Source organism: Vulpes vulpes, chromosome 4 (assembly GCF_048418805.1).
Source record: "Vulpes vulpes isolate BD-2025 chromosome 4, VulVul3, whole genome shotgun sequence".
In the NCBI taxonomy this organism is placed as follows: Eukaryota; Metazoa; Chordata; class Mammalia; order Carnivora; family Canidae; genus Vulpes; species Vulpes vulpes.
In genome coordinates this window covers 58,846,430-58,963,800 of record NC_132783.1, presented here as the reverse complement: position 1 = coordinate 58,963,800, position 117,371 = coordinate 58,846,430, and the positions used below count along the sequence as shown (strand labels likewise).

General features: G+C 40.6%; 3 protein-coding genes and 2 pseudogenes across 19 annotated transcripts in view; 1 reads left to right on the top strand and 4 right to left on the bottom strand.

Annotated features, from left to right (window-relative positions):
• The window catches only part of HNRNPD (heterogeneous nuclear ribonucleoprotein D), an 18,088-nt gene extending 3,430 nt beyond the window's left edge, over window positions 1-14,658 (bottom strand). For 5 of the 7 annotated variants that reach the window (XR_003234946.2, XR_003234947.2, XM_025998204.2 and 2 more), the window contains exons 1-5: window positions 14,138-14,658; window positions 12,268-12,324; window positions 2,283-2,451; window positions 1,585-1,746; window positions 37-168 (exon numbers count right to left, since the gene is read on the bottom strand). Coding sequence is in view for 5 of the 7 variants with exons in the window: in XM_025998204.2 (XP_025853989.1) it covers window positions 37-168; window positions 1,585-1,746; window positions 2,283-2,451; window positions 12,268-12,324; window positions 14,138-14,370 (753 nt within the window). In the remaining 2 variants the exon portion in view is untranslated. The remainder of the gene's footprint in view (window positions 1-36; window positions 169-1,584; window positions 1,747-2,282; window positions 2,452-12,267; window positions 12,325-14,137) is intronic. The other 2 variants (XM_025998205.2, XM_025998207.2) reach the window with 1 other exon arrangement.
• Window positions 14,659-29,742: 15,084 nt separating this feature from the next.
• Window positions 29,743-30,257, bottom strand: LOC112919699 (histone H3.3A-like; annotated as a pseudogene).
• A 27,982-nt stretch (window positions 30,258-58,239) lies between these two features.
• Window positions 58,240-58,865, bottom strand: LOC112919571 (mediator of RNA polymerase II transcription subunit 20 pseudogene; annotated as a pseudogene).
• Window positions 58,866-64,149: 5,284 nt separating this feature from the next.
• HNRNPDL (heterogeneous nuclear ribonucleoprotein D like) lies at window positions 64,150-71,481 on the bottom strand. Of its 5 annotated transcripts, none has more exons than XR_003234945.2 (9): window positions 70,947-71,481; window positions 69,971-70,139; window positions 69,713-69,874; window positions 69,099-69,230; window positions 68,837-68,951; window positions 68,159-68,329; window positions 67,715-67,807; window positions 67,235-67,339; window positions 64,150-66,552 (listed from the first exon to the last, which is right to left on the bottom strand). XR_003234945.2 is itself a non-coding variant. In XM_025998198.2 (8 exons), the coding sequence occupies exons 1-7, from the start codon at window positions 71,387-71,389 to the stop codon at window positions 67,737-67,739; spliced, it is 1,263 nt and encodes a 420-aa protein (XP_025853983.2). In that variant the 5' UTR covers window positions 71,390-71,481; the 3' UTR covers window positions 64,150-67,339; window positions 67,715-67,736. The 5 variants fall into 5 exon arrangements, 2 of the variants coding, with proteins under 2 accessions (XP_025853983.2, XP_025853984.2); XR_012001051.1 differs by having other exon boundaries at window positions 64,819-66,552; window positions 66,859-67,339; XR_003234943.2 differs by having other exon boundaries at window positions 66,859-67,807.
• An 818-nt stretch (window positions 71,482-72,299) lies between these two features.
• Window positions 72,300-111,934, top strand: ENOPH1 (enolase-phosphatase 1). 7 transcript variants are annotated; one of them, XM_072755841.1, is made up of 7 exons: window positions 72,346-72,671; window positions 90,541-90,642; window positions 98,786-98,844; window positions 99,380-99,582; window positions 102,121-102,253; window positions 105,359-105,482; window positions 110,798-111,934. In XM_072755841.1, exons 4-7 carry the CDS (start codon window positions 99,458-99,460, stop codon window positions 110,935-110,937), a joined length of 522 nt encoding a protein of 173 aa, XP_072611942.1. In that variant the 5' UTR covers window positions 72,346-72,671; window positions 90,541-90,642; window positions 98,786-98,844; window positions 99,380-99,457; the 3' UTR covers window positions 110,938-111,934. The 7 variants fall into 7 exon arrangements, with proteins under 7 accessions (XP_025853986.1, XP_072611938.1, XP_072611941.1 ...); XM_072755843.1 differs by having other exon boundaries at window positions 72,354-72,642; XM_025998201.2 differs by lacking the exon at window positions 98,786-98,844 and having other exon boundaries at window positions 72,300-72,671.
• The last annotated feature ends 5,437 nt before the right edge of the window (window positions 111,935-117,371 follow it).

Sequence of the window (117,371 nt, the reverse complement as noted above, 5' to 3'; positions counted from 1 at the left end):
TAGTTTTCTCCACAAATAAATTGATGCTTAACTTACTTTACTAAGACCAACATTGTGGTATTTCTTTTCCATTATCTTCTTCACTGGTTCCTCTTCCTTAAAGGTAATAAAGCAGAATCCACGCCTCTTATTGGTCTTGTTGTCCATAGGGAGCTCTATGGATTCCACCTGATATCAAAAAAGTTAAGTTTTAAGATCTTAGTTTGCATGTGATTGACAATAAGCACAAATTTAGTGGGAAAAATGCACAAAGAAAACATATTTGGACCTCAAATTCTATTCTGCTCTCTCCATTTATCCTAATCTTTTGAGAGAAGGCTCCAAATTAGAATACCCATTCCACCTAAAAAGTCTTCAAACCTGGGATCCCTGGGTGGCGCAGCAGTTTGGCGCCTGCCTTTGGCCCAGGGCGCGATCCTGGAGACCCGGGATCGAATCCCACGTCGGGCTCCCAGTGCATGGAGCCTGCTTCTCCCTCTGCCTGTGTCTCTGCCTATCTCTCTGTGACTATCATAAATAAAAAAAAATTTTAAAAAAAATTTAAAAAAAACGTCTTCAAACCTATTTATAAAAAACAAGCTTCACAGGGACTGACACTTGCTACCTATTTCAAGGGTCACAAACTCAAGTGACAACCAAGAACAGAAGGCAGCAATTTTAAGAAAAACAGGATAAGGTGACTGATTGCATTTAGGAAAAATCAAAGTAGTGAGGACCACTGAAAACTAGAAAACATGTAACTATTGAAGGTAAAGAGGCTGCTACTCTTGTCTTAGATGGCTACTGCCATGCAAGAAGGTAGTTCCAATGTTGCTTGCTCTTGCAAGTATTTAAGAAAAGCTAGGTATCTACATAAGTGTGGTAAGTATCTCAACCTAAATACAATCAACAAAACGTTGTTTAAATCAAGCAAAAGTTGCCTGCAGGCTGTATCTGGAACACAAGGCCACAAATTTCTCATCATAGCTTTTAATCATTAACTCACAAAAGGAATTCTGGTTTCACTAAGTCCATAATCAGCCCCATAAAATCTGCAAATACCTGTTTGTTTAAATTGAGAAGGCACTACACCCTATTCTTAATTCTTCCCTTTCCTATTTTCAATTGAATCATGTCCTTCTGTATCTCAGGTAATCCAATCTGAATTCCTTCCTCACAGTTTTTTATTTCTACTAACTTGGTAAATTCCTCAAGATACAAAATGTCATCTTGGCAGTACCCTATACCTTCGGCAATTGAGGAAAAATGCAATCATCAAATCTTCAAAGATGTGCCACAAAGGATTTACAATATCCTTCTTTCAGAGACCTGGGTGGCTCGGCGGTTGAGCATCTGCCTTTGGCTCAGGGGGTGATCCCGGAGTTCTGGGATCGAGTCCCACATCGGGCTCCCCATGGGGAGCCTGCTTCTCCCTCTGCCTATGACTGCCTCTGTTTCTCGTGAATAAATAAAATCTTTTAAACAAAAAAACAATTATCCTTCTTTCAAAACAAAGCACTTAATTAGCCCAAACTTTGTAACAACTTTTGACAATTATATTCACACTAATTTTGACAAAAACTGGGTCAAAATAGTATCACATACCTCACCAAAACCACCAAAGTACTCCCTTATTTTTTCTTCAGGTGTATCTGGAGAAAGGCCACCAACAAAAATTTTTTTAACAGGCTCTTTTGTTTTCATGGCTTTGGCCCTTTTAGGATCAATCACCTTCCCATTCAATTTATGTTCTTTCTGATCCATGACCTAAGGAAATTGAAGTTATTCATTTTAAGTATGTGTATTAATTGATTATTCGCTTACTTAAAAACTATAAATATAGCTAATGTCAGGTAAGTGTTGACTTGTTCATGACTAAACTGTCAAATTATGTGACATCAGCTAACAGAGAACAGTGTTCAACCTGTCAATAAGAACGGGGGGGGGGGGGGGGGGGGGGGGGCACAAATTTAGTTACCAGAAAACTATCTCACCTTTAACTGTCAGAAACATGAACAAAATTGCTACTTCCCTTTAGCCCAAGATATTCCAAAAATCTCTATTTGTGTGAACTTGTAACAGATCATTCTTTTAATTAGGGGGTCTTTAAGTCTCAGTATTTTTTTCCCCCAATACCATACAGAAGATATTCAGTAAATAAAGAGAACTCTTCATAGAATGTACAGGTTAAGAACTATAGTTCTTCCTTCATATACTGCAAAAGGGGAAATCACAAATGGGCAAATTAATGTATCAAACTACCCACATCTTATATTAACTGATCAGAACATGTAACACACTACCTTATCTACACTCTCCGACTCTTTAAATAGCACAAAGCCAAAACCCCTTGATCGCCCTGTGATAGGATCTAACTTCAGAGTGCAGTCTACAACTTCACCAAATTTGGAGAAGTAGTCCTTCAGATCTTTCTTTGTAGTGTCCCAGCTAAGTCCTCCTATAAACATTTTCCTGTAAAGACAAAAAGTAATATTAAAATGCTAAAAACAAACTTTAAGTACCCATAACAATACCTTTTCCAAACTGCACCAATTTACTGGGCAGTGTACATACTAACATTACTCTTCCTATATTACCACATATCAAGAACACCACATTCCATTTTTGTCAAGTTTTGCTTATTACTGCTGCATCTGCATAATTATGAAATAGTGAGAAAGCAGCAAATTCTTTTTGACTTCCCAAAACAATGTATGTAACCCTAAAATAAAAATACTACACATTTAAGACTTTCTTAAATTACAAGTTAAATATTCGTAACCGCAAAACAATTTCAGCTTCAAGTTTTGCTACTTAATTTTCATTAAACTTGTAAAAAGGCTATGTAGTCTCCAATGATCACAGCAACCAGCATGTCTATGCTGAAGCTTTCTATTTAACTAATGGTTGTCATTAACTCTTAGCACATAAAATGGAAAATTCTAAGTCTCACAATTAAGTTGTAAGCAAAGCTTTTTGATGTGCTATGAGTCTTTAATAAAGACAATAATAATTTAGTGAACAAAAATTACCCACAGACGCACAATCCACTAATTTATAGGATTTATTTACAGTAGAACCTCAGTTAACCAGCAATAAAATATTTAAACCTTGAAGATGCTAAAAGTGACAGGTGGTAAGTAGAAACCACCAGAACACTTTAAGACCAAAAATATATACTCAAAAAAAAAAAAAAAAAATTCAGGTGAAAGATTATTTTTATTACAGCAAAATGGCATAAAGCTCAGACTTGGCAACTGATTGCTTTTACATCTGCCCCCTCAACCACCCCCTAAGACCGCCCCAAAGAGCTTACACATACCTCCTACCCTTTAAAGAGACAGGACTGGAGATTTTTATTTTAAGGATAAACTGTCAGAATTTGTTATGTGAAAGCTAAAAATTTTACGGGAATAAAATCATACTTGCTCAATGATTTTTCTCATCTCTGTAACTGGGGTAGGGATGGGAAAGTGTTACTAACTTTCAGCTCCAGATAGAAAATTAAAGCAGGAAATATCTCCATCTTGTGGGCTTCTGGGATATTGCCATTGAAGCCAATTCTTCCACAAGAGGCCAATTGTGTCCCTAGAATGAGATCTCTCTCTGCTTCTCCCCTAAAGATGCCAGATTAACTGAGGTGTTACTGATCTTACTATCTTAGACCTATTTTTAGTTCTAATGACAAAATTAACTTACATTATAAACGAAGCCCTGCTTTCAGTATATACTGTGCTTCCCATTTCAGGTTAAGTTTTCAATTAGTAAATGTATCTTAATGTAAAGCTGGGCTATATTTATATGCTTAACCTTCAGGACTTCCTCTAATAAAATCTCCATGCTTAAAGTAACCCTTATTAACCCTTTTTGTATTTATAATCAAATGAATATAACAAAAACACCCATAATGTTCTATAGGTAATTTTTAATGTTTGTTTATTGTCAATTTCATGGAAAAGTTATTCTCAATTGTTTTTTCATTCAAATAATGTACCTTCTAAAATCCAATCATTGTCATTTAAATTTATGCCTTAAAATCACTTTACTTTTAAAACCTAAAGATCCAGAGCACTTTCTTCATAGTTGAAAGTTCATTAGCAACATTTACCCTTCCAAAGTAAGGACACTGCTGTATTTTTAAAGATGAGAAAGAACAAACTATAAAGCAATGACCTCTTGCTCAGGTATCCATGGCAATTCTAGAACAGAAACAGCTTCAATTAAGTTGAAAATGTTAACTACTGAATTACCACCTTCTGTAATTACAAAAATTTTCTATCAATTTTTAACAGTTTGAAATTACTTCAGCCTGAAGAGACTACAAGAACAAAAGCCTTGCTTTAAAAAACTAATGTTGAAAAAAATTAAAAAAAAAAAAAAGCTAATGTTGAAAGGCAAGAATATTTCGCCTGAACTGTTCCTCAGACATTAAGACAGAATTAGTTTTGATTTTATTTAACCAAGGCAAAGTTTATACTGGATTAAATGTCCTTGATGTAAAAGTATTTTAAAAACAAAATAATTACAAAGAAATAAATTTAAACTCCATGAATGAGGCATGTCCTATTATTATTCATAAGCCCCAAATGTTTTCACAGCATAGCAGTCAGTCTTCTTAAAACTGGATAAGCATACTAACTCATCAACTGGCCCAGCAAAGAACTCTCTCAAAACAAACTTCCCACTTTTAATACAGTCATTAGTACAGAAGTTGTTAAATGTGCCTACCTTAAGGCTAGAAGGTCACTGAAGATGCTGTCTTTCCTAAACTAACAATCAAATCCCCTTTGGACAGATTGAAAAGTCTGGTCAACTATGACTTACACATATTCCACAGAATGATTCCTATTTCTTAAAAAACTAGAGCAAAATACATAGTAAAACTTCAGCTAACCAGCACCTTTAGAGAATGAGCCAAGTATTTCACCTATAAAAAAAAAAAAAGGCCATTGCCTACCTTCTGATACCTCCCCCCAGTTGTTTTTAACCTTCATTTATTCGGGTAATTTTTCTACAACACATTACACACTTCTGCCTTCTTAAAATACAGTAATAATGATTTAAACACTGTATAGGTCGGTCACTATTAATTTATATACATTAAGCTACTACTGTACATGCCCAAAGTCTCTTTTGAAATTAGAGAACTATTAATACACTACATCTCATTTCTTAGTTCTTCTAACAAGTTCTATTTCTCATTTTTGCCAGGTTCATCATAGTTGCTGTTTAATCTACCCCACAACTTCCATTCTGTAGAGTGGGTAGCCAGCACTTGAACTTTGCAAATTTTAAGTAAACAGTCTCTGAGCAAGAGCCCAAAAGCTCTTTCAGACAAATGCACTGCCATTTTGACAGCCCAAAAGTGCTAAAGATTTAGCTGCTAACAAGGCAGGCTGCTGCACAACTGGTAACAGGTAAATACTACCATGAATACAAACTTCCAAATCCATTCCATCTTTAAGAAATGGAAAATATTGGGATCCCTGGGTGGCGCAGCGGTTTGGCGCCTGCCTTTGGCCCAGGGCGCGATCCTAGAGACCCGGGATCGAATCCCACATCGGGCTCCCAGTGCATGGAGCCTGCTTCTCGCTCTGCCTATGTCTCTGCCTCTCTCTCTCTCTGTGACTATCATAAAAAAAAAAAAAAAAAAAGGAAAATGTTAAATCCATCAAATCTTAATTCAGTGGACACACCAAGATACAGTAGTATAATACAATAAGAAAAAGCCTGTTATCTTAATTTTGGATAAATGGGAATTATCTTAGTCTCTCAGAACACTAGCACTGACACGCTTTTCCTCATATTAGGAGATGGCATACAATTTTTTTTATATTACTGTATTTTGCTTAAAGCAGGATACCTATTGTCCATCCAGATTACTTCTGCTGCCTTGAATACCAAGACTGAATTTCAAGTTGCTGTCACTCTCATAGAGATGCAAACGCTTACAGTGAGGTAGAGACAGAACTTCAAAAAAAAGCCTAACCAGCCAAGTTAAAACTACATCACTAGACTTGTTCGAGTAGCAACAGAAATGCGCTCCCCACCCTAAAACTTTAAAATTGGTCCCTAGTTGTAAAGCCAATCAACAATCCTAAAGAAAACACAGGACTTCATCTACAGTATTTTATTGATAGTTTAACTTCTTAATCCTATATATACGCTATTTAGTACCCAGAGGCAATATGATATTCAATTTTAAAACACTTAACATGGGGACACCTGGGTGGCTCAGCAGTTGAGCATCTGCCTTCAGTTCAGCAGGCGTGATCCCTCACAGGGAGTCCCACATCAGGCTCCTTGCGTGGAGCCTGCTTCTCCCTCTGTGTCTCTGCCCCTCTCGGTCTCTCATGAATAAATATTTACAAAAATTAAAAATAAACAAAACACTTAACAATTGAAATCTCCTTGCTTCTACAGATATTGATGTGATACCATATCATAATATTAAACTATGCGTAAAATTATACAACTCAGTGCGGAAAACTCTCCAAATGCTATGCAATGTCATTCAGGAATTTAGACTGCTTAGTGGGACATTCTCTTCTAAAGTAAATTTAGAGGAAGTAAGCCAAAGCACCAGTTTAAAATCCTACTTCTGCCACATACCAACTGTATGACCTTCAGGAAAACAAAAACCCAAGATTGTTTCCATAGCTGTAAATCAGAGGCCTAAGAGTAGATTTTGATTCTTTGGTAAGAATGAAATCAACAAACACAGGGGTGCTTTGCTGGCTCAGTCCACAGAGCATTTGATTCCTGAAATCAGGGTCAAGTTCAAGCCCCACGTTGAGCACAGACCTTGCTTTTAAAAAAATAGTAAAATAAGGGAGCAAATATACTTAAGTGGCACAAAAGTCTTAAACACCCCAAGTGCACATTAAAAAGTTACTTAGAAGGAGAAGAGCATAAGTTAAGTATAATTTAATAAAGCAATGTTTTCATTTACTCATTGCCTTTTTTAAAATCTGCATAGGCTATATGAAATCACCAACATTACAGGAAAAGGCCAGAATGAGGTTTTATATAAATGGATCCTAAGATTATTTTCAATACCATAAACTTAACCCAAAGTGTTTAAATATCCCATGTAAAATATACAGACTAGAAAGTAGGTTACCTAAAAAACCTCTTAAATATAGTTTAAAAACCATCTTGAGGGGCAGCCCAGGTGGCTCAGTGGTTTAGTGCTGCCTTCAGCCCAGGGCATGACCCTGGATCAAGTCCTGCATCGGGCTCCCTGCATGGAGCTTGCTTCTCCCTCTGCCTGTGTGTCTCTCTGCCTCTCTTTCTGTGTCTCTCATGAATAACTAACTAAAATCCTTAAAAAATAAAATAAAATAAATGAAAACCATCTTGATGATTTGTCTGTACTCCACATAAATGCCAATATTTAGTAAGGAATTTCAAAATATAAAAAGTAATATATATGGAGCAGTGCTGGCTGATGGAAAGGTTAATACTCCTGTTTTTTCATACCCAAAAGAAGTATTCTCTGATTATTGAGATCACTAGGTTTAGCACTCCTAAGGTCAATTAGTAGTTTATTTAAAGATACTTCTCCTTAGAAGTCTCTGTTAAACACCTTATTCAAGGTAAAATGATAAAGACCATTACATTACACTACCTCCCAATTTTGAAATAGGGCCAAAAAAATATTCTGTAACTTTCAAACACTTCCTAACAACTCATGATTTTCCATATGTAGTTTCATAACAAGTTCTGACAGTTTAAAAAAAAACACAACAGAATGTCAATCTGGTATATACTTCAAGTACATTACATGACTGGCCAATCACTGTCACCTTTTGGAGTAAGATTATTCAAGCATACCACCAATTCATTTTAAATTTTCAGTATTTTATCGTTAATATTATTCCTTTAAAATCCTAATGACAAAATATAATGAAAATCCCACCAATACATATGAAATCAGTATTTTTCCTTAGAAACCATAGATTTGAGGATTTCTATGGTGCAAAAGGTGGTTTTATTAAAGCATGGGACAGGACTTGTGGGCAGAAAGAACTGCCAGAAAGTACAAAGTTAAGTAACTACCTATAATGGGGAGCAGGGGTTACTTTTTACCACTAGATAGTACCACATGGAAGGTTAATCATTTAAGAATCTGTATTAAAAATACCTTTGGAAACAGACTGACAAGCTTTTAACGAGTCAATAAAGATTAACTCCTCCATCCTAGCATATCTCATTACTACTTCATACTTTAGAATGAACCTAAGTGACTAAAAATGATAATTAATTAGGTTGAAAATATAACAGCTAATAAAATGACAGGCTTTAAATAAACTTTAAATGTTTAACCCCCAAATCTCCCTTTTATCCTTTCATTCCAAGGAAAAAATGACTTCCTGGATTTTCACTTTTAAAATAAACTCAATCAGCTTTAGAAGGTAAACTCCCATCTACCTGAAGGTTAAGGAATGAGGTTTCCTTAACCTAGAGGTTAAGGTTCTGGTTAACTGAGATTACTACTCATTCACAGTTCTGTAGTTTTCTACTGGTAATCATTTTAGATATGAATAGTAAACTTAGAAAATGATTTTTACCTTTCTTGATAAAATCTTAGAATCTTGGAATGCTTTAAAACCACATTACTTTTTAACAGTATAAAGGAAAAACTACAGAATTTTTGATTCCATGACATTGCCTATTAGTGCTTTCTGAGTAGATTTGCGGATAGTTTTTCAGTATTTTTCTTACAAGACTAAAGGGAGGGAGAGAGAATTTCCTAGTTGTTTGAACTGTGTGGTAGTTTCAAGTCTAGATAGGCAGGAGTTTACAGGACATGACCCAATACTTAACAACTATCACGCTGATTATTGGCCAAACACTACTAGCAATACAAGTCTCCCCACCCCCAAGTAAGTCTTAAATGTCTAGCTCCAATATACACAATTTAATACTCCAGAAACTAAAACATGCTTACCTTTACTCCACAGGAGTAAATCACTGGCAGTATCAACTATTAAGGCACCGGATAAACACACACAAGCTATGAAAGCAGGCTATGTAGTCAATCTTCCTGCGGTGAGCTTTGTTTCCAACACATAGATCAGCAAACCAAGTAACAAACATGTTATATTACCTGAGACCACACTGTTGGAAGTGAAGTAACAGAAACAGATCCCACGCTTCCAGCATCCAGTTCAGTGCCCTATCTACTAAAATGTTGAAGCAGAACTAAAGTCAAATCAATCTTGGACTAACAGAAGTTATGTTTCACTCCATTTGTCAATCTGCACACACATTTGAGGTGCACAGCTTTAAATGGAATAGGAAAAAGGTTATTATTCTATTCCTTTTTAAATGCTTTCAAGCATAACATGTATCACTTGAAGACTAAAACTAATCATCCTCCGTACTGGCCACAAATCACACACCCCAATAGTAGATTCAAAACTTTCTTAAATTAGAGCAGCCTTACAGAGGACAAAACACTCAGGCAATATTAAAAATACACATTAAATATAGTTTATAGAAGTCACATGACTTGAAGGAAAAAAAAAACCAGGCTTAAGGCCAAGTATATTTATCTCAAAAGGCAGCACTGAAAAAAAACGCAATGATTTTCTCCAATTCCAAATCCTAAGGTCAGGTGATTTTTTTAGTATCTTCCATAATAGATACTTTGAAATGAAAAGAACTTAACACTCCTTCTCCCTTATATGTTCAACATCTTGAGACCTGGGAGCATCTATTTCTGCAATTTTAACACTAGAAACTTGTCAAAGGTTCCAAAGAACACTAAAATTCAGACCATCTACTCAGGGTCTCAACTTTACAGTAAACCCAACTTTACTGAATTAAAGGCCAGTAAATTAGGTATGAGACTGCTCTAAAAGCTGTTTGCTTATAAAGCAAAGTTCAGAATGCCCCAAAAGCACTTGGGTATAGATTATAATCTTAAATATTTAAAACAAATGTATGCCCATTTCTTAGAAATCAGAGAGCACTCAACCCGCAGCAAAATTAACTCACAAAATTCCCAAACAGGAAGAAATCACAGGAGCTTACTATACACTAATGGTTATAGGACTAGATCTACTGCCCTGTTATTAGAAAAGTACTGCTATACTTTGGTAACTGAACAGAATTATTTTGCTTCCTGCACAATCTAATGCAGGCAAGTCAATGTACCTACTTTATAAACTGTCTGAAAGCTAACACAGTATTATAGTTTTCCACTTATCTTGATATTTAAAAAACTCTCCTCCAGGTAGTTTGCTACATGGCATGTATATTTTGCCCAACACAAAATAACTTTAAATTACCTACCCTAAAAGAACTGCAGCCCTGGAAAGAACATGAATCCACACAAAAATGGGAAATTCCAGTGCAACTGCTTACAAGTTAAAAAAAAAAAAAAACTAGCAATGTTAAAATTGGAAAGATTAATATGAGGTGAACTCAGGAAAGCATTTTATTATGGAAATGATTAATTATTCCAAAGGTCTGAACTGTGGAAACATCCACGAAGATACATAACAGGCATACCCTAAGAATAGCTGTTTATTCTTATATTCAACATAAAATAAACCTTGAGTGCACAACAAACTCATTTTTAAAATTTTAATGATCATATTCTAATAACTTCACTCTCAAGTTAAAATCGTGAAAAGGAATGCACACAGAAATGTGTTTAAAGAAACTCAATTCGGATGATTTTGTATCTAGTAAAGCCAGTCTTATTCTCACTCCTGGGACTGTTATCAAACTGCTGCACAATTTCCCTCAAACTGGGAGACAGAAAAAGGAACAGATAGAGAGTGACAAGTGCACACACACCAAAAAGAAAAACAAGGATATCTGTAACAGGACAAGGCTGGGTGATTAAGCAGTAATTTTAAAAAGTCAAATATTACACTTTAAATGTAAACTTGCTTAACTTAAAATGAACCTCAGTTAAATCCTATTTTCAGTGAATGAAAATAGGTCACAATCTAAAACATTCACTAACTTATAAATATTCAATTGACCATTTTTCCTAAGAGGTCATTCAAAAAACTTTAAGGTTACATTATTGGGTAGTAACAGAGCAAAAATAATTCTACAAGAATCGTTAACAGTGATCTCAAGTTTATGGTCCCTTCTAATCACTGAAAATGCTTGCTTACATAAGATTTGAAATATGTAATGGAGTAAAAAAGAATCAGGTATAGTGACAGTTTAATCTGATTTAGTTTGCCACGATTAGCTAGCAGTGAAAATGAACTGTAACAGTGCCAAACAGATTAATTTTCATGAAAAACATTTTATTCTGTATGTCACATTCTGACCCCAGTCTTCTTTTTACTTTTCCCTTTTGCCTATTTCCAGTCTGCTTTATCTGCAATATAAAACCGGACAGATTTCAGTGGATGAGAATACAGTAGTAAGTAAATACTGTGTAAAATTTAAATGTTATCCCAATTGGGCTCTTAAAACAGAATGTAGTTTGTACAGCTAAGTCAACTTTCTACAAATTATTACTGGCCCTCTAAACTCCAACGATGGAGAACACAAACTCCTGGAAAACTCAAAACGTAATCAATCCTAAAAGCAAAAAGACTGACATTTAGGGGAAAGGAAGGATAAAAAGAATAATCTACCATCCTTCCATAGAGAAGTCATGAAATTTAAGAGACATGTGAACCAACCAACTGTAATTAACATTGCAAACATCACACTGAAAATTTAAAATCTGGTAAAGCTGTAGTGAAAAGCCACACCAGCCCGCCTCTGAATAATACATATCCAATTGTTATTAAAGTTCCACTTACAAATATGGTTGGGAGATAAAATACACTTGTGCATAATGCATATAAACACTACTCTAAAAATTGTTCTACTTTTCACATATCCAGAATATTTCTGTATAGCATGCAAGACATTTTAAACACACAAGAGTTTATATCAAGTAACCTTCAAACTTAACATTAAACTTAGAATTTCAACAAAAATATTTGTCTTAAAAAAAAAAATCAAATCTGAAATCATGGTAATATTTTTTCTTGTTCAAACATGTTACTAACTTTATTGTTTTAATTTAACCAAATCACAATTACATGCATTACCACAGACCAAAACCCATGTAATGGCATCTATTTTGCCCAAAGATCACACACATGCCTAAAAAAAGATTTTATATCCCAGGCACAAGACATCCTACTGTACTATGTCTAGAATTTCCTGGGGATCAATGGGCAACTAATCAATACACAGCCTCTCATGTTATGACTATTGAAACCTTTATAATACAGAAATAAAATTTAAAAGTTTTACCATTCTTCCCGCTGTGCCGTCGCTGCTTCAGAGTGTCGTGGGGAGGAGTTTGAATGGCTAGGGAATTAACAACCGGTACAGCAACCAATCAAAATTCTAGTTTTAGTTTTTGACATTGTTAGGGCTAAAAACTTTAATTCATTTACACTTCAGTTCAACAGTAGGAAACTATAAGGGTAGCAGCTTTGTGATTTGAAAAAACAGGGCTAAAGCCTGCCCCAAACAGCAAGTTATACAATTAATCATTTTGGTGCCTCTGTCCAAAGAACAGAATTCAGAAAGAAAAACCAAAATGTTGAAGGCTTAAGTTTCCCAATATTTAACATTCTTTTCTTATACTGTATGTAATTTAAAATTAAGTAAAGCTAGTTTCCCACCCCACCGCCATTCTCCCAAAGCCAGCGCAATCAGCCTGACAAGTCCGCCTGGGCTGAGATTAAACTCGACATTCTAAAGTGCTTCCCTTTCCCACCCTCCAAATCTTGTGCTCCTTCCCAATAAAGGAAATCGTTTTCTAATACTGGATAAAAGCGACATTTTATTGCTTTTCCACACCTTTCTTCTTGTTAATAGTGAAGGAAAAGAAGAATCACACATACACACCCCCACATTACAAAAGGGAATGGATGCGTTAATCCAAGATCAGCGATCAGTAACGGGAATAAGAAAACCTAGCCAAGAGCCCCGATTTAGTCCCTCCTGGTAACTCCTCTGTTGTTATGCTCCCGCTCCCAAATACTGCATTCTAATATACCAAATGCAGCTCAAATAGCATATACAACTTATTCCAATTGGAGGGAACAAGTCAGTACTTAAAAACCTGCAAAAAAAAAAAAAATCATGCCATACCACAATAAAGGATTTGTTCATTTTATCAAAGACGGATGGTAGGCCTCCTTTAAGAGTGGGTAAGAGAGCGGGAAGGAGAAATCAAGAGAGACCAAAAAGGATCCTAGGCACGGGGGTGGGGTTAAAAAAAATGGAAGCTGCACATAAAAAGTAAGGTTACAATCTGTAAGAACAGTTGGGGAAGCCAATAGCTGAGGGCGCGAAAACGGTGCGCGGATAGAATAACTCCGCGGGATGGGGGAAGGGTAGCCAGCAAGCTGGAGGTAGAAACAGCTCCACAGTCAAGTGCAGGCCCCGCCGACAAGGAACTTAACGAAAGCCCATGGAGCAAAACCAACGCAACGACAGGCGACTCAGGGAATATCACCAGGCCCAATATGTTCCATAGGCTGAAAAGTAGGGCCTAAGTACGCAAGTGGTTCGATAGTGTATTGTGGAAAAAAGAGATCGAGGCCAAACTTCTCCGAAATACAAAACACATTCGGCCTGAAGCCGAGGGGGGAGGAGCAGAGTGGGCAGCTTACGCGGTCCCCAAAGCATGTGCTTATAAAGAATCGCATCGTCTCGGGACGCTACAGTGGAAGCACCAAATAAGCCGTAGTTGTCTCGGCATAAAAGCTTCTGTGTCGATCTGTATGCTCGGGACCTTAATAAAACGAGGAAGGGAGAGGACAGGAGAGCAAGAAAAAAGGCACCCCTAGACAGGCGGGAAAAAATCCTGGCGGCTAAGTCAGTGGGAGGAGACCCACGGCGAGGGAGGGAAAGAGGGCGGGCCAGGGAGCAGCATGGTGACGGCTAAAGGTGGAAACGTGTGTGATGGGGGAGGGGGCGATAAGCGGGCAGGGGGAGAAGGAAACGCAAGCCCCGGGGGACCCGGCGAAGAGAAGGGGAGCACTGTGCAAGGAGACTGCACGGGGGACTGGAGGACAGGCGGAGAGCGGGAACGAGGCCTAATGGCGGGGGATAGGGAGGGGGAGGGGGACTAGTTGGGCCTGACTATCCCGGGTCGCCCCTTACTCACCCTTCATCCTCCTCATTCTTACTGGCATCGATCTTCGCCCCTTCCGACTCGGCGCTGCCCCCTTCGGTGCCTCCAGCCGCGGTTCCGCCCCCGGTCCCGGCTCCACTTCCCGCCGCCGCCGCTGCCCCCTGCGCCGCCGCCACCATGGCTCCCTCCTGCTCGCCCGCCGAGCCGCCTACCGCCGCCGTTGCCGCCGCCGCCGCCCCGTCCCCGCCGAACTGCTCCTCCGACATAGTGCTACTGCCTCCGCCGCCGCCGAGACTACACCCGCCGCTGCCGCGAACCGAAACTAGCAGCAAAGTAATCCCCGCCGCTGCCGCGCGCCCGCTCCACCGCGCGAAGCACACAACAAGACAGAGAAGGCGCGCGCGGCTGCAAAGGCTCCTGCGCCTCTCCCTGGCCTGCCCCCCTCGCCTCCCACACTCGCGCAGCGCGCACTCCCGCTCTCTCTAGCTGCACTAAAAAAGAATAAGCAGCAGCGGCGGCCGCTCTTGCCTCCTCCTCGCTTTAATGGCGCCGCCGCGGACCACCTAAAATGGCCGACGGAAGAACGGCGCGTCCCGGTCACGTGACGCGAGAGCGCGCCCTTTGCGCCTCCCCGCCCCCTCTACCGCTGGCTTTTTTCCTCTTCCTGCTCAGGCCCGCCCTCCCGTTCGCTCTTGTACCTTCCTCTCACGCGCCGCGCCGCACAGCGTGGGGCCTTTAAAAGGAACCGGAAATTGCGTTCGATGAGACGGCCGCGCGGGGACCATCGAGAACAAGGAACGTTGTTTGGAAGGCGCAGCTAGAGGCGCCCCTTCCTTCGCCCCCGCCCTTCCGAGCGTTCCCGGAGTCGGCCCAGCCACCGGCCCCCGGCGGCGGGAGCTGCGGCGTGAGGCCGGGGTGTGGCGGCGCCTCCCTGGAGGCGACCGTGTCCCGCGCGCCTGCGGCGTAACGCGGGGGGGGGGGGGGGGGGCGCGCGCCCAGCGGCTCCGTCCGTCCTGTAGCGCCCATCCCTGGGAAAGAGGCTGCCGTGGGGTGGTGGCCCCGAGTCGCTGGCCCTGTGCGCCGCGGCCCCTGGGACGCCGGGCTCCCGACGGCCGAGCAGTGCGCGCGCACGGGCTGTCGCAGCTCCGTCGCCCGCGACCGGGTGACATTGAGGTTCCTCCGGCCGCCCCGCTACCGACCCCGGGCGGGCAGGCTGAGGCCGCTGGCGATTAGGGCTTTTCATTTTTCTTTTAAAGTTGCTTTCCAAGTAAGAGGTTTGCTTGTCCGCTTTTCTCCTGAAATTTTTCGTCAAAAGAAGCAGGTAACTAGCACATTTTGAAGATCCTAGAACCTGCCACAACTCTTTGACGCTACTGAGTTGAGGAGTGCGTTCGGTCAGCCAGAGGTTCATTTGATTTCATGTTTTGTGGTCCTTGTACTAGATAAAATGCTTAAATGCTGTGAGTCATCTTTACACAGTTTCTGAGCTTGCTGTGTTTGGGGGTTTGGCTTTTAAAAGAACCGCTAAGCGTCTCATGCAGGGTAACATTAAAGTTCTTTTATAGACCTATTACAGATCCCAGATGTCGTGACTGGAAACTGGATTATTCGGGCTTTGTGATTTGCAGCTTCCTGCAGCACACCTAGAAGAAAGTGAAGTTTCTGGGTACTCCTTTTTTTTTTTTTTTTTTTTTTTATTCATTCATGAGAGACACAGGCAGAGGGAGAAGCAGGCTCCATGCAGGGAGCCCGAGGTGGGACTCCAAAGGCAGGCGCTAAACCGCTGAGCCACCCAGGGGTCCCCTCTAGATACTCCTTTAATCAACAAGTAATTACTTGCTGCTGTGGCATGTGTCCAGGCACCTGGAAACAAAGACTAGTGCAAAATACAGCAAAGAACCCCGAATAAATATTTTTTCACTATGTAATTAAGTAAATGTATTAACTGGATGCTGTCCAAAAATCTCAAAACGATTTAAAATACCTAATTTTTTATTAAGCTAGCACAATCTGCCTTAATAATTAAAATTAAGGAATACAAATAAATTCTGAAAATATCTTAAAATCTTGGGCACACGGGTAGCTCAGCGGTTGGCTCAGGTCGCGGTCCTGGGATGGAGTCCCACATTGGGCTCCCCAAAGGGAACCTGCTTCTCCCTCTGCCTAAGTCTCTGCCTCTCTCCATGTGTCGCTCATGAATAAATAAACAAATAATAAGATCTGGGGATGCCTGGGTGGCTCCGGTTGAGCGTCCGCCTTCCGCCCCCCCCCCCCCCCCCCCCCCCCCCCCGTGTGATCCTGGAGTCCCTGGATGGAGTCCTGCTTCCGGCTCCCTGCAGGGAGCCTGCTTCTCCCTCTGCCTGTGTCCCTGCCTCTCTCTCTCTCTCTCATGAATAATAAAATATTTTAAAAAAAAATAAATCTTAACCAAATTCTTATGTTAAGCAAATCATACACAGGCAATGCCAAGAACATGCCTTAAACCAAGTGGTAGTGACTTCAGGTATGTCTCCACTTATCAAAACAGCCTAGGGAAAAAAAAAAAAACAGCCTAGGAGAAAGTTGATCTTGGGCTCAAGTGAATATTTCAATTTACAGACAGCTAGGAGGTCTCCTGAATACTTTCTGTCTTTAAGAGAGTTCCTAGGGCACCTGAATGGCTCAGTCAGTTGAGTTTGGGACTCTTGGTTTCTCCTCAGAATCTTGAGGTCAAGCCCAGCATTAGGTTCTGGGCTTAGCCTGGAACCTGCTTGAGATTTTTCTCCCTCTCCTTCTGTCCTTCCCCTGACCCCCCACATGGTGCTCCCTCTCTTAAATCTTTAAAAAAAAAAATTTATTTTTAAGACAGCTTTACACATGCCCATCTTTTGGTAATAGGGTTTCCGCAAAGGTTCATTTTAATTCACATGTAGCCCCTGAAGCTTCTGGACTTCTTGAAATTTATATTGAAAATTCCAGAAAACCTAAGAATGATTTTAAAGCTAGCACATTTACTATATTATCACATACCCTTACTTATTATGGTCTGAATCTCTGCATTCTATGCTTTTCTGTTCACCCAACATTCCTCTTAGAAGTCCTTAACTTCAACCTTAATTCTTTTCACATTCCTTATCTACCTAGTAAAACTTCTGTTCATCCTTTGAAAACCCAATCAAATGTTATGACTTCTGTGAAGCCTTCCCAGGCTCTGAGGCAGATTTAAAAAAAAAAAAAAAAAAAAAAGATTTATTTATTTATGAGAGAGAGAGGCAGGCTCTGTGCCAGGAGCCCGATGTGGGACTTCATCCCGGAACTCCAGGATCACACCCTGAACCAAAGGCAGACGCTCAACCACTGAGCCACCCAGGCGTCCCTGTTATTTGTTTCAAAGATTTTTTTTTTTTAATTTATTTGAGGGAGAGAGAACGCAAGCAGAAGGAGAGACAGAGAGACAGACCTAGGAGCCTGACAGGGGAGCTAAATCCTAGGACCCTGAGATTATGACCTGAGCTAAAGTCAGACACTTAACTGACTGAGCCACCCAGGTGCCCCTTACTTCTGTTATCCTAAACATGCAGTTGTACTAGTCCATGAATTCCTTGGGAGCAAAGATAATGTGTTCTGTGTGTGCTCCGTACCTCACACGCACACTTACACATATAACAGACACTCAGTGATTGCTAGTTGAATTACTGAATGAGAAAATATAAGATTATTTCCCAGTAGCTAGGTTCACAGCCTCTTACGCAAACTGGGTGTGCTTCCAGAGACATAAAAGGCTCCTCTCCCCACCATCCATCGCACTTCGTCTCAGGCATAAAAACCACTTGCTGATGCATGAAATTCCTTAAAAAGGAAAAAAAAAAACTCATTGTGTTGCACAGTCATAAGAATGTAGTAGTGTTTAAGTCACTGAAGACTACTGAAGACTGGTCCAAGCCATTATAAGGAAGCAATATTTCCTCTCGATATCCATTACATTAAATATTCCATTGCTTCAGGTTCCCAGTGTGTGTGACTTTTTTTTTTAAGATTTTATTTATTTATTCATGAGATAGAGAGGCAGAAGGAGAAGGAGTCTCCCTGCAGGGAGCCCAATGTGGAATTCAATCTCAGGACCCTGGGATCAGGACCTGAGCCAAAGGCAGAGTCTCAACCACTGAGCCACCCAGGTGCCCCTCCCTGTGTATTTCAGATAACACACTGAAATACTGGATCTTCATTGAATTCTGCCTTTGTGAAGCAATAACTGCAGGGAAAGAAGAGTACTTGTAAAAAGGCAAACAAGTTTGTTTGAATTTTAAACTGGAATCACTTTTACCCAGAACTAGATATATAAGAGCCATGGTTTTGATCTGCTAAATACACTCTTTACAGGGGACAAGCATATCCTTTGCTCACATTTTTAAAAGTGGAACATGCATTCCATTCAGCAACCTGGAATAAACTGTCTAGAAGAAAAAGAACCCATTTCCTATACAAGGTATCATATTTGAGCCTCTTCTACAACCATTTAGCCATCTACTCATTTGCAGAACACCCTCAGTAAGATTCAAGCCTGTGATTTTAAGTGAAGTAGCCAATTGCCCAAACTGAACATTCTCTATTACCAGTCCTGGTTGTCCGGAAGCTCTCCCTTCACCTAGAGAACATAGAGGCCCCACCATTGTGAACTCTCAGATTTCCAGCAAATCTATTGTAGAATCTTGAGTTATGTTTAACCACAGGGGTGTCAATAGGATGCCTTTAGACTCAAAGGAAACCTAGCTCAAGGATTCCAACAATAAGGAAATTTAATCATTCCACTCCAGACCTACATATCCAACTGCCTCCATAATGTCTCCTCTTGGATATCCCACAGGTATCTCAACCCTGAGATGTCCAAAATTGAACTCCACTTTCTCTACATATCAACTTCTTTAGACTTCCTTTTCTCAGTAAATGACATCTCCACTCACTCATGTGCTCCTGGAAAAAATCAGGAGTCCTTGGTATCACCCCCTCCATCCAATCGTACTTCCAAAATATGTCTCGATTCATCTAAATGCTTCGTAAATAGTGGTGCCATTCCTAGTTAAATATATTCACATTCAACCATGTACCACATGTCACAGATACATTTCTGGTGCTAGGAATATAACTCACCAAAACAGCAAGGTCTTTAATCTCAAGGAGCTACATTCCAGTAAGAGAAAGAAACAAGAGACAAAACAAATATGTAATAGTGATTGGAAGAAAAATAATGAGTAAGGCACTAGAGATTGCTATTTTAGGTAGGGTAGTCTGAGAAGATTCTTCAAGGAGGGAAGTTTTTCAGTAGAACCCTCACAGAAGTGAGACAGAAAAACATACACATACTTAGGGAAGACAAAGTGTGCTTGACACTTTCAATGAATGATGGAGGCCAGTGTAGCTGAATAGAGCAAAGGGAAGAAAGTGTAGTAGATCATACCTATGAGGTATCCAGAACAAGATCACCCAGGGCCTTGTTTTTTTTGTTTTTGTTTTTTAAGATTTTTTTTTTTTCCATGAGAGACACAGAGAGAGACAGAGGCAGAGGGAGAAGCAGGCTCCATGCAGGGAGCCTGATGTGGGACTCAATCCCGGGGTCTCCAAGATCACACCCTGGGCTGAAGGCCATGCTAAACCGCTGAGCCACCCAGGCTGCCCCACCCAGGGCCTTGTAAGCTGTGGTGGTTAGCATTTTGCTTTTATTTTAAATGTGAGGAGAAACTATTAGAGGTTTTGAGCCAGAGAAAAACATGATTTAAATGTTAAGTGGCCAGAGGGATCCCTGGGTGGCACAGCGGTTTAGTGCCTGCCTTTGGCCCAGGGCACGATCCTGGAGACCCGGAATCGAATCCCACGTCGGGCTCCCCGTGCATGGAGCCTGCTTCTCCCTCTGCCTATGTCTCTGCCCCTCTCTCTCTCTCTCTCTCTGTGTGACTATCATAAATAAATTTTTAAAAAAAATTTTAAAAAAAATAAATAAATAAATGTTAAGCGGCCAGAATAATCCAGATAATTCTGAATGTTGTATAGACCATGGACTGAGAGAGGCTATCAGGGAAATGAATTAGAAGGCCACTATCGTAAAGTCTCTCATGGTTGATTTCTTTTGGCAAGAGACAAATCTACAAATAGGGTGTTATTTACATGTGGTCATTTTTCTTTGAATGATGTTTTCAACAAAGAAAAACATGCTCTAAAGATGTTCAACATCACTTATTGTCAGGGAAATGCAAATCAAAACCACAATGAGATATCACCTCACACCTGTCAGAATGGCTAAAACCAAAAACACAAGAAACAAGTGTTGGTGAAGATGTGGAGAAAAAGGAATCCTTGTGCACTGTTGGTGGGAGTGCAAACTGGTGCAGCCCCTGTAGGAAACAGTATGGAGTTCCTTAAAAAGTTAAAAATAGAACTACCATATGATTTAGTAATTCCACTACTAAGTATTTACCCAAAAAATATAAGAACACTAATTTGAAAAGATAAGTGCACCCCAATGTTTATAGCAGCATTATTTTCATTATTTATGTTATTTACAATAGCCAAAATATGGAAGCAGCCCGAGTGTCTATCAATCAATAGATGAATGGATAAAGAAGATGTGAGAAATATATATACACTTATGTACATATATATGGAATATTACTAAGCCATTTAAAAAGTATGAAATCTTATCATTTGCAACAACATGGATGGATCTAGAGAATATAATGCTAAGCGAAGTAAGTCAGAGAAAGACAAATACCATACGATTTCACTCAAGCAATTTAAGAAACAAAGGAAAAAAAGATAAGCCAAGAAATAGCCTCTTTTTTCCCCCAAGATTTTATTTATTTTAGAGAGAGAAAGCAAGAGAGAGCATGAGTAGGGCGGAAGAGGAAGAAGCAGGCTTCTCTGCTGAGCAGGGAGCCAACTGTAGGGCTCAATTCCAAACCCTGAGATCATGACCTAAGCCAAAGGTAGACACTACCAACTGAGCCATCCAGACACCCAGAGAAAACTGACTCTTAACTATAGAGAACAAAGTAATAGTTACCAAAGGGGAGGGGTGGGGAGACAGGTGAAATAGATGAAGGGGATTATGAGTACACTAATCCTGATGAGCACTGAGAAATGTATAAAATTGTTGAATCATTGTATGGTATACCTGAAACAAATATAGCACGGTATGTTAACTATCCTGGATTTAAGGGGTTTTTTTGTTGTTGGTTTTTGTCTTTGTTTTTTAGATTGTATTTATTTATTCATGAGAGACACAGAGAGAGAGAGAGAGAGAGAGAGAGGCAGAGACATAGGCAGAGGGAGAAGCAGGCTCCTTACAGGGAGCCCGACGTGGAACTCGATCCCGGAACTCTAGGATCATGCCCTGAGCAAAAGGCAGAAGCTCAACCACTGAGCCATTCACGTGTCCCAACTATACTGGATTTAAAATAAAATATAGAAAATGAAAGAAAAACATGCTCTTATGACAAGAGATCATTAAAATAAGAATCGGGAAGCCTGCGTGGTGGTTCAGTAGGTTAAGCCTCTGCTTTCAGGCTCCCTGCTCAGAGGGGGAGTCTGCTTCTCCCTCTCCATCTGCCCCTCCTCCTGCTTGTGCTCTCTCTCAAATAAATGAATAAAATATTTTAAAAAAATAAATAAAATAAGAATTGGATTAATGTAACTGATAACATTTGCGATAAAGAATAAGACCAGCATTTTCATTAAATTCAGTATTTTTTTTCTTCTTTTTCTCCCCCTTTCTGCAGTTCTAGGATGAAATTTTGGTTAGTTGCTGCAGTCAGGTTTTATCCAGAGCCTCTTTATAATCCTGCCTCAGGCACTGCAATAAGTACAATATTTTTTTAGGCTTATATTTTTTTAGTAATTTCTACACCCAACATGGGGCCTGAACTCAGGACCCTGAGATGAAGAATCACATACTTTTCCACCAGGTGCCCCAATAAGTACAATATTTTGACTTGAACTCTGGCATCTTGGATACACTAGACATCTTTCTTTTCCCAGGTACCAAGACTGAAGCCAAATAGTATCAGGTTTTGCCTCATAACATATTTTTAAAGTTGTTTTAGCTGCTAATTTTATAATTGTCCGACTTAGTTTGTAGAAGCTACAGTTCTAGAGAATACTTACTAAATAAGAACATAATCAGGAAAATTTGGGTTTTCGGATTAAGGTTCAACTAAGAACTATTGAAAACATCAAAATAAAAAAGTTTAAGAACATATCTTTTGTTTGGGGACTGTTTGGGGCATTTTCCTTTGTTCCTTTTCACCAAGGCTGAGAGTTCTCAGGTACCAGATTCCGTACAATTGCTCAAAAGTCACACTTCAAAAGTAGTGACACATAATCAAAAGTCCCTCTGGCCATAGTAGGTTTATTCTATTTAACTGGTTCATGTCCTGAATGTTTTGACAACTATAGTAGACATTTGTGGTTATCAGTTATCAGTTGTCCCTTCTCAAGTCAGCTAATCAGAATGAACTCATCATCCTCATTACCCTTGGTCCCATCCTTTGGTTTGGGAAGAGCATAGGGCCTAAGACATCCAATTTCATTGAATTTCCTCTTGATATTCGAGAGAAGAAATACTCCCCTACCCACTCTCATTCATAATCTGAGAAGTATGCAGGAGAGAGAATCACTGACATCCATTTTGCAACAAAAAGATGCCCATGAAGATAGGACTCAGAGAGCAATGAAGAGTTGACAAGGATCATGGGACTGGATACTAGGTTCTGCTCATGTGATTTGAGCTACCAGATCTGTCTCCACCTACAGTTATCTCTACCTCTAGACTTAGTTACATGACTCAATAAATTCCCTTTATCATTTAAGTCAGTTTAACTTGCCAGTTTATTTCTCAAAATCAGAAGTATTTTAACTACACTGAACTGTTGGTTGTCAACTTTGCGTTACAACCACCCACTTGTACTATCTGCATTGCAAAAAAGAAGCTAGGAACATTTCCCAGAATCCCCTGCCCTTTATGGTTCTGAGTTAGAGTTTGCCAAAGAGAGGTACTCACAGTAGATAAGAAAGGCAGAAAAAAGAAGCTTTCACTCTCAGGAGGTTGTGGCAGCTTCACAGACTTCTTTTCTCCCAGGAGACTGACAGTTTCCAGCTTCTCAGATCTCATCACAAGCTCTTGCTTTGCACTTCTGGCGGCAAAACACGATGGCTTCTCAGACTTCTGGGCAAACTCCTGCTTTGCAGTCAAGGGGGCTAGAAATGGCAGCTTCTCAGAGTCCTCTACAAGTTCTGTCATCTTGTATTTCTCCATGAGTTCTGGCTTCTTCATCTGCTCCAACGCCTCAATCCATCACTGAATGTTCTTTAATCCTTTGCCTGCAACTCCCAGCCTTTCACGCCTCCAGCTTCTGCTTCAGTCAACTAACCCTCAGTTCTTACATTAAATATCTTTATGCTACAATACTTCAGTATCTTTGCTTTTCTCACTACATTTAGTGATGAGTAATAAAAGTGGTTTCCAAGAGGCGCAGAACTTTAGGGATTTGGAATTGATTCTCTGATCCCATTAGATATAAAGGACCCCATTGCGAGTGATAATAGCATTGGTAGTTATAGCATACAATGGCAAATGGCTGGGGGATCCATGGATGGCTCAGTGGTTTAGTGCCTGCCTTCGGCCCAGAGTGTGATCCTGGAGTCCTGGGATTGAGTCCCACATCAGGTTCCCTGCATGGAGCCTGTGTCTCTGTCTCTGTCTCTCTCTCTCTCTCTCTCTCTCTCCCCCCCCCCTCTCTATGTCTCTCATGAATAAATAAATAAAATCTTAAAAAAAAAAAAAAACAATGGCAAATGGCTAAGTTAGTATCACCCTGGATGACCAAAAAATTGCTACAATAGGATAATGCAGTGGAAGTAAAGGGTACAAGGACTGTGGAGTAGTTACACTGGAGAATTTAGAGAAAGAAAATGATAAACTCAAGGTTTGGAATTCCCACTTCAAAGTTTGAATAAAGAACCAGAAAGCTTCTTACCTGCCTGGAGAAAAAAATAATCCATACTTGATATAGCCACAGGGTCAAGATTCCTGAAACAAACAAACAAAATCTGGTCATGAAAGTGGATGAATTACAAAGTAAATTGAATTAATTTACAATGTCCTCTTATGTTCAAGTTAAGGTACTGGTCACAAAAGAGTGGAACTGAAAATTAGGTGGGGACATTTGGATAAATTTCATTGAAGCTGAAGGCCTTGAACACTGAAATTTTATGGAGCTTTCCTTGCCAATAAAAAACAGATTTTCCTCTAATGTGGCAGACAGGATAATCGCCCCCAAAGATGTCCACATTTGACTCCCCCAAACCTGTGAATCTGTTACATCACCCAGCAAAGGGATTGTGCATATATGTTTAAGGCTCTTGAGATGGAAAGATTATCCTGGACTACCCAGGAGGGTACAATGTATTCACAAGGGTCCTTATAAGAGAGAGGCAGGAGGGTCAAAGTCAAAGGGATTTAAAGATGATGTATTGCTGGCTTTAGGATGAAGCAAGGGGTGGGGATTTGGGGAGGGGTGGGGTGGGGATTGGGGGAGAGGTGGGGTGGGACACAAGCCCAGGAATGCTTGTGGCCTCTAGAGGCTGGAAAATGCAAGGAAAGAAATTCCTCCCTTCAGAAGGAACGGAGACCTGCTTACACCTTAATTTAGCTCAGTGAGACTTCCAAAACTGTAAGATAATAAATCTGTGTTGTTTTAAGCCTTTACATTTGTGGTTATTTGTTAAGCAGCAATAGGAATCTGGTCCATCTGTCTGGAGATTAGCCTCTCCTCTTGCCTAAAGAACCTTGGATGACCAAGAAATTGCTGCAATAGGGTAACATAATGGAAATAAAGGGTACAAGAACTGTGGAGTGCTTTGAATTTATTTTTCTGTATGGTGTAGTCCAGTTTCATTCGTTTGAATGTAGCTGACCAGTTTTTCCAACACCATTTCTTGAATAGACTGCCTTTTCCCCATTGGTTATTCTTTCCTGCTTTGTCAAAGATTAATTGATCATATAATTGTGGGTTTATTTCTGGGTTTTCTATTCGATTCCATTGATCTAGATGTGTCTATTATTGTACCAGTGCCATACTGTTTTGATTATGACAGCTTTGTAATATAATTTGAAGTCAGGAATTGTGGTACCTCCAACTTTACTTTTCTTTTTCCAGATTGCTTTGGCTAGGGTGGCTCAGTGGTTGAGCATCTGTCTTCAGTTCAGGGTGTGATCCTGGAGTCCTGGGATCCAGTCCCTCATTGGGCTCCCCACAGGGGGCCTACTTCTCCCTTTACATATGTCTCTGCCTCTCTCTGTGTGTCTCTCATGAATAAATAAATAAAATCTTTTTAAAAAATAAATAAAATCTTAGAAAAAAAAAGATTGCTTTGGCTATTTGAGGTCTTTTGTAGTTTCATACAAATTTTAGGATTGTTTGTTCTAGTTCTGTGAAAAATGCTATTGATATTTTGATAAAGATTTCATTAAATCTATAGACTGGCTTGGGTAGTATAAACACTTTGACAGTATTTGTTCTCCCAATCCATGAGCATGGAATGTCTTTCCATTTTTTTCCCATTTTTTTAAAGATTTTTATTTATTTATTCATGAAAGACACAGAGAGAGAGAGAAAGAGAGAGAAAGGCAGAGACACAAGCAGAGGGAAAAGCAGGCTCCATGTAGGGAGCCCGATGTGGGACTTGATCCTGTGACCCCAGGATCACATCCTGAGCCAAAGGCAGCCTTTCAACCATTGAGCCACCCAGGCGTCCCTTTGTGTTGTCAGAAGGCAAGTTCTTGAGTAAATGAGGAAATGGGATCCAATGTACAATATTGAGTAGAGACAGTTAATCTGTTTTATAAGAGGGAAAGAAGATTCCGAGTCAGATATAGGTCAGTAGATAGGTTTGATGATAAACATATAATTAGTTCTTAATCCTTAATCCTTCTTCTTTTTTTTTTTTTTTTTCTCAGCCAGTTAAGATGTCTGTCATTAGCTGACAATGTGGACAGGCATGGAGATAGAGAAGACTTAGGATATTAGGGAAAGAGGGAGTGCAAATTCACTAAGCCCAGGGAATCCAAGACTTTAATAAGATGTGTTGATCAGGGTAGAGCTCCCACAGAGACTTACTGGATGTTACTAGAGATCTATTTGTTTTTTGTTTTTTGTTTTTTTAATGTTTGGATTTTTTTTTAAGATTTTATTTATTCATGAAAGACACAGAGAGAGACAGAGACACAGGCAGAGGGAGAAGCAGGCTCCCGCGAGGAAACCGATGTGGGACTTGATCCCCGGATCCCGGGATCACGACCTGAGCTGAAGGCAGATGCTCGACCACTGAGCCACCCAGGTGCCCCTAGAGATCTATTTGTAAGATCTGAAAGCCACTACCTCCAGAAACTTCTGGCAGGAAGTCACCAATTTATATTCTGTGGGTATGGTCATTTAACCAGTTGCAATCTATCTTTTGGAAATCTATCTATTCAACCAACTCCTGTTTTTCTACCTTGACCCTGAGGACTTAGAGAAATCCAGGTAGTAGATACCTTTTGAGTTGTCTGCCAAGCCACAAGCCCCTTCTCTGAACTCTCCCCACTACCAAGGGTGACCCCTTTGCAGCCAAATTTACATTACATGACCCCACCTCCATTGCCATAGCCAAGTCCAGGGTGGACACATGACCCAAGCTAATCAATTGGCTTTTCGCTCCTGGGAATGGAAACTGGAATTCTAGGTCTCTAAGAGATTGCCCAGAGGGCCCAGGCTAGGGGGAAATTTGGTTATAGGACTGAGCAGCCTTTTTGCACCATGTAGATCAGAGAAGATGAGAACGTGGGCTTGAGTGTGAAGGGGGAGACAAAGAATGAAGCAGATGTGTAGAAAGAACCAGGGACCAGAGACCACGTGGTATTGACAAGATGCAGATGGTATCTGCCTTGGTTCTTGATGACAAAGCAGTTACTTCTATCCTCAGCTGAACTTCCTCCCTTGGGTTATATACAATGTTCTTGCTTCCCCTAGATTCACATTTTACATAAGCAAATCTGAGAACATTTCTGTTACTGTTTAACCCAAACAATCATGATCAAGAGCAAAGATATATCAAATGCTATGCTAAAATCAGGATATACTGTGTCTATATCATATTGCTAATCTAATATAATAAATCAGTTTTGTAAGAAGGAAAAATAAAGTGTCACGAGGCTGGATGATTATTTACTGACTCCGTGTGGACTCTTGGGAGGCTTGGAAAGAGAAAAGCAGTAGTTACTATATACAATCCAGCTATATATATTTAAATTATTACAAAACTTATTCAATTTCGGGCAGCCCCAGTGGCAGAGCGGTTTGGCGCTGCCTGAAGCCTGGGGTGTGATCCTGGAGACCAGGATCAAGTCCCACATCGGGCTCCCTGCATGGAGCCTGTTTCTCCCTCTGTCTGTGTCTCTGCCTCTCTTTCTCTGTGTCTATGAATAAATAAATAAAATCTTAAAAAAAAACCTTATTAATTTGAAAAACAATGAAAATAAAGACAAATTAGTCATTAAGACTATCTTTTTTTTAAGTTACTTCCTTTTTTTGGGGGGGGGGGATTTTATTTATTCATTCATGAGACACACACACACACAGAGACAGAGAGAGAGAGACAGGCAGAGGGAGAAGCAGGCTTCACCCAGGGAATCCGACGGGGGACCCGATCCCAGGTCTCCAGGATCACGCCCTGGGCGGAAGGCAGGCGCCAAACCGCTGAGCCACCCAGGGGTCCCAAGACTATCTAATACAACCACTGTGAGCATTTGATGTGTTTAATTTAGTCAGTTTCTGGGATGCCTGGGTGGTTCAGCAGTTTAGCACCTGCCTTCCGCCCAGGGTGTGATCCTGGGGTCCCCGGATCAAGTCCCACGTCGGGCTCCCTGCATGGAGCCTGCTTCTCTCTCTGCCTGTGTCTCTGCCTCCCTGTCTCTGTGTCTCTCGTGAATCAATAAATAAGATATTTTTTTAAAAATTGTCAGTTTCCTTCCTTATGTTGTTTGTTTTTAAACAATGAAATTAGAGTAAAATATATAATTGCGGGGCAGCCCGGGTGGCTCAGCGGTTTAAGCACCTGTTTTCGGCCCAGGGCGTGATCCTGGAGACCCGGATCGAGTCCCACGTCGGGCTCCCTGCATGGAGCCTGCTTCTCCCTCTGCCTGTGTCTCTGTCTCTCTCTCTGTGTCTATCATGAATAAATAAATAAAATCTTTAAAAATATATATAATTGCATTTCATTAGATATTATGCCATAATATTTCCTGTATTGCATAATCTTCATAGCTGAATTGCAATGGCTGCCTAATAATCTACTGAATAGATATACTTTTTTTTTTTAATTTTATTTATTTATTCATGAGAGACACAGAGACACAGGCAGAGGGAGAAGCAGGCTCCATACAGAAAGCCCGACATGGGACTTGATCCCGGGTCTCCAGAATCACACCCCAGGCCGCAGGCGGTGCTAAACCGCTGCGCCACCGGGGATGCCCTGAATTAAAATAACATGGCAGTGATTATCTGGTGCCCTCCAGTCTGAAATTCCAAAAAGAAATTCCTTAGTGAATATAGTTATTTTTATCACGTGAGAAGTTCTTTTTTGTAGGGTTGCGAATAGTTAATCAGACTTTACCATTTCCTGCATCCCTCAAGATTATCATTTACCTTTTTCTTGGACCTGTTATGAACTGAAGAAGAAGACCATGTTCAGACAACTGGAAAGGAAACTTTCCCCTGTTCCTAACATTTTAGATTGATAAATTAATAAATTGGTGTTTGGGTTTTTGCAGTGGCATCTTATATGTTTGTACCAGTGGCATAATCTTTTTTTTTTTTTTTTTTTTTTATAGTTTGATGTATTTTAATAGCAAACTTACAGGAACAGCACAGAAGACAGACAACATTAAAAACATGTACTTGCATGTAGGACAACTCAGTTAGAAAAGTATAGTGAATGGATGGAATCTACTGTATGATAAAAATGCTACAAACACCATTTAGTTGCCATCAATAAGAAATTTACTTGTTTTTAAAAAATCCAAATGCTGGCATTGTCCAGAAAAATTTAACAGGTTTATTTATAATTGTTATAAAGTTGAACTGCTGAAACGTGTTCACTGAAACATTTTGACTTGCATTAATGCTTTATGTCCCCGCATTTATATTAAAAATCCACACACAAATGAAAATGGAAAAACTGCCAATACCTGATTTCTGTCCCCTATTTTTCCACTTGCAATCATATACTTAGGTACCTTTTGACCCCATGGAAAAAAAAATATCTAACGTTCAGAGAACTACCAATAACAGGAAGAAGAGAAAAAAAAAAAAATTTTTTTTTTTTTAAAAGAATGAAATGTTTTCCATCTAGTGGATTCTTTTTTTTTTATTATTCGTTTTTATTTTATTTATATATGATAGGCACACAGTGAGAGAGAGAGGGAGAGAGAGGGAGGCAGAGACACAGGCAGAGGGAGAAGCAGGCTCCATGCACCGGGAGCCCGACGTGGGATTCGATCCCGGGTCTCCAGGATCGCGCCCTGGGCCAAAGGCAGGCGCCAAACCACTGCGCCACCCAGGGATCCCCATAGTGGATTCTTAAGCACGTTCTCCACGTATGCGGCGTGCTAGCTGGATGTCTTTTGGCATAATTGTGACACGTTTGGCATGGATAGCACACAGGTTGGTGTCTTCAAAGAGGCCCACCAGATAGGCCTCACTTGCCTCCCGCGAAGCACCAATAGCTGCACTCTGGAAGCGCAGATCTGTTTTGAAGTCCTGAGCAATTTCTCGCACCAGACGCTGGAAAGGAAGTTTGCGGATCAGAAGTTCAGTGGACTTCTGATAACGTCTAATTTCACGGAGTGCCACAGTACCAGGCCTGTAACGATGAGGTTTCTTCACCCCTCCAGTAGAGGGCGCACTCTTGTGAGCGGCTTTTGTAGCCAGTTGCTTCCTCGGTGCTTTACCACCGGTCTATTTGCGGGCAGTCTGCTTTGTACGAGCCATGGTACAGAGACCTCCTTACTTACCCCCCTTCTCCTTCGGCTGGAGCTCGGCGAGCTAGAGGCGGCGCTGGCGTTGGAGAGCGACGGCGGCGCGGCGGCGGCTGCGAACACCCCAGTGGCATAATCTATACCTAGATACCTGAAAACAGGTTTTTATGGTGGTCGTACTTAAGTACTACCATCCTGTGGGCCCTTTTTGGGAAGTTTGCCAGCCTCCTTCATTCCCATTTCTGTCTTCTGAGCTTTGCCTCATTGACTATGGAAAATCTCAAACCTGAAACCACAAAAACAGCTAAGCAATTGCAGAGTAATTTGCAAGAAGTAGCCAAGTAGAAGATAAAGTGATGTCTACATTCATATACCATCTCATTTTGATAACTTTAAGACTGGATTTCTGTTTTGTTATTCAATGTTAATTTAAGTGCCTTGCCCTCATATACAGATTTAGTATTATCTGGGTTTTCACTCCTGTCCTCCAATATTTCACTTAAAGCCCTCTTGATTAGTTTGGCATATTTCTGAGAAAATTTGTGTCCCTCAAGTCTTTTAGGTATATGCTCTATCCCTAGCCTAGATACCAGTTTTCATTATCCAAATATGTGATTATTTCCATGCACCTAACCATCTGCATTCCATATCATTCTTCCTTCCATTGCCAACCTTCTATTGAAAACACTCATGAGAATGCTGTTTGTATTTCTAAGTACTTCATCTTTTGGTCCAGCATTTCAAAATATACATCCTAGTTCTCCTCTGCAAGGGATGAATGATCTTCTCCACAAATTAGTAAAAGCAGACAGTGACTGCCAAGTTTGATGAGACTGTACACCATATATCACTTTTCAGCTAGGTACTCCAGGAAGGCAGCCTCCCCATGGACCATAGAAGGGACTAAGGTTGCCTCTGCCCTTTTAGGAAGTTGCCAAACACCATTCAATTAATAGTTCATTGTGGACTCTTGTGTAGCAAGCAGCTTTACAGGCCTACCACAGAGTCATCTAACAGTTTAACAGATCTCTCAAGGTCTAGTAACCCTATCTTTACACTCTCTACTCCTTGTGAAGTTTCATTATTTCATTTTGTCCTATATTCTTATTTTTACCTTAAGGTACTATTAAAGTACACAAATAAAATGTAGATGCAGTTTTACTAACCATCTGGACAAACAGAAATTTATAGAGTAAAGAAAAGAAAGTCCTTGGAGCACCTGGTTGGCTCAGTGGGTAGAGTATGCAACTCTTGATCTCTCAAAGTCTTGAGTTAGAGCCCCATGTTGGGAGTGGAGACTACTTATAATAAATAAATAAATAAATAAATAAATAAATAAATAAATAAATAAATAAATCCTCTTCTCTCTTAACTCATTCCCACTCTCCAAAAATAGATACAAACATACACCTTACAGTGATACCACCATTCTTGAATCCTACCATTAAGATCTGATCTGTTGGCTCAATTAGTTAAGCATCTGACTCTTGATTTTGGCTCAGGTCCTGATCTCAGAGTTGTGAGATCCAACCCCACCTTTGGGCTCTGAGCTGGATGTGGACGCTGCTTGAGCTTCTCTCTCTCCTCTCCCTTTGCCCCTTCCCTCTCTAAAAAAAAAATGAAAATAAAATAATTCTGATCTACTCTCTGTTTAAACTGTGTTTTTTTCTAAGAATTTTTTCCTTGGTCCTCTTCTTACTACAAACTCTTCCTGAGTAATCTCATCTACAGATGAGGTATACTCATAACTTCAAACATTATCTCATTTTAATAACTTAAAAAAAGATCAATGTGGTTTATAATCACCTTAGTACAATATATAACCAGATTTTCACAGTGGTCTACTAACTGCCAGACTGCTAGCCTCTAGAAGCAAATGCCTAGGGGTGCCTGGTGGCACAGTTGGTTAAACATATGCCTTCAGCTCAGGTCATGATCCCAGGGTCCTGGGATTGAGCCCTACATTGGGCTCCCTGCTCAGTGGGAAGTCTGCTTAACTACTAGCTCATATTCTCTTGCTCTCTCTCTCTCTCTCTGAAATAAACAAATAAAATATTTAAATAGATCAGTAAAGGGATTCCTGGGTGGCTCAGCGGTTTAGCGCCTGCCTTTGGCCCAGGGCGGGATCCTGGAGACCCGGGATTGAATCCCACGTCGGGCTCCCTGCATGGAGCCTGCTTCTCCCTCTGCCTGTGTCTCTGCCTCTCTCTGTCTCTCTCTCTCTCTCTGTGACTATCATAAATCAATCTATCAGTAAAGAAATAATGGCTTTAGTTTTTAAAAATTACATCCTGGGGATCCCTGGGTGGCTCAGTGGTTTAGCACCTGCCTTTGGCCCAGGGCATGGTCCTGGAGTCCAGGGATCAAATCCCACATCGGGCTCCCTGCATGGAGCCTGCTTCTATCTCTGCCTTTCTCTCTGCATTTCTCATGAATAAATAAATAAAACCTTTAAAAAAAAAAACTTAAAAAAATAAAAATTACATCCTTACACATTTTTCAGTTTTCATTCTTCTTATACTGGGAAAGTTTCTTCAGTGACTTCTTAATGTCTCTGATAGAGAATGTTCTAGGATATTTTGTAAATTTTCCCATAATCACAGCTCTGAGCTCAGATGCTTGAGTGTCTAATATCACATAAAGAGTTAAAAGCTGGGGCGCCAGGATGGCTCAGTGGTTGAGACTCTGCCTTCTGCTAAGGTCCTAAGGTTGTGATCCAGTCCTGGGATAGAGTCCTGCATCGGGCTCCCCATAGGGAGCCTACTTCTCCCTCTGCCTATGTCTCTGCCTTTCTCTGTGTGTCTCTCATGAATAAATAAATAACATTTTAAAAAAAGAATTAGAAGCTGAGAGCCTGGGATCCCTGGGTGGCGCAGCCGTTTAGCGCCTGTCTTTGGCCCAGGGCGCGATCCTGGAGACTCGGGATCGAATCCCACGACGGGCTCCCGGTGCATGGAGCCTGCTTCTCCCTCTGCCTGTGTCTCTGCCTCTCTCTCTCTCTCTGTAACTATCATAAATAAAAAAAAAAAAGAAGAAGAAGAAGAAGCTGAGAGCCTGATTGTATAACATAAATTTATTTATTTGCCACATAAGAGTAGATTTTTTTGAATAATGTTTTTTGGTTTTTTTTTTTTAAAGACTGAGTCCCGAATAGGGCTCCCTGCAGGGAGCCTGTTTCTCCCTCAGCCTGTGTCTCTGCCTCTCTCTTGCTATGTCTCCCATGAATAAATAAATAAAATCAAAAAAAAAAAAAAAAAAAAAGGGAAGAAAAACTCTCCTTGTGTTTTTCCTCCCCTCTGCTACTAATACACTCACACTTACAACGCTCCACCTCACAACACTTCTGACACAAACTCTAAAGGAAAAAAAAAACATTTCTCCTTCACTCACATTCACAGCACTTCTGTGTGTGGGTTTTTCCCAACACCAAAGAATTCTCAGATACTCTGGATACCAGCTGGGTGTTTTACTGTGCTACGGTGCAGGGGTGAAAGAGCACCCTACTCTGAGGGGCTTAAACAGACCAGATTTGGCTGCTCACCACTGACAAAATCCAAAGGCAGAGAGACAAGTGGTGCTGAAACAAGAAAGGAATTTAATTTATGAGGCTCAAACCAGGAAGACAGGAGTCTAGTGTCTTAAAGACTGTCTCCAAACTACTGAAAATACTTCCAGGTTTAGATAAGGAAAATGTGGGACAAAAGTAGGCAGTGAAGGTCAAGTCAATCATTGTCTTGGGGTCAATTAGGGGCAGGTGGGGGTCTTGCTGGCCCAGGGCAGTCCTTGCTGCTTGAAGGGTAGTTTCAGTTGCCAGGAGGGGATGCTGAGCCAAGAGACTAGCCCGAAAGAAGAACCCTACTGAAACAGCTTAAAAGCATAAAGTTGAACAAAAATCAAATGGCTGCACTGATGCTTCAGTGAAGCTTGATTTTATTTTATTTTTTAAGACTTTATTAATTTATTCGTGAGAGACACAGACATAGGCAGAGGGAGAAGCAGGATCCCTGAGGGGAGCCTAATGCAAGCCTCCATCCCAGGACCCAGGATCACAACCTGAGCCTAAGGCAAAAGCTCAGCTCCTGAGCCACCCAAGCGTCCTGAAGCTTGATCTTAAAGTAACCTTTTTCCTCTCATTCACAAACCTCCCCTCCTCCCTTCTTGGCCTTTTGTTTCAGGAACCCCATACCAGCCGCTGAGGACACAAGTAACTAGGCTGGCTGGCTTTACGTTCACAATTGCTGTGAAAACTGGCTAGATCCTGTATTTCCCTAGAAAACAAACCATTCCATCTCCTTCCTCTGGGTGGTCTTGCAGTTTTTGAAGGCCAAAGCCTGCTGCAGCCTCCTTTCCCAGCAAAGCAATAAAACTATTGTTCCTCTTTATCCCAAACTCTGTCTCCATGTTATATTTTGACTCTGAAGCATGGAGGTTGTTTTTCGACAACACAAGTAGAAAGTTTGAAGTAAAAATGGAGACAGCCAAATTCCTCTTTCAGAGGCCCCCATCTAAATTTATTAGGCAGTTAAAGGCGAAGTAAAGGCTCTTCTTGAGTCTTGGGCCTTAATCGTCCTCAGTTCAAAATAATCCACATGCCAAAATGGCATATTTCGGGGTGGCCTGCCCTGAACCCCATCATACCTTTCTTTTTTTGTCTCTTAAAGTCTACCCTTCAGAGATTAATATGGTTAACTTAGCTTAATGAAGAAGAAAATTGAACACCAAAAAAATATGATTTTTTTTGATAAAGTTCATATTTCCAATTATTGAATCAGCTGTTTTCTTTTAAGGAATGTGTGTCACGATTGCTAATTAACTGGAGTTACATCTGTGCTGGGGAGAGAAATGCATATACATATTTGCACTAATGTTTTTTATGCATGTTTCTATCCCTTTTCCTCTACATTATACCAGTAGCTGAGATTAAAGGTTCTCCTTTAGAATAAAACTTGTACATTAAGAAGCCCCAGAGACTTCAGCGATATTAAGCATATCACTCTTCCAAAACTCAAAATCAAAGTAGAAATTTGAGGGGCTCCTGGCTGGCTCAGTCAGTGGAGCATGCGATTCTTGATCTTGGGGTTGTGAATTCAAGCCCCACATTGGACATAGAGCTTAAAAAAAAAAGTGGAAACTTGATTTCTGAGAAGTAAAATAATCTGCTGGCATTTCTAGCTCAGCTTCTCACACTAATTCATAAAGACCTAGCCAGCCATTGTGAGCACACTCAGAAAAACTGCTGGGTAAGTTATTCTATGCACCAACCCCCAGACATTCTTCTTTTCTTCCCTTGCATCCCAAAAGTACTGTACTGTTCACTTGCTCTGTGCTGTATCCAGAGTATTTTTTTCTGATTCATTTGCCTGTGAAAATCTGTTTCCCATCTTTTATTTTTCCTAACATCCACTACCTTCTACAGCTTAGAGTACACTTTATGAAAACAGATTCCCACAGCCCCACCTTCCTCCAGCCATTTCTCCAGTCAAAAAATTATCCCTACCAACTGACTCTGATTTTTTTTTTAATAATAAATTTATTTTTTATTGGTGTTCAATTTACCAACATACAGAATAACACCCAGTGCTCATCCCGTCAAGTGCCCCCCTCAGTGTCTGTCACCCATTCACCCTCACCCCCCACCCTCCTCCCCTTCCACCACCCCTAGTTCATTTCCCAGAGTTAGGAGTCTTTATGTTCTGTCTCCCTTTCTGATATTTCCCACACATTTCTTCTCCCTTCCCTTCTATTCCCTTTCACTATTATTTATATTCCCCAAATGAATGAGAACATACAATGTTTGTCCTTCTCCGATTGACTTACTTCACTCAGCATAATACCTTCCAGTTCCATCCATGTTGAAGCAAATGGTGGGTATTTGTCGTTTCTAATGGCTGAGTAATATTCCATTGTATACATAAACCACATCGTCTTTATCCATTCATCTTTCGATGGACACCGAGGCTCCTTCCACAGTTTGGCTATTGTGGACATTGCTGCTAGAAACATCCGGGTGCAGGTGTCCCGGCGTTTCATTGCATCTGTATCTTTGGGGTAAATCCCCAACAGTGCAATTGCTGGGTCGTAGGGCAGGTCTATTTTTAACTCTTTGAGGAACCTCCACACAGTTTTCCAGAGTGACTCTGATTTTCTTATTGGGTGTCTCCCAACTGTTGGCTTAACAAGGCAGACTCAGACAAAGCAATTTAAATTTTTTTTTAATTTTTATTTATTTATGATAGTCACAGAGAGACAGAGAGAGAGGCAGAGACATAGGCAGAGGGAGAAACAGGCTCCATGCACCGGGAGCCTGATGTGGGATTCGATCCCGGGTCTCCAGGATCGCGCCCTGGGCCAAAGGCAAGCACCAAACCACTGCGCCACCCAGGGATCCCCCAGACAAAGCAATTTAAATTAAATATGTGTTTGACTCATATTCTTAACTTTCTAATTGAAAAACTAATATCTCTTTTAAAATTACTTCTTTTAAAATAAAAATAATATGCATACATTACAGAAAATTGAATATGTGGAATATATATATATATATATATATATATATATATATATATATATATATAAAATGGAATATTACCCATAAAAAAAAGAATGAAATCCTGTCATTTGCAATAACCTGAATGGAGCTAGAGAGTATAATGGTAAGTGAAATACATCAGTCAGAGAAAGACAAATACCATATGATTCACTCATTTGTGGAATTTAAGAAACAAAACAAAAAAGGGGGGTAAGAAGAGAGAGAGAGAGAGTGAAACCAAGAAACAGACTCATTTTTTTTTAAAGGATTGATATGCTTTTTTTTTTTTTTTTTTTTATGATAGTCATACAGAGAGATAGAGGCAGAGACATAGGCAGAGGGAGAAGCAGGCTCCATGCACCGGGAGCCTGACGTGGGATTCGATCCCGGGTCTCCAGGATCACGCCCTGGGCCAACGCTAAACTGCTGCGCCACCCAGGGATCCCTCACTTGTGCCTTCTATCAATCTCTTTCTCTCTCTCAAATAAATAAATAAATCTTAAAAGAGAAAGAGAGAGAGAGAGAGAATTCTTGACCAGATGCCACCCCTAGGGAACTACACATAGCCAACTGAAACACATCCCAGTCTTTCTGTAAAAAAGACCTATTTCCAGGGTACCTGGCTAGCCCAACTGTTGGAGCAAGTGACTCTTGATCTCAGGGTTATGACTTCAAGCCCCACACTGGATGTAGAAATTACTTTTAAAAATAAGATCTTTTTTTAAAAAGGCCTATTTACTTGACTAGAGCTTTAACTTGGGGGGGCAGAATTCAGTTTTGCCACATCTAGACGCTAGGGAGGGGCTTTCAGTAGAATAGACCAGGGGATACCATACGTAAACTCTCTCTCAGCCCTGCTACAGTTTGCTGGTACCTCCCAGAGAGGAATTTATAAACTTGTCTAAAGCCCTGATTCTTGCAACTGTCACCTCCAGATCCCTGGTCTGGAGACCAGCAGAGTTTATGATTGTGGTCCCATAGGGCCGCTGTACATATTTGCATGGTTTATTTTATTTTATTTTATTTTTTTCATATTTGCATGGTTTAAAATTGCTGCCTCAGGCTCTGGTTTCCAATCAGCTTGAAACTAGATGCTGACTGAAATCCCTTCTTTTGGAATACCCTCAACTATGGGGATCTATCAAGAATAAATCAGATACAAGAGACAACCAAGAGCTAGGGTGAGGTTGAACAATAAGATTCATCTACTATACAAGGCCCTCCTTAAAGACTGGGGGCAGTAGCTGTTTTGCCTAATACATTGAAACAGACACAAAGGAGGGCCCCTGGGTGGTTCAGTTGATTCAGTGTCTGACCCTTGATTTTAGCTCAGGTCATAGTCTCAGGGTCATGGAATTGAGCCCTATGTTGGGCTCCATGCATCTGCTTGCCCATCTCCCTCTGCTCCTCCCCCTGCTCTCTCTCTCTCTCTCTCAGTCTCTCTCTCTCTCATATAAATAATTAAATAAATAATATCTTTAAATTAAAAAATAACAGAGTCAAACAAAATGAGGAGGCAAAGGAATATGCTCCAAACAAAAGAACAAAATGAAACCTCAGAAAGATACCTTAATGAAATGGAAACAGGAAATAAAGAGTTCAAGTAATTATCATAAAGATGCTACTGAACTTATGAAAAGAATGGATAAAATAGAGATAAATTCCACAAAGAGAAAATATAAGAAAGTACCAAACAAAAGTCACGAAGCTGAAAAATACAATAGCCGACCTGAAAAAATACTAGAGGAGTTCTACAGCAGACTAGATGAAGCAGCATGTGATGAGGGCAGTGGAAATTCAGGGGAGTGGAACAGGGCAGTGGAACTCACCTAAACAGAGCAGGAAAAAAAATTTGTTTTAAATGAAGGTATCTTAAGGGACCTATGGAACAACATCAGCAGAATAACATTCACATTATGGGGGGCCAAGAAGGAGAAGAGAGAGGAAGGGGCAGAAAGCTTATTTGAAAAAATAATAGATGAAAAGAAAGTTAAAAAAAAAAACAAAACAAAACAGTTCTCTAACTTGGGGAAGGAAACAGACATACAGATCCCAAAAGCTCAGAGTTTCAAAGAAGATGAACTCAAAAAGATGCATACTCAGGCACAGTATAAGGAAAATGTAGAAGTTAAAGAGAGAATCATAAAAGCAGCAAGAGAAAAATAAATTGTTATATATAAGGGATCCCTTATAAGTCTATCAGCAGATTTTTAAGCAGGAACTTTGCAGGATGGATGAGAGTGGCACAATATATTCAAAGTTCTAAAAGGAAAAAACTGTCCAACCAAAAATACCTTCCTGGCAAGGTAATCATTCAGAATTAAAGGAGCAATGAAAAGTTCTCCAGACAAGCTATAGCTAAAGGTGTTCATTACCACCAAACCAGCCTTACAAGAAATGTTAAAGGGACTTCTTTAAGCTGAAAAAGAAGGGCATTAATTGGTAACAAGAAAACTTAGGAAAGTATAAATCTCTCTGGTAAAAGTAAATATATAGTGAAGGTAATGGATTAATCATTTATAAAGCTAGTATGAAGGTTAAAAGAAAAAAATAGTAAAAATAACTATAACTACAATAATCAATTAAGGGAGATACAAAATAAAAAGATATAAAATATGACATCAGAAACATAAAACAGGGGGAGTGGTAGTAAAAGGGCAGAGTTTTAGAATGCATTCAAACCTAAGTTGCTATCAACTTAAAATAGACTTACATATATAAGCTGTTATATGTGAGCTTCATGGAAATGACAAAGCAAAAACTTATACTAGAGGGGTGTCTCGGTGCTCAGTTGATTAAGTGTCCGCCTTCAGCTCAGGTCATGATCTCAAAGTCCTGGGATTGAGCCCCACATTGGGCTTCCTGCTCAGTGGGGAGTCTGCTTCTCCCTCTCCCTCTGCCTCTCTCCCAGTTTGTGTTCTCTCTGTCACATTCTCTCTCTCAAATAAATATATTTTTTTTAAAAAACTAAAAAAAAAAAAAAAAAAAAAAGGGAGGGCAGCCCAGATGGCTCAGCAGTTTAGCACAGCCTTCAGCCCATGGCATGATCCTGGAGACCCCAGATCAAGTCCTACATCAGGCTCCCTGCATGGAGCCTGCTTCTCCCTCTGCCTGTGTCTCTGCCCCTCTCTCTCTATGTCTTTCATAAATAAATAAATAAAATCTTTAAAAACAATAACAACAAAAAGTTTATAGTAGATACACAGAAGACAATAAAAAAGGAATGTAGGTCAGCCCGGGTGGCTCAGCGGTTTAGCTCTGCCTTCAAGCCCAGGGCATGATCCTGGGGACCCAGGATCGAGTCCCACATCAGGCTCCCTGCATGGAGCCTGCTTCTCCCTCTGCCTGTGTCTCTGCCTCTCTTTCTCTGTGTCTCTCATGAATAAATAAATAAAATCTTAAAAAAATAAAACAAAAAAACAAATTGGGGCACAAATTTGGCTGCCTGGCTGAATCAGTGGAGCATGCAACTCTTGATCTTCAGGTTGTAAGTTCAAGCCCCACACTGGGTATAGAGGTTACTTAAAAATAAAAAGGGGGACACCTGGTGGCTCAGCAGTTGAGTGCCTGCCTTTGGCCCAGGGTGTGATCCTGGAGTCCCGGGATTGAGTCCTGCATGGGACTCCCTGCATGGAGCCTGCTTCTCTCTCTGCAGGTGTCTCTGCCTCTCTCTCTCTCTCTCTCTGTCTCATGAATAAATAAGTAAAATATTAAAAAAATAAAAATAAAAAGGAAAAAATAAAAGTATTAATGAGAATGTAGAGAAAAGGGAACCCTTGTGCATTGTTGATGGGAATGTAAATTGCTGCAGCTACTATGGAAAACAATATGAAGGTTTGTCAAAAAATTAAAAACAGAACTACTATATGCTCCAGCAATTCTACTTCTGGGTATTTAGTCAAAGAAAATAAAAGCACAATGTTTTTTTTAAAGATTTTATTTATCCACTCATGAAAAACACGGAAAGAGATAATAAATAAATAAAATCTTTAAAAAAAAAGAATGAAATTTTGTGATTTGGGACAACATGGATGGCCCTTGAGAGTTGTATGATCAATGAAATAAGAGAAAGAGAAATAATATATGATCTCATTCAAATGTAGAATCAAAGAAACCAACCAAAGAAACAAAACTCACAGACAGTGGAACAGTGGTTGCCAAAAGGCAGGGTAGTTAAGAGGTGCGCAAAATAGGTGAAAGTTGTCAAGAGGTAGAAATTTCCAGTTATGAAATAAATAAGTAAAAAAAAAAATAAAAGAAAGAAAGAAAGAAATCATGGGGATGTAACGTACCGCATGTGACTACAGTCAATAATTGTATAGTGCATATTTGAAAGTTGCTAAGAGTAAATCTTAAAAGTCATTATCACAAGAAAAAGAATTATAACTATGGTTATGGATAGTAACTCGAGTTATTGTGGCGAACATTTCATAGGGCATACAAATATCAAATTGTTATGTTATACACTGAAAAATAGATTAATCTATTTTTTACTTGAATATACATTTGAATAAACCAACAAGTTGAAAAATAGACAAGGTATATCTATTATCTGGTATATGTATTCATATTTCTCTGTAATTATTATGAGTATAGTCTATTATTTTATCTATTACTACCTTTAGCCAAAGTAACCAACTTTTCTGTTGTCCAGACAGAGAGAAGCCTAGAAGACAGTAAACTAAGAAATGTCTACCTAATTTTTGAGTGCACCTTTAGATGATCTTTACAAATTTTAAGCTGATAATCTCGGCAGGGGGTGGGGGTGGGTGGGGGTGGCGCCTGTGTGGCTCAGTCAGTTGAGCATCCAATTCTTGGTTTCCACTCAGGTCATGATCTCATGGGTCATGAGATGGAGCCCTGTATCACACTCAGTGGGGAGTCTGTTTGAAGATTCTCTCCCTCTGCACCTCCCCCCACTCTCTCTCTCTTCCTCTCTCTCTCTCACACTCGAAATAAATAAATAAATCTAAAAAAAAAACAAAATCCAACTCCAAGGATGCCTGGCTGGTTCAGTCGGAGTATGTGACTCTTAATCCTTGAGTTTGGGCCTCATATTGAGTGTAGAGGTTACTTAAAATTTTTCTTAAAAATATTTATTTTTATTTATTTATTTATTTAGAAGATTTTATTTATTTATGAGAGACACGGGGTGGGGGGTGGGGAGAGAGAGAGAGAGAGAGAGAGGCAGAGACACAGGCAGAGGGAGAAGCAGGCTTCCTTCAAGGAGCCCCATGTGGGACCCGATCCCGGATCCCGGGATCATGCCCTGAGCCAAAGGCAGATGCTCAACCGCTGAGCCACCCAGGCGTCCCTATTTATTATTTTTTAAAGATTTTATTTCTTTATTCATGAGAGACACACAGAAAGAGGCAGAGGCACAGGCAGAGGAAGAAGCAGGCTCCCTGATGGGAGCCCAATGTGGGACTCCATCCCAGGACCCTGGAATCACAACCTGAGCAGAAGGCAGATGCTCAACCATTGAGCCACCAGGTGCCCTTTAAAAAAATCTTTAAAAAAAATAAAAAATAAGCACCATTTTGTATTTTAATCTTTAACAATTTTTGGGAAGGATAATTTATTTGACTTATAAGACCAACAGAAAAAATTTAGAGTTCAAAGCATGTGAATTTTAATTTTATCCTATAAAAATTAAAATATAGTGTTAGCATTAATTTTATACAATAAAACACAGTTTGCTTTTTCTTTCTTTTAGAAATGTTTGATTGTTTTGTGGATGAGATATTCCTAGAGTGCACAATGGCAACAGAATGATTTTTTCTAGTCAATTCACCTTTAAATCTTCTCAAGTGAGGGGAAGAAGGAGAGGACAGAAGGGAAAAAACTTTAGACAAATATAAAATTATCATTGGAGACAGGCTAATAATCTTTCTCCTGCAAGACAAGGAAAAAGTTTAGTTTTAGAAAAACCCATTTCGGGCAGCCCCGGTGGCTCAGCGGTTTAGCGCCGCCTTCAGCCCAGGACCTGATCCTGGAGACCCGGGATTGAGTCCCATGTCAGGCTCCCTGCGTGGAGTCTGCTTCTCCCTCTACCTGTCTCTCTCTCTCTCTCTCTCTCTCTCTCTCTCTCTCTCTTTCTTTCATGAATAAATAAATAAAATCTTAAAAAAAAATATATGTATATATAACGCATTTCAACACACATATACATCCATACAGAGGATACAACTGGATTAAACAGTAACTCGGGCTCTTGGCAATTTTACCAAGTCAAAGAATGAAATGGCTGATATTTAATAATCTCCTAAGAATGGAAATGAAGGATGTCTGAAGATGGAGGGAGTCTTCCATCAAACTACATGAAATCTCTTGTAGGGATCCCTGGGTGGCGCAGCGGTTTGGCGCCTGCCTTTGGCCCAGGGCGCGATCCTGGAGACCCGGGATCGAATCCCACATCGGGCTCCCGGTGCATGGAGCCTGCTTCTTCCTCCGCCTGTGTCTCTGCCTCTCTCTCTCTCTCTGTGACTATCATAAATCAAAAAAAAAAAAAAAAAAGAAAAAAAAAAAAAGAAATCTCTTGTAGACAGATAAGATAAACAATCCCTTCAAGAGAGGTTTTTTCCCCCCCTCTTTCATTGTAAGGCATCTCCAAAATGAACGATCTTATTCATGTCAAAATTCTACAGAGTAGCCACTACAATTCCACACCATCCTCTGTGAAGTCATGTCAGCAAGCAGTGCAAATTCATTAGCAGGCAACACCTTAGAGGTTGGCTGACAGGTGGTCAAAAACAAACATCACAGTTTTGGGTCCTAACCCCAAGGATAAGTGGCCCTGCCTACTTACTCAAGAAATCAGCATGACTGGAGAGCCAAAGAGATAATAAAAGTCCAGATATAGCACAAAATCCATGCAATCAAGGAGAGAGAGAGGCTTCAAGCAGGGGAAACTCAAATGGTCTCAGATGTGCGTGTTCTTACTGCGAGTTCCTAGCAGGGAGGGTCTTAGCCATCCTTAGTCGTGATTGTTCCAGCACAATCAGCCAAAGACTTGCTGCAATGAGAAAGACGGCAGCAGGGAGAAACTTTAAGGTGTCTCACTAAACAAAGGAAAAGATGAGTTATAGGATTTGGGGGAAGGGTGACATTTAGGTGAAATTTAAATTTAAATGGATTTGCTTTAAAAAAATAAATAAATGGATTTGCTTTGATAGGATCAAAGCAAAGCAGGGTCATGCATAAAGGAGGCTAGGTCTGATCTGGACTGCAAAATTGAATAGGCTCCTGTTTCCTTGGAAACTGCAAAGTTAAAGGAAGTGTGGAATGTTGTCTTCAGAAACCTCTTCTCTGAAGTTTTGCACCTGGACTGGAACTCAAGATTGCCTCTTTGTAAATTCTCTAAGAAAGAGTGGGACATTCCCTCCTCCTCCTCCTCCTCCTCCTCCTCCTCCTCCTCCTCCTCTTCCTCCTTTAAAGATTTTGTTTATTCATGAGAGACAGAGAGAGAGGCAGAGACATAGGAAGAGGGAGAAGCAGGCTCCTCACAGGGAGCCAAATGCGGGACTCAATCCTGGAAGCCCAGGATCACACCCTGAGCCAAAGACAGACACTCAACTGCTGAGCCACCCAGGCATCCCCGTTTTGTTCTTCTTGATGTAATTTCAAACAGTGAAGTTTCTAGTCTATGGTTTTAAGAATCTATAACCACTCAACAAAGAGGCTGTTTTGATACTTCACCAGAGCACCATGTCTTTGGGGGAAACATTATTCCTTGTTAAATTTGCAGCTGACTTTATCTGTCCTCCTAGAGTGATACATAGCAGGGCATGTTTTTATTTGTCAGTTTTAGCCAATTTAATACTTTCTCAAGTTTAAAGCCTGCAGAAAAAGTGATGTTCTTTCTAACACTGTTCAGAACAGGATTGAAATGTTATAAATCAGTTCTTACTGGTTTAATACACTTAAGGGGTAGAGACTGATGTATAGATGATCATGATAAACTTTTCCATGAAGACCTACGCTGGGGAAAACACCTCTAAACACAAACTGCAGTGTTGCATGCATAACAGGGCACAGGTTTCTACACATTTATGTTTGAGATCCTGGCTGTAAAAGGACAAGAGATTGAATTAGTTGTCCTTGCTGAAGTTCTTGTCAACTTGCACTGAGCAAGTTACTTTGTACTCTCTAAACTGGATTTCTCTCATTAGGGTTAGTGTGATAATTAAAGAGGTTAACAGGTACATATATTTAGTATTGCTCCTGTCCCCCAAAATATGTTACCCAAGAGCCTTGAAATGTAAGAGAAAGTCTGGAGGAGGGGACCCTGGAGGCACTGATGTATTCCTCCTCACTGACAGAAGAGGAAGAAGTGATAGCTGTTTGCACAAGGGGAGCAGGGGTCCATAAAGATAGTCTCTAAGCATCAGAGATATGTTGTATGTTGTCTTTTCTAAGATGATCTTTTTCATAAGATTTCTAGAGTTGGGCTACAGCTTAAATCTATATGTGCATTTAATACAGTATTTCTTTTTTTAAGATTTTATTTATTTATTTATTCATGAGAGACACACACACACACACAGAGAGAGAGAGAGAGAGGCAGAGACATAGGCAGAGGGAGAAGCAGGCTCTTCGCAGGGAGCCTGATGTGGGACTCGATCCCGGGACCAGGATCACGCCCTGAGCCAAAGGCAGACACTCAACCGCTGAGCCACCCACGCGTCCCTCTTTTTCTTTCTTTCTTTTCCCACGCGTCCCTCTTTTTCTTTCTTTCTTTTCTTTTCTTTTCTTTTTTCTTTTCTTTTCTTTTCTTTTCTTTTCTTTTCTTTTCTTTTCTTTTCTTTTCTTTTCTTTTCTTTTCTTTTCTTTCAGTAGGTTCCACACCCAGCATGCAGTCCAATGCAGGGCTTGAACTCACAACTCTGAGATCAAGACCTGAGCTGAGATCAAGAGTAGATCAAGAGTCGGATATTTAACTGACTAAGCCAGCCAGGTGCCCCCATACATTATTTAATTTCAAATAATTGCATCTTTGCATCTCTTTGTGGGTTTATTTTCTTTCTTTCTTTTTTTTTTTTAAGATTTTATTTATTTATTCATAGAGACACAGAGAGAGAGGCAGAGACACAGGCAGAGGGAGAAGCCGGCTCCATGCAGGGAGCCTGACGTGGGACTTGATCCCGGGTCTCCAGAATCACACCCCAGGCTGCAGGCGGCGCTAAACCGCTGAGCCACGGGGGCTGCCCTATTTTCTTTTGATTTTATTGTGTGGCTCGATTTCTGTTTTAAATTGTATTGTATTTTGTTTGGTTCAATTCAAAACTAGTGAATATTCTTGGTATTTTATACTTTTACTGATATGAAATATTTCACATGACCTTTTATTGATTTTTACCTTAAATTCATTTTTCTCTATTACCAGAATTATTAGTATTGTAATGCTGTATGTTTTAGGATGTCAGTATTTTTAGCTTTCTTGTATCATTTTCTTTTGGGTGTATCTTCTTATAAATCGCACATCCAACATTTGTCTTTATTTTTATCCAGTCTCTCTTTTATCAGTTGAACTTAATTCATTCATGCTATGGTTTCTGTTGTGTTTGGACTTACTCCAGCCACCTGAATATTCAATTTAGACCACATTATCTCCTTTTTTTCATATTCACACCTTTGTGTAATTATCTACCCTTGACTGTGAATACACTTCTTAGTTGCTTCTAAACAACAGAATTTGGAAAAACAAAACAAAACAAAAATAAACAACAGAATTTGGCAAAGGTGATGAGATGTCACTCCCATGATTACCTTACTTTGCATAAGACTGTTTTACTATTGGACTCTTCTAGCTGGTTTAATGAATCTGAATGGATCATTTAGACAAAGCTTATATTGGATTGAATATTTAATAATTTTTTCTCCCAGTAAATAAGAGGGAGGTCAAAATAATTTTAGGTTAAAAAAAAACTTATTTGGGGGTACTTGGCTGGCCCAGTCAGTGGAGCATCTGACTCTTGATTTCAGGGTTGTGACTTTGAGCCCCAGGATAGGTGTGGAGATTACTTAAAAATAAAATCTTAAAAACAAACAAAGACACTCTTGTGTGTCCTGCAGTGTATACATCAATATTGTTATGTATCAATATACATAACAAATGTGTTATGGTACTGCCTTATGATGATTTATTTTTTTATTTTTAAACAAGATTTATTTATTTATTTGAGAGAGAGAAAGAGAGTGTGGGATGGAGGGGCAGAGGGAGAGGGACAGAGAGTCCCAAACCGACTCTGAGCTGAGCGCAGAGCCCAGTGCAGGGGCTGGATCTCACAACCCTGAGACCATGAACTGAGCCGAAACCAAGAGTCAATTGCTTAACCAACTGAGCCACCCAGGCAACGCTGAGATGTGATTTTTAAAAATAAAATATGTATCACTTATTTAACCATAAACAGTTTTAGATGAAATCACTTTTATTTTATGTCATTCATACCCGTAATATTCATTTCAAATTTGATGAAAGACTGATAATTTGTATTTCTTTCTCAGAAAGTTCATAAGAAAATTATGAACTTTTTGATCATTCGGGATTCTTCCATTGTACTAGGTGCTCTATTATTTGGCCAATCAAATTTTTACACATACTTATGTCAGTTTCTTTATGATATAACAACTGTCCACAGTATGGCTGATACAAAGAATAAATTGTGGTATATGGAAATATTCTGAATGTCCAAAGTGGCAGAGTCAAAATATCCTGCTTCAGTAAGAAAATTATAAGGTAAATAATAAAATTTCTTTTTTTTTTAAACTTTTAAAAAAATTTTTTTTATTAATTATTTATGATAGTCACAGAGAGAGAGAGAGAGAGAGAGAGAGAGGCAGAGACATAGGCAGAGGGAGAAGCAGGCTCCATGCACCGGGAGCCCGATGTGGGATTCGATCCCGGGTCTCCAGGATCGCGCCCTGGGCCAAAGGCAGGCGCCGAACCGCTGCGCCACCCAGGGATCCCAATAAAATTTCTTTTGCATTTTAGTTCAGTCATATTAAAATTACAGCAAAAACGAATTAAAAGGGGATGCCTGGGTGGCTCAGTGGTTGAGCACCTGCCTTCAGTTCAGGACATAGTACCAGGGTCCTGGATTCGAGTCTCACATTGGGGTCCCTTCGAGGAGCCTGCTTCTCCCTCTGCCTGTGTCTCTGCCTCTCTCTGTGTGTCTCTCATGAATAAATAAATAAAATCTAAAAAAAAAAAAAAAACTAAAAGAGCTTAAGCTAGTGTTAGATCTCTCTTAAATGAGAAAAAAGTAAAGACTACTGTTTGCATACAAAACAAAATAAAATGAATTAGTACAAAAATGTTATAAATCGCCCTGTATATTATTCAGTCTTTTTGGAGAGCACAATAGGTATACAATTATAGTACTTTGAGAAATGTACAAGAAAGAATTACTCCAATCCAAAGGAATAAAAAATATGGTGTAAAGCTATTTGTAGTCTTCATAAAAACAGAATTCAGAATAAAAAATATGGTGTAAAGCTATTTGTAGTCTTCATAAAAACCCCAAGTTGTAACCATGATCTTCTAAAAATGGTGGAATGTCTACAAGAACATATATTTTTTATGAACATTCATTTTTTCATAGTCAACATTCATTTACATTTCTCCACATTTACACTAATTTTTTTTTCATTCCCTTTTGTAACTTGGGTTTTTTCTCTGGGATCACTTATTCTCTGCATTGAGTTTAAGCTTTAAAATTCCTTTAGTGAAAATTTCCTCATGGTGTAGTGTTAGTTTTTATTATTTCAGAAAATCTCTTAATTTTATCTCCAATCTTGAAAAAGTTTTGGCTGATAGAGAATTCTTAGGCATAGTTATTATCTTTTGGCATATTGAATATATCATTCCGCTGTTGACTGGCTTTCATTTTTTTCCACTCAGAAGTCAGGTCTAACCCTTACTGTTGTTCCTTTGGAAAAGGATTTCCCTCTCCAGTTCCTTGTTATTTTACTCTCTTATTCGTTATTTTTCATATTTTTATTTTTATTTTACTTTATTTATTTTTTTAAAAGATTTTATTTAATCATTCATGAGAGATACACACACACACACACACAGAGGCAGAGACACAGGCAGAGGGGGAAGCAGGCTCCCTGCAGGGAGTCCGATGTGGGAATCAATCCCGGGACTACAGGATCATGCCCGGGGCCAAAGGCAGGCGCTTAACCGCTGCTCCACCCAGGTATCCCATTTTATTTTATTTTTTAAAAGATTCTATTTATTTATTTGACAGAGAGAGTGAGAAAGAGCACAAGCAGAGGGAGCAGCAGACAGAGAGAGTGGGAGAAGCAGGCTCCTGAATGGGCAAGGAGCCCAATGTGGGGCTTGATCCCGGGACCCTGAGATCGTGACTTGAGCAGAAAGCAGATGCATACCCTACAGAGACACCCCTGTACCCCTATTTTTTATGTTTTTAAAGGAAAATTTCCAAACATACATTATATGAGAAATTACCATATAATGGATCATGTACCCACCTCCCACTTAAAAAAATTATCAATGTTATTCCTATTTTGTTTTTTCTACATTTTTCTTTTTATGCTGTAAATACCACATATCATATCATTTTAGCATAAATGTTGTTTGTATGTATCTCTAACAGGTAAGAACTTTCTTTAAAAGATAACGACATACTATTCTAATGTCCATATTTTAATTTTCCTTAATGTGTGTGTGTTTTTTTAGGGAAGGAGGGGGAGAGGAAGAGGGAGAGATTGAATCTTAAGCAGGCTCCACACCCAGGGCATGAGCCCACGGTGGGGATGAATCTCACAACCCCAAGATCATGACCTGAGCCAAATTCAGGATGCTTAACCGACTGCACCACCCAGGTGCCCCCTTAATGTGTTTTAAAACTGTCTTGTCATAGTTGATAGTTCAAATCTGTTTCAGATAGAGGTGTATAATTTGTATTGGATGGATTTGTCTTTTTTCAGTAACAACTTTAAAAGGATATAATTTATATAGTTTAAAAAGTCATCTTTTAAAATGTACAATTTAAGGGTTTGTACTATGTTCACAGAGTTCTGCAATCATCAGCACTTTAGAACTTTTTCTTCACTCAAAAAAGGAATCCCATACACAATAACAGCCATTCTCTACATCTTCTCCTAGCCCCTGAGCAACTGTTAACCTATTTTTCCTCTCTATGGATTTAGAAATTTTGGACATTTTGTATAAATGGAATCATATGATATGTGACCTTTTATGTCTAGCTACTTTCACTTAAGATCATGATGTTTTCATGTTTCATCCATGTTGTAGTATATATCAGTGCTTTATTACACTTTATAACCAAATAATATTCTATCATATAGATATACCACATTTTGTTTATCCATTCATCAATTGATGAACATTTGGATTGTTTCCACTTTTTGGCTATTATGAATATTTAAGTGCAAGTTTTTGTGTAGTCATGTTAACATCTTTTTTTCGTATAAGTTCAAGAATGAAATTTCTGGGGGGCACCTGGGTGGTGCAGTATATAAGTATCTGACTCTTGGTTTCAGCTCAGGTCATGATCCCAGGGTTGTGAGATCCAGGCCCAGGTTGGGCTCCATTGTCAGCAAAGAGTCTGTTTGAGATTCTCTCTCTCCTTCTGCCTCTGCCCCTCCCCCAACTTGTACTCTCTAAATAAATAAATTTTTAAAATCTTTGGTAAAAAAAAGAGAGAAATTGCTAGGTCATCTGGTAACTCTACAGTTAGCTTTTTGAGGAAATGTCACATTGTTTTCCAACATTACTCCTTTTTTTTTTCTTTTGAAGCCAACATTACCTCCTATTTTACATTCCAACCAATGATATATGAAGGTTCTAATTTCTCTATATTCTCACAAAAACTTGTTATTATCTGTCTTTTTTAGTTATCCCAGTCTGTATAAAGCAGTATCTCATCGTGGTTTTGAGATTTGCATTTCCCTAATGATTAACAATGTTCAACATCTTTTCATGTACTCTTTGACTATTTGTATACCTTCTCTGGAGAAATGTCTATTTGGATTTTTTGCACATTTCAAAATTGGGTTATTTGTCTTGTTTCTGCATGTGAGTGTTCCTTACATATTCCAGATATGAGTGTTTTATTTTATCACGTGTATGTTTTGCAATATTTCTTCCCATTCTATGTATTGCCTTTTCATTTACTTGATGTTGTCCTTCCAAGCACAGAAGTTATTTTATTTTATTTTATTTTATTTTATTTTATTTTATTTTATTTTAAGATTTTTATTTATTTGTTTGGGAGAAAGAAAGAGAGAGAGAGAGAGAGAACATGAGCAGGGTGAGGGGCAGAGGGAGAAGCAGACTCCATGCTGAGCAGGGAGCCTGCCGTGGGGTTCAATCCCAGGACTTCCAGATCATGACCCGAGCCAAAGGCAGATGCTTAACCAACTGAGCCTCCCATGCACCTCAGCGCAAAAGTTTTTAATTTAATATAAAAAAATTATACACTGTGACTAAGTGGAATTTATCTCAGAGAATGCAAGCTTTATGTTAATCTTGTACCTTCAACCTTGCTGAGCTCATTTATTAACTAATATTTTGTGGAGTCTTTAGGATTTTGCACATACAAGATTATGTCATCTGCAAATAGAGATAGTCTTACTTCTTTTTCCAACTAGATAGCTTTTGTTTTTCAATCTTGCCTAACTGGCTTGGCCAGAGCCTTCAGTACATTGTTGAATGGAAGTGACATAGTTGACATCCGTGTGTAGTTCCTGACTTTAGGGGGAAAGCATTCAGTCTTTCTTTCTTTCCTTCTCCCACTTTTTAAAGATTTTATTTATTTATTCATGAGAGACGCAGAGAGAGAGGCAGAGACAGGCAGAGGAGAATCAGGCTCCCTGCGGGAAGCCTGATAGGACTCAATCCCATGACCCTGGGATCCTGCTCTGAGCCTAAGGCAGATGCTCAACCTCTGAGCCACCCAGGAGTCCTGCATTCAGCCTTTCTTAAGTGTGATGTTAGCCGTGGGGTTTTCTAGAGAGTCTTAATCAGGTTGAGGAAGTTCCCTTCTATATGTCTGCTCAGATTGCCATAACAAAATACTATAACTTTTTAAAAAAGATTTTATTTATTTATTAATGAGTGACACAGAGAGAGAGCACAGCAGAGACACAGGCAGAGGGAGAAGCAGGCTCCATGCAGGGAGCCTGACCTGGGACTCGATCCCGGGACTCCAGGATCATGCCCTGGGCCGAAGATGGCGCTAAACCTCTGAGCCACCTGGGCTGCCCGACAAAATACTATAAACTGGATGGTTAAACAATAGGTATTTATTTTCTCACAGTTCTGGAGTCTAGAAATCCAAGATCAAGGTGTCAGCCGGGTTGGATTCTGGTGAGGCATTTTTAAAAAAGATTTACTGATTTATTAGAAAGAGAGAGAGAGAGCATGCAAGTGGAGTGTGGGACAGAGGGAGAGAGAGAAAAAAAATCCTCAAGCAGACTCACTGTTGAGTGTGAAGCTCAAGCAACAGGAGGGTGTGGGGCTAATCCCAGAACCACGAGATTGTGACCTGAGCTGAAATCAGGAGCCAACTGCTCAACCAAGCCACCCAGGTGCCCCATGGTGAGGCATTTTTTTTTTTCCTGGCTTACAGATTGCTCCTTCTTGCTATGTCCTCACATGGCCTTTTCTTTGTGTGTAGGAAGAGATTGATCTCAGGTGTCTCTTCCTCCTTTTCTTTCTTTTTTTAATGATAGTCACACAGAGAGAGAGAGGCAGAGGGAGAAGCAGGCTCCATGCACCAGGAGCCCAACATGGGATTCGATCCCAGGTTTCCAGGATCGCGCCCTGGGCCAAAGGCAGGCACTAAACCGCTGCGCCACCCAGGGATCCCTTCCTCCTTTTCTTATAAGGATAACAGGTCTATCAGATTAGGGCCCTATCCTTGTGACTTCATTTAACCTTAATTATCTCCTGAAAGGCCCTATTTCCAAATACAGTTAGAGGTTAGAGCTTCAACATATGAATTTTGGTGAGGGAATACAATTTAGTCCCTAATACTTTGTATTCTTAGTTTGTTGAATTTTTTTTTGAAATCATGGAAGAGCATTGGCTTTTGTCAGTTGGTTTCCTGCAGCTATTGAATTATCATGTAGTTTTTGTTCTTTGGTAGATTAAAATATGGTATGTTACATTGGTATTAATTTTTAGATGTTAAACCAACCTTGCATTCCTGGGATAAAATCTACTTGGTCACAGTGTTCAATTTTTTTTTTATATGTTACTGGATTCCCTTTCCTAGAATTTTTTTGTGAGTTTGTGTGTGCATATCCGTAGGGATATTTTTAAAAAATATTTTACTTATTTAAAAAAAAAGATTTTACTTATTTATTCATGAGAGACACACACACACAGAGAGGCAGAGACACAGGCAGAGGGAGAAGCCAGCTCCATGCAGAGAGCCCGACGTGGGACTTGATGGGGGACCCCAGGATCACGACCTGAGCCAAAGGCAGATGCTTAACTGCTGAGCCACTCAGGCATCCCTCCATAAGGGATATTGAACTGTAATGTTTTTGTTATATCTTTATCAGTTTTTTTTTTGTTTGTTTTTGTCAGGTTTTGATATCAGGGTAATACTGGTCTCATAGAATAAGTCAGGAAGTGTTCTCTTTTGTTTTTTGGAAAAGTTTATGAAGGATTGGTGTTAATTCATTTTTGTGGGGATGGTGTTAGATCTTTAAACATTTTGATAAAATTCACCAGTGAAATATCTGGTTTTGGGATTTTTTTCATAGAAAGGTTTTTTTTTTTAATTTTTATTTTTTATTTCAAAGTAATCTCTACCTACCAATGTGGGGCTTGAACTCATGACTCCAAGATCAAGGGGTGCATGCTCCACCAACTGAGCTAGCCAGGTATCCCTCTTCATAGAAAGTTTTAAAAAATTATTAATTCAATCTCTTGTTCAATTTGTTTCTTTTTGTGTGTGTGTGTGTCTGTTTCTTTTTATGTAGTTTTAGTAGTTCTTACCTTTCTAGGAATTTGTTCATTTCACCTAGGTATCTAATTTGTTGGTATAAAATTGTTCATTGTATTTCCTCAAAGGGAAGTTACATCATAAAGTTCTCTGTTCTGAGACTCATTTAAAAAAAAATGCACCTTGGATTGTTACTTTATTTCTAGAGTTCTAAAAAAGTTGATTTTGACAGTTTATTTGGCATTGGCCTCATTGCTTTTATGGTGAAGTGAAATTTTGAATGCCTTCACTCCACTGTTCTGGAAGTATTTCTGATTAATAAGTCTGTTTTTTTTTTTTTTTAAGACTTTATTCACGAGAGATACACAGAGAGAGGGGCAGAGATAGAAGTAGGCTCCATGCAGGGAGCCCAATGTGGGGCTCAATTCCGGGACTCCAGGATCACACCCTGAGCCAAAGGCAGATGCTTTAACTGCCAATCCACCTGGGTGTCCCAATAAGTCTGTTGTATATCTATACCTATATATATTTAGCTAAAAATGAATTTAATAATGGCTATTTTAGGACCTCACACCCTCTAAGAGAGTTGTAAAGCCACAGTTGGGAACTCTCATCCTGCAACGATTTCCAAATCCCATCACAAAATTGGTTCTGTAGGGACACCTGGATGGCTCAGCAGTTGGGCGTTGGCCTTCAGCCCAGGTTGTGATCCAGGATCTGGGATGGAGTCCCACATCGGGCTCCCTGCATGGAGCCTGCTTCTCCCTCTGCCTATGTCTCTGCCTCTCTCTCTGTGTCTCTCATGAATAAATAGATAAAATCTTTTTTAAAAATTGGTTCTGTAAAGATGCTTCTGTTTCAATTGCTGCTACTCCTGGTGTACAGAGATGTTGCTGCTTTCAATATTGACATTATCCATGCTAGAAACTGGATGCTGCTGCTAGAACCTTTAGGAAAGTACCTCTATTAAGAAAGTAGCTGACGGATGCCTGGGTGGCTCAGTGGTTGAGCATCTGCCTTCGGCTCAGGGCATGATCCCAGGGTCCTGGGATTGGGTTTCACACTGAGCTCCCTGCGTGGAGCCTGCTTCTGTCTCCGCCTATGTCTCTGCCTCTCTCTCTGTGTCTCTCATTCATAAATAAATAAAGTCTTAAAAAAAAATAAAAAAATAAAGTAGCTGCCATCATGGCTGCCACTTGTCCTAGCATTAACTCCATTAAATCAATTTGATTTACTAGCTCCTGTCTCCAAGTCTAATGTAGGAGAATTCTTATTGATAGGCCACTATCAATATCTGTGCTCTGGCTATAATGGAGTTTGGAAAGTGATTATTAAATTTCTGTTTTGAGTTTTACTCTTTGTTTCCCACCAAGACTCATATGATGAGAATTCTCCAGACATGGTAAGGCTGTCTTCATTTTCCATCTAGCCCATACAATGTCATAATGAAGGCAAAGTGATTTGCACATTAAAATGCTTGCTTACCATAATAAATCTTGCTTTCCATAAGTCTTTTTTAATCTTAGAACCACTTCACTCCACACTTTTCATTTATTTATTGAAGAAATGAAATATTTTAACTGTTGAATTCTCCACATTCTAGATTTGAATGGTTGCATTCTTGGTTTTTTAAAAATTTATTTATTTGAGAGAGAGAGAGAGAGAGAGAGAGAGAGAAAGCATGAGCAGGGGGACTGACACAGGGAGAAAGAAAGGGAGGAAATCTCCAGTAAACTCCTCCCTGAGTGTGGAACTGGACATGGGCCTCAATCTCCTGATTCTGAGATCATGACCTGGGCCAAAATCAAGTCGGATGCTCAACCAATGAGCCGCCCAGGCGCCCCTGGATGGTTGCATTCTCATGATAGTTTAACATGTATTTCTATTTCCTGCATTTCCTGCCTACTGGTAGTTGGATCTAGATTTAGCTGCTTTTAAGGTTTTTCTTTCTCTCTTTTAAGATTGATGCATTTTATTGTTTGTAAATGACATTTTAAAGACACCTCAATTTAAAAAAGCAGAAACAAAACAAAGAAACAAAAAAGTCAGGGGCATAAAAAAAATAAAAAAAAAAACAAAAAAAAAAAAACCCCAAAAAACAAAAAAACAAAACAAAACAAAACACAAATAAGCCAGGGGCAAAGGAGAACAAAAAATGCAGATGGCAGGTCCTGTAGTTAGAAAATTAAATTGAGGGTAGCCTGGGAGGCTCAGTGGTTGAGCACCTGCCTTTGGCTCAGGGCGTGATCCCGGGAACTGGGATGAGTCCCACATCAGGCTCCTTGAGGGGAGCCTGCTTCTCCCTCTGCCTGTGTCTTTGCCTCTCTGCGTCTGTCTCTCATGAATAAATAAATAAAATCTTTTTTAAAAATCTTTTTTTTTTTAATCTTAAAGAAAATTACATTTTCTTTCTCTGGCGTCCTGCCAGCGAAACATGACCACTACTTGATTTTGCTTTAGATCTGAAAATAATTTCTCTTATGTACTTTCAATGAGGGATAGTACCCTTGAGGATAACTCTGTAGCATGTACATTAACAGGTTTCCTAAGACCATCCCTGACTGTATATATCAGTGTTAGCCCAACTGAACATTTCTGGAGTTGGGAGTGGGATGGGCGGGCAGTGTTAAATCAAATGAGCAGTGTGGAGGCTCAAATGAGACAAGGACAAAGAACTCAGAAACCGTAAACCCTTAGGGGAGGGGTGCAGAATTGACTGCCTAGTGTGACTAAGCCAGCTAATCTCACAAGTGGCTCTGGCATCTGCCTTATCTCAATGCAATTCACAAACAAATGGCTTCATTACAGGTGGTACTCCACAAAATAATAACCAAGCACTCCTGGGCACATCCATTGAGCTCCATATAGCAGAGGCCCCTTACTGAGTCCCCACCTCCATTTTCTCCTTCATCTTTTAATCACAGAAGCCGGGGATCCCTGGGTGGCTCAGCGGGTTGGCGCCTGCCTTTGGCCCAGGGCGCAATTCTGGAGTTCCGGGATGGAGTCCCACGTCGGGCTCCCGGCATGGAGCCTGCTTCTCCCTCGTCCTGTGTCTCTGCCCCTCTCTCTCTCTATCATAAATAAATAAATAAATCTTTAAAAAAATCACAGAAGCCCCTGAGTTTTAATTGGACACATGGACACCAAAGTAGGAGATGCTGTATGGCCCAGCATCCCTTCTAGCAAAGTGTGACCACACTGATTTGCGCGACTCCAGGTCATAGCCTTTTTTTATTTTTAAAGATTCTATTTTTTTTTTAAAGATTATTTATTTATTTATTCATAGAGACACAGAGAGAGTGAGAGAGAGGCAGAGACACAGGCAGAGGGAGAAGCAGGCTCCATGCAGGGAGCCCGACGTGGGACTCCATCCCGGGTCTCCAGGATCACGCCCTGGGCTGCAGGCGGCGCTAAACCGCTGCGCCACCGGGGTTGCCCTAAAGATTCTATTTATTTATTCATGAGAGACACATAGAGAGGCAGAGACACAGGTAGAGGGAGAAACAAACTTCCCGCGGGAAGCCCGATATGGGACTTGATCCCAGGATCGCACCCTGAGCCGAAGGCAGATGCTCAATCACTGAGCCAGGGATCCCTGGGTGGTGCAGCGGTTTAGCGCCTGCCTTTGGCCCAGGGCGCGATCCTGGAGACCCAGGATTGAGTCCCACGTCGGGCTCCCGGTGCATGGAGCCTGCTTCTCCCTCTGCCTGTGTCTCTGCCTCTCTCTCTCTGTGTGACTATCATAAATAAATAAAAATTAAAAAAAAAATCACTGAGCCACCCAGGCGTCCCTGGGTCCTATCCTTTAAAAAGAAACTGCTTTGTGCTCTCCTTCTCCAGTGTATTATTTACACGGAGCTGACCTTGTGGGCAAGGTCAACACCCCTGAATTGCCTGAACAGCGAGATGGAAGGAAACTGAGGTCTTGGTGACCTTGTACAGTGAAACCTGCCCCAGACCACTTGATTACACTTGTACTATTAGAAGAAAAGAATAAACTTCTAGGAGCCACTGTAGGTTAGATTCTCTTTGTTATAGCAGCTTAGCCTGTGGCGTCACCTCATTCACAACAGAATGGAAAGACGCCAGAGGGAGACTCCCAACTCAGGCAACACCCTAGAAAAGTCCACTCACAGTTCACCGCAGCAAACAGGTCAGAAAGTGATAGGCATCACACAGTTAGGCCTCTTACTCCTTCTCCAGGAGAGGGCCAACTGCGTCCCTGGAGAAGAGGCCTTTATTATATCCAGTCTGTCCGCTGCAGACCTAGACCAAATCCTCAATAGGATTGGAGGCATGGCCTGCCTGCCCCACCAACACTAGGCAGGGACAGCCCTGTCGTACCTTTCCCCCCTATAGCAGGAAAGCTCCACACTTCTCCACTCTTCGTAATTACCATTCTTGAGAACAGACCAAGTCCTCTCAGGCATGGGGTGAGGGCAGCTGCTAGGGAGGGTCATCCAGAGCCCCAGAACAAATATCACAGCTGGAAAGAGGGAGAGAAGATTCCATGTCTGCCCTGGGTTTCTGGGGTCCAGGGGCCTCAGGATGCAGCAGCACCTGCTCCTCCTGTGCAGTCCGCCTGGTGAGAGCTCAGTCGGGCAGCTGTCAGCCACTAAAGAATCTCAACCACTGGCACCTGCTGCTGCTTAGGAATCTTACTGAAGAGTTCTGTGTGCTGGACCATGGTATCTGCCGGGCCGTGGATGGCATTGCATCTGTTCCCAGACACCGTTCCCTGGTGTATGGCTGCCCAGAAAACTGTAGGAACTTGAGCAGCAAGCTCCAGATGCCGCTAGCTACCACAAAGGGGCCATACTCCACGGCAATGGAGATGCTTCAGGAATTGGGTCCCCTGGTGACTGTGCCCCCCTTCACTAGGAAGTCTCAGTACTGGTAACAGGTACCCCGGGTCTCAGTCTTGCTGGCCTTGGCACTCTGGAAAAAGCCCTTGAGCTTCACCATGAGCACATCAGAGTTGGTGTCGGCAATAAGGCGAGGGCCATTCTCAAAGAGGACCAAGCAGCTCAAAGGGTACGCTGAATTGTGCATCACTTACATCAGCTTCCTGGCCTGACCTTGGCTGCCAAAAATAGAGGCAGCTGCATGGCACGTTTCACAATCCACACAAAATATTCCTTGCTTCTCTGCCTCAAGCATCTCCAATTTCTGGGTGAGGAGCTCCACAGTCTGCTGGACACTCTTGCCCTCAGCCACAGGCATCTGGGACACACAGGTCACTCACAAAGTATCTGGTACAACAGTGGAATTGCAGTATTCTCCGGATGCCCACGCGAAGTGAAGCCCCCTGATGCAAGTTTCTGCCCAGGTTTTTCTCTTTTTTGTTAAGCATTTTAGTTTCACCAAGATGTATCTCTATAGATTTCTCTGTATTTGTCCTACTCGCAATTTGTTGGTATAATGAATCTGTAGATTGTCCTTTCATCACTTCTGGAAAAAGTTCAGCCATTTTCTCTTCATATATTGCTTCATTTTATCTTTTACCTTTTTTGGGGGGGGGGTGCTCCCCACCCCACAGGAAGAGCCTAAGGCTCCTCTGCATCTCTCCCGTGTGCCGAACTTGCCTTCTCAGGCGGGCTACTGTCTCTTCTAAAACTCCAATTAAACAGGTTATACCTACCTACTATAATCTTTATGTTACTGGTTCTCCATGGCAATTTTCATGTTTTTCTTTCCATGCTACATTTTGGATATTCTTCTTATCTATCCTTCAGTTTACTAATTAAGTTGCATCTACCGTCTTATTTAGACCCATCCATCTTTAGCTTTTTTAAAAAAAAATTTTATTTATTTATGATAGTCATACACACACACACACACAGAGAGAGAGAGAGAGAGAGAGAGAGAGAGAGAGAGAGAGAGAAGCAGGCTCCACGCACCGGGAGCCCGACGTGGGATTCGATCCCTGGTCTCCAGGATTGCGCCCTGGGCCAAAGGCAGGCACTAAACTGCTGTGCCACCCAGGGATCCCCATCTTTAGCTTCTAATTTCATTTGTTTTATTTGTATAAGTTTTTAAAAGGGATTTTGAGAGAGAGAGAGAGAGAGAGAAAGAGAAAGAGAGAGAAAGAGAGAGAAAGAGAAAGACAGAATTGGGCAGGGGCAGAGGGAGAGGGAGAAGCAGGCTTCCTGCCAAGCAGGGAGCCTGACCCAGGGAGCTCCATCCCAGAACCCTGGGATCATGACCTGAGCTGAAGGCAGACGCTTAACTGTCACCACTCAAGTGCCCCATGTTCTGTTTGAGGCTTTATCAGATCCACTGTGTTGCTTTAATACTTTCTTCTTCTCTGAGGTATTTTCAAGCTTATATTTTATTTCAACATAGTAAGCATGGAGGTCTGATATCTACTCATGGTGGATTTTAATTTATTATGTATTGATCACTATATTTGAAAAAACACTCGTGGAAACCATCAGAAATCTAGGATAAAGAAAGGATTTTCATTTGCTTTTTCCAGGCTCTTGAGGCCCCTTATCTTACCAGAACTATTGTAATCTAAATTCTGAGGTTAAGGTTCTCTTAACTACCCAGGTGAGGAAACTGGATGCTCAGGTCTTTTGGAAGCCCTTAGTTTAATGGACTATTTGAGGTATCAGTCTCCACTTGGGGATGGCTTAGGCTTTTAACTTCTATGCCCTTTGTCTAGTAAGGCCATCAAACCCAACTTTGAGCACCAGGCTTACTTCTCTAGGTTTTGACCATCCCTTAGATTTTAGCCAGGTGAATTTTTCATTATATTTTTAGCTCTTTTAGTTCAAGAAGATTTAAAAATATATTTTACTGCTTGTCTTTGGAAGGATTGATTTGAATTACTTAAGCCACAGTTGCTGAAAATAGAGTATTTTTTGAAAAAATGTCTAATGAAAATTATATCTAATATAGATGTATACCTGAGTACATATTCTTACCCTATTGTATAGGAATGTGCTAATGCAAGGAAGGAAATGTAAATATGTACTGCTAAATAAACAATATGATCTTAGGAGCATTTTATGGAATAATTTAAGAACCACTGACATCTTCATGTAAGGCTTTGTTTCCTCGTGGTTAACAAATGAGTTAATAAACTGTGACCATTGTTCTTAATCAAATTATACTAAAATTTTGCATACCTTTTCCAGAATTGTCAAGAGAACAGTAATTAAGGCCTGTATATTTCCTGGCTTAGAGTCTCTTGTTTCTGTTAAAGGCAGAGGAGAGAAATAGGCCCCCTCGTGTCCTTACTGGAGGATGACTTTGTCACGGGGCAAATATTTAAACCCAGGAGAATTGAAAATATTCAGATTAAACAACACTAGCCTGGTAGTACTGTGGATCTTGGCTATGGCAAGTCTCTGCACCTGCCACTAACAACAAGACCTCCTTTCTTGGGGATCAAAATAATAAATAAAAGAATCCCACTGTCAGTAGAGAACTGGAAGTGAGATGATGTCCCTGAATTTGTCATTGCGTTGGATTGGGAATAGAAGAAAAATAAAAATCCTTTTGTTGATATCTGTATCTTAGTGTTCTAAAATATATAATTAAAAAGAATAAGGGAAGACCTAGGCCAAAGTGAAGATTTTCTTAGTTTTGACAGGTTCTAAGTACTAGTTTACATAGAATGTAATTAAAGAATAAATATATAAAAACATATAAGTATATATTAGAGCAGCCCAGGTGGCTCAGCAGTTTAGTGCCGCCTTCAGCCCAGGGTGTGATCCTGGAGACCTGGGATTAAGTCCCACGTCAGGCTCTGTGTGAAGCCTGTCTCTTTGTCTCTCTCATGAATAAATAAAATCTTAAAAAACAAAATATATTTTTTTAAATTTTTATTTATGATAGTCACAGAGAGATAGAGAGAGAGGCAGAGACACAGGCAGAGGGAGAAGCAGGCTCCATGCACCGGGAGCCCGACGTGGGATTCGATCCCAGGTCTCCAGGATCGTGCCCTGGGCCAAAGGCAGGCGCCAAACCGCTGCGCCACCCAGGGATCCCAAACAAACTGTATTTTAAATTAAATCAAAAGTATAATTTGGAGGTCTTTTTGTTTCTGATGAAGTCATTCAAATGCATGATTTAAGAAGTTAGAATTGTATCCATACTGTAGGCATTTTAAAATCACTTTTCCCGAGCAGCCCCGGTGGCTAAGTGGTTTAGCGCCTGCCTTTAGCCGAGGTTGTGATTCTGGAGACCTGGGATTGAGTCCCATGTCAGGCTCCCTGCATGAAGCCTGCTTCTCTCTCTGCCTGTGTGTCTGCCTCTCTGTCTCTCATGAGTAAATAAATAAAATTTTTTAAAAAATCACTTTTTCCCAGAATATGAAAGTAATGTATATGCAAAAATGCTTTTTCTTTTTCCTAATTTCCAATGATGTGTAGTGCTAAGGTCCTAGAAAGTGGTAATGAAAATTCTTTCAATATTTCAAATGTCTGATAGAAATCACTTGTTTTAAAAAATCTGCAGAAAAAAAAAGTCTGCAGAAACTAATGAAAATATTTCTTTGATTTTAGCTGGCATTACATATATTTGGTGGTATGGCATCATACCAACTGGTATGATGCCAGTTATCACTGTGGAAATCCTGACAGCTATATGCCTTTTTTTAAGATTTTTAAAATATCTTTCATTTATTCATTAGAGACAGAGAGCACAAGCAGGGGGAAGAGGGAGAAGCAGACTCCCCACTAAGCTGGGAGCCCGAAGTGGGGCTTGATCCCAGGACCTGGAGACCATGACCCCAGCCAAAGGCAGATAGATAGATGCTCAACCATCTAAGCCACCCATGAGCCCTTAAGATACTAAGTAATCTCTACTACATGGGGCTTGATGCCAGCCACCCTATAAGCCTTAATAGAAATGTCATCATATAATGAGAGCAATATAGTCAGTAACTATAGCTGTTCAAAACACGCAGTCCAGGGGCACTTGGATGGCTCAATCAATTAAACATCTGACTCTTGATTTTTGGCTCAGGTCATGATCTCAGGGTTGAGATCAAGCTCATATTGGGCAAAACGAACCCCCCCTAAAGTCTATGAAAGAATATAAAGGTTGTCCTAGTTATGGAAACAGTTAAAGAACCCTAAAAATACCATTTAGCCCCCACTATTACTGTTCTTCCATCCCTGACTGCACTGTCTAGGAGAAACTGTCCCAACTGTCTCATGGTTCAAGACAACTTAAATAATCAGTCAATTCCATAGGACAGACCTCTCACAAGAATGAGTAGTTTGCTGCAGATGATCAAGACTCCATTGGTCATTAGAGGGAAAAAAGTCAATTGTAACAAAAAGCTTACTTTCCAAAGATCTGAGCACTTAAAATGTATTAAAGACTGCTGACAGGTCATTCCTGGAGGTGACAAAAGCTTCTGCTCAAAATCTAAGACTCAGATGCTTAATGTGATAGAAATCAAGATTCCAAAATGTACAGAATTGCTACTTCCAATTAGCTAATTTCTCCAATTTGAAAAATCAGGGTTAATAAAAATTTTGCCTAGGGGCCTTTTGTGGGGTTGGTTGCTCTGATCTTTTACAACACTGTTAACCAGCCAACACACAAAGTAGAGAACATCTGAAGAAACCTTTTGTGCAACCTCATCAATAATCTGGAAATTTTAGTTATAAAAAAAAAAGCCGACAACTTCAGGATACCTGGGTGGCTCAGCAGTTTAGCACCTGCCTTCAACCCAGGGTGTGATCCTGGAGTCCTGGGATCCAGTCCCACACACAGCTCCCCGCATGGAGCCTGCTTCTCCTTCTGCCTAGGTTTGTCTCTCATGAATAAATAAAATCTAAAAAAAAAAAAAAAAAAAAAGCCAACAACCTCATGAGCCTTTTTAAATTAGATGGCTTTCAAAGATATCTTTCTGAAACTACACTTAAATATTTATGTATAGACATAACCACTGGAACAGCTTATGTCAACTTGTCTACAGCACAGTGTTTCTCATGTTTTTCTCAGCTGCGTTGGCCTTTGGTAAGCCCGAACTTTAAACGTTGTTATTCAAAATTTCTATATTTTAAGTAAGAGGTACACTGAATATCCTTTTTCAAACTATGACTCGGTCCCAATACCTTGTGAGATGGTTAATATACCTCCCCCCAAATGGAGGTACACTTTTAACATATTTAAAAAGTAATCTCTACACCCAACATGGGGCTCAAACATACAACCCTGAGCATCAAGATGCACGCTCCACTAAAGTACTCATCTTTTAAATAAAGACTAAAACCAGAGATTAAACTGCCATTTAAATACAAATCTTCAGAATGTCCATTAGCCTGTTAATTCCCAGGAAAGCACTATTTTCTACCCTAGTTTATAGACAGCAGTGGTTGAGAAGTCAAAGGTGAATTTTTATTTGCCATTCAACCAAAATTTGTTCAAATCCCACATCCAACTATTTCAAGACAAAACTATGAGATCCCAACTATAACCCTAAGACAACTCATATTTTTTTACGACAGTATTTTTGAATGACTTCATAGGAAAGGTAACAAAAGTTGCAGTACACCTGCAATGTCCTTGAATCACTTTTAATCAGTGAAACAGCATCTTGTGGTTGACATCCTATCAAAAAATCGTAATGGAAAGTGATGAAATTTTCAAATATTAAAAATCATTAAAATTAACAATTAGCAAAAACCCAGCCCGTCACCATTTTGAAAGATGGAACAGGGAATGGGATAGATTAAAAACTCTGCTTATCCACGTTAGTATCTCAACAGACATTTTAACTCTTAAATATTCTTAATCTAATCAACAGGAGACTACAGAATATTAGCAAAATTAAAAGTTTCTATTAGGTAAGTGACACCATACAAAATGTGCTCAAAACCATTCAATCTTATTCTTGGTAACAAGATACACAGGTTACTTGAGTAGGTTTGTGGACTTCAGAATTTCAATCCTTACCCCTTTCAAATTAGTCAATTTAGTTCTAAAAATACTTAAGGATGACACCTTGGTAAGTATCATTCAGCTAAAGTTAGTATGGACAGTTTAGCCTTGCCATATTAAAAACTTACATCAGTTGGCATCCATAGACCCTAAAATCTGAATTTTAGAGTCCAAAGCCCCTTGAGTAAGAATAGACAAATACATTGTTTTTTGTAAATCTCAAACAATAATCTCTAGATGTAAGTATTTCTTCAGTCATATATATCAAGACTTGATTGAAAAGTTTGGATTTTGTTTAAAAAGCCTTTATTCATTTTTGCTCAGGGAAAGGACAATCTCAATGTCAACTTGTCACCTATTCATAAATTTGAACTTAACAGGATTCACTGCCCTAAAGACACTGCACCTACAGACTTTTGACAACATAACTTAAAATGAAAATCTCCCTTGTTCCCTAAGGTTGCATGTTTAAAGAATAAACAGTCCCTTGCAATAACCAACATTGATTGGTACTTGGCCTAGGTTTAAAGTCAAATAGCAAAACAAGAGCAAAAGGCGGCCAAGTGCATTGTAACTTGATAGCCAGCAAGTACAAACATCATTGAACAAAGGAAGTTGCAGGCACCAAATAAAACAAAAGGCAGGTTCATCAACGTGAAAAATTTACATTTTGAAGGTCAGATCAACTATTCCACAGGTGAACATGTAGGCCAAGGCTAGAGACTAATGTGGAACCAGAAACAAAACTGTTATCTTAGTACCAACTACACTGAACGTAAAACTCAAAACTTGAAATTACCCAGGAAATTCTCCAAAATCTAAAGCTAAAACTGCCTTTTGATGCACCAGGAAAATGTTTTAATAACTTGGTCACTTAGATTTGCACCGACATACGTAAAATTTAAAGTGTATTTCCCCCCACTACTCCTTCCTATGTCTGAATCTGGGTATGCTTAACTACTCAGCTCATGCATTAAAAATGATGCAACCTACTACCATGACTTCTTAAACTCACACCACCTTAACAATATAGCTTCCTGAAAATGTCCCAATATTAAACATTTTGTTCAGTTTGGTGCTTGCTGTGACAATACGGAACAGAATACAACTAATTTCCTCAGGCACTACACTTCCAAGTAACTGAATCTAACTTTTGCTCAAGTTTCAACCTACCTATCTGCCAAAATGCTTGTTAAAATTTAACCATCTCTGATACTCTTAAACTGCAGCTCCTATATACAGTTTAACAGTGCCTTTCCCTGTGTATATCTGGACATTTTAATCAAGAGAATTAAAAGTCATGGTATTATGATCAGCCAAAGCTCTTCCTAACAGACCGATTCTGATTTAGCATAAAATAAATGGCTTCCCAGAGATAGAAACAAACCAATCTTTTCTATTCATGAAAGGAGCTACCAACATGCCTTGTGCCAAAAAGGTGCACTTTTCCAAAAACACAGTCCAGAAGATTGATGGTCAGCTGGAAATCTTCCACTAATGACATTATGACAAGCTCTCCAGATACACAGAGAAGAAACATTAAAAGTGTGGTGGAAACCTCAGCAGGGAAATGAAGCCTTAGAGAATAGTATACATCTAACAAAAATGGGGAACAGGGTGACACTGTAGCTGGCTATTCATAAAGGACCACAGTTTTTCCTCATGGACCAAATCTCCCTACAAAATAAACTGCGCCTCAATTATTGCTTATTTTAAATTACACTTTTACAGAGCTATTTAGTACCTGACGCAGAAAAACAATCACATAAGGAAGCATTTATTTGAGGTTGAACATGAAATCATACAAATAAAATTTGTATAAACACAAATCCACATCGAGTCGTAACACAGATAGCAAAAGACAAAGTAAAAACAAAGGAAACTAATTGGCGGCTATATACAGTTGGACACGGTTGTGTCTTGTACACTAAGAAAGTCTTTTACAAAATAATCATCTTAGATCAACAGAAGACCAATCTTCAATGTCGTCCTGCAAGATGGGTTAACTTTAAGCAATCTCCTCCTAAAAATAAAAACAAAATAGCAATTAGACTTGTGCAACTCTGAAAGCTTTCAAAGGTCCACTTTCATGAATTGTTTTAAGTCCTCAATTTATTCTTTTCTTCAATAATTAAAGATCACATGCATATTCAATAGCAAAATGTAATTTGGGTAATTAATAATAAATTTACCCTGGTGTTCCCAAATAATACAAAATTTAAATTTAGTAAAGAAATTGGGGAATACAATCTTCCCATATTCACAGGTTCAACTGTGCTAGATTAAGGTCTACTAGAAGCATCTCTAGTAAGCCAAAAAATATACTTACAAAAATGAATTTCTAATAGGCTTATTATGTTGCAAGAAACAAATTGCTGTGTGCATATGATCTTTAATTTATATTCCAGATTTTAAAGTTCTTGTTTTGGTTTGTAGATTTCACTATTAGCTATAAAAAGAAAAAGCAAGCATTAAATCTTAAAGAATGAACACTTAAAATGAGGCTCCACAATTGAAATACAACACTAAACAGAAGACCAAAATGATTAAGCTGTAAAAAGGCATTTATGTACTTTAACTCCTGTAAAAAACCATTTAAGTTAAGTTTAGACACTTAATCTTCAAAAAGATTAAAAAAGAAGCCAAAGTCTGAAGTTTTCCACTTTAATCTTTACGCTGGTACATGAAGTTGGAAGAGACCATACCACAGGACAGCGTTTTCTGGTGTATGCCTTGCGCTCTGCCCGCAACGTGCGACCCCCAGAGATAGACGTGGTCAGGGTGACACACGGCCTGCAATGAAGTTCCCGCTGGCGGGTACAAACAAGGTATAATGTCAGAGTTAGAAGACAACATTCTTGTTTTCCTTAAGTTGTACCCATTTCAGTACTTTACCTGTTAATAGTTCTAAAAAAGTTTAATTATTCCTCTAGACCACCTGGTACACAAAGCAAACAGAAAAACTCTTAAGTTTTTCTGTAATACTAAAGAAAGTGAGATAAGACTTTTAAAGTTAAAGATCTATAGACACTTTAGGCAAAACGGGCTCATAAAGCAATTAAAAATTAACAATTTAGTAAAAACAGACTACATAATATTTTGTTTTTACTTATTTTTCATTTGTCTATTGATCTTTAAATTAAATTATAGATATTTCCACTGGTTTCTTGTACTCTTACACACACCTGTTTTCTCCAATGTCCTCCTTTAGTATGGCTGGTAATTGTTTTGGTGATTGCCACCCCCTCTAGACGCCTTGCCGTAAGTGCTCTGTTGGCCTATTTTGAAAATACAAAAAAAATTATATTAAGATAGTTTTCCACAAAATGGTTTCATTATAAATACTTTAGAAGACTATTAAAAATGTACAACTCTGCATGCCAAATATTAAAATAGCAGATATACTAAATACCCATTATAAACTAGTCACATAACACATACTCTAAAATGTTTCTAACAACCAAAATATCTACATTAGGATAATCAACCTAGGACTATCAAATGCCTCAAAAACTTAACTCCAAAACACTTCAAGAATGGACTCCCCCCCCCCCATTTCAGAATGAGAATGTACTTTAACATGGAATTCTAATACCATTGGTTTATGAGATTAAGTTAAATATTCTTACCACTGTAGTCTGCATATCCCTGTCCATATCCATAGTTCCCATAGTTATACCCAGTATAATCATAGCCGCCATAGCCACTATAGTTTTGATCACCACCATAGGCACTATTGTAATTTCCATATCCTTGATCATAATAGTTATTAAATCCTTGGTTCCAGTTTTGGCCCTGACCTGAAACAATGCACAATGATTGTTAGGAAACGACTTCTGACTCCCAATCCTAACACAATGTTGTGTTCCTGGCCCTCACTCTGAAAACCCTTAACAGGTGGAATGGACAGCTATATTGTTACCTGAGGAAGTTTTTATTCTAGTTGTGGTTAAAAGGGGGCAGAAAGTCCAATTGTGCCAGTTATCAAGCTTCCTAAATTTAAAGAAAATTAAGACAAAACAAGGACTCCTGCCCCCCCCAGAAACTAGCATGCCATGGTGTATCATGTAATCTCAACTACATTAAATGGTCATCACCTTCCCATTAGTAAGGACACTGACAGTGTCCTAGTGGCCATTCTCTGAAGAGGCGAAACCAGTGAACAAAAACCCACCCACCAATGAGAGCATTTTTATGTTGGAAATCTGGCTTAATTTTCTTATGGGCTTATTCCTATTTAGCAGTTTACAGCCTAAACCATGGGGAGTCATATCCAAAGATTTAGGTCCCAAAGGATTAAGTCTCACCTCGTCCACGACCCCTAGTACCACCTCGTCCACCAGCTGCAGCACCTCTTCCTCCTTTTTGTTGTTGCTGTTGCTGCCTATATACCTCTTTGGGTTGTGCAACTTTGATTTCACACTATATACACATAAAGAAGAAAAAAAAAAACCCTGGAGTTTTTACTGTAAGGTCAAGCCATTTTATTCTCATAAATTGAGAAATCTCATATTCGACAACAAAATACACCCTCTAAATTTTCACTTAATAAAAACAAAATGGCTTTACCTTCCCAGAACCAATTTGATGATATCTGCTTTCTAACAATTTCTTTACTGGCTCTTCGTCTGTATAGGTAATAAAACAAAATCCTCTTCTTTCGTTTGTTTTTGTATCCATGGGAAGTTCAATATTTTCAATCTGAAATCAAGAAGTACATTCAACATCATCCGGTAATGGTATAAGCTACCAAAGTGTTTTAGAACTCCAAAGATCCTTTTCAAACTTCAGTATAATATGTTGTCTATTACTCTAGTCAGATTACTTCTGTACAGAAACACCTATTTTATTATCAGTATCACACCACAAAGATTCATCTGTGCAGCATTTAGAGAGCAAAACTTCATTTATTATCATTCTGTACCCAAGAGATGCCACTGGTTATTAATTCCAAATACTGTCCACTCCAAAGCACCTGTGCTTTGGCCAAAATAAATTAGATGTTGGTTTCTATCATAGCGCAGAAAACAGTAATTTAAGGTACAGTGACTAGAAGGGACTCAAGCAGTTAATTTTAACCTGTTCCTCATCTGACAAATCAATCAATTCTGTAAAAGGCTGGGGACGAACACTCATGTATATAAACATTCCAAGTATGAAAGACATATAAAAACACAGCGCACCTCTCCAAAGGCTCCAAAATATTCTTTAATTTGTTCTTCGGAAGTATCTGGGCTCAATCCACCCACAAAAACCTTTTTTGGGGGTTCTTTCCCTTTTAAAGCTTTGGCCCTTTTGGGGTCTATCAACTTGCCATCCAGTTTGTGTTCTTTCAGTTCCAAAACCTAGAAGACAAGTGCATTTAATCTGACAATATACAACCAAGCCCCGAAACAATTTGTAAAAACACAGAAGCAGCACAATGCGGAACCTGCTCCTACCTTATCAACACTAGCAGCATCTTTGAAAAGCACAAATCCAAATCCTCTTGATCTTCCAGTCACTGGATCTGTTTTAATTGTACAGTCTACAACTTCCCCAAATCGAGACAAATATTCAGTCAGATCTTTCTTGCTTGTATCCCAGCTCAAGCCTCCAATAAACATTTTACTAGAAATAAAGTCATTAAAAAAAGATTAGCAGCACCCCGCAGGATCCCTTCAGTTGTGGAATTAGGTTTACGAAACGAACAGGAAGAAGCAATGTGTGTGCAAATAATTCAGTCAGCGTACGTGCAAATAATTCAGTGTCTACAGATCACGTATGAACAAAAGACCACGAAACCCCTCAAATTCCATCGAGGTCACTTATTCGAAACAACGAATGGACAGCTTGCTCACCATACCTCATAACACGAAGTTTCAACGAAGCCAAGAAAGCATTTCAACATCGCTTTAGCTTTAAAAATCCAACTTCCTAAAGTTGATCCCTCACAACTTAGGTCTACCTCTTCCACAGCTGTCAAAGCAACGTTCCACCTCAAGAACTCCCAACGCATTCTGAAGGAGATCCGGGTACCAGTCACACACGGATTCCCAAAGCAAGAACTCCCTACACTCCACAGGGAAACTGTGCGGGGGCCCTAATACAGACACAATGAAAAGGCGGCGGCAGCTGCAGCATGTGGCGCAGCGAGGCCGGCCCCTCCCCCTCGGGCCCCACGCGGCGCCTGCGCACTCGGGACACAGACGCCGCCGCCCTCCTCCTCCAACTCCTCCGCCCTTCCCCCACCTTCCGCGGGCCTCTCGAGTCACCCCCTCCGTCTCCTACTTTCCTCTTCCCTCTGAGCTAGTGGGGCCCAGCGGGCACGCGGGGAATCGACTCGGGGCAAGAACTGGGGCAGCGCGCGGCTCCAGAGGGACGAAAGGCGCGTGCGGCGCGCTGGGGGAGGGGGAAAAGAAGAGAGGCGTGCGGTACCCGTCATCCTGCTGATTCTTGCTCGCGTTGATCTTGGATCCCTCTGCGAATTCCTCTATGTTGCTGTACTCGTTCATGTCCTCCATGGTGGCGGAGTTGTCGGCCGGGGGGTGCTGGCGCGCAGTCCGGGTCGCGGCAGCAGCGGCGGCGGAGCGTTGTATGGAGCTGGATTTAAAATGGCGGCGGAAGAGATCCGGGCGCCGCCTGCGCCCTCCCTTTATAGCCGCCCCGCCCGCCAATCGGGAGGGCTGCTGGGCGGTGACGTGGCGTTGGGCCCGGCGCGCCCCCTGCCGGGCCGAGCTGGAAGCGAGCGAAGGGAGGAGCGGGGCGAGCTGCCGCGGCGCCCGCGGCCGCCAATGGGAAAGGCTGCGGGAGGCTAAAGTAGCGGGAGCGGAGGGGAACAATGGCGGCGGCACATGGGAAAGCCGGGGCGGGACCTCCATCGCGGCCCTCCCGGCGAGGAGCGAGGTCGTGGGTGAGGGGACGCGGGCTTAAGAGGAGAGAAGCGTCAGAAGAGAAAAACGAAGGGGCGAAAAATCCTGGGCTCAAAATCCGAGCAGCGCCGTCGCAGGGCCACCGTCCCTCCGGTCTTGAGAGCCTTTGTCTCTGGCGTCCGGTCCAGCCCACTCCTAGCAAAGAGCCGTCAGCCCCGCCTTTTTCCAAAGCCCTCGGTCCCCCAGTGCGGATTGCTGCGGCGGCGGCTGCTGCTATCGATTAGCACCGTGGCCGGGCTGCTCCAAAAAAGGCGGACTGCGCCCGGCGCCGGCGGCCGAGACAGCGAGCGCGCCCTCCCGCCCGCCCGCCCGTCCGCCCGTCCGCCCGCCGCCGCGCGCACGCGTGTTTTGTCCTCGAGCTGGCTGGAACCAGCCGAACAGGAAGCGGGCGCGCGGTGGCCCCTCCGGGCAGCGGCGCGGCGCGGGCGCCTCCTCCGCTGCCGCCGCAGGCGCTCGGGCCGAGGAGGCGCCGCGGGCCCCCCCAACCGGTCGGCCGGAGCCCGGGCCCGCGCAGTCAGGCCGGCCAGTCCCGGCACGGCCTCTTTTGCAGGCTGAGGGCGGGAGGAGGGGCGCGAGCCCGGCCCGGGTACTGTAAATACGCAAAAGCGGAGGCAGTGGGCGGGGAGGGGGTAGGTGCCGTAGAGGGCAAGGGGCACTCACATCCCCGGCGCGCCACTCGCGGGGCTCCCGTCTGCACGTGCCCCGGGCCGCTCCCGCTCGCTCAACCAGTCTGCGGAGAGCGCGCGCGCGCCCGCGCACCCGGCTCCCGCGCTCGCTTCTTTGTTCCCGCCCACGCGAGGCCCATATTGACGGATCGCGTTCGCGGCCCTCTGGTGGCCAATCGGCGTTGACGCCTTCGCCTCCCCCCACCCGCTCGGACTCCGCGAGGGCCGCCCCCTTCCCCTGCCCACGTGGTCTCGGCCTCGGGCCCCGGCTGCTGGTGGTCGAGGACGCCTGTGCAGCGGCGCTCTCCAGCCTCAGCGGCGCGGCCGCGTTCCTCGTGCTCCGGGCCGCACGCGGTGGCCGGGTAGGACCCTCGTTCCTGTGGGTCTGCCGGAAGCCCAGGACGGTGCCGGGGGCGCAGTGGGCGCCGCCCTCCGCCCTTCCTCCGAGTAGGCCGAGTCCGGTAGTTGCATCCGGTAGGGAGATGGTCGTGCTTTCCGTGCCCGCCGAAGTCACTGTGATCCTGTTAGATATCGAAGGTACCACAACCCCGATCGCTTTCGTGAAGGTGAGGGGCGGAAGGGAGCGGGGAAGTGACTTGTGCTTAAAAGCAATTAAAAACATTTCTTTTTTTTTTTTTTAAGTGCTGTACACCTTGGACCGGAGACCTGAGGCGTGGGAGAGGCGGTGTGGCTCTGCCCTCGCTGTGGGGTGGGAGGGGGTAGAAAGGCTGCGGCGGGTCGCGGGGATATGCCTGTCGTCACCGCACCTGGTTTATCCTCCCCAGCCCCTGCTCCCGGTCAGATGCAGATGGGCGGGATAGCGGTGGGGGTGGGACGGTGGGTGGTGGCGGAAAGGGGCGGAGGAGGGCAGCCGCCCGCGTGCGGGGCCCGGACGGCCCGCTCCCTCCGCCAGGTGTGCTGCGTGCGCCTGGCTCGGTTGGCCTAGGCTAGGCGGCGGCTGCGATGGAGGAGTGGTCCTGGAGGCCTCTAGTCCCTACGGCGTCGACGGAGTGTCAGGAGGACTTTCAGGTAGCCGCGGTGTCTTGGGCCGCGGTGCTTACTCGCCCCTTTTCACTCCTGCTGGTAATGGCCGAACAGCGCTCCTCATGGTCTTGGACCAGGCACTGTGGAACGCCGGTTCATTAGCCTGTAGAACAAAAACGTCTAGATTCCGTTCGTTTTTCTCTGAAAATCATGGAAACTTGAAGCTCTTGCCCAAAGCCTCTATCCTAGGGTGTCACTATTAACCAAGCAACTGTCTACACCTGCTTCGTAGGCTTATTCGCGAGCTCTGCGTTATAGCAGGGCTTTAAAAAATATCTATATTCGGGCGGCCCGGGTGGCTCACTGGTTTAGCCAGGATGTGGTCATGGAGTCCCGGGATCGAGTCCCGCATCAGGCTCCCCGCAGGGAGCCTGCTTCTCCCTCTCCTCTGCCTCTCTCTGTCTCTCATGAACAAATAAAAAATCTTAAAAAAAAAACAACTATATTCTATTAGAATAAATATCAAAACAATGTTTAAGATTTTATTGATTCATGAGAGAGGCAGAGACCGGCTGAGGTCTGAAAAGTTAATAAAATTTAAAAAATAAACAAAACACCCTAGATCACTTTTTGCAGCCTTCAGATTTAAATTCAACTTAGTATATTCGTATCAGCGTAGAGTTTAGTGATTCATCAGTTGAACGTAACACCCAGTGTTCTGAAATGAAGGATAGATTCTTGTACTCGGTCTTGTTATTATTTTAGTTTTATTATTATTATTTTATTCACATTATCTGTTATAATTTAATAACTTACTATTAATTTGTTACACATTAGTTTATCAAATCTGATGTTTCCAAAAGTATATTCAGAAGAAGTTAAGTCTGTTGGATATTTATAGTAATTCTGCAAAAAGGATTCCTTATTAAATGCACTTGGGGAAATGTTAGGCTATATAAGTTCAACTGGTTTCTTTATTGCACAATTTCTCAGAGCTTTTATATCATACACATACACACATAAATGCTTAATGCGTCTTCAAGAGAGTGACATTTAACAAATTTACTTGAACAATAAACTTTCAGCAGAGCATGTCAAGGACCAATCTTTTGAACACCTATTAAAGAGATACTAAATTATATCGTTGAACCTCTGAGCATGGAGGTGGGAATTGGAAGATGTTTGTTCTACTTGAAGATTTATTTTATTTATTTGAGAGCGAGCAAGAGTGACGGGCAGGGGCGGGAGGCAGATGGAGAGGGAAAAGCACACTCCCTGCTGAGCAGGGATCCTGACTTGGGGCTTGATCCCAGTACCCTGAGATTATGACCTAAGCCAGGGGCAGACACTTAGTGGATTGAGCCTCCCAGGTGCCCGTTTGGTCTATTTTGGACTTTATGAGTCACATTAAGTATGTAGGACATACAGCCATACTTTCTGTGGAAACAAACATTGATATGTGTGTGTATATATATGTGTGTGTGTATATATATATATATATATATATACATGTATATATGCAACTTGTGTGCTTAACTCATCCTGAGAACACTGAGGTGTGTGCATTGTCCACGTCATTGTCCACATTTTACTGATAGAAAACTAAGGTTCTTAAAAATTGAAAATTGGGATTTGAACCCAAACTGTCCTGACTCAAAAACTCTTACTCTTTAGATTATTGCACTTGACCTCCAAAATGAAACCACAGTGATTGCTGTGTCTTTGGCTTCTGTGTATGTGAAATGACACAGTTGATGTGAGAGCACTTTAGTTAACCAGAAGTACCTTAAAAGGATATTGTAACAAAGTTCAGTTTATACTACCTCTTGGTGAGAGGTTTAGGAGTGAACTGGAACCGAACCACAGTAAGGATAGTTGAGTCTATAGAGATTTGGTCCATGTATACTGTGAAAATTGTGTACTGTCAAAAATTGCCCTTGAAAGAAAGACCCTTAGGAAGTCATTCCTTTTGAGGAATCAATGGAGATTGATTTCCATTTTTCAGTAAGTCATGCTATCTCATGGGATTCCCTAGACTCTTCCCAGTCTGGGAAGTGGTGTTCTCTGGGCAGCCTGCTGCTCTATCACAACATGCCTCTCACATCAGACAACAAAAACTGGTTTTATTTACCAGCTGTTCTATCTTTTTCCGAGTTGTAGAATTATCAAATTCTAGGATGAGGGAGGCTCCTAGCTAGGATCATGCAGTGAATGTTGGAACCAGCTCATTAATTTCTCATAAACTGATGCCTGGAGGGAGGTCCTATGTGAGGATCATCACAACTTGTTGGGGGCAGAGCAGCACTAGAGCCCAGCTTCCCTTCAATGTTTTCCCGTGCATATGAATTCTCAGCCTCCAGCCCTGCCCCTCACTGTAGGACACATGCTTCTGGAGTTGGTTTTCTTTTCAGGTACTGATTTTGATCGTTTATAGTGCTGATGATCTAACATTTTTTGGGCATGTACATCATCAACAGAATTGGAGCAGGCGCTGCCAACAGAATTTATAAATTGCGGGGGCTCCTGGGTGGTTCAGTCAATTGAGCGTCCGACTCTTGATTTCTCCTCAGGTCATGATCTCTCAGGGTCGTGGGAAATAAAGCCTTGCATCAGGCTTTGAGCTCAGCAGAGAGTCTGCTTGGAATTCTCTTTCTTTCCCTCCCTTCTCTCTCTCCTGAATAAGTAAATCTTTTTAAAAATTTATGTGTTATGTATACATACTATTAAGTTATAAAATACATTAGAATTTGAAGATGAGATTAAAATAATAAATGTGAACAAATGTTATTATGCTCTCTTCCCTTACTGCATTGAATTATCTTGCATGCACCATGGAGCCACCACTTGATTTTTGTCTGTGGTGTTGTAGTATTTATTTTCTGACTTTGTATATTGTATTGTTCTAGTGTTTTTAGTCTGTTAGCCTATGAAATAACACCATCACCAGTTTCTGTAGTCATTCTGTCAGGAACTATTGTTTGTGGGTTTGGAGAAAATTATCCTCTTATTTCTGGAAATAATCTTTAATTTAGTGGCTTTCCTATTATGTGTTGACATCTACATCTAACATGTGTATGTAATAACAGTTGAGGTAGTTATTTTCTGCAAAAAAAAAAAAAGATAGTTAACGATTTCTACAAAGTCACTGAGAACCCTGTATTGGCAAATAATGAATCATTGCTCCTAAAGGACATACAGGGCTAGGTTCCTGTGGGCCTCTAATCACAACATTTCTGTGAGCTGATCAATATGTAACCTTGTCTTATGTGTGTTTCTGTTTCTCTTATTTAATGTATATGGTTGATTGATTAACACTGAACTCACAGCCCGTGGTACTGTAACTCCTGCTTTAATGAAGCCTATCTAAACACATGTATTTTCTCCCTAAGGCATACAATTTCTTGTGCTTAGGAACACTAGGTCACACTTCAGCATTTTGCTTGGGGGCCATTTTGAACTGCAAAATCATCAACAGAAAGCACAAAATGCAAAAAAAAAAAAAAAAAAAAAAATACAGCACTAAATAGACTCTGAAAAGGATGCTTGTTTAAACTATGAGAGGTGAAATAAGAAAGCAGATAGTCACTTTGTGCTGGGAATGTGTATGATCAGGTGTTTACAGATTTTTGCCACCTTGCAGCAAGTATTGATTATGAGGTTACAAATACGTTTTGATTAGGATTAGGAGAATTTGCAAGTATGGAATTCACAAATAATGAAGATTGATAGTATCTAGTAGTATTTATGCGGATGGGCTTGAGCACTGTACAGGTCTGGATTAGCATTCTGGCTCCTCTCTGTTTTATGGCAAGTTAGTTAATAACTCTGAGTCAAGGTACATATTTCCTCAGCTATATGTTTTGTGAGGATGTCTACCTCATAAGGCTAATGTGGACATTTAATGAATGTTTAGCCCTTAAAAATTTTTTGTAAAATAAGTGAATCTGTTTACATCTATACTTCATCTACCATCCTAACAAACCTTGTTAGGGAATAGTGGGCAGGGGACATGTTTTCCATTTATGTCTTTGGAAAACTTTGTACTTGAGAATAAAATCCTGTTAATAATTAAGAAGATCCCATTAACTGAAAATATGAATCTGATTGGGATTTTTGCCCCTAAAAATATTAAGTGAGGCATGGTGAGTACCCTAGCCAAAGGCTCTTGATATCTGTGCTTCTCAGACATCAGTGTGTATACAAATCATTTAGGGATCTTGTTAAAATGTAGTTTCTGATTCAGAAGATCTGGTATTGGACTTGATGTTGAATTTCTCACAGAGGGATCCCTGGGTGGCGCAGCAGTTTAGCGCCTGCCTTTGGCCCAGGGCGCGATCCTGGAGACCTGGGATCGAATCCCACGTCGGGCTCCCGGTGCATGGAGCATGCTTCTCCCTCTGCCTCTGTCTCTGCCTCTCTCTCTCTCTGTGTGTGTGACTATCATAAATAAATAAAAATTAAAAAAAAAAATTTCTCACAGAGCCCAGGTGATGTTGCTACTGATCTCTGTGTATCACACTTTAAGTATTTAGGCTTCATACAGATTTCTAAGTTATATCTATGTGTAGGCCTGTTAGCACTGCTCTCTTCTAATGGCTTGATAAAATAAAATAGATCAAGCAAGAGAGTATAGATGAATTAGAGAAGGTCTGTCATCATTAACAGAACCACAATCTCTCAAAGAGTTAAGCAAATTGGTTATGGATCAGTAAGGATGTATACAAGAGAGCAAAGTAATACAATAAGCCTAGTAGACACCAAAGCACTATGCAAGTGGCTACTTCCCAGTTTTTGCAAATTGTCTTTCACAACTGATGTGTAAAGCAAAAGCACCTTTCTTAAAGGACAAATAGAATGTTAGCAACGAGTTATGTGTACTTACAGGACTAACTAGATAGTGCACTTAAATGTTTATTTAATTGAATATGTATGTACAGTAGGGACCTATGTAATAAGCCTTTGGGATAGTATCCTGGTAAATGGGCAGGTAAATCCTGGGTAAATGCTTGCTAAACCTGTTGTGTTAGTTTCTCATGGTTGCTGTAACAAAATTACCACAGACTTAGTGGTTTAAGACAATACAGATTTATCATGTTACACTTCTGGAGGGTCAACTCTGAAATGGATCTCATGGAATTCAAATCAAGGTTTTGGCTGGGTTATGTCCCTTCTGAAAATTCTAGAAAAACTTTTCTGCCTTTCCTAGTTTATAGAAGCTACCCACATTTCCTGGTTCATGGGCTTTTCCTCTGTCTTCAGAGCCAACCTCATACCATCTTTAGAACCAGTCTCTCACTCTCTGACTTTGACTTTCCTACTTCCTTTTGCCTTTAAGGATCCTTGTGATTGTATTAGGGCCAACCGCATAATCCAAGGATAATCTTCCCGTCTTGATTCTTTTTTTTTTTTTTAAAGATTTTATTTATTCATGGGAGACAGACAGAGAGAGAGAGTCAGAGACACAGGCAGAGGGAGAAGCAGGCTCCACGCAGGGAGCCCAACACGGGACTCGATCCTGGGTCCCCAGGATCAGGCCCTGGGCTGAAGGCGGCGCTAAACCGCTGAGCCACCCAGACTGCCCATTGATTCTTAATTTAATCATTTCTATAGTGCCTTTGCCATATAATGTAACATTCATAGGTTTTGGGGTTTAGGATATGGATATCTGAGAGTGGGAGAATTTTCCCCTTTACCATACTTGAATAGCACAAACATTTCTAATAGATGCCTTTATAGGTTCTAGGCTACATAGGAATGAAAATTTGTAATGGCTCCACTTTTGTTTTGAAATTTATCAGTAATGGTGTTAGATGAAATCTATAATATTTAAGATGTGACCTTTTTAAGATTGTTGTTGGTGTTTAAGGATTGTGCTGGTATGGAGGTTGGTAAAGACAGTTTAGGGGCTGGAGTTTTACCTTAGAGAATGAAATATTTGGCAAGGTTTTGAATTAGACTAGGGGAAGAAAAGATCTCAAACTAAATTATTTTTTAAAGATTTTATTTATTTATTCATGAGAGACACAGGCAGAGGGAGAAGCGGTGGACTCCTTGCAGGGAGCCCAAAGTGGGACTCAATCCCAGGACTCCAGGATCATGCCCTGAGCCAAAGACAGACGCTCAATTGCTGAGCCACCCAGGCATCCCTCAAACTAAACTTTATGTTAGGAAATATGAATTAGACAAATCCTTGATCCTATAAATAATATTTATTTGAAGTAGCAGATACCCATTTAATTGAAAATCAAAATGATAAAGATTTTAATTATATTTATTTTTGAAGATTATTTATTTAAAATAATTTTTTTATTATCCCGGGACTCATGAGATCATGACCTGAGCTGAAACCAAGAGTTAGACATTTGACTGAGCCATCTAGGCCCAAGCACCTATTTTTAAAGATATTATTATTGTTATTTTTTCTAAAGAATTCTGTTTTCTTTTCTTTTATTTTTAATATTTTATTTATTCATTCACTCAGAGAGAGCGAAGAGAGAGGCAGAGACATAGGCGGAGGGAGAAGCAGGCTCCACGCAGGAAGCCCGATGCGGGACTCGATCTCGGGTCTCCAGGATCACACCCCAGGCTGCAGGCGGCGCTAAACCGCTGCGCCACCGGGGCTGCCCTAAGATATTATTTTTAAGCAGACTCTACAACCAATATAAGGCCTGAAGATATTATTTATTTATTTATGTGAGAGAGAGAACATGAGTGGGGAGCAGAGGGACAGAGGGAGAGGGAGAAGCTGGCTCTGCATTGAGCAGGGAACCTGTTGCGGGGCTCGATTCTGGGACTCCAGGATCATGACCTGAGCAAAGACAGATGCTTACCCCACTGAGCCACCCAGGTGCCTGCATTGTGGGACTTGAACTCAACCCCAAGATCAAGATTCGCACACTCCACAGACTGAGCCTGCCAGGTGCCCTCTTGATTCCCTTTAAAAATGTAATCCTGCTTGTATACTTTTCCTGGTGTTTAATAAATTTTTTTGAGATATATTTTATGTTAAAACACTTTTAGAAATGGATAATGTATTCTTGATTATTTAACAATGGTTGTAATTTACTCTTTTATGTTCTTTTATATTTCAGCAGTATATTTTAGGGGATAATAATTGGGAAATGTTGAAGTTGACATTTCTTTCTCATGAAAACTGCTATGTTAATTTTATGGTCTTTCCAGGAAGAGAGCTTGTGTCGTCTGATAGTATATCCCAACTTCAGTTTAACATCCATTTGAATTATTTAATACCATTGAAGTATTATTGCTTCTCATGTTTTCAGCATGAGAAGTATATGATACACATTCTGCCCTCAGTAGGAAGCTACTAAAAGACAACCTTCAAGGCACAGAAAATTAGAAACTCTCTGACTGTGCTGTTTATTATTGACACCAGTAACTGCAATTGAGTCATATTCCCTGTCTTCATTCACTCTATGAACTTAAGGCTTTTTCACCTGCAAGGATGAGGTAATAGGATCTGTTGTGCTTATAAGGTTGCGATGAAGACTGAATGAAGAGGAATGCAAAAGACTTTGAAAATTATAAAGTTCCATAGAAACATTATAGGTGCACCTGGGCGGCTCAGTGGTTGAGTGTCTGCCTTTGGTTGAGGTTGTGATCCCGGGGTCCTGGGATCGAGTCCCACATCCGAGCCTGCTTCTCCCTCTGCCAATGTCTCTGCCTCCCTATCTGTGTTTCTCATGAATAAATAAACAAAATCTTAAAAAAAAAAAATAAAAGAAACAGTGAGAGTAATGCAAGAAGTGCCAGACTAATACAGAAAGTGCTTGTGAAGAGTCACTAAGGAAAAGTGACTTTACTGAAACCCACCTGCTTCACATTTTTTTTACCATTTTTTTTATCTCCACCTTTGCTTATGACCCAAGTCAAACATATGGTAAGAACGGGACCCAGAACATGTCTAATCTCAAATAATTTGTGGAAGCATTGGAATGGCAGGACTTTCTTGAAAAGTAGCTGTTGGTGGTTTGTTTAACATTCCTCCAAACTTTCCCTATTGCTTAGTACTGTTTCCCAAAGGGAGATATACCCATAATGGTATGTGAGAGGATTTTTGTTGGTTCAACCAGAAGCAAAGGGAAGAGCCTTTGGAGAATCACTGTACTGGGTCTGAGTATATCAAGAAATGGATGGAGGGATGCCTAGGTGCCTCAGTGGTTGAGCATCTGCCTTTGGCTCAGGGTGTGATTCTGGAGTCCTGGGATTGAGTCCCGCATTGGGCTCCTTGCATGGAGTCTGCTTCTTCCTCTGCCTATGTCTCTGCCTCTCTCTGCCTCTCTGTGTCTCTCATGAATAAATAAAATAAAATCTTAAAAAAAAAAAAAAAAGTGGATGGAAAGCACTACTGACCTGAATTTCTGGTCTCTTATTCTAGATAATTTTGTGTCACAGCACTTGCATAATCTTTCCTTCCCTCTGTCACATTTATTTGAATACCTGTCATGTGCCAGGCTCTGCTAGGGATCCAAAATCCTTAAGACCCAGCCATCATCTTCATGGAACCTGGTAAGGAAGACAGGTATATAAATGAGTTGTCTTTGCATCATGGAATTCCTTTGTGGTTTTCTGTTGGCTAAGAGATAAAGTTTCAATTCCTGAACTTCAGTGAGCAGGTTTTTTTTTTTTTTTTTTTTGAACAGGGTTTTCCAATTTCCTATCCCACTATTCTGTTACACTTTTTTTTTGTTTTTTAAGATTTTATTTATTCATGAGAGACACTGAGAGAGAGAGGTGGAGACACAGGGAGATGGAGAAGCAGGCTCCCTGTTGGGAGCCCAATGTAGGACTTGATCCCAGGACCCCAAGATCATGCCTTGAGCCGAAGGCAGACACTCAACCACTGAGCCACCCAGGTGTCCCTGTTACACTTATAGCTAAACATGCCTAATCAGGTCATGTTCTTTTATGCCACTACTGTTCCTCCAGCTTGGAATGTAATACTTTTTTCCTCTCCAAGTGCAGGTTGGTTCCATGTACTCATTAACTTAAGAAATATTTATTGTGCTAGGCCATGGGAATACATAGGTAAGACTTGACTTCTGCTCTTAAAGAACTTTGTTTAGGCAGGAATTTTAGAGTCTTCACATTTTTACGGGGCCATGCATTTGCATTTGTATTTGCATTTGCATTTGCATTTGCAGCACATGCTGCCTTTGTTTTGTGTTGTATTTGTGTCCTTAAGTACTTTATTTATATATTAGAGAGAGAGAGAGAGAGAGCATGCATGAGTGGAGGCTGGGGGCAGAGGAGAGAAGCAAACCCTCGCTGAGCAGAGGGCCAGATGCGGGCTCATTTCTAGGGTTCTGGGATCATGGCCTGGGCTGGAGGCAGACTTAACCAACTGCACCACCCAGGCACCCCTTTTTAAAATTTTAATAGCAACTGTTTAATTTCCTTATAAGATAGGAAGCCTGGAAAAAAAAAAAAAAAAAGATAGGAAGCCTGGTAGGTTATTAGGGTAATGGCCTAGTTATATAGCTAAACTTTGTACATATGAATTGATTGGGACCCAGTACAATCTAAAACCTAGAAATTCAAAATCACATAAGGCATTCAGTTGATGCTCTGTGATGGTGGTATGATGCATTCCAGAATGGGCATGGCTGAGATTAAGTTTCTCCTAGCCTCTGCTATCCTTGCTATTTCAGAATTTCTTTTCAAAGATAGAAGTCTTCAATACAGAAAAGGAGGATTCTTTGTCCTCAGGATGTATACATGAGGGCTGCATTAACTTGATTATTTTTTTCAATGATTCATTATGTGACCTTTTAACAAGTTCTTTAAGTATAAAAAGTGTGGGGCTGACACCCTTCACTGAGTAAAGAGACACTAAGATTCATAATTTGGAAACTAGTGGTAATCACGGCAGTGGGACCTGGGTGGGACTTTGGAGAGGAGCCATGGTCAGGCCAGTGTTGGGCAGTTCACTTGGTATGCTCCAAGAGGCTGGCTGACCCCTGGGCTGGGCCTTGTCTAAGTCATTGTAGGTTCAGTTAAGCTCATTAGATCCCTGTAGCCAGGAGGATGAAACTCCGGGATCTGGCTCTTCAAACCAAAAAAAAGGAAAAAAAAGACCGATTGATAAATTGTTACTGTGGTCTGTTTGTATTTAACCTTTATATGTGTGTGTGTAAAAATGGAAGAAATAATAGTTGTTTCATAGGGTTATTATGAGATTTGAAATGAGATCTTTTAGACCATTCATTAATCAATTCATTGAATAAATTTAGAGTGCTTGGTAGTTCAGGGAGAAGGTCCATGATAAAGCTATGGATTTGAGGATCATCAGCAATAGATAGTATTTAAAATCTTGAGATTAGATGAAGTCACTAAAGATTGACTATAGATAAAGGTGCTTGGAATAGTAAAGGCTCAGTAAATGTTGGCAGTTACTCCCACTCTTACTATAACTGCTTGTATCATTGCTACTATTTATTAGAAATGTTACAGAACTGCCCCATAAACCCAAATCTCCCATTTTCTTAATACAAATGTATTTGAGAAACCAAAGGTTTATTAGAAATTTCTGTAGGAGGGCGCCTGGATGGCTCAGCGGGTGAGCACCTGCCTTTGGCTCAGGTTGTGATCCCGGGGTCCTGAGATCAAGTCCTACATCAGGCTCCCTGCAGGGAGCCTGCTTCTCCCTCTGCCTGTGTCTCTGCCTCTCAATCTGTCTTTCATGGATAAATAAAATCTTTTTTTTTTTTTTTTAAAAAAGAAATTTTTGTAGAGAATACCAGATCCAGGGAATTGGGTGGTCCCAGTGAGAAGTGCTCCCTGAAGTCATCCATCCACAGAGTCGGATAGGCTTAGGCATGGGTTTTGATAGCCTGGATTTGAATCCTGCCTTTACTTCTATACCAGCAGTGAAACCTTTTTTGGACCTCAGCTTCTTCATGTGTTCGGAGGGGTCACCTCATAGGGATGGCAGGTGGATTCAAAAAGGTAATTGTTAGGGTGCCTGGGTGGCTCAATGGTTAATCCTCTGACTCTTGGTTTTGGCTCAGGGTTATGAGATTGAGCCCTGCGTTGGGCTCTCTGCTGGACGGGGAGCCTGCTTAAGCTTCTCTCCCTGCTCTCTTTCTGGGGTACAAAAAAAAAAACCAAGTCAGTTCCTTCTATTTTCCTTCCACTGCTTAGGGGCTAGGACTCTAGGGCAATCAGGTTTCCTCCTCTGAAACTCCAGAGATACTGATAATCTGTCTCTGTGCCTCTTTTTTATTATTATTATTATTATTATTATTTTAATTTTTATTTATTTATGATAGTCACATAGAGAGAGAGAGAGAGAGAGAGGCAGAGACATAGGCAGAGGGAGAAGCAGGCTCCATGCACCGGGAGCCCGACGTGGGATTCGATCCTGGGTCTCCAGGATCGCGCCCTGGGCCAAAGGCAGGCGCTAAACCTCTGCGCCACCCAGGGATCCCCCTATTTTATTTTATTTTATTTTATTTTATTTTATTTTATTTTATTTTATTTTATTTTATTTATTTATTTGTTTATTGTTATTATTTTTAAAGATTTTATTTATTTATTCATGAGAGACACACAGAGAGAGGCAGAGACACAGGCAGAGGGAGGAGAAGCAGGCTACATGCAGGAGCCCGATGCAGAACTCCATCCGGAACTCTGGGATCACGTCCTGAGCCAAAGGCAGACGCTCACCTGCTGAGCCACCCAGGTGTCCCTGTGCCTCTTTTTAAAACCATATCCCAGCTACTAGCCCCTTATAATGATAACCTTTCCTTGTGTGATGTGATTCATTGCAGTTAATTATAGTTTATCTTTCTTAAATTGATCTCCTTAATGGGATTTAGAAGATAATTTTTTCTTATCTGGCAATGCACTTGTTAATTCAATTTCAATGTAGATGATGAAATCTAATGTTCATTCCTAAAAGCTTCTGCTTTCCAAGGGGAAGGGTTACGTCCCTACTTGCCCCATTGAAGATAGAGCCTCTGTGGCCCCATATAGCAATGAGAGCACCAAACTTCTGGTAGTTGCTAGTATGGTCTTCAGGAAGGATATTTAAGGAGCAATTTTAATACCACAACTGCTGAAGGTGTCTGACAGATGGCATGGACCACTCCAAGAAGTAGCAAATTCCCATCATTCAAAGTGTTCAAGCAGGTACAAACTTCCAATTATAAAATAATTAAGCCCTGGCTTGTAATGTTCAGCATGGTGACTGTAGTTAATGATACTGTTATTGTATATTTGAAGGTTGCTTAGAAAGTAGATCTTAAAAGTTCTCATCACAAGAAAAAATTTGTGGTGATGGATGTTTAATTAGGCTTATGGTCATTTCACAATATTATATGCATATAACAAATCACTATGTTGTACACCTGAAACTAATATATGTCAGTTATACCTCAATTACAAAGATTATATACTGTCATTGCAGAAAATAGTCATGCAAAAAAGTTTTTTCCTTGTAATTTCCTGACCCAGCGAGAAACTTTGTAAATAGCCATGTTCAAAAAAAAAAAAAAAAAAAGAGAGAGAAAGAAAGAAAAAATAGCCATCTTCCCCTCGATTTTGTTCTGTGCATTAGATATTCCCTAGGAATATCTGGGGTTTATGTAGTATATTTGTAACCTGTTTTATTTCTTTTTTTTTTTTTAACCTGTTTTATTTCTTATTTAGAGAATGTGATTTGTTTCTAAGACTCATCAAGCCACTTAATTTTCCTTTGCTTTTTACTTCTGAGATTAATAGAAAAATAGTCCATCAATACTGCCTTTGTGTTGTTTAATCTTCTGGCTGAAAAAGTTTTATTTGTTTATTTTTAACTTTTAAAAATATTTTATTTCATTTTTATTTGAAATAAGGCAGGCACCCCTGGATAAAAAAGTTTAAAGTTCTCAAATACTTGAAATCATTTCTTATGCTGTAGTGGTTCGGTGGAAGGCTTTTAAAATAGTTTCTTTAAATAGCAGTACTCTATGTATTACCCATTGCCTTTTTATTATCCATTTTCCTCAAAGGAGACTTGGGTAAACATTACAGCAACTATTTTATTCTTATTGATTCTATGACCTTTTTATTGAAACAATCACTTGACCATAGAGCAGATCCATATTTGGACTTCTAAACATTAATGAGGTGCCTTCTTTAATTAGATGTTCAGAAATGTTGTGGCCCTTCAGGAGCCTTAATGGGGCTCTTTCAGAAAGTTACCAGTGAGCTACATGGAATAATAAAATTCCTGTTTGCATAGAATCCCCTCCAGCATTTAGTGGACCTTAACCATAGTCTCCTGAAAGATGAATACTCTTATTTAGTTTTATGGTCTTTTGTTATGTGTACTACTTAACCATATCAGTGCCTTAGGTGCTTGGTGGACCAAAGTATTTCACACATTTATAGACCCCTTGGTTTATTGCAGCATTTTTTAATACTATAATATTCTGGAATTACCCATAGATAGCTTATGACTGAAATTAAAACATTTGTCATCACAGTTTTTTCTGGAATTACTTTTAAAGCCTGAAAATGTTCAATGGGTAGGGTTGGGTGATAAACATTAGCTTTACAAAGTCTGTTTTTATTAGAGCATTCTTATGTATTATCAAAGCACATACAATTCATATAATTATTGGTTCTTTAAAAAATAAGCAACTTGAAGGCGTTTTATTTATCTTATAAAAAATTTGCTCAAAAAGTATGTTGGAAGAAGAGGATAAAATCTTCATGATTTAGTTATTTGCGCCATGTACTCTTATATGATGCAATAACACTTTTGCACTAAAATCGAAGTCTGCTATCTTGTCAGTTCCAAGTAGTCTTGATATGCCACATGTTATACTAAGTTCTGCCTTCATTGCCAAGCTTGTGTGTTTACTCAGTGCTGACGGTAGTTTTAGGTCTAGGGGAAAGGGGCAAATTGGATGATCAGGAATTCTGAAGTAATCTCTAACTTTTATTTTTATTTATTTCTTCACGAGACAGAGAGGGGGCAGAGACACAGGCAGAGGGAGTAGCAGGCTCCATGCAGGAAGCCTGACACGGGACTCAATCCCGGGTCTCCAGGATCAGGCCCTGGGCTGAAGGCGGTGCTAAACCACTCAGCCACCCGGGCTGCCTTAATCTCTAACTTTTAAAGCTTTTCCTAAAAGTTTACAGTTATTTAAAACCTTGCACCCTTTATTTCTGTGAGTCCTCTGAGGAGAGAGGCTGTGTTCATAACTTAGTTATCAGAGGTGTCTGGCACTCAGTAGGTCCTCAGTAAAAGTTGAATGTATGAGTTGATTATCCTTGTGATTTATCCTCTGGGAACTTCTCTGCTATTATTTATTACTAAATTTGGGTCAAAGGTGATCCTTGCCCAGTTTAAATGTTTGTTTGTACTGGAGAATATAGTAAGTGGTAAGGTCTAGGTGCTTTCTATCTCTGATTGCTACAATGACCATGCTTGGTACTATCATTCCCATTTAGCAGATGTGAAAACAGAGGCTTGGAGAGAAGTTAAGTTGAACACAGCAATAAAAGGCAAAAGGTAGGACCCAGTCTAGCATACTGCCCAGAGTCTGTACTCTTCATCTCTTCTCCCCCAGAGGTTAAGGACTTTGGCTCTCAGGATTCACAGGCTCTTCATAAATTGTTTTTGGGACTAGTAAAACTGGATATGGGAAATTGGGCTTTGTGAAGCACAAGGTAGTCTGTAGCACTGCATGCATTTTTTTTTAAGGTTCTTTTTTAAAAAAATTTTTTTAAGGTTGTATTTATTTTTTCATGAGAGACATAGAGAGGGGGGCAGAGACACAGGCAGAGGGAGAAGCAGGCTCCCTGTGGGGAGCCCGATGTGGAACTCGATCCCAGGACCCTGGGATCACGACTTGAGCCAAAGGCAAATGCTCAACCACTGAGCCACCCCAGATGCCCCATTGTGTTTTTATACCTTTTGAGTATTTCAACTTTTCAGTTATTGGGAGGCCCTGAATCTAACCAACATCCCCCACTCCCTGGAGTGTTTCCAGTTGAGAGTTGGGGAATGGAGATAGGACATTGGAGGAGGATGACCAAGTGAGAAAGAAGCAGGTAGAGGATGAGGGATCAAAGTTGGCTTGTTTTTTAATTGTGAGACGTTTTAAATAAGGAAGAAAAAGGATTAGTGTAATGACCATGAACCCACCACAAAGCTAATTAGATTTTATATTATTTTGTTTCAGATCTTAAAGAAATGAAATATTAGATATAGCAGATTCTTGAGTACCTCTCATTTTGTTAGTTTATTTATATTAGTTTATATTCATGTTTATTATTATAATTTCAGTACATTGATTTTTAACTGCTATATATTGATTTAGAATATGAATGAATATACCTGAGTTTATCTCTTCTCTAGCTGATGAAGATTTAAGTTGCTTCCATTGATTTTTGTTACACCCAGTACTGCAATAAACATTTTTCTACTTTCCTTTTTGTGCACATGTGTTAGAGTTTGTGGTATGTGCTGAGGAGAGGACTGGCTGTGTGTGTACAAAATCTTCAGTTTTTCTCCATCCTCTCAGAGGGCATGCTTGAGTGGGGCAGGGGGAGCAGCTTTCGTCCTACCACAGTACATGAGTGGGGCAGAGTAAGTAGATGAAAGGAAGGATAAGGAGGGTCACGATGTAGGGCAGGATGAGAAAACCAAGTATTTAAAGAAAAGCAGAAGTATATCAGTATGGAAAAGGAATGTCTTAGAGAAAAAGCAAGCTGTCAATCTCAGCTCTTCATTTTCCTTCTTTGAGATCAGGAATGAGTTTTTATTGAGCTTAAACAAGACTGTTCTGTCAAGTACGCCGAACAGTTTACTTGTTGTATACTATTGAATATGGGGAATGATCCGTTACTTACTGGGATGCCGCATGAGAACCAGCAAAATTGAATGACTTCTTTATTTTTACTAGGGCAGGTGAAATTTGAATAATGTATTATGAAGAGAGGTAAACGCTTCAGCCCTACTATTTATTCATTCATTTTTCTTTTTTTGTTGTTGATATATAGTTGACAAACGCTATTATATTAGTCTCAGGTGGACATTTATATACATTAGGAAATGATCACAATAGGCTTAATTATCCATAACCATACAAAGTTATTAGTGTTATTGACTATATTCTCTTTGCTGTACTTTATATCCCTGTGAATTGTTTATTTTGTAACTGGAAGTTATAATGGGCATTCAGTAATATTTGAATAAATAAATAAGTGAATGAGTTTAAATACACAGATTCCTTGAGCTCTACTGGATTATATGGTTTTCCTTAAAATATAAGACCTCTGAGTTGTATACTTGGAGTCTACACTCCTAGTGTATTCATTTTCTGCTTTTTTAGATGGGTTATTGCTAAGACTGTTGCAGTCATCACACTCTAGGTTTGTACAACATTCTGCTCCTCCTCTGCTTGTCTCACCCATTGCACCACATCGCAAGTCTTCATTTGCCTGCCATCTTCTTGTCCCCCCACTAGATTCCTAATCTTATTGAGAAAAGGGACTCAGATTTATTTTTTTCTTTTTGATTCTCTTTTCCATGCCCCTCTAGTGGACACTGAAATAATTATTGAGTGTGCAACATTTGATCTGAAAAGGTACATATGCTCAATTGTAAGTAAATAAAAATTTTGACCTAAAAGAAATCACCTTGCCAACGTATGGATTACTGACAGGGAATTTTTTTTTTTTTTTTCTGACAGGGAATTTATATTTGAGTTGTCTTGCCCATCACTGTCTTATATGTGTTCTATAGGTAGTCTGATTAACAAGAAAGAATCATGGTGCTAAATTTTTTAAAAGCATTTGTTGTGAATGGACACCACTCTTGCAGATATTTGAGTCATGTCCTTATGCCAAATACTGTGTGTATCAACGATATAGCTATGAGCGAGGTGTACTTGATCCCTGCCCTCAAGGACCTGTGGTCTAGCAACCTAGTTTAGGAGTCTGGATTCTTTCTATAAAGGGCTAAACAAATAGACTTATGGACCGTGTGGTCTTGGTTTCAAATATTCAACTCTACCATTGTGGCCCAAAAGTAGCCACTGATGCTGTAACCACATGAGTGTGGCTGTTTCCAGTAAAACTTCACTTATAGGGGATGCCTGGCTGACTCAATCGGTAGAGCAGTGATTCTTGATCTCAGGGTTGTGAGTTCAAGCACCACGTTGGGTGTAGCGCTTACTTTAAAAAAAATAACTTTCATTTACAAAAGCAGGAGGTAGATTGATTTTGGTCCTCAAGCCATAGTTTTCTGACTCTTGACCTAGTTCATTTGTTTATTGCCCTTTGATTCTGTTTCACTCATATATACACAGCAGATATTTCATATTCCCAATGTAGTTTTCAGTGGCTTACTTGCTCCAGTTAGCAAAAATGAGATTGTTGAACTTAAATGACTAAAGCTAATCATTTGTTTTGTTTTTTAACTTGTTTATCTAGGACATTTTATTTCCTTACATCAAAGAAAATGTTAAAGAGTATCTGCAGACACACTGGGAAGAAGAGGAGTGCCAGCAGGATGTCAGTCTTTTGAGGAAACAGGTTGGGCCATTTCTCTTCCATTGCTTCTACATTCCCATGTGTCTGAGAATTGAGGATGCCTAGAGACTTAGAATGTGCTCTAAACATATTGTAAAATAAGCATTCTGGATTCACAGGACGTGGAAGTGGTAGCGACTTACCTGCTTAGGGATTCACACTACTTCATTAAACGACAAGATCATGGCAGTTTACTGTCTTTATAGTTGCCTCTCCCTGGAGCCATTTTGATTGCATAAATTTTTTTTTTTTTTAAGAAATAAATAAAAACTTGAAAAAAAAAAGAAAATAAAAAAATTTTTGTTTAAATTCAATTAATTAACATATAATGTATTATCAGCTTCATAGGTAGAGGTCAGTGATTCATCAGTCTTATATAACACCCAGTGCTCATTATATTACGTGCCCTCCTTAATGTCCATCAACCCATTACCCCATCCTCTCACCTCCCTCTCCTCCAGCAACCCTCAGTCTGTTTCCTATGATTAAGAGTATTTTATGGTTTGTCTCCCTCTCTGATTTCGTTGTGTTTTATGTTTCCTCTTTGCCCCCATGAGCCTCCATTTTGTTTCAATTCCACATATAAGTGATACCATATTGTCTTTCTCTGATTGACTTATTTCATTTAGCATAATATCCTCTAGTTGTATCCATGTTGTTGCTAATGGCAAGATTTTGGTTTTCTGGTGGCTGAGTAGTATTCCTGTGTGTGTGTGTGTGTGTGTGTGTGTGTGTGTGTATACACACCACATCTTTTTTATCCATTAATCTATCGATGGACATCTGGGCTCTTAATTTGGCTCTTGCTATAAACACTGGGGTGCAGGTGCCCCTTTGGATCACTGCATTTGTGTCTTTGGGGTAAATACCCAGTAGTGCAATTGCTGAGTTGTAGGGTAGCTCATTTTCAATTTTTTCAGAAACCTCCATACTGTTTTCCAGAGTGACTACACCAGCTTGCAATCCCAACAACATGAATGAGGGTTCCCCTTTCTCTGTATCCTCGCCAATATCTGTCGTTTCCTGACTTGTTGATTTTCACCATTCTGATTGGTTGAGGTGGTATCTCATGGTACTTTTTTTTTTTTCACGATTTTATTTATTTATTCATGAGAGACACAGAGAGGCAGAGACATAGGCAGAGGGAGAAGCAGGCTCCTTGTGGGGAGCTTGATGTGGGACTTGGTACTAGGACCCAAGGATTATGACCTGAGCCAAAGGCAGACGCTCAACCATTGAGCTACCCAAGTGCCCCACTCACTGTACTTTTGATTTGTACTTCCCTGATGCTAAGTGATATTCAGCATTTTTTTTATGTGTCTGTTGGCCATTTCTGTGTCTTTTTTGGAGAAATGTCTGTTCATGTCTTCTGCCCATTTCTTGATTGGATTATTTGTTCTTTTGGTGTTGAATTTGATAAGTTCTTTATAGATCTTGGATATTAGCCCTCTATCTGATATGTCATTTGCAAATGTTTTCTCCCATTCTGTTGGTTTTTTGGTTTTGTCGACTGTTTCTGTACAAAAAGCTTTTTAGCTTGATGAAGTCCTAATAGTTCATTTTTGCCTTTGTTTCTGTTGCCTTTGGAGACATACCTAGCAAGAAGTTGATGCAGCTGAGGTCACAGAGGTTGCGGCCTGTGTTCTCCTCTAGGATTTTGATGGATTCCTGTCTCATGTTTAGGTCTTTCTTCCCATTTTGAGTCTTTTTTTGTGTATGGTGTGAGGAAACGGTCCAGTTTCATTCTTCTGCATGTAGCTGTCCAGTTTTCCCAGCAGTATTTGTTGGAGAGACTTTTTTCCATTGGATATTCTTTCCTGCTTTGTCAAAGATGAGTTGACCATAGAGTCGGAGGGTCCATTTCTGGGTTTCCTGTTCTGTTCTATTGATCTATGTGTCTATTTTTGTGCCAGTACCATGATGTCTTGATTACAGCTTTGTAATAGAGTTTGAAGTCCGGAATTGTGATGCCACCAGTTTTGGTTTGCTTTTTCAACAATCTTGGCTTTTAGTGGTCTTCTCTGGTTCCATACAAATTTTAGGATTATTTGTTCCAATTCTTTTTTTTTTTTTTTTTTATTTGTTCCAATTCTTGTGAAAAATGTCTATGCTATTTTGATAAGGATTGCATTGAGTGTATAGATTGCTCTAGGTAGCATAGACATTTTAACAATAATTGTCCTTCCAAACCAATGAGCATGGAACGTTTTTCTATTCCTTTGTATCTTCCTCAATTTCTTTCAGGGGTTTTGTAGTTTTATGAGTACAGATCCTTTGCCTCTTTGGTTAGGCTTATTCCTACGTATCTTACGGTTTTGGGTGCAATTGTAAATGGGATTGACTTTCTTAATTTCCCTTTCTCCTGTCTCATTGTTAGTGTATAGAAACACAACTGATTTCTGTGCATTGATTTTATATCCTGCCACTTTGCTGAATTCCTGTTGGGAGCCGCGTGCCAGGAAGGGGATAATGGATCGAGCAATGGCTCTCTGTTGACTCTTCCAGTGGAGGCCCACCTGTCTCACCCTTGTTGTTGAAGGCTTGTGGCTCAAGGACGCATACTGTTGCTATCTATTCAAGGGCGCATACTGTTGCTATCTACCGTGAAAGGACATGTCTGGAGAACTAAGCTTAAAATATCCTGCTTGTTAAACAACCCTGCTTTATAAAAGAGTGAATAATACAAATAAAGTTGGCATTGTGGCTGAATCCGGCCATATGTCCCTCCTGCTCCCACTCTGTTTATGTCTCTTTTCTTTTCCTCATTCCCTTACCCTCATCCCTGGACGGTTGTCGCCCCCAGCACGCATGACAAATTCCTGTATGAGTTCTAGCAGTTTTGGGGTGGAGTCTTTAGTGAGTGTCATGTCATCTGCAGAAAGTGAGTTTGACTTCTTTGCTGACTCAGATGTCTTTTATTTCTTTTTGTTGTCTGATTGCTGAGGCTAGGACTTCTAATACCATGTTGAGCAGCAGTGATGATAGTGGACATTCCTGTCATATTCCTGATCTTAGGGGTAAGGCCTCAGTTTTTCCCCATTGAGAATGATATTTGTTGTGGGCTTTTTGTAGATGTCTTTCATGATATTGAGGTATGTTCCCTCTCTCCTTACACTGAAGAGTTTTAATCAAGAACGAATGCTGTACTTTGTTAAATGCTTTTTCTGCATCTATTGAAAGGATTATGTAGTTCTTGTTCTTTCTTTTGTTAATGTAGCATATCACGTTGACTGATTTGTGGATGTTGAACCATCCTTGCAGCCCAGGAATAAACCCACTTGGTTGTGGTGAATAATCCTTTTAATGTACTGTTGGATCCTGTTGGCTGGTATTTAAGTGAGAATTTTTGCATCCATGTTCATCAGGGATATTGGTCTCTAATTCTCCTTTTTGGTGGGGGTCTTTGTCTGGTTTGGGGATCAAAGTAATGCTGTCTTCATAGAAAGAGTTTGAAAGTTTTCCTTCCATTTCTGTTTTTTGAAACAACTTCAGGTATTAATTCTTCTTTAAACGTTTGGTAGAGAGACGCTTGTATAGCTTAGCAGTTGAGTGTCTGCCTTCAGCTCAGTGTGTGATCCCAGGTTTGGGGATCAAGTCCCGCATTGGGCTCCCTGTTAGGAGCCTGCTTCTCCCTCTATGTCTCTGCCTCTGTCTCTCTGTGTCTCTCATGAATAAAAAAATAAATGTTGGGATCCCTGGGTGGCTTAGCCGTTTAGCGCCTGCCTTTGGCCCAGGGCACGATCCTGGAGTCCCGGGATCGAGTCCCACGTTGGGCTCCTGGCATGGAGCCTGCTTCTCCCTCCTTCTGTGTCTCTGCCTCTCTCTCTCTCTCTCTCTGTCTATCATGAATAAATAAATAAATAATCTTAAAAAAAAATAAATGTTTGGTAGAATTTTGTTGGGAAGCCATCTGACCCTGGATTCTTGTTTGTTGGGAGGTTTTTGATGACTGCTTCAATTTACGGACTGGTTATGGGTCTGTTCAGATCTTCTGTTTCTTCCTGTTTCGGTTTTGGTGGTTTATATGTCTCTAGGAATGTATCCATTTTTTCCAGATTGCCCAATTTGTTGTCATATAGTTGCTCATAATATGTTCTTATAATTGTTTGTATTTCTTTGATGTTGGTTGTGCTCTCTCCTCTTTCTTTCTTTCTTTCTTTCTTTCTTTCTTTCTTTCTTTCTTTCTTTCTTTCTTCTCTTTCTTCTTTCTTTCTTTCTTTTTTTTTTTTTTTTAGGATTTGGAGGCAGAGACACAGGCAGAGGGAGAACCAGGCTCCATGCAGGGAGCCTGACGTGGGACTTGATCCCGGGTCTCCAGGATCACACCCCGGGCCAAAGGCAGCGCCAAACCTGCTGGGCCACCTGGGCTGCCCCAATTGTTAGATCTCCTTGTTGGATAGACTGTTTAATTATGATGTAGTATCCTTCCTCATCTCTTATTACTGTCTTTGGTTTATTTATTTATTTTTTTAAGAGATTTTATTTATTCATGAGAGAGAGAGAGAGGCAGAGATACAGGCAGAGGGAAAAGCAGGCTCCTTGCAGGGAGCCCGATATGGGACTCAATCCCAGGACTCTAGGATTACGCCCTGAGCCGGAGGCAGATGCTTTAACCACTGACCCACCCAGGCATCCCCAGCTTTGGTTTAAAATCTAATTTGTTTAAAATCTAAAAGCCACCTCAGCTTTCTTTTGATGTCCATTAGCATGACAAGTGGTTCTCTACCCCCTCACTTTCAATCTGGAGGCATCTTTGGGTCTAAAGTGAGTCTCTTGCAGACAGCATATCAATCTTATACCGTATGTCTTTTGATTGGGGCATTTAGTGCATTTACATTTAGAGTAACTATTGAAAGATACGAATTTAGTGCCACTGTATTACTTATAAAGTCACTGTTTCTGTATATTATCTCTACTTTTCTGGTGTATGTAACTTTTGGGCTCCCTCTTTGTTTGAAGGATCCCTTTTATTATTATTATTTTTTAAAGATTTTATTTATTTATTCATGAGAGACACACAGAAGAGAGGCAGAGACACAGTCAGAGGGAGAAGCAGGCTCCAGGCAGGGAACCCGATGTGGGACTCAATCCCAGGACTCCAGGATCACACCCTGGGCTGAAGGCAGGTGCTAAACTACTGAGCCACCCAAGGGATTCCTGAAGGATCCCTTTTAATATTTCTTGTAAGGCTGTTTGGTGATCATAAATTCTTTTCTTTCTGTTTGTCTTGGAAGCTTTTTATCTCTCCTCCTGTTTTGAAAGACATCATAGCTGCATAAAGTATTCTTGGATGTGTATTTTTTTCATTTAGTACCCTGAATAATATCATGCCAGTCCATTCTGGCCTTCGAGGTCTTTATGGGTAGGTCTGCTGCCAGTCTAATATTTCTACCCTTTTAGGTTACAGACCTCTTATCCCCAGGCTACTTTCAGGATTTTCTTTGTTTCTGAGATTTGTAACTATTTGCACTATTATATGTTGGAGTATTGACCTATTTTTATTGGTTTTATTGGTGGTTCTCTGTGCTATCTGGACTTGAATGCCTCTTTCCTTCCATAGGTTAGGAATGTTCTCTGCTATAATTTGCTCCAATATACTTTCTGCTCCTCTCTCTCTTTCCTCTTCCTCTGGGACCCCAATTATTCTAATACTGTTTTGCTTTATGGTATCAATTCTTTCTCGAATTCTACCCTCGTGATTCAGTGGTTATTTATCTATTACTCAGCTTCTTTATTCTCTATCATTTTGTCTTCTATATCACTAATTTGCTCTTCTGCCTTATTTATCCTAGCAATTAGAGCCTCCATTTTTTTTATTGCATCTCATTAATGGCCTTTTTGATTTCAACTTGATTGGATTTTTAGTTCTTTTATTTCTCCAGAAAGGAATTCTCTAGTGTCTTCTTTACTTTTTTCAAGCTCAGCTAGTATCTTTATAATAGTTATTTTGAATTCTAGTTTCAACATCTTACTTATGTCCATACTGGCTAGGTCTCTGGCAATCAGTACTTCCTCTTTTCTCTTTTTTTTAAAATTTATTTTAATTTTTATTTATTTATGATAGTCACACACAGAGAGAGAGAGAGAGAGAGAGAGAGAGGCAGAGACACAGGCAGAGAGAGAAGCAGGCTCCATGCACCAGGAGCCCGACATGGGATTCGATCCTGGGTCTTCAGGATCACTCCCTGGGCCAAAGGCAGGCGCTAAACCGCTGCGCCACCCAGGGATCCCTCTTTTCTCTTTTTTTGAGATGAGTTTTTCTGTCTTGTCTTTCTGTCCAGAGAAGAATAGATGAACGACAGAACAAAATACTAAAATGGAAAGGACTCCAGGGAAATATACATTAAACCAATCAGAAGAGACCTGAAACCAAAAAATAAAAAAAAAAGAGAGTGAGAATATACTGTATGAACATACTGTAATAGAGCAACATACTGTATCCTGTATATTTTGGTCTTTTTGTTAGAAAACTAGATCCCAAAATTATAACTGTGTATTTTGGTCTTTTTGTTAGAAAACTAGATCCCAAAATTGTAACTGTGTATTTTGGTCTTTTTGTTAGAAAACTAGATCCCAAAATTGTAACAAAAGAAAAACATATATGTACAAAAAAAATAAAATACAATGAACGGATAGACTGTAAAATGAAACTATAAAAATGAAAATTAAAAGACAAAAATAAAGGAATATAAATTAAATACATTGAAAGAAAAAATAAATATATTGAAGTGTTAGAATATAACTGTAAAGATGAAAATTAAAAAAGACTAACAAAATGGGGGAAAAAAAAGTCGATATGAAATGACAGGTGAAGAGAACAGAGCCATATACTAGATTCTCAGTGTATTTGGTCTGTTAGAAAAAACTGCATCCCAAAATTGTAAAGAAGGAAAAACTTTTATGTATATACAAAAATAAAATTAAATACAGTGAAAAGATAACTGTAACTGTAAAGATGAAAATTAAAAAAGATTTTTTAAAAAGTTGATAAAAATAAGTTGGTTGAAAAAAGAAAGAAGAAAAAAAATACTGAAAAACTAAAGAATCATGGAGAAAAAAAAAAAACATTAATTCTGTATACTATTTTCCCCTAGTGCTGGAGTTTTGCAATTCTGTGTGATTGGTAAACTTGGTCTTGGCCAGATATTCTTACTGATCTTCTGGGGGAGGGGCCTGTTGCACCGATTCTCAGGTGTCTTTGCCCCATGTGAAACTGCGCTTGACAGGGGGCCAGGCTCTGTAATCTGCTTCAGATTGCTCTACAGTGGCTTTGGTTCCCTGAAGGCTTTCCACCCCACTTTAGAGGATGTGAGTGAAAATGGCGGCCTCCCATTCTCCAGCCCCAGAGCTGAAAGCTCGCACCCCCCACCCCTCAATGCACCCTCTAGGAAAAGGAATCTGTCGCCCCTGTCTGCGTGTTCCCCGTCCACCTTCCTTGCTCACCTCGCCTGTGACTGAGCGTTTCTGTCTCAGGGATGCGCAACCCCCTTTCAAGTGTCCAAACTCTGGCATGCTGCTGTGCCGCTCCTCCCAGAGAAGGAAGGGAAGGGTTTTAAGGTTCTGCCACTTGCCTGGGCCCTTGCTCTGGGAGCAGTTGCGCCAACCCTGCTGTGGTTTGATGTTTATGGAGACCTGGAGTTGAGGGCCCACTCCTGGGCTCGCTGATTGCAGCTGGCTTCCCTGGTCCAATGCCTGGGAGCTCTCCGATGCCACACTCAGGCACCCTCCCTCCCTCCCTTCCCCCTCCCCAGCCCCCCTGTGATCCCGAGGATCCTGAAGCCACACTGTCCCACCTAGGATTTTGCTCCGCTTGGCACCTGAGCACCTTTCTGGCAGGGACATCCCTCACCTCGACTGCTCTGTCACTTTTCAGTGCCAGCTGCCGGAGTCTTTTCCACCTGCAGTCAGTCTTCCCATATATCGCCTCGGATTCACTTCTCCACACCTCTTACCTTGCCGAAAGTGGTCTCTTTTCTATGTGTAGAGTTGTAGCTATTCTTTCCTTAGAACTCTGGTTGAGTTTGCAGGTGTTCAGAATGATTTAATAGCTATCTAGTTGAATTCTTGGGACCAGACGAAACTAAGATCTACTCCTCTGCCATCTTTGGCATAAACTAATTTGACATTTTCTTTGTTTCTTCCTCAGTTCATTATAGGACAGAGAAAATGATCAGATTTAATTGAAGTCTTGGTTTGTTGATCCTAGTAAGTGAATCGACACACTGGGTCTTACTATATCATTTTATCATTGTATGCTGTCTCTCTTCTCATGTACAACATGCCTCTCCATTTATTTATTTATTTATTTATTTATTTATTTTTATTTATTTATTTATTTATGATAGTCACACAGAGAGATGAGAGAGAGGCAGAGACACAGGCAGAGGGAGAAGCAGGCTCCATGCACCAGGAGCCTGACTCAGGACTCGATCCCAGGTCACCAGGATCGCACCCTGGGCCAAAGGCAGGCGCCAAACTGCTGCGCCACCCAGGGATCCCTGCCTCTCCATTTAAATTTCAGCTATAACAATATAGGAAAAGCGAAGTAATTTATTAATTATAAGTCACTTTCTTTTAGGAAGCATTCATATCAGCCCCCCAAAATGTAAGACAGTTTAATTGTAACAGGGCTAGGTGTTAATGATAGTTGGAGAAAGTTGATTGGCTGGGTTTTCAGATCTTAAGTGATCTTTATAAAAAACAAGTAAGAAACAAATTTCATGTTGTTTGTGACTTAAAGGCTGAAGAGGATTCCCACCTGGATGGGGCTGTTCCCATCCCTGCCGCATCTGGGAATGGAGCAGATGACCTGCCGCAGATGATCCAGGCTGTGGTGGATAATGTGTGCTGGCAGATGTCTTTGGACCGAAAGACCACAGCACTGAAACAGCTGCAGGGCCACATGTGGAGGGCAGCATTCACAGCTGGACGCATGAAAGCAGAGTATGTAGCTGCTCAAGTAACTCTAAACATTCCACCAGCCCTGAAACCAAATACATTTTTCCACTGGCTCGCTCTCTCCAATGTTGTTTGTGTGATTAGTAAAATAGATAAAATCAACATTCTTTTTATTTTAACAAGCAGGTGTTTGTTTTGTTTTTTTTCAAAGCCAGGATAAAGCGTTCCACCCAGCTAAGCTCCCCAGAACTGCATGCCTGGCTTTGTGGGGTGGTTGAGGACTTTTAGCCCGGTTTAAAACAGCTACCTAGAAAATGGCGACTTCTTTGAGCTTGGTCATATTTGATCTTTTTTTTTTTTTTAAAGATTTTATTTATTCATAGAGATGCAGAGAGAGAGAGAGAGAGGCAGAGACACAGGCAGAGGGAGAAGCAGGCTCCATGCAGAGAGCCTGACATGGGACTCGATCCAGGGTCTCCAGATCACGCCCTGGGCTGCGGGCGGCACTAAACCGCTGCGCCACCGGGGCTGCCCACATTTGATCTTTAATAGGCAAGTGACAGCACTGTTCAACTGTTTCTCAGAACTGTCAGATTACCTGCTTTCTGCTCTGCTGCAGAAGTAAGAATGCTTTGAAATTATTTACGTGTCCTTTTATGGTTGCTCAAAATGTCAGGGGTATCACTCTGTCCTGTGCTGTTACAGCAACTTCCACAGACCCTCTGACTCTTGGTTGTGGTGTTCCTGGGAGCCCTCCTGTTGAAGGAAACTCATGAGTCCTGTATTGCTAAGGAATTTTTTTTGTTAAGATTTTATTTTTAAGTGGTCTCTACACCTAACATGGGGGTCAAATTTACAACCCTGAGATTAAGAGTTGTATCCTCTACTGACTGAGCCAGTCAGGTGCCCTGCTAAGAATTTTTTTTTTAAAGATTTTATTTATTTATACATGAGAAACACACAGAGAGAGACAGAGAGAGACAGGCAGAGGGAGAAGCAGGCTGATGTGGGACTCGATCTCAGGTCTCCAGGATCATGCCCTGGGCTGAAGGTGGTGCTAAACCGCTGAGCCACCTAGGCTGCCCGGAAATTCTTTTTTTTTTTTTTTTTTTGCCCAGAAATTCTTCCTAAGACAGTGCCACTAAGTATTTTAAGCCATTGCCTGATGGACACCCTAAGATTCAAGACTACTTCTAGTTGCTGCATTTCTTTTCCTGTCAAATGAGATGCCATTCCTTTATGTACTTTACAAGGGGCTTCCACTTTTTAATATATATACATATATATATATATAAAGATTTTATTTATTTATTAGAGAGAGATTGTGAGGGATGTGCATGTACGAGCAGGGGGAGGGGCAAAGGGAGAGGGATAAGCCGGCACCCTGCTGAGCGCAGGGCTCCATCCCAGGACTGCAGGGCTCCATCCCAGGACTGTGAGATTGTGACCTGAACTTACTGAGCTACCCACACACCCTAGGGGGCTTCCACTTTTTAAAGGCTGCATTAGGATTTCAGGATAGGCCAGTCATCTGGTAATATCTGCTAGTTTACTTTGTAAAACTCAAAAGAGTGGAGGCAAGAGAGGATGCTCGGACTAGTCAGTCCTTCCTTCTCTCAGACTTTCCTTAATCACAAAACCAGGGACTTCTAAGCCCTGCATTGGAACAAAAAAATCTGCAGAGTTCAACGTGGAAGAATCCTGTCTGTGATTGCAGAAAACGCACAGAGTAACCCATAGGTGTATGTGCTGGTTTCAAACTAGTTGATCTCTTTCCTTCAATTAGTGGAATATATTAAGCTGTTTTAGCCAGTAGGAGACTTTGCTGACATTTTCCAGTTCATCTGTTAAAGATGACTGGTTCCACATTCCAAGTTCCTTGTGCTTCTCTTTTCACCTGTTTTGCGACAATTTCACCACCAAATATGGAAGACCCTGTAGAACTGGGAAGCAGGCCTTAGTGTCAGGAGTCAGAAAAGCTAGACCCTGTTTGCTGGTAAGCTAATGCGAGATGACATAGTGTTCTTATAGATTTGTTATGTCATTTATTTCTGTATTGTAAAATTTTAGGTTTTCTTGGTTCTCAAGAAATGTAGTTCCATTTTCTAGCTAATCAAACATTAATAGCTTTGAACCCTCAAATGGTTTTCTTTTCATTGTCTGTGAGGAAATCTTTTTAAAGGTATTTCCATGCTTTCTGAAGGCACACCAGACATAATTTAACCTCTTATCATGAATTACATGGAAAATTATATAATTGCTACTTTTTTTTTTCTAGTGGGAATTTCAATAACCACTTATTTCATCTCTTATTTGTGATCCACTCTGTACTGTCACGAGTGTCACTGCCTGTCAAAAACTGTTCTCCCCTCCACCTAAATTGTTGCTTCTAATCTGTGGGGATCTTGGAACTCCAGTGATGATAAGCTTGTTAGATAGGCAGCAGTTTGCAGTCTGTTGGAGGTGCTTCCCATGGTCACCCTTTGGGCACAAATAAAAGAACCCTGTTAGAACTATTTTGACTGGTTCTCACCTGGCTAGATAACGTGTTCCTGCATTTGAACTTGGTGGTCTTTCCTCCAGGTTCTTTGACGATGTAGTTCCAGCAGTCAGGAAATGGAGAGAGGCTGGAATGAAGGTGTATATCTATTCTTCAGGGAGTGTAGAGGCCCAGAAGCTATTATTTGGGCATTCTACGGAAGGAGATCTTCTTGAGGTAGGTCACCTGATTACTTTGTTTTTCTGACACTGTCAAAGCATGAAATAATGAATCTTAAAGGGATATCCTACAGTTATAAGCCAAATCAACATTCAGATCATTGCGTTTATGTATGCTAAGGAGGTGGTAAAGAGGAATAAATAAACTAGGGAATACATTGAAGGAGAAGGGTAAAATGTTTAGTCTTGGCATTGGCGGTTCTTAAGCTATTGTGAATAATGATCACCTGGGGAGTGTGTTAAAAGTATAGCTCCCTGGGTCTTGCTTCCTAGCAAAGCTGCATTGGCAGGTATGGGAGTGGCAGAAGGAGGGGCAGGGTCAGGAATATATATGTGTGTGTATATGTAAATGTAACATATGTACATATAGATATATGTAATACAGCTAATAAGATATGAACTGGCTTATAAATCAGCTGTCTTGCCAGCATTAGAAAATTGTCAACTCAGATGAACTAGTGGCCCACTTCTTTTGGTTGTTTAAAGTAGCAGGTTAGCAGTACAGTAGTGGCACATACTCCATCCAAACATGCACACATAAGCTTCTTTAACGAAGCCGAGTACAGGGTAGATTCATTTGTTTCTGAGATTTTGGAGAGAGAACAAATTTTATTTTAGCGGAAACCTCATTCTTCTACAAGAGCACTGGGGGCGGTTATTAAATGGTGATACGTTAAGGCCACCTGTTAATCTTATAGATGAAAAAATTCCTGCTAGTTCCTCTGTCCCACCATCGTGGCGCCCTCTGGAGGACAGGGCAGGCGCTGCAAAAAGGGAAGGCATTTAGGACTTGAAGAAATGCCAACCAAATACAGGCAGAACTAAGTGATGTACAGTAGGTCACTCAGTCAGCTATCTTTTAAATAAATATTTATTGAGCTTCTGCCATGTACAGAGAACACTTTGGCTTTTAAGATTGTAATATTCTCATTTTAGTATTTTCCTGTGTTTTATCTTAGCTTAAATAAAATTTTAAATCAGGAAAAAAACCCTTTAACTATTGGTGTACAAATATTTGTATCTCCTCTGAATACAGATGTAAACTACTTTTTTGTTCTCTCTAATGGAACAGACAATAAGGTGATAGATAATATACAATAATAACTACTGAATTCAATGATAAAAATGTACTGAGTGAGGCAGATTTGAGAAAGAAAGAATATATAAAACCAATCTTAACTTTTTAAAAGTTAAATCTATAATATTAATGTTACCATAATTTGTTTTTGAGTTATCTTTAGGCTTGTTTTTGGTTTGTGAAAGTTCTGAAAATATTCAAAAGATCACATCGTAATAGCTGATTCTAAAAATGGACTTATTTTAATTAATGTTGAGTAAATAAGCAGGTTACAAATTTGATCCCAGTTATTTCTAAAACAGCTAGGATATATACTAGCTCTTGAGTAGAATTTCAAAATGTTTTCATTAAAAAATGAAAGTTTCAAAAAACAAAAACAAAATAAAAATTAAAAAAATGAAAGTTTCAGGGGTTAGGGAACAGGGTAACTGGGCAATGGACATTAAGGAGGACACTAGATGTAATGAGCACTGGGAATTATGTAAGACTAATGAATCACTGGCCTCTACCTCTGAAACCAATTATATATTATATGTTAATTAATTGAATTTAAATAAAATACTTTTATTTTTTTAAGATTTTTTATTTTTAAAGATTTTATTTATTTATACATGATAGACACAGAGAGGCAGAGACACAAGCAGAGAGAGAAGCAGGCTCCATGCAGGGAGCCTGATGTGGGACTTGATCCTGGGACTGCAGGATCACTCTCTGGGTCAAAGGCAGGCACTTAACTGCTGAGCCACCCAGGCATCTCTTTTTTTAAGATTTTATTTATTTATTCATGAGAGACACAGAGAGAGAGGCAGAGACATAGGCAGTGGGAGAAGCAGGCTCCATGCAGGGAGCCCGATGTGAGACTTGATCCTTGGACTCCAGGATCATGCCCTGGGCCGAAGGCAGGCACTAAACTGCTGAGCCACCCAGGGATCCTAAAATTTTTTTTTTTTAATTTTTTTTTTTTTTTAATGAAAGTTTTGGGGCAGCCCAGTTGGCTCAGCGGTTTAGTGCCACCTTTAGCCCAGGCCGTGATCCTGGAGACCCAGGATCGAGTCCCACATCCCGGCTCCCTGCATGGAGCCTGCTTCTCTCTCTGCCTATGTCCCTGCCTCTCTCTGTGTGTGTCTCATGAATAAATAAAAAAAAATATTTAAAAGTTTTGGGACGCCTGGATGGCTCAGCAGTTGAGCGTCTGCCTTGGGCTCAGGACATGATCCCAGGATCCAGGATTTAGTCCACATCGGGCTCCTAGCAGAGAGCCTGCTTCTCCCACTGCCTGTGTCTGCCTCTCTCTCTCTCCCTGTGTCTCTCATGAATAAATAAATAAAACCCTTAAAAATAATAATAATTAAATTAAAGTTTCTTGAAAGTTAAGTAGCAGCTTATTAATGAGGCAGGTTAGAGAAATCTGCTCTTTCTGGGATCAAAAGGACAATGTTTAGGACCTGTCTTTAGGAGTGAAACCCAGTCCAATAAGTAGTTTGAATGCAAATAGAGTTTTAAGGATAAAAAGCAGTATATGTATATTTTAAAAGATTTTGTTTGTTTTTTTAAAGATTTTTAAATTTATTTATTCATGAGAGACCCACAGAGAGAGAGAGAGAGAGACAGAGACACAGGTAGAGGGAGAAGCAGGCCCCATGCAGGGAGCCCGATGTGGGACTCGATCCTGGGACTCCAGAATCACGTCCTGGGCTGAAGGCAGGCACTAAACCCCTGAGCCACCCGGGCTGCCCTAAAAGATTTTGAATATAAAATTAATGCTAATCACAGAAAAAACGAAGTAAACTGTAACATTATTTTATATACATTGAATTGGTAGTTTTCTTCCAAATGTTTATTTCTATAAAATCATTATTTTCTGTAGCGTGCATAGTTATCTATTAAGTACACTTTCAGGGATTATTTATTGAGGAGATGAAATCACTATGATTGTCAAGTATTTTCAGAGCAAATGGAGGAGAGGCAAAGAGGTTGGGTGGCAAGGGTATTTATAACATCAGTCTTTTCTTTCCCTGTGTGCAGCTTGTTGATGGTCACTTTGATACCAAGATTGGACACAAAGTGGAGAGTGAGAGTTACCGAAAGATTGCAAACAGCATTGGGTGTTCAACCAACAACATCTTGTTTCTGACAGACGTTACTCTAGGTGAGTAATTTGACTTCTTATATTGGATACTCCAGGGTAGGTAGGTGGATACTCCTGGGACTGTAGACACATGACCTCTGTAAAGAAAGTTTGTGTGGACCTTTGAAAAATGAAACAGGTTTATAAAAAGAAGCCATGAGTCAGCTGATTCATGTTTCTCTCCTTTTACCTATCGTTGGGGGTTGTGTGTGGGCGAGTGGCCCTGGAAAGACTAGATCTTCTCACTGTAACTCTTATCTGTGCTTTCCTACCCATCCTTCTGTACGCACACATACACATACACACGGATGAAATTATAAAATAACAAAGGACAGTTTAAGGGGTGTCACTGTGGGAAGGAGCATGTAGGCAACAAAGGAGGGTAGGTGCATGGTTGGCTAGGGACATAAAGTTATAGTGGACCAATCGTATGTATTTAACAGTGAGATGAGCTAAAACACAAAAGAAACAAAAAACTGTAGGGGAGGAGAACTCTGAATGATCAGAGCACTTTTGCCTCATTTTTCCAGTTGCTGAGCACTGCTGCACAGTGAGTGGGAGCCTCCTCTCCACCTTCCCTCAGGTGATCTCAGTCCCTGGGCACCACTCATGCTCTGAACCTCTTGCCTTGTCATGCAGGGTATACCTATTTAAAGACAGACATCTTTTTTTTTTTTTTTTTTTTTTTTAACCTAGAATGGCTGTCTTTATTACATATGGTACATTAGCAGATGCATTATTAAAGATTGAACGCACATAACAGCACATACTGTACTGTGTTGGTAATTTAAGTGATTTCAAGAATACTTTTGACCAAATGTAAAACTCACAGTCCAGCTCCCACATAAGAATGTTGACTCTCTAGAGAATGACAGCAGGAAACTATAGTGAATGAGGAAAGAAGCAGCAGCAGATGAAGAGGTGGTGGGTGCTGGTGGAAAGTTGGGCTCTGGTTTTTCTCTGACAGCCTCTACTTGGGAAGGCTTTCCCACACACCTACCTGGCTCTGGCTTTGGGTGGCATGCTCATTGTCCTTAGAGTTTGTGCATCTCCCGGGGGTACCTGCTTTTGGTGTGTTTATAATTGCATCTGTATTTGAGGGCAGTTCTTTATATTACTGTTTTCTGCTCACCTTCTTCATCTTCTGCATACCCCAGAGCAGGACTTTGTGTATCGTGCTGCTGCCCTGACTTACTATGTCTGGGCTGGTAGACTGGGGAAGGGCATTAGGGAAAGAGGCCGAGGGCTGGATGTTCTCTTGCCTGGTTGGCTCCACGTGACTCCTGGGCCCCTCGGAGCCTGTAGGCCATATCCTTCTCTCTGGTCCTTCCTATCTTGTCAGGGAACTAGAATCACCCCCAACCACTGGGACTTTCAGAGATAGGGCCCAAAGGCATATCCAAGCTGCTGACAAAGATATCTTACCAGAAGTAATGTGTATGAATTGTATTCTTTCTCTGCTGCTGATCTTTGGGCTCTTGGTCTGTTATGTTAGACAAGAGTTACAGGTATATAAGCAAGTACTGATTTGTTAAGTTGTTTTAAAAAAAATCTTAACGGGCACAGATCATATAATGCCTTCGAAAAGTTATAATAGTGTTTTCTAGAGAAAGAAAGACTTAATTTTACCTATACAGTAGATATCCAGTAATTGTTAACGTCTTTGTTAAATTTCAGGCCATGGTGAATGTAGACTGAAATTTCTGATCCAGGTAGATGGTGCCAAATCACAGCCATTTGTTATCTTGAGTTTTGAAAACTCAGCAGATTGCATGTCTTACATGTCCTGGCTTGGGTCAGCTTCAAAGTCCAAGGGTTTCTACAAACTGTGGTCTTGGTTTTCTACATTCCAGAAAGCTTGATACATTTGCTTTCTGACTGCACCGAAGGAGAGGAATAGATAGACAGTTGCACGGACACACTACTTCAAGGGAGCCAGGCCACAGAAGTTTCTGTGAGGAAGGATAATTTGAAGACCTTTCACTTAGTTTTGTTCCTTATGGAAAGGAGATAGACCTCGCTCTGCTGAGATTAGCTGCTTTAATTTTAATCTGTGAATTACTTTTGTGTCATCATTCATATGAGAGGGGCTGTTGGAGATGCAAATCCGTGGTTTGCCCTCTCTGTGATTTCCTAGCACTTTGGATGATAAATTTCTGCAGGCTTAGAGTGAGAACTGTTTTGTGGCTGGAGCTCCCATGTACTTAGCCTGTCCCGAGTGTTCTGGGATCAAATGTGTTGTGATGCCCAGATCTTCGCACCGTTCCTCACTTTTTGGTTACTTTTAATAATTACAGTCCCTGTTCTAGTAAGATCACCGACAGGTTCTTTATATTGTTGTCTTTAACCACGCTTTCTTTTTCTAGTAACACAGCACATCTATAATTTTATGTCTTCTGCTTTTCACTTGAGCCACTTCCTTGGGCTCTAGTCCCAGAAACTATTCTTAACTTTTGTGAATAGAGATAATCCCCAGATGGGCCTCAAAACAAACTTGGCTTTTTCCAAGGTCTCTGCATGGAGGTTTGTCTTGCGCCTTGTCTTCTGCCAGCTGCACAGCCATCTAGGCGGCAGGGCCAGAACTGGGCTCATGGGTAGCTAGGCTGGGGCCGGGCGGCTGGCTGCGTGCCACGTTCTTCCCTATTATTTCTGATCCTAAGTTTTTGATACCACATGCCCAGACTGCTTTGCCAAGGCAGGATGGAAGACTAAGTTGAGATCCCAAATAACATCCAAGTATGAAGAGAGACCTGAAAGACTTCGTGCTCTTGGAGGAAAGGAAGGAGGTCCAGGATTTTAAGTCAATATTATGCCAACAGGGCAAATAGATGCTTAGAGGCAACACTTGCCTGCTGGTTATCTGGGGTTGAATGTGGCACAGCCACTAGGGATTGTGATGGCTCAACTCGGTTGGGATCCAAGGTTGCTAGTTAGGAGGAAAGCTGTGCTTGAGGCAGTCAGGCTGGGAGCTAGGGATGAATGGAAGGTGCCTGCAGAGTTTGCCTGGAGGAAGGGGTTTCCACAGGAACAGGGGATTGTTTGGTCTGGGAAGGTGACAGCTCTTTCACAGGAAGAGCAGAAGCTACATACACACTTGGGTGGTGGAAAAGACTGCTGCCCCTTTACCTCCCTCTGGGAATTCACTTCTCTCAGCACTGCTGCTCTTTAACCCATTTGGATGCTGTGACTATTTTCCAAAGGTTAGGAAGCCACGGAGGTTTATTACACCAAGTCTAAACTCCATAGAAAGTGTTTCAGAGTCTTTGCAGTTTTGCTCTGTTCACATATGCCCCCTTGACCCATGTCCTGTCTCCCACACTCACTCACTCCATTCTTCCAATATTTATACATGTATTTTGTGTCTGCCCAGAATGCCTCCTCTCTTGTCATTTTTTTTCCCTTGAAACTTCTAGTCAAGACTTACATTCTCTGCTGAGAAGTCATGTGTCAAATTGCAGATCCTAATTCAGTAGTTCCATGTTGGAGAGTTGAGATTCTGCATTTTTTAAAATAAGATTTTATTTATTTGGGGGTGGTGGTGGTGGAGGGAGAGAGAGAATCTCAAGCAGACTCCCGAGTGCAGAATTTGATGTGAGGTACAGTCCCACAACCCTGAGATCATGACCCGAGCTGAAATCAAGGGTCAAATACTTAACCTACTGAACCACTCAGGTACCCCAGAGGTTCTGCATTTCTGACAAGCTTGTAGGTGATTCCCCTGCTACAGGTCCATAGGTCATATTTGGAATATTGTTCTAGAGCAGGAGTTGGCAAGCTTGTTCTGTAAAGGGCCAGGTAGTGTATTTTAGGCTTTGCAGGCCCTCCAGTCTCTGTCACAACTCTAACTCTGTCCTGGCAGTGGAGAAGCAGCCACAGACCATATACAAATGAATGGGCATGGCTGTGTTCTAATAAAACTGTATTTACAAAAGCACATGGCAGGTCATAATTTGCTCACCCTTATTCTAGAGCACAGACATGTGCTCTAAGTGAGGTTGACACTTTAAAACTTTGGCTCAACCACTCACTAGCTCTCTCACCTTCCATTTCTATAGAATGGGGATAGTAATACTAACTACCTCAAGGTTGTTGTGAAGATCTAAATGAGAATGAATGCTCCACGAAGGCAGGAACTTTGTTTGGTTTTATATGTCTATTTCTAGAATAAGTAATACCTGGCACGTAGTAGATGCTAAAGTAATATAAGGTATTAGCTGTTATTTTTCACACGGAAGCAGAATGGGGAGAAGACTGTAACTCAAGGCATATTAGAGATACCCCTGCTATCCCTAGTTTCCCTAGTTTAATTTTACTAGTCTTATTTTTCCTTTACCCACCATGCAGTTACTGATCTTTTTTTTTTTTTTTTTAAGATTTTACTTATTTATTCATGAGCGACACAGAGGAGAGAGAGAGAGGCAGAGACACACAGAGAGAGACACACAGGCAGAGGGAGAAGCAGGCTCCATGCAGGGAGCCTCATGTGGGACTCCATCCCGGGTCTCCAGGATCACACCCTGGGCTGCAGGTGGTGCTAAACTGCTGTGTCCCTGGGGCTGCCCTGCAGTCACTGATCTTAAGGCTCTCAAAGTCTAATGAGAAGAGAGACAACAGGTAATAATGTGTCAATTCATATAGTTTTGACAGAGCTAAATACAAAGTGTTAAAGGAGCACATAGGATGCTGTAATACACATGGCAGTAGTTCTGGAAGATATTTGAGCTGAATTTTGAAGAGTAGGGATTTGCCAGGCAAAAAAGATGGACACTCTCGCCAGGGGAGTATGACGTATATAGTATATAGTGTATATATATACTATATACTATGACGTATATAGTATATAGTGTATATACTATACACTAGGACAGGGAAGTCCAGACCATTCTGGTCTGTCAGGTACAGTTAATGTATTTGAAAAAAATTTTTATTATGGGGGCACCTGGGTGGCTCAGTGGTTGAGCATCTGCCTTTGGCTCAGGTCATGATCTCGGGATCCTGTGATTGAGTCCCACATCAGTCTCCCTGCAGGGAGCCTGCTTCTCTCTCTGCCTATGTTCTGCCTCTCTCTCTCTCTCTCCTCTGTGTCTCTCATGAATAAATAAATAAAATCTTAAAAAAAATTTTTCATAATGGAAGAATTATGCTTCCATTAAGAAAAATGTGGTCAAACCCCCCCCCCCCCCCCCCCCACCACCAATGTGCCCATCTTCTAGCTTCAGCAATGATCCAGTCGGGGCTAAATGGGTTTCCTACTTACCCACATCCCCCAGATTACTTTGAAGCAAATCTCAGACATCACATTTTGATGTATCTGACACATACTTTGATTTTCATAGAGGCCAGTGCTGCCGAGGAAGCAGACGTGCATGTCGCTGTGGTGGTGAGACCTGGCAATGCAGGGCTGACAGATGATGAGAAGACTTACTACAGCCTCATCACATCCTTCAGCGAGCTGTACCTGCCCTCCTCAAGCTAGAGCAGGCGCCGGAAGGAAGACCAGCCTATCCTCGCAGAGTTCTCTCTATAGTCTAGTTTTATTCTAATGGTGAAAATAACTTACTTTAAAAAAAAATATATATATATATACACACACACATAGGTATGCAAGTGTATATATGGGTGTGTTTCAGTTGCCTTTCACAGGCACACAAGTGAAAAAAAAATCTCTGTTCAGTGAAAAGGAAACTTATTTAAAGATACGTTCTACATAGAAATTGATTGAAACCATGACTCTAACCCTTACTGAGGGCAAAACATAGCTGATAGAAGAATTACTTCAATTCAGGTCACATGTGTTAGGTTTATCAAGTTGTGTACCAAAATGGAAAGGTAGATTTGAGAAGTTACTCAGAAGCCTTGTTATTTTAAAAACTGGAAGTATATCACAGACTTATTCCTAATAATTCATTCTCCTTTTAAATTATGAGTTAGAAGATTGTGACAGGTGAATTTCAAAATATTAGCCTCCTGGTGTACAATAGACAAAGCTGTTTGTTTCTGTTCCAAAAGAGAGCAAAATTGGGAAAAGAAATTCATTTGAGTCTTGATGAAGCAAGTATCTATTACTAAAGAAACTTGCTAATAATCATCATGGCACCCCTAGCAAGCGGTGGTTGCCTTACCAATGAAAATGGTGCATTGATATAACAACTAAAATAGGAATGTGATTCTTAATGTTTAATGGAATAGTCTTAATCCTGCCAGTTGTTACCATTATAGATTTTATAGTTGCCTTTCTAACTACTTTTTAGCACAGTTTGAGAATATATGTTGCTATTTACTATTGAAAAACAAAAGATTTACTGAAATCCTTCCATAAGATCCTTCTAGAAGAGCCCTAATAATGTAATATTTTCCTCTGAAATGGATGCAAAGAGTGTAAATTTTATAACAGCATTATTTATCCTGGTTCAATCCTAATGGAATGTTATGTCAGTTTTACATTGTGCTTAATAAAAACTTTTTCTTCCTCACTCAGTTTTACATAGGTTCCTGAACCATACCACCTATTGCCATTAGCAAAAGACAAACTGAAGAGAGATTGAGAAAATAAGAACTTTATTTAGTTTTGCCTTAATCTTGTGTGAGTGAGTGTGTGTGTGTTTTAATACGAGTAGAAAATCATTGACATAGAGTTATATATGCATATATGACCTCAGTGGTTATTAGTTCACTTGGATAGGAAGCATTCATGTTATGAGTGGGATTTCTTAGATTTTTGAGAATCTTACATTTGAGATATATAATATAGTGTTTGAAGGAGGCAAATGTTCTCTTAATTAATCAAGAAAAGCTGTAATGAACCTTGAAGGAATAATTTTCGGGATGCTTTGAGTATGAAGAAGTATTGCAGATTAGAGAGGACAGAGAATATAGAAGAGTTTATGTTGATAATTTTTATCTTTAGTAAGTAAAAAGTGAGGATTATGAAAATATAGAAGGATAGTAATAGTAAAAAGGAAATGAGTTAAGTAAATCTTAGAAACGGTAGTAATTTATAAATCATAAGGCTATAAATGGCAATAAAGGAATGAATTTCCTATGGTTTTCTTTGAAAAAACTCATGGGAAGATGATAGAAGAGGTGTCGTTCTTTTTATAAAAGATTTATTTATTCAGGGGGATCCCTGGGTGGCTCAATGGTTTAGTGCCTGCCTTTGGCCCAGGGTGTGATCCTGGAGTCCCGGGATCAAGTCCCATATCAGGCTGTCTGCATGGAGCCTGCTTTTCTCTCTGCCTGTGTCTCTGCCTCTCTCTTTCAGTGTCTCTCATGAATAAATAAATAAAATCTTAAAAAAAAAAAAGACTTATTTATTCATGAGAGACACAGAGAGAGGGAGAGTCAGAGACATAGGCAGAGGGAGAAGCAGGTTCCCCACAGGGAGCCCCATGCAGGACTTGATCCTGGACCCCCGGGATCACTCCCTGAGCCTAAGGCAGATGCTCAACCCACCACTGAGCCACCCAGGCATCCCAGAAGAGGTGTCTCTTGATGCCAGTAAAGGAATAATTGGAAAAATAAGGAAGCAATGAGAGAAAATTATGCAGCAGAGTCTAGATTAAAAGGAATTAGGGGTGCCTGGGTGGCTCAGTCAATTAAGTGTCCGACTCTTGATTTCCACTCAGATCATGATCTCAAGGTTATGAGTCTCATGGTGGGCTCTGTGCTGGGCATGGAGCCTACTTAACAAAAAAAAAAAAAGAAAAGAAAAGAAAGAAAAATTAAAGGAGGGATCCCTGGGTGGCGCAGCGGTTTGGCGCCTGCCTTTGGCCCAGGGCGCGATCCTGGAGACCAGGGGAATCCCACGTCGGGCTCCCAGTGCCTGGAGCCTGCTTCTCCCTCTGCCTGTGTCTCTGCCTCTCTCTCTCTCTCTGTGACTATCATAAATAAATAAAAATTAAAAAAAGAATTAAAGGAAAAGGAGAGTATTCAGTGTGTAGCCAACAGAGAATTGAGATGGAAGTGCTGTAGACTGTTTGGGCTGCTCTGACTAAATCCCAGAGACCTGGGTGGCTTATAAACAACAAAATTTTATGTCTCACAGTTCTGGAGGCTGGGAAGTCTGAGGTCATGGTGCTGGCAAATTCACTGTCTGGTGAGAGCCCATTTCCTTACAGACCAAAGTCTGCTTTCTATAACCTTACATGGTGGAAGGAATGAAGGAGCATTCTTAGGCTACTTTTATAAGGGCACTAATCCAGGGCAGCCCTGGTGGCTAAGGTGGCTCAGCGATTTAGTGCCACCTTTAGCCTGGGGCACGATCCTGGAGACCCTGGATCGAGTCCCATGTTGGGCTCCCTGCGTGGATCCTGCTTCTCCCTCTGCCTGTCTCTGCCTCCCTCTCTCTGTGTCTCTCATGAATAAATAAAATCTTAAGAAATGGGGTGGGGGGACTAATCCAGGATGCTTGACTGGCTCAGTTGGTAGGGCGTGTGACTTTTTATCTTGGGATCATGAGTTCGAGCTTCATGTTGGGCATAGAGATCACTTAAAAAAGAAAAAAATATATATAAGGGCACTGATCCCATTCATGAGGACTCCACCAAAGGCCCCACCTCCAAATACCATCACCTTGGGGGTTAGGTTTCAACATACGGATTTTGAGGGGGACACAGAAATTCCAGTCTACAGCAAGAGGCATTTCCTGTCCTTGATGAAAGGGTAACAGGAAAACTTATTTATTTATTGAGAGAAGGTGGGGATGGGGCAGAGGGAGAGAGAGAATCTCACGAAGACTCCACCCTGAACATAGAGCCTAGTGTGGGTCTCGATCTCACAATCCTGAGATCATGACCTGAGCCGAAATCAAGAGGCAGACACCTAACCAACTGAGCCACCCACAGGCACCCCAAAACTAATTTAAGTATTGAGAATAGATTCAGGAATAAAGAGGATGTTCCAATATCAGATTTAGTTTGTCAGGGACTCCTGGGTGGCTCAGCGGTTGAGTGTCTGCTTTTGGCTCCGGTCATGCTCCCGGGGTCCCAGGATTGAGTCCCACATTGGGCTCCAGCAGGAAGCCTGCTTCTCCCTCTGCTTGTGTCTCTGCCTCTCTCTCTGTGTCTCTCATGAATAAATAAATCTTTTTTTTTAAATTTTTTAAATTTTTATTTATTTATGATAGTCACAGAGAGAGAGAGGCAGAGACACAGGCAGAGGGAGACGCAGGCTCCATGCACCGGGAGCCTGACGTGGGATTCGAACCCAGGTCTCCAGGATTGCGCCCTGGGCCAAAGGCAGGCGCCAAACCGCTGTGCCACCCAGGGATCCCTGAATAAATAAATCTTAAAAAAAAAAAAAAAAAAAAAAAGATTTAGTTTGTCAAAGTGGGATGTGAAAGGAAGGGAAAAAGATGAATGGAATATTTCCTAGACCCTAAGCTCATTCACAAATGTTATGGAAAAGGATCTTAGGGAGAACTTGAGGTATAAAGTAGATTGGTCATGAGGGAGGAGGGGGAGAGGGAGAGGGAGAAGAAGACTCCCCGCTGAGCTGGGAGCCCAACTCAGGACTCAAAGATTTTGACTTGGGCCAAAGGCAGACACTTACCTGCTTAATCTGAGACACCCAGGTGCCCTAAAGATTTTATTTTTAAGTAATTTCTGCAGTTGCCGTGGGACTCCAACTCACAACCCCAAGATCAAGAGTTGCGAGCGCTACTGATCGAACCAAACAAGTGTCTCGAAAATCCAAATTGATTTCTTGGAAGAGAAACCTCAAAGGGACTTCTCTAATCTTATCAGCATTTCTGGAGTAGCAGGGCTTCCTCCTGTTAGGCCTTCTGGAAGACTAGCCTTAGTTGCTAACCCTAACTGTGTCCAATTTAGAGCTGCCCAAGGAAAGATGGGAGCGCCGCTGGCATGTTGCCAAAACTTGCACAGCAGCTTTGCCCAGCAGATGGTGCTGTTTCTCCAGAGACTATCAAGGATGAGGCCACCAGATTCAGCAGATGGAGCTGAGAGGTGGCCTTAGGAGAGAAAAAGGAGTATAGTTCATTATCCTTAAAAGCCTGTAGCGTGATGTTGCAAGAGTCAGAGGAGTTTGGCAAAAATGGCAATAATCCCGAAGAAAATACACCCACTAATATTCCTTTCCCTTTATTCCCTAAGTCACATAAGAAAACAAAAACCCAAACCAGTCATTTTTGGGTAACCAGCTTTTCCAACTGCAGTGTGAAAAAAGACTTGTTTTTAGGCTTTTGAAATTCCCATTGGAATACAAAATTGAGTATAATACATGCCCAAACAATTTATTATCCCACCACTTGAGCCCCAGATAGTACAATGTTATCTTTAACCTAATATTTAAGAATAATTTTCAGTTTTTCTAACACATTAGAGTAACCAACAGGAGAATTCACCTTCCTTGTCCAAGTCATTTAGATTTAGCCCAAGTTACTCGTTCAAATACTGATGGTGAGGTATGTGTTTAAAAAAAAAAAACCCGTGTGTGTGTGTGTGTGTGTTTCTGTATGTGCATGCACATGTACATGTACATCAAAGAAGTGGGGCAGAGTGTCCTGTGGGTAAAATGCACAAACTGTTAACATTTGTTTTATTTATTTATTTATTTAAAAAATTTCTTTTTAAAGATATTATTTATTTCATGAGACACACAGAGAGAGACATAAGCAGAGGGAGAAGCAGGCTCCCTGCAGGGAGCCTGATGCGGGACTCCATCCTGGCACTCCAGGATCACACCCTGAGCTGGAGGCAGACACTCAACTGCTGAGCCACTCGGACATCCCTATTTATTTATTTTTTAAAGATTTTATTTATTCATGAGAGACACAGAGAGGCAGAGACACAGGCAGAGGGAGAAGCAGGCTCCCTACAGGAGGAGCCCAATGTGGAACCCGATCCCAGGATCCCGGGATCACGCCCTGAGCCAAAGGCAGATGCTCAACCGCTGAGCCACCCAGGCATCCCAACATTTGTTCTATTTAAGGGCATCTATAATGTGCCCTGGATTTGCTGTAAGGGTCAAAGTCCTACTTTCCAGGTACATATGTTCTTGGGGGAGGCAGCCTAAATAAACGGTGAACAACACAACACCAAAGCCACGGAGATGTGGCCAAATAATAAACGTCTGTTGATAGGTAGCCTAGACAGAGCTCTAAGTTTCCAATATTAGGGAACAGGCTAAGGAAAGAAGCCAGCAAAGGAGATGGAAATGGATTGGGCATCGAGGAACAAAAACCAAGAGTGGCAGGAGAGCACCGTGATGAAGGGGGTGCTCAGGTGTGTCAAATGCTGGTAAGAGTTTAAGTCAAGGTGCAAATAGCAGTGGCCCTTGGACGAGACAAGCGCAGTGTCTCGGGTGGTGGGAACAAAAGTTGAGGGCATGTGAAGCTAAAGGTTTATCAATTTTGTATCAATTTTATTTTCAAAGAACCAACTTGGCATTTTATTTATTCCCTATTTCATTTATCTCCACTCTAATTTTTCTGTCTTGCCTTCTGCTTGTTTTATTTACGTTTAGTTTGCTCTTGTCTCATTCCTAAAGGTGGAAGGTTATGTTATTGCTTTGAGATCTTCTTTTTCAGCGTAGCCAGAGCTTTAAATCTACCTCCCAGCACTGCTTTCCCTGCATCCTGTAGGTTTGGTATGTTGTGTTTTCGTTTTCATTGTCTCAATAAGTATTTTCTAATTTCCGCTGTGATTTCTTTTTTGGCCCACAATGGTTGTGGAAGAGTGTGTTGTTTAGAGGAAAAGAGGGTGTTGTTTAGGTTCCTCGTGTTTGTGAGTTTCATAAGTTTCCTTCTGTTAACTGATTGCTCATTTCATGCCATTTGCTTAGTGAACATACTCCCTATGATTTTGATTTTTTTAAATGTGTTGAGATTTGTTTGCGTGTGGTCTCTACTGGAGAATGTTCTTTGTGCACTGAAGAAAAATGCATATTTTGCTG

Coding starts and splice junctions, on each gene's coding strand:
- HNRNPDL (XM_025998198.2), bottom strand. CDS start 71,389: ATGGAGGTCCCGCCCCGGCTTTCCCATGTGCCGCCGCCATTGTTCCCC. Junction 69,231..69,712: donor ATTTTGGAGCCTTTGGAGAG/GTGCGCTGTGTT, acceptor TCTTGATTTCAG/ATTGAAAATATTGAACTTCC. Junction 67,808..68,158: donor GGGATATGCAGACTACAGTG/GTAAGAATATTT, acceptor TTTTCAAAATAG/GCCAACAGAGCACTTACGGC.
- ENOPH1 (XM_072755837.1), top strand. CDS start 72,588: ATGGTCGTGCTTTCCGTGCCCGCCGAAGTCACTGTGATCCTGTTAGAT. Junction 102,254..105,358: donor CGGAAGGAGATCTTCTTGAG/GTAGGTCACCTG, acceptor CCCTGTGTGCAG/CTTGTTGATGGTCACTTTGA. Junction 105,483..109,834: donor TCTGACAGACGTTACTCTAG/GTGAGTAATTTG, acceptor TTTTTTTTTAAG/ATTTTACTTATTTATTCATG.